At 35.5% G+C, this 144179-nt stretch overlaps 6 protein-coding genes across 12 annotated transcripts; 3 read left to right on the top strand and 3 right to left on the bottom strand.

Annotated features, from left to right (window-relative positions):
- Positions 1–24473: 24473 nt before the first annotated feature.
- On the bottom strand, positions 24474–48497 carry LOC123549234 (DC-STAMP domain-containing protein 2-like). Of its 2 annotated transcripts, XM_053545564.1 has the most exons (16): positions 48310–48497; positions 43379–43521; positions 41700–41882; positions 41086–41256; positions 40763–40864; positions 37418–37538; positions 35549–35622; positions 33870–33935; positions 32485–32698; positions 31396–31553; positions 30075–30239; positions 29180–29350; positions 28488–28728; positions 27557–27684; positions 25779–25875; positions 24474–25239 (listed from the first exon to the last, which is right to left on the bottom strand). In XM_053545564.1, exons 1-16 carry the CDS (start codon positions 48429–48431, stop codon positions 24492–24494), a joined length of 2904 nt encoding a protein of 967 aa, XP_053401539.1. In that variant the 5' UTR covers positions 48432–48497; the 3' UTR covers positions 24474–24491. The 2 variants fall into 2 exon arrangements, with proteins under 2 accessions (XP_053401539.1, XP_053401541.1); XM_053545566.1 differs by lacking the exon at positions 48310–48497 and having other exon boundaries at positions 41700–41826; positions 43379–43509.
- Positions 48136–69715, top strand: LOC123549235 (E3 ubiquitin-protein ligase DCST1-like). Of its 3 annotated transcripts, XM_053545567.1 has the most exons (19): positions 48143–48191; positions 48604–48793; positions 49411–49515; positions 49908–50111; positions 53414–53553; positions 54557–54625; positions 55092–55272; positions 55714–55854; positions 56593–56726; positions 57475–57629; positions 58178–58277; positions 59395–59490; positions 61053–61179; positions 62472–62588; positions 63536–63652; positions 65140–65282; positions 67674–67787; positions 68194–68379; positions 69580–69715. In XM_053545567.1, the coding sequence occupies exons 2-19, from the start codon at positions 48682–48684 to the stop codon at positions 69670–69672; spliced, it is 2334 nt and encodes a 777-aa protein (XP_053401542.1). In that variant the 5' UTR covers positions 48143–48191; positions 48604–48681; the 3' UTR covers positions 69673–69715. The 3 variants fall into 3 exon arrangements, with proteins under 3 accessions (XP_053401543.1, XP_053401542.1, XP_053401544.1); XM_053545568.1 differs by lacking the exon at positions 67674–67787 and having other exon boundaries at positions 48136–48191; XM_053545569.1 differs by lacking the exon at positions 62472–62588 and having other exon boundaries at positions 48146–48191.
- On the bottom strand, positions 69560–95144 carry LOC128557671 (uncharacterized). 2 transcript variants are annotated; one of them, XM_053545571.1, is made up of 6 exons: positions 95030–95144; positions 76471–76866; positions 75901–76218; positions 74431–74542; positions 73487–73890; positions 69560–71389 (listed from the first exon to the last, which is right to left on the bottom strand). In XM_053545571.1, exons 2-6 carry the CDS (start codon positions 76852–76854, stop codon positions 71132–71134), a joined length of 1476 nt encoding a protein of 491 aa, XP_053401546.1. In that variant the 5' UTR covers positions 76855–76866; positions 95030–95144; the 3' UTR covers positions 69560–71131. The 2 variants fall into 2 exon arrangements, with proteins under 2 accessions (XP_053401546.1, XP_053401545.1); XM_053545570.1 differs by lacking the exon at positions 95030–95144 and adding an exon at positions 94734–94884.
- Positions 95145–99469: 4325 nt separating this feature from the next.
- On the top strand, positions 99470–114418 carry LOC128557670 (uncharacterized). 2 transcript variants are annotated; one of them, XM_053545563.1, is made up of 3 exons: positions 99470–99537; positions 113511–113579; positions 114001–114418. In XM_053545563.1, exons 2-3 carry the CDS (start codon positions 113556–113558, stop codon positions 114361–114363), a joined length of 387 nt encoding a protein of 128 aa, XP_053401538.1. In that variant the 5' UTR covers positions 99470–99537; positions 113511–113555; the 3' UTR covers positions 114364–114418. The 2 variants fall into 2 exon arrangements, with proteins under 2 accessions (XP_053401538.1, XP_053401537.1); XM_053545562.1 differs by lacking the exon at positions 99470–99537 and adding an exon at positions 110699–110794.
- LOC128557668 (uncharacterized) lies at positions 108219–111614 on the bottom strand. Of its 2 annotated transcripts, XR_008371309.1 has the most exons (4): positions 111335–111614; positions 110255–110390; positions 109586–109686; positions 108219–108774 (listed from the first exon to the last, which is right to left on the bottom strand). XR_008371309.1 is itself a non-coding variant. In XM_053545561.1 (2 exons), the coding sequence occupies exons 1-2, from the start codon at positions 109703–109705 to the stop codon at positions 108424–108426; spliced, it is 471 nt and encodes a 156-aa protein (XP_053401536.1). In that variant the 5' UTR covers positions 109706–109839; the 3' UTR covers positions 108219–108423. The 2 variants fall into 2 exon arrangements, 1 of the variants encoding a protein (XP_053401536.1); XM_053545561.1 differs by lacking the exons at positions 110255–110390; positions 111335–111614 and having other exon boundaries at positions 109586–109839.
- Positions 114419–136130: 21712 nt separating the features above from the next.
- On the top strand, positions 136131–140168 carry LOC123550207 (uncharacterized). The gene is made up of 4 exons (XM_045338641.2): positions 136131–136277; positions 137783–137970; positions 139199–139359; positions 140030–140168. Exons 1-4 carry the CDS (start codon positions 136238–136240, stop codon positions 140100–140102), a joined length of 462 nt encoding a protein of 153 aa, XP_045194576.1. The 5' UTR covers positions 136131–136237; the 3' UTR covers positions 140103–140168.
- The last annotated feature ends 4011 nt before the right edge of the window (positions 140169–144179 follow it).

Genomic DNA, 144179 nt, shown 5'->3' with positions numbered 1-144179 from the left:
GGCGAAACAGTTTCAGTGGCACTTTATACATAAGACGTTTTCTACGAGTACAGGCGAACTCTTATGAAATGATCAGATGGGAAATTATGTAAATAATGGCTTGAAACCAAAGTACTTTTAATGTGGGAATGTGGTTTCAAATTTTTTGTTTCGAAACTTGAAATTTCGAGACGTTTTCTTTTGTCTTTAAACTTAACTCTCAACATATTTCACTCAAACTTGCCTTTACTATTCAGCTTGTATGAACAGCCCACTTTAATAAGTAGATTTGTAAATACTTTATATTTGAAACAAAATGGGCTTAACGGAATGAAACATAATTAATACAATATTTCAGAAATTTAACGCAAGTTTAAGGCAAGGGACAAAACTAAGTAATTATTTTCATTCAAAATGAGAAAGTGTTATCTTCGATTCTTATAGCTTTTGGACAATTCAAATTATCGTACAGCAAAGGGTATTGTTTTATTTGAATTTATAGCGTACTATGACTGCTACACATATGTTAACAATTATGTGAACTACTGTTAAAGGCACTGGCCTCCAGTACGACAAAAAAAAGGTATCAGGAAATTAATGCTATATTTCTTAAGAATGATTACTGATGGAAATACATGAGAATTATTTGTTTTGATTTTTTTACTAATTGTTACAATAAAAGTCGAAAATCGTTTGTAACGCTTTACTCGAGGTACACTGCCTTTGATATGTAACTGTCATACTATACATATTCCTCCGTGGCGGTATTGGTAAATACAGCGGAAAAGCTTTTATTGCCGCGGCGGCCCGGTTCGATTCCCGATGCGGGCATCTTTTTTTTCATGATTCGGCATTTTTAAGGTTGTTTAGAAACAAAAAATGATATTCGTATGTTCATGATATGACCAAACTTCAATTTTAAAGAAATATCATTTTAGCCAAAATGTGGAGGTCAGTGCCTAAAATGTTTGTACTATATCGATTTCACTAATTGTATTTATTTCATAATAACATTTCATTTGATAAACATTGTAAGGCTGGTCCCCGGCCTCCATCATATCAATGACGGAGAAAATAAATGCGGTTATCCATATGGAGGCTGAAAAAATGGAGTGCAGGTAGGAATATTGGTTCAAGGCTCCTCCATGTCAAATTTTAAAATTCTACTAGTCTAAGACAAAGTGGTGCATTTTAAAGCCACTTCAGACACTAAACTCTGATAAGATTGACACACACACGGAAGTACAGGTCGGGCTGGGGGTTCGGGTGTCCTTCATGAGATAGATTGAAATTCCACAAGACAAAAAGTTGCATCTGTGGCCATTTCGGATAAGACAAATCTGAGTTGATCAGGTTGAAATGTACGCACTACTAGCCTGAATAATTGAAGAATAAGTAGGGAAGTAGGGTTGCGGGTTCGGGGGCTGTCCCCGAGAAAGTTTTAAATTCTACAAGACAAATGATGCATTAATGTGATTTCAAAAATAATATGAGCGAATCAGGTTTAAGTCTATACACTACTAGCTTGTCTATTTGGTGTACAGGTGTTGATAGGGGTTTGGGGTTCTACCAGAAACATTTTGAAATTCTACAAGACCGAAATTGCGCATTTTACAGCCATCACAGGTAAACGAAATCTGATAAATCAGGTTGACAAGTACAGCATACTTGCCTTGGTCATTGGTGTTTAGGTCCGGATTCTGTACGAGAAGAATTGAAAACTATCAAGTAAAAATATTTCTTTTTAATGTCATCTGTTGACAAGTATACCCAACAAACGGGAATAGTTCGAGTACAGGTGCGAATTTTGGTTCAGGCGTCTTGTTAGAGATTTGTTTACAGATAACTACAAGAGAAACTGGTGCATTTTTAAAGCCATTTCAAACAACAAAATCTGAGCAAATCAGGATGACAAGTAGCCTGAGTGATTGAAGTACTGATAGGGTTGATGGTTCGGGGTTCTCCCTGAGAAATCTTAAAATTCTTAAAGATAAAATGGTGCATTTGTAGCCATGTCCTGGACAAAAAAGTCCTAGCATATTGAGTCGGCAGGTGCATCCTGTAAGCCTGAATAATAATAAATGGTTGTTAGTTTCGCGGTCCTCTCCAAGAGTTTTAGATTCTACAAAAAAAATGGTGCATTTTAGCCATTTCAGACAAGCGATCGGTGCATATCAGGTAGACAAGTACACCCTAAAGACCCGGCCACTTCGAGTTCAGATTTCATCTGTCCTCGACGAGAAATATTTTAAAATTCTACAAGACAAATGGTACATATTTAAGCCATTCTAGACACAAAATTGCTAGCAAAACATACTATGATTTTATTTGCAAACGTATACACTACGGATGAATATTAGTGCATGGGAAAAACAAACACAACTCACTAAATAACTTGAAAATATAAGTATAGCAAGGAGTATAGTTTGTGCATTTGTTAACTCGACGCCTTGAAAACGCGTTTATGACACACGCATTCTAAAACACAAGTGTTGTAAAGAAGCTTTGAAAAAAAAAATATTTACATAATCAATTTATCCTTATCTATTAGATGTAGAAAGGCAATTTTTTAAACGTAGGGAAAAGCAGGAGACAAATCAGGACTGGCATTTTATCAAATCGTAATGCCTCAGTCTTCTTTGATCTTTTTATAAATGAAAATGCTATATTTTATATATACTCTGAATGTTTGATGCTCAAAAACACTAAGGCAGACGGAGCAGTAAGCAAAAGCGTTACCTTTAGATCAAATACTATGTGACAGGATAGTAATGGGTGAGTGAAACATGTCGCTAAAGCAAACAGACTCGTTATCTGTAATACATGATTATTTAATACAAAACCACCACTTTAGCCTGGTGGTGGCCGGAGTGTCTGTTTTGAGTGCTGGAGGTCGTTGGTGGGGCTGATCCCTAGCTGCGTCACACCAAAGACGTGAAAAATGGTACTAAAGTAGTAGCTTCCTTGTTTGGCGGATAGTTCAAAGGCTGGCCAGCCTTGAGTCAGTATAGTGTGACTGGCAGTGTATCATGTCACGTGTATACAACCTAATATTCCAATGAGGCAGCACTATAAAGTTGGGCACTATTCTCAGTTCTTCAAGTAGACACCGCGGATTATATGGCTGAAAAAAAAAAACTGTTGAAAACACTAAACCCAAACCCACACAAATACAAATACAAATACATGGCATTTATATAGCGCAAAAGTTATAAAATATTCTATTGCGCTTTACAATTACATAACACACATTTAAAACATATATATTCAAAATATGAACAGGATTATAGAACTTAAATTTAGACATATATAAATAATATCTTTTACCACTACTGAAATTTTGTTTTTAACAAGAGTACACTCATTGTTCGTAAAACTGACTAAACAAATATGTTTTCAGTTCTGATCTAAAGCTTGCTTCAGACTGAATGTTTTTTCAGGTAAGTAGATCGTTCCGCTATTTAATGGTGGATGTTAAAGGAATGTTAAAGATAGTGTCACTTTGTGATCTTAGTCTGTACCATTGTCGAGTAGGTACAAACATTTCTCTCAGATATACTGGAGCTATACTAGACTAGCCACTAGACTGATAATAATATATTTCTAAATTTTTCCTTTTTTGATGAATTTAATTTCATAGAGACAAAAGCCAGTCTATTTTAGAGATTTTCACATAGAATATAGACTGGCTCAGTTCACTACATTTAATCATAAAAATGTAAAAAAGATATATCATAGTCTAGGAGCTAGTCTAGAGCTATACCATTGATGACACGGAAGACTATTATATGACTTTGAACATGACTCTAACCTTAACGAGAAGCCAGTGTAATTCTTTCAGAAGTTCAGCTGGAAGCATTCATGACTAGCGGCATGGTTTTGGACTCGCTGTATTTTGTTGATTTGGTAGGCTGTAATTTCGGTAAATAAACCGTTGCAGAAGTCAATAAGGGAATGAACCAATCCATGCACTAATGATTCAGTTGACTTTTGTGTGAAACGTTTCCGTATATAGCTCTAAAGTTTCGTAACTGCACATGAGCTATCTGACACTTTTTTCTGGATGTGATGGTCAAAGTTGAGTGTAGTCTATTGGTCATGGTTACACCCAGGTCTCTGACATGATCGACGCATTTTACGTCACACCCACCAAGGTTTACTCTTGTGATGTTCAATTTCGCTAACTGTTGTCTGATTCCATACATAATTATTTCAGTTTTAGACTGATTCATTTTCACTTTGAAGGTTGTCATCCATTTTATGATTTCATTGAGACAACTGTCAAGTTGTTGATGAACAGTTGTCTCATTTTGAGAATTTTCCGCTTGAATTTTTGCACACATACAAACACACATACACGCACGCACGCACGCACTTGAGAACGCACATACTGCTGATATGCCATGCACACAGAACTGTAAATATTGCTGAGAACTTGAATTAATATAATGAATACTTTCCCAGTCCACTGAAAATGGAATCTGTTTGTTTGCTATTTAAAAGATTAATTATATACACAAGGTACATGCTATAATTGTACGGGTGAAAAGTTTTGTGCACGGTCATTTAATCAAGTCTAGTCAAATCAAAGGTTATCACATGTTCATTGCCAATTAAACTGTGGCAGTATATTCACATATTACAGGAAAGTATGAGTCATATACGGTATGAGAGAAATTAACTACCAGTTATAAAGATATTTGGCATTATAGACAAACAAATAATTTTTTTCAGTGTACTTATATATATTTATTTACATTAATACAAAAACCATCATCCAGCTGTTTCATTTCTTTTTAGCGTTGCGAAGTAAATAGATTTTGAGGAACTAACAAGCACAAGCATAGTTCTTAAAATTAACTCATAATTTGAGCCGCGCCATGAGAAACCAACATAGTGGCTTTGCGACCAGCATGGACAGACCAGCCTGCGCATCCGCGCAGTCTGGTCTGGATCCATGCTGTTCGCTTTCAAAGCCTATTGCAATTAGAGAAACTGTTAGCGAACAGCATGGATCCTGACCAGACTGCGCGGATGCGCAGGCTGGTCTGGATCCATGCTGGTCGCAAAGTCACTATGTTGGTTTTCTCATGGTGCGGCTCATTTGATTTTAATTTATGAATACTAGGCCATGTACAATAATACTTTGGCAAATAAAAAAAACATAATTAAACGGATTAATCAATAGAAATCCAAAGAAATTTTCAATCTGATGCATTTTACAATTTTTACATTATCGCTGACTTCTTGCAATATTTCTGAATCTACCTTCTTCGATTGCCAATTCATATGCAGAGCATCTGAATCTAGATAAAGCTATACTGTATTTTCCATTATCAACACATGTTTTTTTTTTCTAGATCGGACAACACACTTTTCACATTTTTTGACCAGCTATTCACTTATATTCTTATATTTGCATCAGTTGATAATATCTATTTATGCAATAAAGAGTCTTGGGAATTCATACTTCTGTGCCAATACTTACTGATTCTAATTTTACGCATGACCGATACAGGAAATCTTCGAAATTCGGCCATATTTTTTTAAATATCAGATGCTATATGAAAACTCATAAACTCATATTTATATGAGGAACAGTCGCCAACTGAAAGTTAAAAAGTCTTAAAACCAAACTAAAGGTATTAAGAATCTGAAAAGTAACATGGGCATTACTGTGCAATTAAGAAGTGCTAAACAAATCAGCTATCACCCTGAATCAGACCAGGGATGAACAAATTAGTAGCTGCTTCTCAGAGTCGATAAAACACTTAGATCAGAATAAAACAAAATGTATCAGACATTATTTATAATTATAAAACTTCAATGGTTTTATAGAGTGTTAAAAACATGAAACCTATTTACACAAAATATTTAATCTATTTTTGCAGTATAAATTGTCATATCTTGTTGGAGAGTGCAAAGACCACTTTATCATCTTCTGATACATTAACAAGATTTGAAATCACATCTGACGCTTAGGTTAACATTTGTTGCCGTAATTCATCATATGAACGACACTTAAATTGTACATGTTTTTCATTTTCTGCGGAAGATTTACAAACAGGGCATATTCTGTCTTCCAGACGCTAATTTATGCTACACAACATTTAAATTTAGTTAAGAGGCCCTTAGTTTTAAGGTATAATTTAAATCTATGCAATGTTTATTATGTTTATTTACAAAATCATCTTTGAGTAATTTATTTGTGCTTATTTATTGCCACATCCTCTAGTCATGTCTGTGCCTTGGTTAATAAGAAGTTCCAATATAGCCTCATGAAGTACTATGGCTGCTGAAATAATATTTAGATGATATTGGCTCACTGTCTTAAAATCTAAGCCAAGTCTTATTTTTCTAAACATTTACTATTATATGCAAATTTTCAACATACATGAATTGAAAACTTTATATTCAACTCTGTTAGTACCAATTATCATAAATCTATGCCTTTGTTTACTAACAGTTCGCAACTGTTTCACATGTAAACTGCAGACACTGTTGTATACTTCCCTAAATTAAAAGGCAGTGTACCCATAGGTTTTGACTTTGCAACTGATAATCCTAATGCTCTACTCGCACTATGTGCTACACATTTAGCTGCTTTGTTAAACTGTAATTTTCATTAGGTAAAATACCCAAGTATGTATATTGCCCAACAATGGATTAAATATCGTTCTTTCGTCTGCGAAAGTGTACAATACTGCTTAAAATTATCTGGATAAACATACATTGAAGTCATATTACACCAGTTATCCAACACATCAAATATACTTTGTAAATCAGTTTCATTCTCAGCAATTAGTACTACATCACCAGCATATAGTATGATACAGATACGTTCAATGCCTAACTGGATTCCTACTTCAACAGCTTTTAAAAGTGTAACTTAATCATTTATGAAAAGGTTAAAAGGCAAAGGAGACAAAGAACAGCCCTGGTGCAAACCAAACTGGACATTAAACCAGTCTGTGTTTAGGCCGTTAAATCTAATACATGAAAGTAAAGATTGATACAGTAATTGTAATGCCAGTAGCATAGTATCATTGATATCAAAACCACCCGTTTTCCCAAAGAATATCAGTACCTATAGTCAATAGAAGCATAGAATGTTGACTGTTTAGCCCTTTCTCTTGTAGAGGAAGACACATGATCGATTGTATTTCTATGTTGTCTAAAACCACTTTGCTATTCAGACAAGATATTATTACGACAAATGATGGTTTAGATTGAACAATAAATCTTATACATAGTATCTGATAGTGAAATATCTCTGTATAACATTAAATGCCTAGGATCTACTGTATTGGACATAATAATAGGATTTAAAATCTTACCCAAATCTGAAGTATTTGCATACATCACAATCAGCCACTAATTCTTTCTGAAGATATAACCGGCAAGACCACTTACTACGCTTTCACATTAGATTTAACACAAGTGTAATACTTCGCAACATAGACAATACTTTGGAAGATACACCAAATACCGTTGCTGTATAACTAGCCTGACTCAGGATCTGTCAATCAAACCAATAATATTGGACAATAAGATAAAGCGTTATCCGTCGATGCTTAGAAATCTACAAATGAAGCATGTACATTTTCCTTTTCATGAATAGCTTTTTTTATCAATAATGGAGCATTGAGCAAAAATAAAGTCTAAAATGCGTTTATCTTTTCTTGAGGATGTAGGACCGTTTTTTTCTAACGTTAAGATTTTTTTTTCATATTCGATGAGCTTGAAGAACATAATTTTCTAGGACAAAAAAAGAGAAGAAAAAGCACAGGTCACCGAACTCGTTTTAATTGTAAAGGGCATTTTCTTCACCAACTGTTAAAGTATTTCTGAAATTCAGCGTAAAATTGAAAAAATGGTGGTATTTTATAAACATAATTATGATATCCCACTAAATGTTATAGGGATTTCAGTTCTTACCGGTTAATATGAATACAATGTGATACTAGTATTATATAAGCATAAATGTCACTAACAAATCGCTTTCATTTTTACATGCTGACATAATTACCCCATCAACTTTATTTTCAATGGAATAAACGTATTTAAATCTACAAAACGATCTGATGTTAAGATTTTAAAAATAGTTTGCAGTTGTAATGACACACAAAAGTTCTTCAAAATAAAATGAAAAGAGAAAAAGTTTGGGTCACCATACAGCTAAGAGATTTATTTAGAAAAAATAAAAAACTGGTGATTTATATATATTTTTAGTTCTTTTTGTTCTATTTATATCTCCTGGAAAAAATAAATTGCTATGTTGAAAACTTTTATTTCAGCTGTAGCTTATCATTATATATACCAATCAGAAAAATATCATAACCAAACCTGGTCTACTTTCATAGATATTTGAAATTACCGACCCCTACCCCATTGTACATCTTACATCAATTCTAGGCAAATACCGGCTAAAATAAAGGATAAAAACAATCGCAACAAGTAGAATCTGTTTAGTAAAATGGCGTATTATTAGCCATATTTTGATTTTTAGCATTAATGTTTGGAAAAATTTTGTTTGAAAGAAATATTGGAAGAAACATTTTTCAAAATGGCGGATAACCCGGTAAAAAAAAAGAAGACGCTTGCACATTCTTAAGCCTATAGACATTCGTTGAGTAATTTATTGACTTTAGATCTTTTGCACAGTTGTATATATAGCAGTATAGAAAAAAGTGAAGAATATATTCTGGTAAGAGTAACGCATTTTTGGTTACATTCTACCAATTCAGTTCCTTCTTTATTTCATATATACAATGAAATATTCAGACCTTATTTTAAGAACTTTAGAGCATTTCAGTGGTACGAAAACCATATATGGTCATGTCTTCTTATCAAAAATAGAAAAATATTGACATGTTATGTTACAAAAAAGAAAAATAATCTGTTCTGAGAAACACCACTCTCTAAAAATGCTCCCGTGAAATTAGCCGTTTAGCAATTATGCGTTTGTAGACATTTTCCCAAATAATAAAACTTATACCTGGGAATTCACAAGAAAATGGTCTAGATCTTTTCTTAATACAATAAGCAATAAAACTAAGCCAAAAATATAACTGTCACATCCTCATATGAAGTCATACATTTGTTTTTCTAAGTTTTCTAAAATGTCGAAATATTACTTTAAAAGTTAATCGACTGTTAGCTTAATCAACTGTTAAAGTTTCGAACAACTGGGCCCAGGCCTTTACGTTATTCGGATAAATGACGTTTCGCCATTACTTCTGGTTTATCAAACGTCAAATAACGTCATCAGTAGAAAAATCAAAGTCCACCTGATCTACATTTAAAATATTCAAGTCATCACAACTCAGCTGCTCCCCAACGTTTTCTTTTGTTAATACATCTTCAAATGAGTATAAATCTTTAGAATTTGTCTAGTGTTAATTTTTTTTTAACATTTTGCTTTCTGCATTTCTACAGATCACTAGCTATTTACTAGGTAACAAATGCATTTTTAACAGATACTATTTCTGGTATATAATTCTGCCTGCTGGGCCGGTTTCATATGGGCGCTGGCTGCATAATGAAAAAGCCGTTTAATGGTATGTATCGTTATAATAAAAACGTCCGGGCTGGATTTTAAGCAGTCGCTTAATAGCTTAATCGCTTAATAAAGATGGTCGCACGTTCGATATCGACTGTATATAAGTTCTTATTAAATCACGTGTACACGACTTTTGATATGAGTAGTCAAATTGCAACAGACATGCCTTCACTACATGATTGATTCTTATATTCAAAATACAACTGATACAAAAAAAAATGTAAATCACATGTGTAATAACATCTCCTTTATTCCCTTTATGTAACTACTTAGCTGTCGGAGGACCGTTGGATCTTTACCGCTCAAAATATTCTCCGATGTATTGAAGTAATTCGGTAATTTGCCTTGGTCTAGCGCTGCACACAAATCTCCCATGGTGTCAATGAGACAGTTCACAACATTTCCTTGATGCCAGTAGTTTTGATCTGGGCGTTTCTCGGCTGCCCATAATACCACATGCTGGAATATTATTGACTCATTATACATTATGCTAGGCATAAAAGAGCCCGCTTCTTATCGAGTACATTAAAAAGTATATTATCTGGTAGATAGTTTCTAAGATATATTAGACCCAGTTTTATACTTACAAAAAAAAATTAACTACTACTGTCGTCATCGTTAGCCGACGTTAGGTTACATTATACTGTTCTTACTTTATTTTATACAAACAATTGAATTTTGAGCTACACGGAAACGCGGTAGAGTAAAAGAAAGCACGATGCTGTTGAAAAAGACTCAAGTAAAGGAAAAAACATACAACTATTTATATCTGGACTACTTGTGATAAGTGCGGCATGGGATTACATTTGATATGGAAGTGAACAGCCTCAACAGTGTTGTGTGTTATGTGTAAAATAGTACACATCTAATGCATGTATAGATTAGTGTATAAATATGTACTACCACTAACAATTAAAAGACAGTTTTAGCAAATGCATTTTTAAAATCGCAATCGAGCTCTACAAACAAAGTAGGTTTATAGTCAAGTTAACATCATCCTTTAAAGTTGGTATCTAAAGTGAAAGATGCGCACTGTTTATCTTTCAGGTTTAATATTTATCAATTTTGTGCTTTTTTGCATCGTTTTATGAACACTTCTTTCTGCATAAACCACACATTCATTATAACATGACTTGAATTGCATATTTAAAGAAAAACACCTGAATGAGACGTACTGGCAAATTGCAGAGAGAAATCAAATAAAAAGTTCTATAGGTTGGTAGTAAAAATAGGGTCGCCAGTAACTGGAAACAAGCAATATCTTTTTCTAACACATTATTGCATATTCTTAATACTCTGTATTGTGAAATTAATATAAAAATCTAGAATTTTACCCTAATGCAGAAGATATTACAATCCAAATGTTAAACGCTTCTAGTCATGTGGTAAATAAAGTGGTGTACTTTTTAATTGTTTTATTACATTACTTTGATACTAATAACAAAACAAATACATATATCAAAGTTGTAAGTTTGTCATTGTAGGGATAATACACGTTTTTGTGTATTAACATCTGCAGAAGCCCGCGGGAATGTTTGTCACTGAGACCGAAGGTCGAGGTCACAAACATGTCCTAAGAGCTTCTGCAGACGTTAATACACAAAACAAACGTGTATTGTTGTTATTCTTTCATAAAAAATAACACGACTAAATGTGTTTTTTTTCATATGTAATGACATTACAATTCCGGTACATTTTTAATTACCATTCTGTTGTTCTTGGAAACGGTAGCCTAAACATGTTTTATATATCCATAACCAGGGCCCAGAAATCAACAACACTACAGAAAGCATGATGTGAAGGCTTATAAACGATGTTTTATCTCTCGTTATTACAAACATGACATTACCAATAATTGTTAATACATGTATAACTTAAAAATTTGGAAAACAGGAGTAAAATTTCAAGAATGATAACTTTACATTCGAGTTATTTTGAGTACCAACACACTTCGAGTACGGATGAGTACGAACGTAGTGACAAGCTTTCAAGCATCAAAACATACCGACTGATACTTGCCAAAATCATAGATATGATTCCTAAAAACAAACAATCGCAAAAGTTACACGCGATTCTTAAACATTCATGGTTATCTACAAAAACTGAATCCACGCTGACTTCTAAAAGGGGAGTAAACAAGGAGAGAAATGAGTACGAACATTGTTGGGGGCAGTGCATTTGGCGTTGGTAACGGATATATCAAAACATTTTATGGATTAGAGTGCATCTTTATGGTACAAGAAGAGGTTTTTATGAAAGAAACAAGACGTAGTTACCATATGTCAATCTGCGCAGAAATACATATACGTCCCTTGGAAAGTATTTTAAAAATAAAAATCATGTATTAACAGCACATGAATTGCCTTGTTAGCACGCGATTTTTCTCCCGTTAATACATGGGCGAATCCAGTCAAAAAGTAGTTTTTATGCAAGAATTTACCTTTAATATATGAGACGACACCCCTGGAAGTCCATTCTCTGAACGGGAAGTGCAGATCTGAACGTACTTCTTCAGAATTTTGTTGACGTTTCTCCGGCACCCATTCCCTTCGTCAATCTTTCTAAGCAAAGCCTTTTCGGCATTTGAAAACGAAATTGCCCACAATTCATTACCTTTTGGAACCAAATGCGTACCGACATCTTTTACTTCATTAATGACACTGTCCTTGAAAGCTTTACGGGTGTCCGGTCGAGGCCAGCCATACACCGTCACTGGTATATCACACGGTATCGATGGTGTAATGTCAACATTTATGTAGTGGTGACCAGGTCCTTGGTGTATAGTAATTGTCACGGCCGGGCCGTGGGCATTCCTGCTGAGATGTACATCTGCAAAAAGAAAAATGCCTGTCATTGTGTATGATTGACGTAAAATATCTTCAAGTCCTAAAACTGATAAAATCTAGCAATTTCAGCTTTTTACGAAACCTTACTTACCTTTTAAGCCTAATTCTTCGAAGGCCGTTTTGAGCTTTGTATGGAGGTCCTTTTTTACCTCCCTCGGAATAAGATAGCCATTATAAGTAAGCTTGTCAGGAACAGACCCCTCCTTTACTAACACTGCTGCGTATCCCATTGGAATGTCCTTGCCGCCAGGAACATCTTTCAGATTCATATCAACATTCATGTTATTTGGACTTCCCATCTGCAAAAACAAATCGTGTAAATTTTTTTCCAAAGAAAATGCTATTTTGGTTGTTTCACAACAATACGATTTAGGATATGAGTCTTTACGTTTTTAATGGTGGAGGAAGACCTCAATTTTCTCTCTGGGCATTTATTTAGACACTGGCGTGTACCAACAACCTTCTGCAAGCGGGCTTCCTTACATAAAAAGAAATCAACACAATCAGTCGGACCTTGAATGCGCAACGGTAAGGGGCAATCAATTTGTAGCCAGCGGCCTTAATAGCGGAGGCCTCAACCAGATGACTATTACAGTATTTATTAAACATGCTGTGGCATTTGTTGTTTATCAGTTCACAAATATTTCTGTAATCGGCATCGTTTAATTTTGAATTTGATACTCAATGTAAGGATAGAAAGCAAACACTATATAGCAAGAAAATTGCCTTGCCTTTTTTATCCAAAGGCTGATATTCATAATTGATTTTACCACGGGTAAATGTATTCGCAGGAGTAATGTTGCAGACTATGTTGGTATCAAATTTGTCTGCCTTTCCTATTTTTGTTTTTACTGGGAAGCTTCCAGCCTTCACTGCGTTTGGGCAATAAATATGTCCTCCGTTAGATTTCTTTACAATATCCATGACCCGCCGAAGAGTTGTATCCGCCTTGTGCAGTGACGCTTTTTTGTCAGCCTTACTAAGAGCTACATATTTCTTGCAAAAGTTATCTAGATACTCTTTTGCCCTTGAGCTTGTCTTTGGGCTGTGTCCGGCATCCCGTCGGTGCTGATCAAGGCGGTCTTTATTTGCAAACGACTTTTCACATATACGGCATGCTTTATCATTAATGCCATATTTAGCGGCAATATCTCTTTTGTGGTCCGCACAGGCACTTGCACTTTTAAAGCTTCTTCCACATCGGTCATCACAGTATACACGTCCTGTTTCCTTTCGTGCGTTTTCCCTTTCACCTGCTACCCAGTGACCTGTGCTTCTTTTATGTTGGTTCATTCTGTCAGCGCTTTCAAAAGAACGGCAGCATCTAGAACATGGACATTTCTTGGAGTTATTTAGCATTCTTCTTTTATGATTTTCCAAACTTTCATCGTCCATGAACTTTTTGTTGCAACTGCAAGACAATTCTGCATGATTTTTGCTAATGTGGCATTCGAGTTGTGCCGGATTAGAAAATCGACTTTCCCCACAAGAACTGCACGCCATATTTCTCAAAATAGAACTTACAAAACTGATTTTTAACAGCTTTCCAGCAAAATATATTCCAGATTCATATGAAAATGGTAGGGCTTTAAAATGGCCCAAACTAGGCGATTTCCGATATCAAACTACTACTGTACCTTTACACTGCTAAATAATTCTATTGCTTTGATCAATAATATAACAACCTTGCAATTAATATGAATGGGATTCATTTTATGGATCAATCGGTTTAAAATATGAATAAATGCAATAGCTAACTTATCGTTTCATGATATCAGGTAACCAAATAAATTAGACGGTGTATAATTATCAGGTTACAGATATATGAATACAAAGAATACACAATCTACGCCTGTCATCAAAATAATGGCAGCGCATTTTAGGGTGGATATCAAAAACATATAGGAAAAAATGTCTCTTTTAAACTTCGGCAAAGGCAGCTTTTGTAAAGGTAACTTGAAGGGCTATTGTCCGTGTTGAATCCACAGTGACCTTGACCATTTATTTCATACCCCTACCCATCTAACAAAAAAGGATAACAGACTCTACACTGATAACTTGCGTATCCTAGATACCCCGCATTTGGATTATACGAAGGCTTCAGTTCAACCAAAAATATCAACCTTTTCCTGACAAAATATATACAGCTGCTGGAACCATGGATTTATTTGGAGAATTCAGCCGTAACACATTCAGTATCTTCAACCAAATGCTCATTGGACACTGTAGGTTAAACCATCATATGGCCAAAATTAATGCGGAACAGGTTCCAGAGTGTTACAACTGTTGCGTTGCAGACAGTGGGACACTTCATATTTGAACGTGATATATACAGCATTACGGAGAACAGGTTTGTACTGGTACAGAATCCAGGAACACTTGTTAGGTTAACTGTCCGCCGTTACATAACTGAAGTACTGTAGAAAAACGGTGTTAGATTTAAACAAATCATTAAACTTGGTAAGAATGTTTTATCTTAATGATAGGTCAAGTACGAAACTGGATCATGTGGGGTCAAAAATTAGGTCACCCGCTCAAATGAAAGGAATTGTTAACATTTTGAATGCCACATTTCTGACCCTATCTTCGTGAAACTGGGTCGTTATGTTGATCTTCATGATTCCATGGCCAAGTTTGAATCTTGGTGATGTAAATGTAAAAACAAGATCGCTCACTCAAATAAAAGAAGAAAGCTTTGTAACACTCTAGAGGCCACAGTTATGACTCCCATCTTCATCGGTCAGAATGTTTATCTTGATGGTGCTAAGTTTGAAAATGGGTTATGTGGGTTAAAAAACTAGGTCACATTCTCAAATCAAAGGAACGCTTTTTAACATTCGAGAGGCCATATTTATGACTCTATCCTCATGAAAGTTGATCAGAAGTTTATCTTGATGATCCCTAGGTCAAGGTCATGTGGGGTCAAAAACTAGGCCACGTGCTCAAGTCACATGAAAAGCTTGTTAACACTCTAGATGCCACATTTATGATCCTATCTTCATGAAACTTGGCCAGATTGTGTATCTTGATAACCTCTACGCCATGTTTGAATCTGGATCATTTGGGATCAGATACTAAGTCACCCGATCAAATCGAAGGAAAAACTTGTTAAAATTCTAGAGACTGCATTTAGACCAACTTACTCAGGTGAGCGATCCAGTGTCATCATGACCCTCTTGTTTACCATTAGTGTTCTTTAAAAGTCAAAATAGGCACTTGTGAAAATGACTCCGAGAACACTTGCTTGCGCTGGAGCGCGAGCTTTGTGTCGCACGCTCAAATTAATACGCTTACGATTATATTAAACCAGATCATCACTAATCCAATTCTGGTTCTCAACTACGATAAGTTTGGATCCATTCGCAGGAAAGTGTTCGATACAAATAAAATTGATCGCTTTATGCTCGCCTGAACCCGAATGTCAGTTATCAGAACAGAATGGTTATAGACCTGTCGATTGATACCAGGGATTCATAGGAAGATGCTAATGTAAAATTGCATTCTATTGTCAGTTTCACTGAGGCCCATTTTCAATTTAAAAGAGCACCGATGGTTAAAAAGTAAATTTTTGAAACATGCTGATATTGTAACAATAGCAGTTTTATGATTGTCACCTATACTCAAGAATAATGCTAAAAATATTAACCAACTGTTAGCATGGGCGGAGGAGAGGGTGGGGGAAGGTTCCTGGCCCGCATAGGTCTTCACATGAATAATTCCACATTCCAGTTGAAGTTTCAGATCTACATCAGTAAGAGGCATGTGATCCGGACTCGGTGATCTTAAGGTGGATTAATAACTCTTTATGAAATTTCAATGGCTAAAATTTCCAACGGTTTGTATTTTTAGCTCGACTATTCGAAAATTAGTCTAGCTATTCTACTCACCCTGGCGTCGGCGTCGGCGTCACACCTTGGTTAAGTTTTTGCATGCAAGTACATACAGCCATCAATTAAAGGCATATAGCTTTGAAACTTATTTTTTCTTTTTCTAGGTCAATTACCAACCTCTCTGGGTCAAGTCCCATAACTCTGAAATGTATTTTGAGCAAATTATGCCCCCTTTTGGACTTAGAAAATTTTGGTTAAAGTTTTACATGCAAGTTACTATCTCCAAAACTAATGCAGATATTGATTTGAAACTTCACATGTGTCTTCGGGGTTATAAAACTAGTTGATAGCAGCAAGTCCCATAACTCTGACTTTCATTTTGGCCAAATTATGCCCCCTTTTGGACTTAGAAAATTCTGGTTAAAGTTTTGCGTGCAAGTACATACAGCTATTTCTAAAAGGCACATAGATTTGAAACTTATTTTTTCTTTTTCTAGATCAATTACCAACCTCACTGGGTCAAGACCCATAACTCTGACATGTATTTTGAGCAAATTATGCCCCCTTTTAGACTTAGAAAATTTTGGTTAAAGTTTTACATGCAAGTTATTATTTCCAAAACTAATGCAGATATTGATTTGAAACTTCACGTGTGTCTTTGTGGTTATAAAACTAGTTGATAGCAGCAAGTCCCATAACTCTGACCTTCATTTTGGCCAAATTATGCCCCCTTTTGGACTTAGCAAATTCTGGTTAAAGTTTTGCGTGCAAGTCATACAGCTATTACTAAAAGGCATATAGATTTGAAACTTATTTTTTCTATTTTCTAGGTCAATTACTAACTTCACTGGATCAAGTTCCATAACTCTGGCATGTATTTTGGGCAAATTATGCCCCCTTTTGGACTTTGAAAATTCTGGTTAAAGTTTTACATGCGAGTTTCTATCTCCAAAACTAATGCAGATATTGAATTGAAACTTCACATGTGCCTTAGGGGTTATAAAACTAGTTGATAGCAGCAAGTCCCATAACTGATATGCATTTTGGTCAAAATATTCCCCCTTTTGAACTTAAAACTCTTTTGATATTTAACCTTTTTAGGTAATATTTTCCTGCCTCTGGGACAATATTTCGAATAGTCGAGCTTGGCTGTCTTACGGACAGCTCTTGTTTATATTAGAAATAATAAAAATTAATATATATGTATTGTATACCTATTTTTTCAAGGACTTTAAAATCTCTTGTCAGATAATACAAGCTGGTCATATTCATTGTGACTGTAGGAGAATACAGGTTACTAAATGGAATGAAATATCTTACCTATTATCGTTTCTTTTAAAAACGTGAAAACTAGGCGTTTAGCCCCTATACCAAAACATATACAATACTATCTGCTTGACGGAAATAAATGGAATCACAAACTTTTAACATCTGTCTACAAACTATGTTATGTTCTTACATATACAGTTAGATACATAGATAGATAGATAGATAGATAGATAGATAGATAGATTTATTCAGGTTTAAGATCATATATACAATTTAAAATTACAAATATCGCATTAAGTAAGATAAGTTTTGTAAGATATTTAAAACTAAGCGAACAAATTCTAAACCTAACATATGACTTACATTCACATAATATTGCTTAAACATAGATAAAAAATACGAATAGATAGTTTTATAAAAAAGACAATGATTTAATAATAATAAAAATCATAAAAAAGTTATTTCAAGTTTGGTCGTGCTTCCTAAATTATTCTCCGCTGATCTTATACCAAGGATAACCCATGAAAGTAGCTTGAAGAGCACTTATTTCCAATGGGGTCCTCGACTCATTACGGCACCGATTTAGTTATATGTTAAGTAAAAAGAAAAAAAATACATCAATGAAAAACAAATACACGAAAGAAGAATAAAATAAAAAGGAAGTACTAAAGAGAATTATTTTAGTGAGTATCTCAGTAATAACAACTAAAGTTTAAATAACAACTGAATTTAAAAACTAAATATTAATATCTTATAGCTTGGCTTTCCTCAAGTAATTTACCTTCTTTAAGAATGTACTAGCGGTTTTTTTTTCAGGATATCCGCCATTTTGAAAAATGTTTCTTCGAATATTGCTTTCTAACAAAAGTTTTGCCAAAAATTAATGGAAAATAATTAAAATATGGCTAATAATGTACCATTTAACCAAATATATTATGCTTTTTGCAAAAAAAAAAAAATGTTTCAGCCTTATTTTTGGCTGGCATTTGCCTAAAATTGACGTAATATTTACAATGGGGTAGGGATAGGTAATTTCAAATATCTATTAAAGTAGATCAGATTTGGTTTTGATATTTTTCTGTCTGATACATATAATGTTAAGCTATAAATAAAATAAAAGTTTTCAAGATAGCACTTTATATTATCTAGAAAATATAAATTAAAACAAAAAGAACAAAAAATATCAAAATTCACCACTTTTTAACAGTTTTTTCTTAATAAATCTCTTAGATGCACGGTGACCCCAACTTTTTTTCTTTCCATTTTGAAGCATTTTTGTGCGTCATTAATGCTGCAAAATATTTTGTAAATCTTAACATCAGAATTTATTTTGTAGATCTAAATACGTTTTTTCCATTGAAAATAAAGTGGGTGGGGTAATTATGTCAACATGTAAAAATTAAAGAGATTTGTTAGTGACATTTATGCTTATATAATACTGACATCACCATATATTCATATTAACCTGTAAGACCTGAAATCCCTATAAGATTAAGTAGGATATTATATGTTTTATAAAGTACCAACTTTTTTTCAATTTTACAAAATTTCAGAAATGCGTAAACAGTGGGTGAAGAAAATACCCTATAAAATTAAAACGAGTTCGGTGACCTATGTTTTTTCTGCTCTTGTTTGTCTTAGAAACTAATGTTCTTCAAGCTCACAGGGTATGAAAAAATTCTTAACGTTAGAAAAAATTCGCTCGTACATCCTTAAACAGATGTGCTTTTAAAGCAGATTTAAAACTTGACTTATTTTTTATATCTTTTAGGCTGCTTGGCAGAGCATTCCAATCTGAAATTGCCTGACAAAAGAATGTCCTTGACTCAAAGGATGAAATTTTAGGAACTACAAAATTGTTTCTACTAAATCTTGTCTTTGTATGTATCTCAGATACTTTAGTAAAGTTTTGTTTCAGATAGTTTGGGCATTTATCGTGAAAAATATTGAATGCATGATTCAGACGGAGTTGCTTCGCTCTGTCACATACTTTGAGGATACTGATATCTTCTAAAACATCATAATTAATACTGGTTCTAGTAGGTAAGTTTAAAACAAATCTAGTTATTCTGTTTTGTGAAGTTTGTAGTTTTGATTTCAGTTTCTTATTTAGACCGGAATACCAAGATGAACAAGAATAATCTAAATGGCATAGGACAAGGGCAGACGCTAAGGTCATTTTTGTTTTTTGACTAAAGTACTGGCAATTTCTGTACAAAAATTTTACTCGAGAGTTGACCTTTTTAATAATGCTATTAACAAATGCCTCACATGTTAAGAACTTATCAATAGTAAAACCAAGATAAGTAACAGATTCTCTTGCAGGTATGGCATGATTGTTGCAAGTTACATCAAACGATTTAATCTTGCGTATTTTTTTGATGATCCGAATAGCATACATTCTGTTTTGGCTAAATGTAATGATAATTTATTATCAATTAACCATGATGAACAAGATTCCATAACATGTCCTAATTGTTTTGAAATAACATCGGGATTTTTATGATCAAAAAGTATTGCACTGTCATCCGCATACAATATGAGTTTACAAGATTGATCAATGCAGGTCGGCATATTATTCACATAACAAAGAAAAAGGAGGGGACCTAAAATACTTCCCTGGGGAACTCCACAAGAAATATTCATAGGTTCTGATAAACAATTGTTGATTTTAACAATTTGTTGTCGATTTGCCAAGTATGATTCAAACCAACCAGTACATAAAACGCCCATTTCTGATAACTTTTCACATAACATTTTGTGATCTACGGTATCAAATGCCTTCTGCAGATCTAACATGACGATCCCAGTATAAAGACCGTTTGCATTATTTTGCTTTACATAATCTAAAAGATGAATTAAGCATGTATCAGTACAATACTTAGACCTAAACCCTGACTGGAATTCAAACAGCAAAGTGTGTTTTTCAAGGTAGTCTGAGAGTTGATTATATACCGATCGTTCAAGTATTTTTGAAACGATGCTTAAAATGCTTACAGGACGGTAGTTGCCTACTTCGAGAGGACTGTTTTTCTTACATAGTGGGGTAACACGTGCAAGTTTCATGTCATCAGGAACAACTGACGAATCTATGGATAAATTAATTATATACGTTATGGGAAGTTTCAAAACTGACGCGCCATCTTTGATAAACCTTGCAGGAATGCCATCGAGGCCTGTGCTCTTCGCAGAGTTCAAAGACATAAGCTGTTTATATACAAAATGTTCAGATACGTGATGTAAACGAAATTCTGGACGACTACCTGTTTCGTCTTCAAAACGTTTAAGTTTGCCCCGATTGAATGATTTAAAAATAGAAGACATAGTTGAAAAAACATTTGTTGCACTAGGTAACATATCCACCAGGTTGGATGCGACGGTTGTAAAAAACTCATTAAACTGATTTGCAATGGTCACAGGATCATGACAAATAACATCGTTGACTTTTAATATAATATTTGAGCTCTCATTTGATTTCTGCTTATAACCTAACTGTTTAAGAGACTTCCATAGACCTTTGGAATCAAACCTGTTTTCTTCAACTTTATTAGAGAAATAGCTCCGTTTTGCTGATTTAATAAGATTGTGAACTTTAGTTCTGTAATAACAATACTGTTTGTGAAATAAAGAAGATGTGTGTTTTCGTGATTTATATAAAGCTGTATCTCTGACTTTAATCAGTTCCAGGATTTCTGGAGATATCCAAGGTTCGGTTCTATTTTTCAGCCTCACCTCTTTAATAGGAGCTACCGAATCCAATACAGACATAAATATTTCCTGACAAGATAACCATGCAGTATTGATACAATTGGGGTTAAAAACCTTAGTCCAATCACAGTCTAGGAATTGTTGGATGAATTCTTCCTTATAGTATTTCTTTAAAGACCTTACCTTAACGGTATTGTGCTTATTATAATAACCCCTTGGAATTTTCCTGGAACTAAAAGTAAGACAATGATCACTGACCCCTATGGAAATAGTGCCCGACTGGAAAATATTTTCGTTGGTATTGCAGAGAATATGATCAATAATTGTCTGAGATGAGGACGTAACTCTTGTAGGTTCTGATATAATTTGTGTAAAATTGAAAATATTTAAAATGTTCGTGTATGCCTTGTACAAGGAACTGGTTTTCTGATTCATACAAATATTGAAATCACCCAAATAATAGTATCATAATCAGATCTAAAGTTACTTAAGTTTTCTACAAAGCGATCTATTAAATTACTTTGCTTCGGAGACCTGTAACAAGTGCCGACAACAATCGGTTTTGATTTAGGAAGATATAATTCAAGCCATAAAATTTCCTCATTTTCACAATCAATATCAGTTCGTTCGCTAAATGCAAGATCGCTACGAATATTTGTGCAAACACCGCCACCATTTCTGTTTCTGTCTTTTCGCACTACACAGTAACCGTTAATAGAAAGTTCATTGTCCGTAACTGAATTATCCAGCCAGGTTTCAGTAACTGATATTATAGTGGCTTTAGATTTTCAGCAATAAGTCTTATTTCGGACATTTATGGTATCAATGACCTGGCATTCAGATGTAAAAAGTACATGCCCTTTCTGGAAAAACACTGAAAATGATCAGGGTCGGCTTCTGATGGTAGAGTGTAACTTGTGTCCTGTGAGGTAAAAACATCAGTGGCATCTAGTGTATGATCACTGGGGAGGAATGTATAAGTACACTTTTTACAATAGAACAAAGTGTTTATAGGAAAATGAACGTAGTTTCCTGGGTTTAAGGTATTGGACCCATAATAGAGTATCTCCTTTTTGAAGAGTATTCAATTCCTACCATAAGCCTACTTTGACTGCAATTTTCAGGGGGCGTAGGTTCAAACCCTACTGGGACCAAAATTTTTTTTCCGTGTTTTCCTTTTTTTCTAGTAAGTTTTTACTTCTTTCAAGACTAATTATGGATGAATTGTACAAAAGTGGAAAATTTTTCATTTTATAAGCGATTTTTTGCTGTTCAATGTGAATTTACCTCTGAATCAGGAGGGTTAGAGTTAGACATCTTTAAAAATACTGAGTTACATGCGGTAAAAGTTCTCTATTTTGCCTTCATTCTTTAGATTACATATTGTGGAAGAAATGCAGGTAGGTTTTACTATTGCCCCAAGGTTATTTTTGAATGAAGTGAGCAAAATTCAAAACAGACCCACAGGATTCGACCTTAATTTTTCAATGTTGGAGTTAGAATTCTGTCTCATTAAATCTGTTTACTTGAGGCACCCTAGACAAAAATGATATTTACAGTTTTATTTTGTGCTGTATAATTGTTTAACAATAGTTTGATGTTTCTTTTATCAAAATTAATGCTGTAATGAATTCTCTGCAAACGTTTTAGATAGTGGCTATCACATTGAATTTTGTCTGTTCTTGAGGGTGAGGAAATACCATAAATTATACAAAATTTACAAAAAACGGCACGGTAAAAGTTGTTTAAAATTTGCAACACAGTGTGAAACATGGTCAACTTTAAGAATATACCAAGCAAATGCCATTTTTTAAACATTACTATTAGGGGTCCAATACCTTAAGTAGCCCGTACATTTCACATGTGTTTTACACTGGCATATATCACAAGTAACCGACTTGCTTTTTGCTATGACACCTTTGGAGCAGATTGTGCAGGGGAATTTTGGTGTTCTAGATTTACTAGCGTTGATCGGCCCTGGATTTAATTGCACGTCACCACATTGTAGAAGGAAGAGTAGTAACACACTTTTTGTGCATGTTCGTAAATACATTTTCGGATTAAGTAACACATCCGTCTGTTCCATACTTTCGTAATTGTAATAACTGGATATGACGTGTGGCTTCAGGAAAGAAACAAGTTCTTCATAAGTGGATAATTTGACATTTTTTGTTTGAATGTTCACAACGAAAGCTCCTTTATCGTATGGGTGATGATGAACAGGTTGTACACACCATGTTTGAATTGTACTGGTATATACGGATAGAAATATGCAAAATACATGCATAATCCTTTGAAGAAGCATTTCCAGTGCAATAAAATGTTGGCGAAAATCCGCTTCCGTAGAAAAGAATTTCAACGTGTTCCTTCCACGAATTTTACGTGCTACAATCAGCTATGCCGCTATAACTACAGACCGCTGGGCAAATTGTTACGGGTCGTGAACATGAATGTCCAGTACCTTATACATGTATAATATTGTTAGTATATAATTTCAAATGATGTCCATCAATAAGCATCTTCTTTCAATTTATATATCAAAACTGTTACCGGTTTTAAATAGTCCATATGTTTATATATATCCACTCACAGACTAAACTTTTTTCACTTTATTAATTTAACTTAATCTCCTGTTTTTAACTACCGGAACGTAAACACGACCCACTCGATTGATTAGGACCCAAGTATACAGTGACAGGGATTCATACCCCTTTAGCAATACAACAAAAAGGTCAATAATAGTTTTGTCAAAAATCTGAGACACAGATCTCCTATCATATTTTGTCAAAAATCTGAGACACAGATCTCCAATCATATTTTATCAAAAATCTGAGACACGATCTCCAATCATATTTTTGTCAAAAATCTGAGATACAGACCTCTCAAGCAGACAATACCGTATACAATTAAGTAAAACTATACCATAGGCCGTAAAACCTTTGTTCAAATATCAATGACGAATAAGACTTTTTATTTCCTACTATGATTCCTATATTTTTGTAGTCACCAGGACTGTCATCACTTCTGATTTATCAGTCAAGAGATTTTAAAGGCCTTTCCTAATATATAATAAAACGAAACAAACCTTTGAACATGTTAACAAATTCTGTTTTGTATTGAATATGTCTTATCGCATGTTAGTTAAAATGACGGTGTATGAATCTGGGAAAAGTGGTTAAATTGTAGTTAATGAAGCGCCACTATGGTGGTCCGACGATGTATATGTATATATGAACCTAACTTTAAACATTCAAATTCATCAAATCATTCTGACCAATCTACTCAAACGATATTTTATTATTCTCTCCTAATTGACACAGACATTGGTTCTAACATAAATGTCTCTGAAGACGAGGAGTCATTGCTTCCATTATCACTTTCACTTGATGTATCTGAAAATATATCACTCGAGACGAGGTCTATTTTATGCCGTCTTCGCCTTCTACAACTATTTTCATACTCTGTAAACTCAGTTTCATTATCCAGTTCTAGGTATTGATAGTCAAACTCTAGATCTTCCGTGTCAATAGATGATCCAGACGAAATCTCTCCATCGCTTAAATCGTTCGTGTAAAACAACCCTTCCCATTTCTTGGAAGATCTAGAATGTCTCGTTTTAAATTGTAGGTTTTGGTTTTTATCGTTTGCCTGGTTTTCAGAAAAGTTCCAATTCCTTACATTGCAACCTGTACTGCAACCTTCGTTGCCATCCCGATTCGAAGGTTCTCTGTGCTTTAGTGATCTACCAAGTATGGGATAACTAACAGCATGGTTGTTTCTATTTTGCCTGCAAATGCCTTCTCTTGGATGCATCTTGTATCGCCTTTTCCTCAGACGTGACCGAATGTCTAACGCACCACTACTATTGAGATTCAAGTTACTACCAATATCTTCAAGATCTACGTCACTGCCCATGTCTAAAAATTTCTCACGCATATTAGCTCGTCTGTTTATACGTTCACGATGCGCTTCTTCTATCTTCCTCTTTCTTGCCATTTTCTGAACTTTCTTCTTTAACTCCTGACGCTCATCTACACTAGAATCTCTGAAAAAAGAAAATGCTATTCATGTAAACAATGTTGTTGATAATTTTGCAACTAATATTTTGTAGGATTGAACAAATAACTTGAAAACATTGAATGAATGCCTTGCCGCATTGGCATGATGGTTGCAGATTTTTTTAGTCTAACAATAAATATTTCAAAAGATAGAAACAGTATATGAAAACATTGGAAAAAATGTTTCTGTTTTACAATAAAATATTTTAAGACATTGAAAAAATATATAAAGATAGACAATGGTTATAGAAGATATAATATTGCAACACACTATACTTGACACTTCATTCATGATGATATAAGAATGCAGAATGAATGCAGTTTCCATTTTAACAGAAATGTTAGATTTATAGATACTTTTATTTCCCCCAATATGCTGAATAGCAAGTAAGCTAGTGATACAGTATTTGGTATGACGCGGTCAGGAAGCGAGCCTACAACCCCCATACTCAAAGCGGGAATTCTACCACTAGGCTACCGATGGTTCTAATCTATCATATTCTGCAGTAAACACTGTATGACTTACTCTTCCTCACTGTCATCCCCTCCTTTCATCTCTACAGCATTATCACACACGGCACAAACATTGTCCAGGTCCGCATAACATGCAATGCAATATACCGCTGAAAAATTCAAACAATAGTTTGATATCAGATGAAGAATGTTGAATATTTTGCCAAATTTTGAATGCAATATAATATACCACCCCCACCCCCTCCAAAAAAAACAACAAAAAAAACAACAGTTTACAGAATTCTGTGTATGCCAGTTATAGAGTTTGTTCAAGCAAATATTCTTTACAAAGGGAAGCAAGATAATTTTTTCAATGAATTTCAATAAGCATTAGTTTTTTTTTACATGACGAATAATGCAATTAAACCATGCATGCTTTCGTGTTTTTCAACGTACTATTCCTTTGAGATTTGCTATATTGTTCCTGATAGATTTCTTATATTTTTGGATTCTCTTTCGCATTCCATATATTCAAAAGAATTGTTTTCCCACATATTTATATTTGGAGGCAGATAAAAAAGGTCATTTTCGCTTGTTCGTTTGCAAACTTGGTGTAGTTAATAAAGAATTGCAAGTAAATAATCTAGTTTGTTTTTCAATGTCTAAAAGTGGTTATTTGCATTTTAAGTTCGTTCACACAAATGTAACTAAAGATTATAGACTACTAAAGTATTGAAAATAAAATGCCATGGTGGCAATGAATTACCCACCTGACTAAAATGGTACATGATTAAAAAATGGTAAAGGACACACAATGCTACATGCCAAATACCTAGACTCCAGGCCTTGAGGTTTTAGATAAGAACATGTTCAGAGTTCTTGCTATTATTATTATTATACCAGATTTATATAGCGCCCTTTTCATGATCAATTTCACGTTCAAAGTCGCTTTACATAGTTCAAATGCAGCCACAGGGCGAATAATTCATCCTCTACTAGTACAGATACAGAGCGATCTGACCAGAGGGACAGAGTGAGACAAAGCCCCCACGACGGAGAGATCAGAAATCAGATACAGGCTTGTCCGGCTAACTTAGCCTAGCTCGTTACGAATAGACAGCCTGGTTCTTTAACGTGTGCAGTGTATAGCACTGATACACGCAAGGATTGCCTGGGTTCCTGACCAGTACACCTCTAGTTGGGTGGGAAACACTGAAAAGCGTTTCTGAAAATTCCCGAGTAGCTGCCGGGGATCGAACCCCCGACCTCAGGATTGGAAGGCCAGTGTGCAAACCACTGAGCTATCCGCCCACCACATATGTAAGAATTTGTGTCATAAACTCAAGGTATAGTACATGTATCACCAGATGATGCTAAATACCAAATACATGTATCTTAGCTCTGGGTATTGCAGCTTGAGACAAGACGGTTTTGTGTAAAGTTTTTCTCATAAAAACAAGAAACCCACGGGCGAGGCCAATTTTGATCACAAAGGCTCAATTTTAGTAAATTTGATAAAGGACCACAATAATTTAAAACCTTTTTCTGTATAGGATTATGTAAATGAAGTAAAACTCAGGGCGGGGCCAATTCTAATTACAAGAGAATGATTTCACCAAACTTTACCTATTACAATACTCCACACGAAATATCTATGCTCTTGGTCTTGTGGTTATGGAAAAGAGAATTTTTAAAGTATTAACTTTTGATTGCCATGGCAACCAGATTATTCTTTGAACAATTGTTGTACAGAACAACTCAATGGCCATGCCTTTGAAGTTTGGTTAAAAATCTTGCTTTGTAAACCTAAAGTTTAAGTTCTCATTATAGAAATGAAACATCATACATTACCATCACAGTCAAAGAAAGCGCAGTGAACGAAGTTCACGTAATCATCTGGTTTTCCCTCTTTTCCGCAGTATAGACATGACTTCACCTCCCATCCGAGACATTTCAATATCTTCTCAACAATAGGGAAACTTGAAAATAAAGATTAATTTTATAATAACGTGTTTGACAGAATAAAGGAGTGTTCGTGCAGACACCAAATGTACTGTCAACAACTCATGGCGCCATTCTATTTTTAGTTTTCAACAATAAAAATGAACACGTCAAGAGAATATTTCAAACAAAATTTTAACTTCAAAGTTTAAAAGAAAGTGGATTAATTTAAAGAATAATGTCATATTGTCGGAGGAGGGAGCGACTGGCCGACAACTACCGTTCCAGCCACTCCTCTCCTAAATTGTACGAAGAAATATAAAATTTCATTACAAATAATATATGGGTATCCCTTACGAAACATCTTTTATACAGAAACAGCCAGCTTGAAATAATAAAATATATGAACTGACAAAAACACCTTTGCATTACTTTGCACTTTTTAAGACAATCAGAGAATATTATTAAAATATGGGATATTACAGAGAAAATATGTTTGTTTTACGTGTTGATAGATAGGACGCAATGTCCTGCAAATGTGAGTATAGCAAACAGGATATGTATGTTAAAACAGTGACGACCGCGGCATGGCATGATATTCTTCGTGAGATAACTTGTATATTTATATCTTAACTTTTCGATAGCTGCCACCAGTAATCCGTAAGGGCGGCTCCCCATAGAAGACTGTGGGAAGAAAGCGCATGAAGAGGCTTTTTTGCGTGTCAGGTGCAAAGCATATGCACTGGACTCCTATGAATATTAGTAACTTCTAGTAAGAGGTACAGGGGCGAATTTACTTTGGGTCGGTTTGTGCCCACTGGACCACTGCGTCTTGGGTTACCTTGCCGCTAGACGTCCTTTTAAACTGATATGTTGAGCATCCGCTCCGCCCTTTTTATTTTTCTTCATATTATTCCTAGCGTTCTCGAGTATCCCTCCGCGCGTCTTCAGGATGTGATTAAACAACCAAATTGCACGTTTACGTTCTCGCCGAGGAAAGTAACACGCCATTATCAAATGACGCAGTCTCAGTCCGTAGGCCTCAGAAATGGTCAGAATGAGACAAACGAAATAAATGACACCTGAAAAGTAAATAGATAGTTACCAACACAATTTACAAACAATATCACCAACGAATAGCATTAGGTCGGAAATACTGACGAAGTATTTGCCTGAAGAGTGTAGTAGATACTCTGTGGTCAGATTCATCAACGTATGACACTAACTCGGTAAAGAAAACTTTAATGATCAAATCTCTGACCAAAACACTAAACTTTTATAAATCTCTAAGGAAATATTATTCTATCGCATAATTGATAACGTATCAAAAACATGTCATTATATTTGAAGTATCATGATTGATTATTTTTAGTTTGTTGGATTTTTCTTATATTTGGAACTTTACTTTATGGTACCGTATGCTATCTGTCTATCTCTAGAGGAGAAAACGAATGCAAATTATGAAACTGGACATGAAAAATATATGTAAAAAAGGTATATTGCTAATGCATACAATGAAGTTTTAACAAATACCAATGAGTTTGTAGATGCCCCAGTCTGGCTCCGAAGGACGTGGGACACACGGTGCGACGTCTGTCTTGGACTTGGATGCGCCAGACAGGGGATCAAACATACCAACAACCGAACGGTACATATCTGCCATAGGTCCAGCGCCAGCAACGTGCATCTTAGTGTGAGCCGGAACTAGAAATATTTGATAACTATGCTTTCATCTGGTAGTTGAGACTGCGACTTTTAAAATGTTCCATAAGGCTTTAAATTTGATGTTAGAAACAAATGAAACAGTTGTCCAAATAGATGATATGCGTAATTACATGGTCAGAAAAGCGCTATTTTTAGTACTGTACGTGAACATTTAGTTAGAGCCATAGAGGGAGGTAACCAAAAACAATAAATTAAACTTTCAACTATACTCTTTAGTATTCAAACCTTTGACAAATCTTAGAGAAAAAAAAAAGTTATTAAAAAAAGGATTTAACAACATATTAAAAGTTTTTGTATTCATGACGGAAAATGTGGCAACCATATTTCAAATAAAGGCATTAGGAGCCTTTAGAATAATTTTTGTTTGAAAAACGGGCATGCGCAGTAAGAAAGTCTCGAGACAATACCCGTATTGTGTTTCTAAAAGATCTAACGCGGAGTATACAATAATATATATACATTTTTAAAAGATGTGGTGAATAAGTTTATTTCTAATTGACGTATCGCGCATAACTGACCGAAGATTGCAATATTGTAAAATACCTTCAAGGCTGAGATAATACTCCAAAAGTATGTTTCTGTTTGATGATTAGATGTAACTGAATAATTAAATAACAAGATAAATATACACTATTCTAAAGTTTGTTTCTGTTAGATGAAACGCGGAGTAAAGATCGAAATTTTCAAGGTTGTAAGGAATTACCTGGTGGTTTAGACAATACTCCAAAGTTTGTTTCTATTAGATGTAACGCGGAGTAAAGGCCATAGTCACAGAACAGGTAGAAAGCTGCGTTGAAAAAACTGATGAAAAACAAGACCAGTCCAAAGGCCAGTTTCTTTTTTTCTTTGCGAATCATGGACCCAGACACTGAAACAGCAAGCATAGCTTTTAAAACATATATGACAATTTATGAATATAATATGTCATATGCATATTAATTTTGTGCAAATGGGTCCTGAACTTTATTTGTCTTTTTGGTGGAATTCGGAATTACATGTGCAAAAAGACGAGCCAATGATGCTATACCGAAATCCGTCAAATGTACAATGTTCCCGTTAACAAAAATGTTTTAAATGTTATTTATATTATCTGTAGTATTGTAATCGGATGAATGGAATTTGTGTGCTATATCTATACTAAATTTATTTCAGCTTAAATGAGATTAAAGCTATCAGAATATTCGAATCACTCTGGAGTACATTTAAAACCAATACCGGTTAGAAGGTGCGGTTGTGACGCCCACACATAGATGCACCACAGATGGAAAAAATTACTGAAACAGTCGAGAAATATTGTACTTTTGACTGAAAACGCAGCTGTGAAAAGCTTTGAAAATTTACAAAGTGTTTAGAAGGAAAAGCTCTAATTGAATTATAGAATATGCAAAAGGAAAACTAAATTGTAACACACAGTTTCAACTAAATTTTAATGCCACACCAGATAGTGGAGTCAGAGAACTATCGGAACTTTTTATAAAATATAGGTGAATCTTCTTTGTTTTTTGTTTTGTATATTATCTACCCACCGGCATGGTTTCAAGTGATAATGAATAAAAATCATCAGATGATCTAAATTTTTTGCATTATAAATAGAAATTTAAACAATACTTCATTAATATGTTCTTGAAATTCTAAGTTCATGATATTTTGTTCATGGAATTCTATGTTCATGAACTTTTGTTCCACAAATTCAATGTACATGAACTTTTGTTCTTGACAATCAAAATTTATGTTTCATGAATTTCATGCACTAGTTACTGCATGAGTCATCAGTTGATTCATGAATTTCATGAACTAGTTCATGAACTATGAAATGCATGAAACATAAATTTTGATTATCATGAATAAAATTCATGAACTAATTTATGAACCAGTTCATGAATAAAATAATGAGGTTCATAAATCTTTTTCACAAGGGAAGTGTCTCGCCAACCACCTCACTCTGTTAATAAAATAAATGTACAGGTATTCTTTCCTTACATTTTGAAACAAAAACTGGCTTTCAGTAAAATAAAACAGCGTACCACTCTCGACATATTTTTTCTCCTCATCAAAATTAAGTGGAAGAATTCCTGGTTTATTTTTTTCCTTTCTCCTCTCGTCCAAATCTCGAACTGTAAACGTGATGTAGATGTTGTCGTATCTATCATTCGACAACCATTGACTTCGGTAGATAAGTGCCCTGTAAACAAAAAAAAAATATATCATATACGGTCAAATAATTCGTACTTATAATATGTAGACGTCATTGGAGTGAAATGATGCCATGTCATATTTTTGATATTACAATATCTGACGTCAATTCGTTTACAGAAGGCATTGATTGAAACTGACTTTGTTTGTATCAGGTAAAAAAAGGACACTGATCTTTCAGCAAAATAAAAAATCTAACAAGTTACAAAAAATACAAGTTTTGGTTTTTCTAAAATTGATGATCTTAAGGTGTCTGTTCACATTCAATTTATTAAATTCAATGAATAAAATGAAAAAGTGATCGACAGAGCCTCTCATTTCACTTTTTGATACACCAAACTGAACATCACCAAGTCAAAAGAAGGAGTTCACTTCTGATTGACTGATAGCGGCTTCAATATTGACTGCTGCATGACTTCCATAATTGGGCACTTATCCAAATATATACCAGGACTGTTTACACCAAAGAGGAAGTGACTACTCAGTCAGGTTACGTGAAGTAGTCCAAAAATGAAGTTCCAAATTGTTGATGAAATTTGGTATAATGAATCATATAAGGATGAGACAGTATTCAATTGTACATTCCATGCGAATCTTGGTGGAAATGAACAAGGTAAAAATGTCATCCCCAGCTTTAAACAAAACAGGTGGCTCATCGCTAGTTTTGTAAGATGTAGCCTGATTGCCACCGTAACAACTAATGTATAGGCTAGTTGCCAAGAGGAAATTGTGACATGGTTAAGCGGCAACCAGATACGGCAAATAAATTTTCTAAGAAATCCATATCAAACTAGAATTTGACTCCCGCCCAGTCTGAATTTCGTTGACAGCGCATACCGAGTATCCGGTCCACAACAAACTAAGTAAATAATAACAGAAACTTTTATGTTAAATCACATTCAGTTAAAAGTATAACTTACTTTATAAGAATGAAAGCAATCGTTATAACCATGACATTCCTGACTAAACGTATAACAAGAATGAAGTTGTCGAGGTATGACATGATCTCTTTGCTGATGTCCTCTTTGATCTCGGAATATTTCTTCGACTGAGTGAGGGTGTAGTTAAAGTGATACTTGATGGAAACATTGAAGTAAAACATCTCCTGGGCTGAACTTAGTACTCTCTGTGAAGCTGAAGTAGAATGTAAAGTCTATTCACGTAAAAATATCTTATTTGCTTATTTCATTTACTACAAATTAATAACTTAGGCTGTTACGTGAATTGTTAAAGGGTCTCTTAATGCGTGTTGGGTATTTTATTTTCTTACAGGTATTTTACCGCCTCGGTAGCCTAGTGGTAGAGCGTCCGCTTCGAGTGCGGGAGGTCGTGGGTTCGATCCCCGGCCGCGTCATACCAAAGACGTAAAAAAAATGGTACTAGCAGCTTCTTCGCTTGGCGCTCAGCGTTAAGGGGATAGTGCTAGGATTGGTCAGCCCGGTGTCAGTATAATGTGACTGGGTGGGGTGACATTCCACGTGTCTACGGCGTGAAATTCCAGTGAGGCAGCACTATAAAGTTGGGCATTGTGCTCACTGCTACAAGTAGACACCGTCGTTTATATGACTGAAACACACACACACACACGCACACACACACACACACACACACACAATACAGGTATTTTGCTAGTTTACATCATTAGATAACCATAGTGAATTCTGTGCAAATATAAACTGATCCAGATCAGCAAAATCTATACAAAATCATAAATACAAAAATCGTAAAAAGCGTTATTTAAAGTGATGCTTTTATATCATAATAAAAAAGCTGTTAGGAACTCATTGTAGTTTTCAGAAAACTATCACGGCGTGATATACAAGCAGTAGCTCTTTGTTTCAATGCTACAGGATTCGGGAGTATGTTATAAAAATTCTACAACGAATACATTTAATCTCTTTTTCTTTATTATATTTCACAACTACTACAGTATAATGGGGGGGGGGGGGGGGGGGGGGGAAGCGTCTCCATGACCGTGTGGTTTTAGCCTCTGATTTGTGAGTCAGTTGCGCACCACCTCTGTTGGTTCATGGCCTGCTTGGGTCCACATGCTACCTTGCAAACTATCGAAAAAATTTCCAAGGTCTTGCCTAAAATAATGTCACAATGAACACCTGAGGTATTTTCTCCACCAATAAACTCTATTATGTCAACATGACTTAAAATCCAATAAAGCACACTAACAAACTTACGAATAAAAAGTACTTTTTTATTATCTAAAAGAAACATTAATCAGGGTGAGAACCAGCTCAAACGTTTAGTGACTTAAACATTACGGACCAGTAATAAAATGAACTTTACTTACGTAAATCTATTGCTTTCTCAACCAAACATTTGATAAGGTCCACAATATGGCACAGCAGCTCTCCAACTATCAAGACAGAATGTTAGGTAAAAACGGTAAGTACAGAAAAGATTTTCTCGGTATGCTTAGAATGTACAGTCAATTACCGGAAGTATTTGTACCAGAATTATTTTCCTTAAAAAACCATCATATACGGTCAATTGCAAACTGTTATTTCCTAGAACATTTAGTAAACTAGACCGCTTGAACTGCCACATTCCGTTAGAGTACTTGCAGTATTTTGTCTGACCGTAGCCTGGGAAGTCCATGATAAATTATGCCTTGTTCTTGTAAAAAAAACATATACAATATATGTGATTAAAAACACCTCTCAGTTCCGACAAATCAGTACTAACAATCTCCGGATTTAGTTTGCAAATCCGGAATTTTCGCAAACTCAGCTACCTTTTATCTTTGACTTTTTCGTGATCTTTTGACACCTAACAATAGTTCGGGTCTCATAGAGAAATAACTGGCCATTTCCTTTCAAATATCTCAAACAACGAACACTTGGGACGGCTTCAAAGTTGGTCCTCCCATGGGAGTATTTTTTTCTCCCGCGGGGTTTTTGCTATCCCATGGGAGGTCCAATCGGAGGTTTTCTCCCACTTTAAGAATTTCGAGAGAAATACCCCATTGGGTTTTAACAAAATTTCTGAAATTCATTATTTATCGCTGGTAAATATTTCTTAGTCTTTACTGTCGTGTTGTTTCTATATTAGACCTGAAAATAAGCGTTCTGAAAATCTCCCACTGGAGGTTTCCTCCCACATGTGATACTGGCGAACTCCAGCGGGAGAGTTCACCTGCGGGAGAATTTCTCCTGTTTTGAAAAACAGTAACTGATAAAGTTCACTGATTTCTGATCTTGAAAATTTTACGGACATAAATGAATGCAAAACATTTATAAAGTTATGTCTTGGAATCGCAGGCTAGTTTGACTGACATATTCGAGAATAATAAAAACTTATTCCAAACGTACTACTACTTGTATAATAAAAACATGTTCTGACTAACTGACAAGCGAACATACTCGTTCATTCTTTTAAATGTAAACCATTCTTCCTAAACTTTGAACTGTAGGCAGTGTGAGAAAGTGTCTGACATCCGGCCTGGCACCATGTGAAAAATGACAGACCTGTTTGAAATGTACCTGACATATTAGACAGTTTGGCTACTTTCACAATGTCTGGTGTGTACACAGTCAAGCTCAAAATATGATTTTCCTAGTATGTTAAGTTTATACGATCAGGTGTCAAAATGATTTTTCCTAGAATGTTTAGTAGTTCAGTCAAGAGCCAAAATGATTTTCTCGAAAATCTTACACGCGGACCAAACAGTTCATTTTTTATCTTTCCACATCAGTATAAAAAAAATATTTTTTTCTGACTTTACGGATATCCCAGTATCCCAGTATACGTGCTTTTATTTTCATCAAGGAAGTCATGGACAGAATGAAGATAATTTTATCTATTTTGTTAATGGTGCAATATTCAGATATTGTATCTATCCTATGTATAAACGTTTAAATATAGACAAAATCTGCGGAAATAATTGTATGAACTTTTAATTTGGCACGTGCCAGTATCGCACGGGTGAAGAGCGTTGTTACAGTACATTACCAAACTACTAGAACTTACCTCTAACGATGTTGCAAAGTACACTGAAGCCATCTGCTATACTACACGCAAACTTTGCTATACCAAGTTTGGATCTAAAATGAAATAGCTAATTGCTGACATATGTATATATTATACATAAGTCGGAATTCTAATTAAAAAGAATAGAAAATTCATTGACTTTGGAACAAACATGAAAACCTATATTTTATCGCTTATTTCAAAACAGATGACTAAGGTCCACAAATTGATTCTTCTGACTTTCAAGTTTGCTCAATAAAATGTCTACACATTAAAAAAGAATAATCTGATTGACCTATGTATAAATTTCCTAGAAATAGGTTTTCTTATTTCTAACTAACACGTCTGTCTATGACTGCTGTCATGACCGAAAAATGCATGTATATATAGTCAGTATCATCATGCGTTCCACACCAATAAACTGGATTAAAATGATGTAATTAATAAATAATGTTCACACTTTTATGTTTGGTACACAAAATTTAATAAGAAATTTATCGCCCATTTTTAATATTACAAATCTGGTTCGGCATGACGCAACGGTGGAAGTTCGCGTATGTGATAAGAAGATGTGAACCTGGGGACTAAACCAACTGCATGAATTAATAAAGATATTGGGAATAGGCCTACAAGAAGCTTCTACGCTTCAAAATGGCAGCACCGCAATCGTTACGACTACCGTGTTATCGTTGTCGCATCAATTACATGTGATGTAGCGACAGAATGGTGGTATGAGGCACACGCAATAACACGACAATACGGTGACAAGATGGTATTGACACAACATCATGACAACATGGTGACAAAGGGGCAATGTTACTTAGTTCATCGTACTATCACTTTCGCGTACGAAACACGCGTTACCATGACATTTTGATAACACGATGGTGATGGTGATGGAGAGGGGTACAATGACGATGGTGCAGAGTAAACATCGTCGTCATCGTGCTGTGATAGTATCTCTCCGTCATCATCGTGTAATCGTAGTTTTACGTTTTCGTCATCGTGCCTTTGCTCCAATTTGTCTTCGCCAGGCGAAATCATTTCGTCCCCTTGTATAGAATGACAGTATAAAGCTGGCAGAACTTAGCTTCCATAGTAAACTGTTGTTAAGTACGTTGTTAAACAGGGTTATTCCACCCATTGTTGAGAAGGCGAAGTGTTCCTGTCTCGATATATACATCTACACAGGAAACACATTTTAAGTATTCTTATGGACGCTCACACTGCCGGTGACCGTCGTTTTCTTTATCTTGGACAGTAAAATCCAAAAGCCTCTCCCAACCATTCTCATAGAGGGTAGTTCCTCCTTTGATCTTTTCCATTTGTGCGTATCGTAAATATAAAACCAGTTCCTGACAACAAAACTACCACTTTCAAAATGCGTTTTCATGACCTTAACAAATGATTACAAAACGTATTTTGTCGATCCAAAAAATCGACCGATTTTGTTCTATTATTATATACATTGCGTCGCTACCATTCTGAGTCGTAACATAGCTCTAATAATAAATGTAAGCATTATATACAAGGTTCGTATGTCACTTTTTATAGGTCTTGTCACAAGGATTATTGAGTGGGAGTATGAACTAAATCAGGTCTTTAATGTTATTAAAAATACCAGCAGTTTCATCACTGTTCATGCTGGAAGAAAGTATAACAAATGATCAAATATAGCTTTTGCAAAGACAGGTAGTGAACATCAGCTCGACCGATCCGGTGTCAATGTTCTTAGTCGGTGTAGAGCCATTTTGACTCTGTTTCATTTGAGGTGTTGATCCGTAATGACACTCGGCAATTTCCGTGCGTTTACGGCTTTTCGGAAAAAAGCGAAGGATGCCGAATGTCACTACGTGCTCATGTATTTACCGACAGTCATCAACTGCTTTCCCGAAAGCATTCTTGCATTTTCTATACGGTGCACCCATCTTGTCATTACATCTGTCTACCATGTTAGCTAGCCATTGTCCAACCCGCTTTATTGTTGAACCTAATAAAAACAACATGTTTCAAATCTAAAAGGGAGCAAACCTTCTTATAAAAGTATCTTACTGAAAAGGCATATATTTTCGATGGGTCAAATTTCGCGAATTCGAAATTTTGAGTATGTTCGCGAAGTTTCATATTCACGAAATTGTCTACTTGAATTTGAATTACACTTATGGAGAATATTTACACGAGTAATAATTTCTGCGAGACGTAGGGCCTCGCGAATATAGCGAAAATTAAACACTCGCAAAAATTTCTGCTTTTAGGCTACAGTAGCTAATGGGTCAGTCGTGTGGTAAAACCGGACGTTAGATAACGGTTTAATATTATGAATATTTAATTTGTGCTTTATAACATATGGATATCGAGTTCTCTGGAACAAATATTATTTTCAAGTACAACTATTTGTTGATCAATCGAAAAATGAACCGCTTTGCTACAGAATACATTTTTTTTCTTTTGACTGTATTCTTTCGTTAAAGAAATAAATATACAGAAATGAACATAATATGTAATGTAGTATGTAAGAAACTAGAATGTGTCTGTAGGACACAGGGTGTGCCCCCCACACCCCCCCCCCACCACCCCCGCCACTATTACATTTGTCACAATTAAGGGGAAATAATTCAAATGTTTGCAGTCTTAATGGGGTAAAGCCCCAACAAACATTTTTTGAAAATTATTCATTATTCTAGGCCATATACTTTTTGAGCTATGAGCATCACAAACAAAAACTCCACTATTTTGACTATCTGAAGGGCCATAACTCTGTAATAAGCACTAAGATTCTCAAGAAGAATGCCAAGTGTGCAAGGTCACATTATGATAAAGACTAAAGCAAGGTTTCATGAATTTACATCAAATACTTTTTGAGCTAGGCACATAATTTGGTGAAAATGTGCATTTTTTTACTATTTCAGGGGCCATAACTTTAAAAATAGGCGGTGGAGCCAGCCATACAACATGGGGTGTGCAAGTTTATATGATGATAAAGACTCATTAGTTATCATCCATTTATATCATATACTTTTTGAGCTAGGCGCGTGACAAGGTGAAAATGTGCATTTTTGACTATTTTCAGGGGCCATAACTCTGAAAATAAGGGGCGGAGGCAGACAAAATATAGGAGGAGTGCAAGTTCATATCATAATAAAGACTCATGCAAGGTTTAATCAATTAATATGTAATACTTTTTGAGTTACGCCCGTCACAAGTTGAAAATGTGCATTTTTGACTATTTCAGGGGCCATAACTCTGGATATAGGGTGCAGAGCCAGATGAAAAATAGGAGGTGCGCAACTTCATATCATGATAAAGACTCATGCAAGGTTTAATCAATTTATATGTAATACTTTTTAGCTAGGCGCGTCACAAGGTGAAAATGTGCATTTTTGACAATTTCAGGGGCCATAACTCTGGAAATAGGGGGCAGACCCAGATGAAAAATAGACAATTAGAAAAAAATAGAGCTTTTACTGCCACTTATTTGTACTTCACACTTATCAATGACTTTTGTTATGAAAAGCAATGAAAATGATTGAATAGATAATAGCTCTATATAGCAGAGCCATGTTTTAATATAGTTAAACACGACATTGAGGTAAGGCTTATTCCACTTGCGGAAAAAAATGTGAGGTCGTAACGGCGTACAACTGATATTGAGTGGTTTAAATACATCAAAAATCAGGTTCAGTTATAAAAAAGGTGATGATATACAGGAGCAGTATGTATGACGCAAATACTTAGGTCGACAATACGTCACAGGTCAGATGACTGAATGACGTCAGAAAACATGTCGGTTATACACCGCGTGTAAAATATGCGCTGTCTACGCCCTCACAACCTCATCTTACCTACCGGCTTCTTTGTTCCGATGAGGTCTATAAACACCTTCTAGACCACTTAAGAGGTCTATAACAATTTCCAGACCTGTCCTAGCTCTATTGTTTACACGAAAATGACGAAAGATCTCAAGTGCCTGTAACGGGAATTGAACTCGAGTTGCTCGGATGATAGTCCAATGAGGCCTAAGACCTAAGAGGCCTCGGTCATAAACGGGACACATCTCCTCAATATGGTTAACATTTGTGTCAAATTATTTTCAAATCCCTTGATAAACGGTAGAGTTATTGACCAGACAAGAAACACCTTTGACTTTTGAGTGTGACCTTGACCTTGGAGCTAGGGGTCTGGGTCTTGCGCATGACACCTCATCTCATTATATGGAACATTTATGCCAAGTAATTTCAAAATCCATTTAATGGCAGAGTTATGGACCGGACAAGAAACAAACCATGTTAACCTTTAACCTATAATTGTGATCTTGACCTCGGAGCTAAGGGTCTGGGTCTTGCTCATGACACGTCGTCTCAATATGAGGATCATTTATGCCTAGTAATTTCAAAATCCCTTAATGAATGGCAGAGTTATGAACCGGACACGAAACATACCCTGTTAACCTTAGACTTATAAGTGTGGCCTTGACCTTGGGAGCTAGGGATCTGGGTCTTGAGCATGACACATCGTCTCATTATGGTAAACATTTATGCCAAATTATTTCAAATCCCTTCATGGACTGAAGACTTACATCCCAGACAAGAATTTACCGGACGCACAACGCACGGACGGACGGACAGTGTGACTTTATATGCCTATCTTTGGGACATAAAACGCTTATAAAATACTATTCGCGTCAAATTCTGACTGACTAGACACACATCTCAGAAAGAGACTATAATCTTCCCAATGTCTCCCAAATGTGCACGGATTTTTCATGCAAAACAAAATGTCATGTCCTAGTTGCTGACAAATATATTTACAGGTGCGTAGCAAGTTGGGCCTTTTGTTATATTAATAGTATCCAATAAATTGTAGCACATATTGTCTTGTGCCTTCTTCTAACCATTTGTTTCAATCATACATAAACGTTACAAACGTTCTTCAAATCCGAAACCAATATGGACTATATAAAGCAAAGAAGCATGTAGGTAAGTCAGGTATCATTCTCGGAATAGGTCTGCATGGTGTTTATAGACCTGTGAGGTGATTTGAAAACCTCGCTCGCTACGCTCGCTCGGTTCACAAATCCCTCACAGGTCGATAAACACAATGCAGACCTATTCCTCGAACTATAACTATTACGTATCGTTGAGATATGTTAAACAATGGGTTTGCTATATATTACTTCTTAAGCATGAAATACTTTATTTTGATCATGAATCTTACCTATTTCCATCACGGTTTGTTTTAGGGTATTGTATGTTTTCTTCGTGGTATTTGCAAAATCTACCAGCTTCGACATTACATCCTTGATACTGTCCATTACGCCTGTATTGATAACATTGTTTACAGTTCAATAAATAATTATTGGAGTCAAACTGAAATTAACTTTAATTATTTTTGAGTGTTATTAAAAACGAAATCAATTATGAGAAACAAATGAAATTGCCTTCGAGAGGAGTAGACTGTATTATATTGAGTATTTATGTGAAATTCACGAACATCACTTTTACGGATTAGAAAGTTCAGACATCAGAAATTTTGCTTACTTTGCATAGGAGCTACAGCAGATTTGATGAGAGCTTTGGTTCCATTAAGAGCCATCTCCTGTCCGCACGTTGCGCTCTGTGCCATCACACCAATATTGACTTTAATGTTGTTTAAGGGATGGTTCATAGCCAAAAACATGGCATAAAACAACAACAGCATCCTCCCTTTACCTGCATGTATCAAAACAAACTGCGTGACGGGGTTTAATGGAAGTCAGTTATACTTTTGAAAACTGCATTTTTAAACAATTGTTTTTGTTTTTTTTTACAGATTTATGAAATAATTCTTTAGTTTAAAAGCAACATAAATGCGACCATAATGTATGAAATGTAAGTTTCTTTTATGAAAAGTCTGTTATATGCCCTAAATAAAATGAATTAATACACGCATATCTACGGATACACTTTATGGCCACGTCACAATGTCCCCATGTCACTATGTACACAACATGCTTCGTGTTTTAAAACAGTTAAAAAATTCACTAGCCTCTTCTTACAATTATCACAGTGTTTACCAAATGATTATTATTATCTCTTTAATAACGAAGACAATTTTTGCTCCCCATGCTGACAATGCGAAAGACAACATGGATCTAAAAGGATTCCATACTTACCAGAAAAGAACTGTGGTAGCATAAGGAGCACGAGGCATCGAACACTCATTGAGAATGCCATCGTCAAAGTTAGCACGAGCCCTCCTAATGCGCAAAGAGGGAACGCAGTTTCAGGCGGCATCTCCATCTGGTAGACGAGTATTAAAAACGAGATCATTGTCAATGTAATGCCTCCCAAAAAACCTAAAGGCAAAGCATTATCTAAAGAATTTTGATATGAAACTAAAGTTAAATCACCATTAATGTCATTTACAGCAAACATAACATAAAAGGCAAGGTTATATCTGCAGCATGAGATACGATATGAGCCGCGCCATGAGAAAACCAACATAATGGGTTTGCGACCATCATGGATCCAGACCAGCCTTGCGTATCTGCGCAGTCTGGTCAGGATCCATGCTGTTCGCTTTTAAAGCCTACTGCAATTAGAGAAACCGTTAGCGAACAGTATGGGTCCTGACCAGACTGCGCGGATGCGCAGGCTGGTCTGGATCCATGCTGGTCGCAAACCCACTATGTTGATTTTCTCATGGTGCGGCTCATATCATGGTAAATACAATACCGCCTAGAAGACCTTAAAGGCGAAGAAATTAAGGAGGGGAAAATTGCGCCGTAACCACTAGTTAGAATAGGGAAAATTAAATTCAGTATTAGATTTATTATCACAGTATAGACAACCTTACTGGCAAGGCAATTTTTTTATAATATACATTATCACGGTCAATGTTATACCGCCTAGAAAACTTGAAAGGCAAGTAAACATTTGCACTATGCAATATATACGAGATCATGGTTAATCTAATGCCGCCCGAAGACCTAAAATAATATTTAGCATTATTTAAAGAATTCCAAATCAAACTAATGTTAAATTATTAGCAATGTCATTACAACCTAGGAAAACTAAAAGATTTGTCAATAAAGGCAATATTTTCAGTATGGGACACGTTTTCGTGGTTAATGAAACATTAGCAAGAAGCCTAAAAGGCAATGCAATATGTTTAATTGCTAATATAACACTTAAACACCGCCTAGAAAACCAAAAAGACAAGGAAATATTTGCACCATAAGATAACAGACCATGGTTGAATGTAATAGCGCCTAAAACCAATATTTTCAGAGTAAGGCACACAAATGATTTCTAAATATTACTCAGACAAGCCAAACAGGCAAATGCAATATTTTAAGAACGAGATAAGAGTTCATGGTCAATATCATGTCACAAATAAAAGCGAAAAAAAAAGCACGGCACTATTTAAGCACGAGTTGTGAGATAGTGGGAATGTAATACTATGATCTAGAAAACGCGAAATGCAAATACTTCGATTATGCATCTTGTAGAAAACGTGAAAGGTAAAAAAAATATCTTAAGGTTTCATCAACCATGCAAAAAGTGAATGATATTAAAATGTATTGATAACAGGATGAGCAAGTTTGACAGCAGATTATGCTTATCATGAAGACTCATTGCTACACGGTGTTAAACATGTATAAATGGGCATGTAAAAACATGCGTGGGCTCTTCACCACCAGATAATGCACTAAAGTGCTGTTGAAACGATAAACAATCGCTCAGTGCAAATAAATATCCATTTCATTTTCAAAAGACATCGTCTTTTAGATGTTCAAAAATGAAAGTGAAGAACAATAAAAAGAAGTCCTTTTAATGCGACTTATGTTACCTAAAAACTCCCTGAATGTAGGACTTGTCCAACATGATGGCCGTTTTTTGCGTCTGTTTATGTCATACACACAACACGGACAGAATGTCTGGCAAAGTTTATCCTTCATAAATGTCATGAAAGTTGTGGTACACTCATCAAACCTGGAAGACAAAGCAGATAGGTGTTAGGACCAAAGGGCGTTACTTGTGTCTTTTTACATTAAATAGAAAGTTTACCAAAGTCTGGTTTTGAAATCTGTTTTAGCTTATGCATACTTTTATTTTAGGTCGATTGTCAAGCAAGGGAGCTACTCACTGGTAACATTTTTCAAGTCTTTGGAATAACACGACCGGGGATCGAACCCAAACCTCAAACACTCGAAGGCGGACGCTTTGTGTGAATAAAACTGTGAAACATTTAGAACTCATAAGTATTTGTTTTGTTTGAAATATTAACAAGCATGGAAAATATGAAATTAATGTAAACATTGATAATAATGAGATATATGAATGGGTGTTGTGAATATCTTAGTGCATTTTGTTGAAACGCCTTTCCTTGAAAAAATATTTAAAAGCTATAGTCCGATGCAAGGAGTGGAAATAACACTTTTTGCTCAATTTCTTGTTGTATTAAAACTTTCGAAATTCCCAGACTAACATGAAAACAACGCGCTTTAAAAAAGTAAACTTTGCACAGTATACATTCCTATGGCGTTATGGATTTTCGCGCACATTACAGGAATAAACTGCCCACCAAGCTTTTGATAAGTTCCATATAAGACAACCAATTGGGTCGTTTTCATGTAAGAAAAGAGAAATTTGATACATGGAAAACTATGCCTACCTTACATGGAACCAACTTCAGAGTGTCTTAATAAAGTGGCATATAAAATGGCACACCCTTAATTAAACCTAAATACAGTGGAATTTATCAGAAAGTTATTTCAAAGAAATTCAAATGACAAGTAATTTTTTAATAAAAATCTATACATATTGTTAAAATAAAATAAAATCTTAACTCTATGACATCTAACTGACTTTTGAATTAAATAAAAAAGTAAGTTAGGTGCAGACAGGGATTTGAACCGCGAACCTTCCGCTCCACATCACAAGGTAACTTTGGCCCAATACACACTGCGCTACCACGGAATTTTCTCTCTACGTATCTATATTTAAGTTATCTCATTCCAAAATAAAGTTATTGAGCGGAAACCATTTGCAGTTACCTCGGTCCGACTGTCTCCCAAAAATATTCTCCATCTTATGTTTGATTTCGTTAAAGTGACAATATCAGTAATGAAATATATTGAGTGGAAGTCACTATTTCTATTTCTAGGAACAGTGACACAAAATAAAATCCAAATCTAGTTCTTCATATAAGCTTGCTATACACCAAGTTTGGTGATAGTAAGTCAGTCCTAACTACAGATTATATAAACTGGAAACCACCTTTTTGATTATCACAGTGGGCCAATTCGTTTCACTTTTGCGCCGTACGCCGTTTCGCCTCGGGCAACCGGCTAGGCGTTCGTTTGGTTTCCCGGCAATTCCCGGATCCATCCGGAATACGCCGATGTGCGCCGGTCTAGCGAGATAGGCAAAGCGGCAAATCATATATATTCGCGATATAAAATCGGTTAAACATCTGAAAATTTGGGTTAATTACAGTAAAAAAAGGGTAGAAACATACTACAAGAAATATTTTCAATAGCTAACTATTTTTTGGAAAGGCCTCAATAAAAAATCTTTTCCAATTTATCTTTTATTTATTTGCAGCGTACGTGGCCGGCGTACACCGAAACGTTATTAAAGCGGCGGAAATTATTTTCTTTCGAACCGCTCAAGTAACCGGCATGTCCCTGGTTGAGTGAAACGAATTGGCCCAGTGAAAAAAAAAATTTTAGTAACTGTGACCTTAACCTTGACCCAATGGTATCAAAATGGCCGTTTTCACTAAAAAGTTAGGCTCTGACCGGACTTTAGACCTCGAACCATCCATTCCACATCACAAAAAGCAGCTTCAAGTAAACAACGTAATTATAGTAAATATCTGTGAAAAGATTCATGGAATGAAAACAATATTATGTGGTAATAGACTGACCTTTCATCTTAAAATGCCACATGTTTTACTTTTTATATGTGACATCATGGTTTTGTCAGGTCCATCCGATTAAAAACTTGACAAACTATTTAAGAAATGAAATGATTTTTTCGGTGTTCATGCGAATGAACGACAGAATCCTATTCTGTCGTTCATTTCGGGCATGAACACCGTAAAAAATACTTTCTATACACGGACGTCGTCAAAACAGAGGTTGGTTATCACTCAGCAGCGATGACGTACCTTTCGCGCCTTTCCTTTTGCTGTTCGTTCGATATGAGCGTCATAATTTTCAATGGAAAAAAATAGGGTGAATGTAAATATTTGACAATGGTAGATCTATAAATCCTTAGAGCTACAGAAAATGTGGTCATTTTGTATTATGTATTATGTTTTAAATTGTTAAGCACTATCTACCAAATAGTTCCAGTGACCAAAAAATGTTGATCAAAAGGAAATAAATAGTTCCGCAGTAAATTTAAATGAGGAAAAACAACACACTTAACAGTTTATATTGCCTATTTTTCGTCGCAAAATCCAAATGATTTATTACATCTAGCACTTTCATCTTGTGCTTCGTTTTTCAGCATTCAAACACTCAAAATGGTATCAGTAGGGGCATTATATGATAATCCAAAACTATTACAGTTGATTTTATTATTCTTTTGCAATTAACTAGCAGGAGTCATGCCTCTGAATGATGGAGATTGCAGGACTGAATGCGCTGAAAATTTGACAGCATATTAAGTCATAAACTGTGAGCCAGTAATATGGCAACAGTAACTCCTCTATGTCTGAACTCAGTTACATTCAGTGAGAATCTACTGTATATGATAACAAGTTTAGCTTTTAAAAAAGCTAGAAAGTGGCTCGCTTAGCTCTTGTTCTAACAGGGCAGTTATGAAGCACAGTGATATGCCAGTGAAAATTATAGGGTCTGTGATGCCTGGATAGGTCAGTGGTAGAACGTTTATTGTGGGTACACAGGTTATGTGTTCAATGCCTGAACGTGAACATTTTACCAGAAATTCCCTTGCTTTTTGCTTAGCATTAAAAAGAAAACCAACTTCCTCTCTCTTGTACATTCATGGCGATGGATATCATATAGCGTAATATAAGTATGTTTTTTTCTGTTTTTTCTTGCGTTTTTGCGGGAACCTCCAGTGTAGAGAGTTGCAAAAACCGAAAAATTTAACGAGAAGAGCCGAAAAGGAAGGAAGGGAAAAAACGAAAAATTAAACAAGAAGAACCGAAAAGGAACGAAGGGTACTGTATTCTGTGTTGATAACGCCTTGAAATTTTGCCTTATTACTATTTCATTCAGATCTTGTCTACATAGTTCTGAGGCGTATATTCATTCATTTTTTTCAGAAAAGGAGCAATCTGAATCTTTCTGCATAATTTCAACAACTACAATAAGGGACAGGCAATCGATGCATTTTCTACTTGCATAGATTGGTCCTTTGCGTGTCATTGAGCTTCTTTGTGTTCATTAATATAAAATGGTTGCGGCCTTGTGGATTACATGACTTTTTCGTAAACTAGCTTTCGATTGGTCACTTTTTGTAAGCCTGCTTTCGATTGGACACTTCTCGTAAAGGAAACGCTATTTTGTTTTCTTGGTTGCTGGCTTGAATTTGTAATGAAAGTAAGAAGCTGAGAGCCAGGTTTAGGAGATGTTCTGCCTTTTAGGTAGATTTAATAGTAAAATCCTATCGTAATACTGGCTCGTCGAGACGAGCAAGCATCATATGAATATACTGCCATAGCCACTTAAATTAGATCTAAATTAGTTATCAATGTTGGATATAGATCTACCTCGATTGTTGTATTTCTTGTTTTTGCTATAGAGCTAGTTTAGAGTCGGTGTATCCGGTTTCGCACACCCAGCAAATTCATGTAGATCTACTTGGTGAGAATAAAGCAGAAAAATTAACAATTCTTTGTCTTTATTTCACGAAACTGAGTTATTCCCTATATAATCTGACACAAGGGGTCGTTCCCCACTGGAGCCTCGTTCTGGTAAATGCAGACGAAAACACTAACGATACCAACAGAGGCCAGTATGTCAGCTGAAAAATATTTAATTTCATGAAATTAATGACAGTATGCAAACAACAACATTGTGCAAAATAAATAAAAAAAAAAAAAACACTATTCCATCATACGTGTAAGTATTTACCTATTACTTTACCCAAATAAAAATATTTCAACAGTTATAGAATTCTCCCTACCTGCAAAATGACTTCTTTCTTTTAAGTTTTTATCAAAACAGAAAACTTAATCGAATAATTAGGCTTGTAGGGGTCAATGGTGATTCAACAACTTCTATAGTTTTATTTTTGTTTCAGGCATTCAGTTGCTTTAGTCATTTCTGCTTTTAGAAGTAAAACAGGGTTTTGCTACCTGGCTTTCACTTTCATAACAGCTTTTAAATTTTGCTTTCAGATGTTTCAGTATTGGAAAATAGATCTACATGATTAAATTGAATTGATTTAATGGTTAAAAAGTTAATTAACATTTTTCTGTTGGGTAACTGCATTATTGTCATTGAATTCTATAAATAGCAGGGTGTGCGAAACCGGGTACACTTCAATGCAACAACCTGTCAAATTATGTTATCTGAATCAAGCAGCCTAAGTCTTGGCCAAGAGTTATGACGTCATTGCAGTGGGAAGTGAAAGTAGTGTGTTTTAAAACGAAATATGGTAGTTTATCAAAACATGTAGAGGTAAATTCATATTTTATCACTTTTAGCTAAATAGGAAGGTATTCTTAGGAAGTGTGTGCGAAACCGGGTACACTGACGCTAGATCTATCATCTTCATGAAAAATATATTGAAACTAACCATGATGTTTTCGGTGGTAACCCTATCAGCTCCCTCAGTGCGTTTTCCTTTGCTCTTGAGAGGCGGGCCAACAGCTTCTTTATTCTAATAGCTTCTAAAATCTTTTCAATATACTGCCACATATTGAGTCAACCACTTCCAAATTATTTATTTATACTGTGTAAAATTCATAAGTAACAGGTGATGATGTCAGCAACTTTATATGACGTCATAAAGCATTCAACATTATGACGTCATGTTGTATATAATGATATAACAGTATGACGTCATTATTTATATGATTATACATTATAGTGATATGCATAGCTTGCATGACAGATCATTCGTAAAGTGTGTGCTCATAATTAACCTGATACACACCAGAATACGGATATGAAGGAAACTGGATCAATGTCCAGCGATTCGAAGACTTCGAGTTACTCATCGGCAGATCCAGAAAAAGGAAATGAATCAAATGAGCCGCCACCTCCAAAGAAACAACCATGTGAGTACAGTCCATCCTTTCATATATTATTTTTCCATAGATCTTTATAATACTTCACAGGACCACAACAGGGAAACAAGTAATAACAATTGCCTGAAATTACCGTCCTTGCTCTTAGGCAGTCACATCAGCAAATTAAATAGATCTGTTATAAGCTTTCAAATGATGATGCGAATAAAACATGAATGACAAGCTTTAGCACATTCGTCAAGCTGCTTACACATGTTGTATACTGTACAAAATGGATTTCCCTAACAAGACTTTGGGCCTATAATTTTAATTCATCCATAGCGAACTTCTATCACATGTTCGTCTGCTGTGTGGCCGAAACTCCACTTGTAAGTCATACTTCATGTAAAAAAACTATAAAACTGGCTTTCAAGAAGTCGATTATTCTATCAAAGTGCACATGCACGCCGCCTGAAATAATATTCGAAGGAAATCTTTGGGTCTTCCATCACCAGAAAAGCTAAAATATTGCCATAATATGTTTAGTAGCTCTAATCAAAATTAAGTCGCCATGACTTTCGACTAATTTTAAATTAAAGATGCACTTTCATTATTGATACAGAAGCAAAACGAATGGTTTTGATTAATTAATATCTCCTTAAAATTAGGTTTTCTATACAGACCATTGGTTAAATTTTTCACATCAGAGCCCGACAAATACCGCACTTGGAAGATGTTTCTTGGCTTTCCTTTTGGCGCAGTCTTAGGATATGGTAAGTCCACTTTTCCCATTTAAAATTGTACGTAATGTCAAGTTCGTCTTGTTTAGTAGAAAAGAAGAAACTAGAGCATCGTCTATTTCATGTTTGAACCGTCCCTTGGTCAGTGAATTACATCAAGTTGTCAGTGAATTATCTAAATATAGGCCCTGTCAGTGAAATATAATATTATTATGTTCACATTTCGCAGAGAAAAAATATCAACACATTTGGTATGATTTGGTTAAAGCTATTGAACTGAAAAAGAAATCAAGAGAACGTGTTTAACGATTATGATTAAAAGCATTTTCGACTGTGACTACGCGACTTGTGTAACAGAAAAACGTCCGTTTATTATTAAAACTTGAGATTACGCCCTCGCGTACAAAAATTTCCGGTGCTTACAGGGTTATATAGAATGATAGTTCTCCCTATGGCTCTGACGGAAGAAACGCGGAACGTGCTTGGTGCAATGCTTGTGTTTGGTATATCAGCGGGCTACTCCCTGTCAGTTTACTTCCGGTGTGTCTGCATCTTACTCATTCCAACGTTTATGGGTAAAGCCGGACGTTCATATCTAGGGGCGTACGCTGTTGTTTTTCTCATTGCAGGTAACGTTTTAAATTATATACCTAAAGAAATCGGATTGTATTTCACAATTAGATATGAACAGGCAGAAAAAGTTCCGTATTGTAGGCCTACCTTTTAAATTCCGTATTGTACCTTCCATATTATATGCTGCCGGACTACTTTCATTAATATGTATGACCTGACACAGTTCTATAAATAGCACACATAAAAAACTTTACTTAGTTCCATTTTATTATCGATAAACATTGAAGAGTTTCCGTTCAATAATAAAACACCAAACAAAAAGGTGTAGGTAGGCCCTTTATAATAAAAGGGTTATTATAACAGTAGCTAGGTCTGGGATTTTGTATCCGGCTCTATTGGATTTTGTAAGGTCGGATCACACTATGCGCTTGCGAGCCTCGTGAGATCCGATCTGGCAAAAATCCACTCGAGCCGAATACAGCAACCCAGATCGAGCTTCTGTTATAATACCCCTTTTTTCTGTGAGTTTACTTTCAGTATGACTGTCTTCTGCTTACTAAGTATTCCTACGCATGACTCTTGTACATAGAAAAAATAGCTATTCTATTTGAGATTACATGTATCTTGAAAATCAATACAAATGTTGTAGTAGAAAATTTAGAAATTATAATCTGTTTTCAAAAGCCATTCAACAGTCCAACAAATGCACACTGGCCATAGCTTTCGCAGAAGCGGTGATTCCAACGCAGCGGTGGTGGAGAATTCGTCGCAGAAGCGGTGGAGAAATATGGCCGGCTGACTACATTATGGTAAGTTTTCTAATGAGTTTTTCCATATCCATTCACGTTTGAATGGAAACAACCAGTGAGACAGGAGACCACATGTGTACTCTTCCGGCCACAAACTCTTGTTCAGTGCAATTCTTTGTCGTTAATGTAAACACTTCTGTACAGTTTAACGAGAGACGGCCGTTTTTGCAGAATTTCCATCAAAAAGGGTAAGATATTGTACAAAGCGACCCCTGAGCACATTTGCATCAAATCGTAAGTAGGACACTGACAAGCAAAATCTATTTCTGGGTAATCAGTGAATCTTTATTCATTTAAGATAATCAACCAAAAAGTGATTCCAACGCAGTGACGATGGGTACAGTTGCAACGCATTTCGGCGGATCTTCTTTCCTTAATGTTCGTGATGGACTTCTAACTTAACTAAACAGCACTTTTCTTCGAGATTTTGATTGGGGTAGATACATGAAATCACTTTGACATAAGACAGCAATAGGTACTGAATGTTTAGAAATAATATGCTATTGATTTGCACTTCCGTTCTGATGAATACATACACGAAAATTAAGCTTAATGTTTTAAACCATAATCTTTCGCAAAGAAATAACGCCATGTCCTTTCGTACCAAATGCACTTCAATTATGATTGTTTATATGAACGCATGAAATATTTCGTAAACTTCATTTTATATAAACAAAATATTAACTGACAATATCGACTGTTTGATTAATTGCTGACCACATGCGACTTTTACATCATATAATAATACTGAACATACTAACTTGACTGTTGTACAAAACAATTACTAATACGTAGCATACCATAACAAAATGCCGTTGAGCAGCTGCGTTATACAAGTTAAGAGTTTTTACAAGTACATGTAGGCTGATTCATCTCCACCTCTACAATGTCATTTTCTTTTCTGAGGTTTACCTAAGGATTTCAAAATTCCAAGAGAAATGTTTTGATTGTTTGTATCAACATTGAAAAATAAATAAACGGAGAAACAGAGTACAGCTAACTAACAAAAGATAAACAGGAAGCAATGATATAACAAATAATAGACAATAACTTTCAAGATTCACCTAAAAAATTATCACATAGCCAATCAAACATAAGAGACATTTTAATCCTTGTCCTAGTGCCAAGAAGACGACAAAGAAACAACTGATTCATAGGTCAACAAAATATAAAGAAAAATCAATAATTCAAGAGGATAAGAAATGGTTGACGATGTTTTATTTTATGAATAAAGAAGTTCTTAGAAAATCATTTGAGACAGGAATTCTTTCTAAACCTTATAAAAAAAACAAAAAACCCTTAATGGCATCGCTCTACTTTTCATCTCGTGTAAGGTAGTACAATTGTACCACTTTACCGTCTTCACATAAGAAGCAAAGCGATGTTAGGTAATGGCTATTTGTATTTTTTACATAGTTGTCTGTGCTCTGTTTCTCCGTTTATTTTTCAGTGTTGAAACAAAATATCTAAACTTTTTTCTTGACATTTTGAAACCCCGTGAAAAGAAAAGAAAAGGATATTGTAGAAGTAGAGATACATCGGCCTACTTGTAAAAAGTATAACGCATACAACACAGCTGCTCAATGGCATTTTGTTATGGTATTCTACGTATTAGTAATTGTATTGTACATTAGACAAGTTGGTATGTTATATGATGTAAAAGTCGCTTGTGGTCAGCATGTAATTGAACAATCGATATTGTCAGTTGATATTTGTATATATTCAGGGAAAATGACTTTAAAGAAATCTTTCATGTGTTTATATCAACAACTATAATTGAAGCGTATTTTGTATGATAGAACATGGTGTTATTTCTCGGCAGGAGATTATGGTTCAAAACATTAAGCTTGTTTTTCGCGTATGTATTAAAAAAAATGGAAGTGCAAATCAATAGAATTTTATTTCTAAACATCAGTTTCTATTGCTGTCTAATGTCAAAGTGATTTCATGTATCTACCCCAATCAAAATCTCGAAGAAATAATATTTAGTTTAAGTTAAATGTCCATAAGAAACAAGATCCGCCTCAATGCGTTGCAACTGTACCCACCGCCACTGCGTTGGAATCACTTTTTGGTTGATAACTTCATATGTCTGCAATAAAGAGTCATCGATTTCTCAGAAATAGTTATTGTTTGACAGTGTCCTACTTACGATTTGATGCAAATGTGCTCAGGGGTCCCTTTGTACAATATTTTACCCTTTTTGATGGAAATTCTACAAAAACGGCAGTCCCTCGTCAAACTGTACGGAAGTGTTTACATTAACGACAAAGAATTGCAATTAACAAGTGTTTGTGGCTTGAAGAGTACACATGTGGTCTCCTGTCTCACTGGTTGTTTCCATTTAAACGTGAATGGATATGGGAAAACTCATTAGAAAACTAACCGTAATGTAGTCAGCCGGCCATATTTCTCCACCGCTTCTGCGACGAATTCTCCACCGCAGCTGCGTTGGAACCACCGCCTCTGCGAAAGCTATGGCCAGTGTGAAATGTACCTCTGGTAAAAAATATGCCATTTGATATCAAGCTTTAAAGTTACCGTTTCAGGGCCTATAGAGAACATAGTGGATAATGCACAGGATATTACGCGATCTCTCACGTGCGCTGCGCAACTGTCGGCCAATCACACAAAGGCAAAATGGAAGTTTAGGCTACAGCCCGTTGGAAATGTTATGAAGGATATGGCAGTATGCTGAGTTTTGTTTATTTATCTATTGATTATCGATTTCTTTATATTTTGTGTATAAAGCGACACTTGCTGCAGTTTCTTGTATGAGAGATGGGGCAAAAATTTTCCAATAATTTAATTGTTCAACCTTTGTATATGAACACAGTTTCATCTTAGAAAAAGAATTATGAAAAAACAATCATAGGTCACCGTGCTTGTTTGGGAGTTATCTGCCCTTAAAACTGGAATTTTCTTCAAATTTGCATATTCAACTATATAATCAAGGGATTTTTTTTTTACCAAAAGTGCAGCATACTCCTTCTGTTATGGTACGTTCATATACAGCTAACTAATAAAAAGATATGAGCCGTGCCATGAGAAAACCAACATAGTGGGTTTGCGACCAGCATGGATCCAGACCAGCCTGCGCATCCGCGCAGTCTGGTCAGGATCCATGCTGTTCGCTAACAGTTTCTCCAATTCCAATAGGCTTTAAAAGCGAACAGCATGGAGCCTGACCAGACTGCGCGGATGCGCAGGCTGGTCTGGATCCATGCTGGTCGCATACCCACTATGTTGGTTTTCTCATGGCACGGCTCATATGTATAAAAAGCAAGTTTTACGCTTTATTTATTTAGGACATCACCCTTATAATATTGTAGCCTGGGAAGCCGTTGATAATATTTGTGCTTTGTCAGAAGAAATCATACCTAATATTTATGCATTATAGATGCTACTAATGTGCGCTAATTAGTGTTAATTGGCATTCATCGAGTTTCTGATATTGTCAATTTGCAGGTAAATATAAAAGATTAGAAATTGTCAGACTGGGTTCCCAGGCTAATAATATTGTACAATACGCATTGTTTTGTATGTGTCGCAAGAGGAACGAAAAATACAGATCCGAAAAAACCGTTATAACAGTTTCGCTTAGCAACCATATTCAACATCATTACAGTTTCTTTTGTCATACTATGGACAAATACAAATTGCGAAAATGATAAATTAATTGTATGTTTCAGGAAGAAGGGTGGATGTTGAACAAATTGGGGAAAAAGGTGAACGAAGCGTTTATTCCAATAAAAGCTGAAGTAAGTAAAAGAATCATATTAGGCGTTATTACATGACTCCTTTAATAATAAAAAAAAAATTTATTAAATTAATATTATCACCAGCGCATAATTCGTGCTATATGACTAGTCTCTGTCCATCACATATATACTGGGCTAATAACTAAACATGTAAAAATTGAACTGTGGAAAAAAAAATTTGTTGTCATATAATAAAACATTTAGAGAACGGCTTCCAGTTTAACAGTAAAAAATATCGGCCTTCGGTCTTTATTGGACGGCGGGCAATAGTTTTGACTATTGACCAGCAATTTATTCAATAAGTTTATACTATTATTAAAGTTTATTTCACTAAATCATTTTACATGCGTCATCATTGTGCGCATGTATGAATTGGATGAAATTTTACGAAAACATTTAAACACGTAACACCTCTCCAGGTCCCCATTCACATAATACGATTAAATGAGTTGTGTTTTGTTTTCAGATCAATGGTGATAAAAATGTTGCGGAAATGGAGGCTCGGACCATCGAGGAAGACCAAATAGAAGGCGGAAAGATAGACCGTGCAGGTAAAATAGAGGCGGAGACCAAAGGCGGACCAAATGATGACCAGTCCAAAAAAGTGGAAAATAAATATAAAAAGAAGGTCAAGTTTGAATGTGAAGGTATGTGTACACGTATCTGATTCACATATTTAAAACGATCGAACTTGATTTTCAAATTAATCAGCTTTTATGAGACCATTCTCTCACCAAAATATGTTTCCCCCTATTTTTTACAAACTTTCTCTCATAAAAATGTAAATCTTTTAGACATTTTCAAACAAGACTACGTCTTTGAGATGAGATGCGCATATTCTCTACTTGCATGAAACACAATTCAGTCTATTGTCCGGTGTATTCCACAGTAACCACTGGCTGGAATTCAGTGAAACGTTATAGGAAAATTCACTCTTAAATGGAGTATTATCTTCATATTTCGGTCTATCAATTCCAATTTTGTACTTTTTAAGATGCAGTGATAATCTTTGGGGTGTATCAATCCATTCTACCGATATTATCTTCTTTCGTTTGGTGAGACACTTTTGTTTCTTTTTTTTTCCATAGATATATACAACAAAGCTATAAAAGAATGTAGAAAAGTGTTCAGCCGCCTGGAGGATAGATGCAAAAATGTAATACCATCTCCGCTGGACAAGTTCTTATGTAAGCTGGTCAATGTGGGATGGTTATGCCGGATTGTTGAGCGTAAGTTTGGTGTTTCCTTACTAGAAAATTACACGACTATAGATCTGTAACCTCATAGTAGAAACTTTATTGCCTGAATCTGTTATATCATAGAAGAAATTCGAAAGATTCTGTGATTTTGTGGTAGAAAAATTGCTGTGTAGTTGATTCTGTAATTTTGTGGAAGAAAATTGCTGTGTTCATTCTGTAATATCGTAGTAGGAAATGTCTGCGTCGATACTATAATATCAAGATAGAAAAAAATGCTGTGCTGATTCGCAGAAACATATTTTCCTAATTTTATAAGGTCACGGTAGAAAATGTTGCTGGTTGTATAATCAAATATTAGAACCTTAACGTAGGGCTCATATTCATCAAAGTTGTAAATCTTAAACTTTGACTGTTAAATTGAAATTCTGGCATTGTTAAATTAAAACAGACAAATAAAACGTTGCATGAAAGTGTATTCTGTAGTTATAAACAGATAAATTTCATTTGTGCAGCATTAATATCAAATCGAAATCTTGCCGTTATCAGATCTCAGTTTCAAGCTTTAAACGTTTGTAAATACGGGCCCATATCAGTAGAAAAGTGATGTCCGATGGCATGCAAAACGGTAATTGGCAGATGCAAACTGTATGCTGCACGTAATTCAGTCTTCACTACTTCGTAGAAGTGTGAAAGGCAATTTAAAAAAGTCCACGGTTAATCCAATTTTTAATTCAGATTTGGCCTTACATTGACCTTGATTTTTTTCAGCTCTTGGAAAAGCGCTCGGCGGCGAGTGTAAACCTAGTGACGTCATCAGACCCTCCTTTGGAAAAATGTATAAGAAATCCGAGGAATCTGTCGAGAACATGGACGAAGGATTTAAAGTGAAAATGCAATATAAGGTCTGTTGCATTTTGTTCTCGTTTATGTAGAATTGTTTACTCTGATTAAAATCGTGACGTCAGCTGAAAAACGATCAATCTGATCGTTATAAAAAGTAGCAACGTTTTTAAGGAGACAACTTTTATCATATTGTTTTTCATTAAAAAAATATTGAAGTTTATCCAACTGGATTATACAGATTTTCTACTATTCGCTTGCCGGAGCAATAAGATTAATTTGTTCTTGGCAAATTTGTGTATTGACAATGTGGTCCAGGTAAATCGTACCATGATTAGGCCCTACACATTTTTTCCTGCGCCTGTGTATATGTTTCTTTGTTAATACAACGTTGATAACGCGGATTCAAATAAGTACAATTTTAATATTTTAATACTCAGATTAGTATTGGATATAAAGCAGCATCCCGTATTCAATTTATGGCAACTAAAGTGCTTATAATTATAGTATACAGATGCATTTTCTGATGCCCGAAGATTTTCTAAAACAAGATACAAGATACAAGAAACTTTATTTAACGTCGGATATGAATTTAACAATTAACATTAGCTTAAAGCTATTTCCCGACAAACAAATGATATAGTAATATATAAACAAAATAAAATAAAACAGTTGTAAAGGAAAAGCACAGTCAACTTAACATAAATGGCATTCATACAACGTAAAACGTTCGCTTTGGTCCCAAAGTATTGCATACTAGTATACCAAGTCTATCAACTTTATTTAAATGTCGTAATTTGATAATGCTAGGTTGTCAAAGGCAAAGACGACGTTGACTACACGTCGGTAGAAGAGATGCGCAGTAATACAATGCATAGTTTCAAACAAGGCCGGAAGTGGGTGAACTTTTTGATGACTCTGCTCAAGCGTTTACTTGGCTTCACTTTCCTCCTGGTTATAATAAGGTTTGTTTATGCCAGTAATATTTTTCACATACACATGCAGCCCGCCTGCTTAGCTCCGCGCAGTCTGGTCTGGATCCTTGTTGTTCGCTTTCAAATCCTATTTCAATTAGAGAAACCGTAAGCGAAAAGCATGGATCCTTACCAGACTGCGCGGATGCTCAGGACGGTCTGGATCCATGCTTGTCGCAAATGCAGTATGTTGGTTTTCTCATGGCGCGGCTCATATATAATATGTTGCAACAGAAAGTGTCCACTATCGTTTTCCCTCAAACATTCCATTTCTAAAAATGTTTGGTTCCATATCATGACGCATTTATTGATTTATTTCATGGGTGTATTTGTTTTGCAAATTGGCAATGAACGTTGCAAATCATTGCTTACTTTTTAATCAGTAAAGTAAAGCAATTAAAGTTTGTACGATTTTTCAAAAGATTGCTTGTCTTTCATATTAGATATATGTAATGTCTGGTGGACGCCCTGGCCATAAGTCATTCTTACCGGTGTAGAAGAAAGCCGGGTATGTTGAATTCATTTACTGTTTCTTCCAGTGCGTACAAATATAACAAGAAGTTCACACATGATATCCGTTTTGACAATATCTACATTACATCCTACTTTAGAAAGATTGATGCTCGTAGGAAATTCAAGGTAATATGCTAATTGTTAACTTTCTTGATTATGGGGACTAAATGGTTAACTCTGCAAGTAGACTTTAGATCAGGTTCGAGCCAAATGGTACATTGTAGAGAACACTGAGAATAATACTTCTGACGGTTACGGGTTAGATCAGTTAACTGACCACCGTTCTCTACGAAAGAATCTAGTTGGCTGCGTTCTTTGGATGTGGCTTTTCCCGTCATTTTTTCGATATTTTCATTAGCATATCAGATTTTCAGAGAATTATATTTCCATAAAGAACTATATAAGAAAAAGAAAAAAGAGATGTTAACTTAATACAACCCGCAGAACTTAGTCTTTTTCGAGACATAAGATTCTTACACAGCGGCCATTTTTACCTAGCATATGATAGGAACATGCCGATTTCGACAGAATATTAAACATACTGAAACACGGTAGAGTAAAAGAAAGCACGATGCTATTGTCAATGGGCACGAGGAAAGGAAGAGGGTTTAGGACTGTTTAATATATGTTTTAACTATTTGTGAGGCATACAGTTATAATTATTATTATTATTATTATTATTATTATTAGCAGTATTATTATTATTTTACCAGAATAATATAGGGCCCTTTCTTGATAAACACGTTCAAAGGCGCTTTACAGCAATTGCAGCCACACGGCGCGAAATCATTCTCTACTAGTACAGACACAGAGCGATCTGACCAGAGGGTCAGAGTGAGATAAAGCCCCTAGAACAGACAGAGAGAACTTTTCAGATACAGACATGTTCGTCTAACTTAGCCTAGCTCTTTTCGAATAGACAGTCTGGTTCTTTAACGTGCCCGGTGTATAGCACCGATACACGCGAAGCCGTCTTTCCTGGGAAGAACCAGTACAGGCCTCTAGTTAGGTGAGAGACACTCAAGAGCATCTCAGAAATTTCCAGTGCCTGGACGGGGATTCGAACTACGGACCTCTGGATTGACGGTCAAGCGTGTTACCACTAGACCACCGGTCCACCTACTGTCCAAATTGAAAGTTGATTTGGTAGTGATCAGCCTTTTTGAACTAGAGTGGATAAAACTTTTTATTAGAATTGCGGATACTGGTCTCCATACATGATTTTTTATTTCCTTTTATTAAGAGAAAGAGGGTGCTGCTACCACTGAAGAAGATAGAAGCCGACCATGTTATATTTCCAACAAGTGCAAAGTTGATGAAGTCGGAGCGTAAGAAACTGGTAAGTACAAGTAAGCTAATAGACAAATTGACCATTTCCCTGCTAAATGTTTATAATGAACTTGTCCATCTTTCAATTTGGACAGAACCATTAACAGTTAAAAGGGGTGCTTACAAAAAAAGATACTGACTAAATAGCGAACAGTGCTGACCATGATCAGACTACACGCATGTGCAGGCTAATCTTGGTCTGCACTGGTCGCAAAGGCAGACTCACTTGCCGCCAGCAGGCTGTTTAGTTAGTTAGCTACTGACTGATTCATTAATCCTGTACCATAGATTTTTCGAAATTTAGTAGATCAAAAAATACATGTGTATCATAAAATGGTGTGGTTATTCTAAAACATTACCTTCTGTTACCTGTTTTCATTTTACAGATATGTACGTGCTTTCTTTTATGGCCGCAAAAATGTTTTGTTTTTTGGGAAATCTTGATGATAAGTCATTTGCCATGAAAATTTTAAAACAATATATTTTTTTCAAATTTTTATAACTTAGTTTGCATAAACAGGATATTTGTATACATAGATAGCCTGAAAACGTTATAAAAATCGAGAACAAACGTAGATATAATTGCAAGTTTAAAAATATTTAGATGTCCAAAATTACTGAAATTTACAATGGAAATACTTATCAAAATTGGACTTTTATGATTTTAAAATTATTTTTAATCAGCTTCCTGCTACTATCCTTTTACATGTAGTTATTAACCCTTACCCTGCTAAAGTTCTATAATGAACTTGTCCATCTTTCAAATTGGACAGTACCATTAACTGTTAAAAGGTTGCTCACCAAAAAGATACTGACTGATTTGTGAACAGTGTAGATCTTGATCAGACTGCACGGATATGCAGGCTGATCATGATCTACACTGGTCGAAAGGCAGAATATAAGGATCTTACATGCCTGCCTGTGTAAGACGGGGTTTTCCCTACCCGAGGGACAGTGTGGAATGGAAAACCGAGCGTTAGCGAGGTTTTTTATCCATGCTGTCCCGAGGGTAGGGAAAACAGCTGTCTTACACAGGCAGACATGTTAGATCATTTTTCTTGCCTATCATGTTCAAAATAGATCGTGGAGACAAATAGGTTTGGGTATTTCCTGACATTATTTATAAAGTTTATGACGTCACAATGGTACCAGTACTATGTGACGTCACCTTAGTTCACGCTATTTTAGACAAGGTTTTTCCCTAGGGAAAGACAGGAATATCTATCCCCGGCGCGTGCTCGGATAAATGTATACTTTCCCCGCTAGGTAGGCAAGAATCAGTCGTCTCTAGCATAGTAAGGGTTAAGAATGATTAAAGGAACGAGTTTCTAAATAAGCTTAGCTTATTATTCAATCTTTGATTTGTGTAAATGTATGTTTGCTGTATATTTGCTGAAAATAGATATTATTTAAACCAAGAATGATTTATACATTGCCAATAGTTTCATTAAGTAAATAAAACGAAAACAGCGCAAACTGTACATCTTAAAGTTACAATGAAATTCACTTATTTTGTTCGCTTACCAATTTTTCTATCGTAACAAATTGTTAAACAAAAAAAATGTATTTCAGGGCAAGGGATCTTTACTTATAATTGCTAGAGCTGTACTTGCAGGCCTGGTCTTCCTCGTCGGAGATATATTATACACGGTGTTAAACATAATACGCACACATAGCAGGGTTGATTACAGACAAACAGGTATACTTAGTTATTATTTATACTTTATGTTGTTAGTTTATACTAAAAATAAGCTTGATTGTAATGAAAACCTTCAGAATATTTAGATCTCCTCTGGAAAACCTGTACAGGGTAGTCGTGTCCAAAGACCCTAGCAGTGCACAAATCCACGACCTTCCGATTAAGCACATGAGACTTCAACAACCAGGAAAAGTTTGTTATTTCATCTCCGCTACTTATGGGAGACATAATAGAGTTATTATAACAGTATTATACGAATAACAGTATTCGGCTCGAGTGGATTTTGCTACGCGCAAGTGCCGAGTGTGATCCAGCCTTGCAAAATCCACGAGAGCCGAATACAAAATCCCAGATCTAGCTACTGTTACAATGACCCTTTTATTATATACCTCTACCTTTTTGTTTGTTGTCTTGTAATTGAACGAAATCTTCAATGTTTATCGATATTAAAATGGAACTATGTGAAGTTTTCATGTGCTAACTGTGTCAGGTCATGCATATTGTTGAAAGAAGATCGGCAGCATACAATACGGTAAGGTACGACACGGAATTCAAATGTACAAATGGATTCTTTTTCTGCTTGTTCATATTTAATTGTGAAATACAAAACGATCTGTTTACAGAATTTATATAGGTGTATAATAAATTGTTTTACACAAAGCTGTGCACCTGTCTGACTTTTTATCCGCCCGGCTTGTCCTCATGATCTTCTATACTATAGTTTGAATTTGAACCGTTGACTGAACAATTGAAATACTTCATGTAATTGCATAAATTCAGCGTGTTTAACTGTTAAATGATATTACACTATTATGGCCCTTCGACTTTTTAAATATAAAATATTCATAGAGACCATGTCCGTGAATTATGCAAATCTTTTTTCAAACGTTAGTTAGATTTCATTAAACATTCAAAGCAATGGTTACTTTGAGGTGTGGTTTTGCATACAGTCGTGTGTTCCAAGCATGTTTTGCTCTGAATACTTATTTCGATCTGTGTTCCTTAATTGTCAATTTTTATTAAGATTTGTACAGTACAGGACTTCTTTCTCTGTGCAGTCTTGGAATGATTCATATCAAGCTTATGTGCGTGCGGTTGGATGTTCACTGAGTTATGGCCCTTTGACTATTATACATATAGTCTACACAGAGATTCCTGTCTCGTCTTTACATCAATAGCACCTGTCCATGTGTGTCTGAGTTTTAATATTAAAAAAATCACAGGAGTAATTGGTGTTAAGCCTAATAACTGTGCATGTCCTTAGCATGTTGCGGATGGATTTTATTTTTCAGAGAGTTATTGTCCTGTGATGACTGTTTTAGTTAGAACATACTGTCTCATCAAAATTAAGTATATGGGGAGGCAAACGTCCACCCCTCCCACCATCGAACACCCATCTAGTTTCCAAGGTTGGTTAATTGTTTGTTATCTACCATAAACAGCATGTGTGCACTCAAACTTTGCTAGCAGCTACCTTTCGTTACTAATAAATTATTACAATTAACTTAAATTCCATTTTTCTGTAGAAAAAATCCTCCATTTAAAACCTTCGGCGATATATGATCATTTTGTGTCGATTTGCCGTAAAACCCAACTCACTCACTCCATTTAAAACCTTCTCTGCATCAAGACAGATAAAAGGATTGTTTCCATTGCATAGAACTCGATATTGAAGGCGAAGGGGAATGTGTGTAGTCTGGAGGTGTAATGGGCCCTCTCTTAAGATTTGCATTGTAAGAATCATCTCTAGAAAGAAAAGATAGATTTGTTAATTCCTGCGTAGTAAATGTTTCATGTTTGGAAATGCACATTACATTCGATTTAAGTTTTAGTTCCTTTGATAAGATGTGAATGTAAAAAAAAACATGTAAAATGTCTGTTGAAATAAAAAAATCACTTTGCGTTCTAAACTAATGTAATAGATCTAATCAGAGATTAGCATTATCAATTTCAGAAACCGCTATCATCAATGATGAATTCCTGGCAGACGAATTAGTATTTGACGCGAACCACTGATGTGACTAGTCTTTTGTAAAATGATCTGAATTTACGTTTATCCATGTACGAGTAATTCAAGATATATTACGGGGCCTTCGTTGCGGAGTGGTTTAGGTCGTTGACTTCCAGTCACTTGCCGTTTACTGCTCTGGAATAGAAAGCTCGCTTATGGTATATAATTATTTCATGTATGGAAGTGACCATCTGGTGTACATAATGTCGATTGTTTCACCGGAGTGACTGTCCGACCTGGAATAATGCCCATTGGTGACAACCGATGATGACATTGTATGTGTCGTTGTGACTAAACACCAAACAAAACAGACCATACTTTATTTTATTTTACTTTTTTATTCAGGTAACAACACTATAGATGTAAAGATAGGCGGAACAGGGTTTATGAGTAATATTGTAAGAATGTTTATGACCGGACTAAACACAAAGAACAAACTGGATCAGGTCAGCTCTAATGTAGGTAAGTATAAAAGTCAAAGTGATGTCCTCTCCATGTCAATATAACTTTGAACTTTAAAGTATGCAGTTACGCTTCTCTGCTGGTCAACAGTTAAATTCACTGTAACCTCCTCGAGACTTGGAACAGTTTTCGAATAATAACTACCGCTGGAATGTGCTGTTGAATGATTGCCTGTGTAAGTAGATGACTCTTTTTGTTTCAGATCAGAAGGTCAAGGTCATAGTAACATAGAGGCTCACAAAATTAACTTAAGATTAACTAGGAAAAAAGGGTGGCATACATCAGTCAAATTTCATTGGATGGTTGCGAATGGTAGTAAATGACCCTGTTTGTTTTTTATGCCCCCGAAGATGGGCATATCATAATCGCACTGTTCGTCTGTGTGTACGTGCGTCCGTGTAAATTATTGTCTGGGCTGTAATTCTGCCATCAATAAAGGAATTTTAAAAATAACTTGGCTTAAATGTTCACCATAATGAGACAACGTGTCATGCGCAAAACAAAGACCCCTAGCCCCAAGGTCAAGGTCACAGAGGTCAAAGGTTTACAGGATATATTTCGTGTCCGGTCCATAACTCTGCCATTCATCAAAGGATTTGGGAATTGCTTGGGAAAAAAGTTCCCAATAACGAGACAACGTGTCGTGCGCAAAACCAAGACCCCTAGCCCCAAGGTCAAGGTCACAGAGGTCAAAGGTTTACAGGGTATATTTCGTGTCCGGTCCATAACTCTGCCATTCATCAAGGGATTTGGAAATGGCTTGGGAAAAAAGTTCCCAATAATGAGACAACGTGTCGTGCGCAACAGACCCATAGCACTAAGGTCAAGGTCACACTTAGAGGTTAGAAGTAAACATGGTCTAGTTCTTGTCCGGTCAATAACTAAATGGATTTTAAAAATACTCGGGGCGTTTGTCACTTATAATGACAGCTTTTTGTAGTGACTGTAACCAACAATAGCGCACTGGCACCAGATCAGAAAGAAAATGCCTCCGTACGTGTTATACCCTACCCCTAGGTATTCTATAAGAACCATGGTCGTGAACGGGAAAATATACTAACCCATTTCAATCGCGTATTTCATACCTAAAACACGCAGTTCAGTAAATGTGTACTACTGATATTAAACAAGCGATAATTTATCTTCCCTCGTGCACCAGTCACATTGTCGCAATATTCCATATCTGGTGCCAGTGCAATAGCCTACAGTGAGATGGGATTGTTTTGTAAGTACATGTGATTCCAATAATTATAGGTCAGTAGGTCAATGCTCAAGGTCACATCCTTGAGACTGTAAGTTGCGCACAATGTTACTCAAGAAAGACAACCATGGATGGTTTTGTTTTTTTTTATTTTTAGTAATATATTAATAGTACTTGAGCTGTTCATTCAATAACAAATGTTCATTATTATTATCTATCATACGGTATTACATGTACTTGTAATTTCATACAGTTTCATCTTGAATTTGAATTTTGATTGTTTTAGAATGTTTACCACGCCCTGTCCCACTTGACAAAATATATTATGGCTATGTATTTGGTGTATATCTCTTGATCTGGACACTGGTGCTACTTGATGCCTACGGTCTACGACTGAGGAAGGTTATTGCCGCTTTCTTCTATAGAAAAGTAAGTATTTATTGTAACGAAAAGTAAGTACAAAGTCATGTATTTCAAATTATGTCTTCCACGCCCCCCCCCCCCCACACACACACACTCTGGGGGAGACATATTGTTTTTGCCCTGTCCGTCCGTTCGTCCGTACGTTACACTTCAATTCCAACCAATAACTCGAGAATCATTTGACCTAAAACCTTAAAACTTCATAGGCTGGTAGGGCTTATGGAGCAGACGACCCCTATTGTTTTTGGGGTCACTGCATCAAAGGCCAAGGTCACAGGGGCCTGAACATGGAAAACCATTACCGATCAATAACTTGAGAACCACTTGACTATGAAAACTTCATAGGATGATTGGTCATGCAGAGTAGATGACCCCTGTTGATTTTTGGATCACTCTTTTAAAGGTCAAGGTCACAGGGACCTGAATATGGAAAACCATTTCCGGTCAGTAACTTGAGAACCACTTGACCCAGAATGTTGAAACTTCATAGGATGATTGGACATACAGAGTAGATGACCCCTACCGATTTTGGGGTTATTCTATTTAAGGTCAAGGTCGCAGCAGACAGAATATTGAAATCCATTTCGGGTCAATACCTTGAGAACCATTTGACCTAGAACCTACAAACTTCATAAGGTGATAGGACTTACAAAGTAGATGATCCCTATCGTTTTGGGGGTCACTCCATTAAAGTTCAAGGTCACAGGGGGCTGAACATAGAAAACTCTTTCCCATCAATAACTTGAGAACCACTTAATTTAGAATGTTGAAATTTCATAGGATGATTGGTCATGCAGAGAAAATGACCTCTATTGATTTTGGGGTCACTCTGTTAAAGGTTAAGGTCACAGGGTCCTGAACATGGAAAACAATTTCCGCTCAGTAACTTGAGAACCACTTTACCCAGAATGTTGAAGCTTCATAGGATGATTGGATATGCAGAGTAGATGACCCCTATTGATTTTGGTGTCACTCTATTAAAGGTCAAGGTCACAGGGGCCTGAACATGGAAAACTATTTTCTGTCATTAACTTGAGAACCATTTGACCCAGAATGTTGAAACTTCATAGGATGATTGAACATGCAGAGTAGATGACCCCTGTTGATTTTCGGTCACTCTATTTAAGGTCAAGGTCGCAGCGGACAGAACATGGAAATCCAATTTCGGTCAATAACTTGAGAACCATTTGACCTAGAACCTTCAAACTTCATAGGGTGATAGAACTTACGAAGTAGATGACCCTATTGTTTATGTGGTCACTCCATCAAAGGTCAATGTCACAGGCGGCTGAACATAGAATATTCATTCCAATCAATAACTTGAGAACCACTTGACCCAGGATGTTGAAACTTAATAATTGGACGTGCAGAGTAGATGACCCCTACTGATTTTGGGGTCACTCGATCAAAGGTCAAGGTCACAGGGGCTTGAACATGGAAAACCGTTTCCAGTTCATAACTTGAGAACCACTAGGCCCAGAATGTTGAAACTTGTTGAAAAGTGGGATGATTGGACATGCCAAGTACATGATCCCTGTTGCAGCCAACCATCAGTGTCTGACTTTTGCTCCTGTCTCCTATCGACTTCATGCCTATATGACTGTGCATTGGGGAAGACATTCTACAAAAGCATCTTCTAGTTCTTATTATAATCTAGAAGCAGTATAATCTTAAGATAATAAAGGTTGTGGTTTCAAAATTGTATACCTCGCACCAACGGGTACGATTTGGATATTCCTTTTTTATTCCAACGACTGCAAGTTATTAAAGTAATATAGCTTTTATATAGTTACAGAACGCCAATAAAGTGTAAATTTCCCTTATCGAGTGCAGTAGTATAATGCACCTGTCAATATTTTGCCCGCCCGGGGGAGCGGCGGGCATACACGGGACTTTAGACAGAAGGCCATTCCCGACAGGCGGGAATTAGACAAACATTTGATGTACCAACAAGGCTCTAGGGTGGGATTTAGACATAAAAGGTTGTCTCTAGGGTGGGGATTTAGACATTTTTTTTGAAATGTCAAATTCCCCCGGGTCAGCCCGCCGCCCCCCTGGGCGGGCAAAATATTGACAGGTGCATAATTCTGTTACAATTTTCCTATGCAGAAGTGGACAGTTACTTTAAATTTATTGGACAATTTGAAATGTTCAGTAGCTTATCATGTATAGGGATTTACAAATATTAACAATTCAAGTGTATGGAACATAACCGTGAGACAATTAATATGTGTACAATGCAACTATCACATCAGCATTCTACTCGAAAAGTATTGCAATATACCAATTTATGCTTTGAAAAGAAGAAACTGCATGCAACTACATTCCTAGCAAGTCGTCACATGAGTCAAGAACAGTTTCGATATTAAAAAATTATTCACATGAAAACACTTTCAGAGAGAGAAACAACGAATTTTATACTTGTACAACACTATGCTGAAAAAGAGAAAATGTTTCCTTCAAGATATGAGGCGTAAGGTCAAGAGAAAAGCGAAAAAGATGGAACTATCTGTAAGTATATTTATACAGAAAAAAAACAGTCATAACTATAGTAAAGCCATAGACGTTAGTCATGGACAGCGTGTATTTTGCTGCAACATGAAAATGATTGATATTCCAACAACCACTGTTGGTTGATGATCTTATCATTCCAGAAATATATTACTTGAAAGAATTGCAAAATTTAAAAACTGTATATATAAAACATAAATTGCAGTTGGGTTATTGTCATTTTGCATATTAAATACGTGACCGTGTATGAAGTACGCGAAGTTGATTACGGGCTTCCATACACATTAAAATGCACATGAGCATTTCATACCCAAACTGGAACAATATGTATTTATCCGTGGTATTTTGTTTTAAATCTCAAGTTACCTACAACCCGATAGAAATAATATGTCTGTATTTGTTACAGGCGCGGAGCGGTTTGATGTATTCTCTAGGCCGCCAGTGCCCAGGTTTGTGTGGCTGTTTGACAAGAACCAGCGCTGGCAGAGACAAGTGTTTAATATGTGAAGAGAAACTAAAGAAGGATTTCAAGAAGTGTGACAACGAAGACTGTAAATTTGTCTATTGCCGAGAATGTTGGCGTGATATCAAGGTAATGTTCTAAGGGATTTTGTTGCTGAGCGATTAAGCTTGTTGGATTAAAATCACTTTTGTAAGTAGGATCTAGCCTTGCAATGGCTGAATGTTACTAAAGTAAGAAAGTCATGTGGAGTGGTTGATGGTCATTCGTACTAAAATAATATCAAGAGAGTACTGGAGTCTATTTGTAACATTAAAGGCCTAAAGGTAATTATGTTATGACAAAAGTTGAATTAAAAATCTTGATTTCAAGAAGATGAAGATTTTATATTGTGAAGTATGAACATTTATATTCACAATGTTTTTTTATAGAAAAGAAATAAACGTTTACTTTTGTATGTATAACATTAGCGCAATATCAAGAGCGGCCCTTTCCGCGAGATTGTACGTGCGATCTGATATATTTTGAAAAAAAAAAATAATAGAAAAAATCGGAAAAAGATATTACTGTGATATCTAAAACTTGTTCTAAAGGCAATGATCTAACCTGAAGCGATACGACTACGGATTTTTCAGTCAAAATCAGGAACATTTATTTTACTGTACTTTTTTCGGTAGGCGATTTAAAAATCAGCATTGATGGGTCATTTTGGCTGTTCTGTTTCTTGTAAATATCGATAGTCAAGATTTAGTGTATGAATTTCTTATAACTATGGAAAAGAACTTCATATTTTAGTTATCTACTGTAAAAATGCAAAAATATAAAGATTGAATTTTATTTCTTGTGCGTTGATATGTACATAAACCACATCGGTACTTTTTGCTAATCATCTTACGAGTCGGTAGTATGATTCATAGATTTGCCTGAAGTCCAAATATGTTTTATACCCGTGGAAACGCACAAGAAATAACATTAAGTCCTTAAATGATAGCACGACATTCAGTTAAAATGAGTTAAATAATTGGTAAATTTTGTGAGAATTCTATACACCGAGCACGTAAGTGAACAAGATTGTCTATTCGCAAAAAACTAGGCTAAGTTAGCCGAACAGGCCTGTATCTAAAAAGGAAAATGGGGGCTCCCTCTGGTCAGATCGCTCTGTGTCTGTACTAGTAGAGGATGAATTTCGCGCCCTGTGTCGCTGCGTTTGCTATATGTAAAGCGCCTTTGAACGTGTTTATGAAAAGGGCTCTATATAAAAATTTGATATAATAATAATAATAATAATAATTCAACAGAAGAAATCCCACTAAAACATGGATCTATTTTCAGAAAACTTGCTACGCCTGTATGCCATTGGAAGACTTCAGTGCCACTGACAGTGACAGCATGACCGATGATAATAAAGATGATGATGAAATCTGATGATGAATGTTTGCCAGGCAGCAATGAAAGAAATGATCTCTACATTAAAAAAATGAAAACTTCAACAGATTTCTTTTAAAATTTAATCTATTTACAAAATTTTTGGAACACTACATGTACATTTTTGACCATAGACAGAAGACTGAATATGTCATTATATTTTCCGCAGTACTATATTCGAATCACTGATTCATTGTCATTCCTAACAACACATACACAATGTTTATAGGTTTTTGACATGTCCAGAAATGAGACCGACTTAATAAATATTGTCAGAGAATGCTTTTGATGTCATTTGATGTGTTAAAGATCCTTCTATATTTCAATAGGCGTAAAATGACCGATACACTCGATAAGCTGTTTTCAAGGGAGACAATTTCGCCAATAAGGCAGCAAATTGGATTAGGTATGATATACGATTTTATTAGTCTGACATTATATCAAACCACATTTTTTTTTTTTGCTTCAGAATAAGACCAAAGAATAGCCCAGATAGTTGCTTTAGAGCTATTTAATAGCTTTTGTTTACTTACACTGAAATGTAGCAATGAATTATATCCCTCAGTGAGTGTAAATCCCAGTAAAACATGGGACTTGCTACGCCTGTATGCCATTGGAAGACTTCAAATTGAGTGTAAATCTCAAGTTACCTACAACCCGATAGAAATAATATGTCTGTATTTGTTACAGGCGCGGAGCGGTTTGATGTATTCTCTAGGCCGCCAGTGCCTAGTAATACATTAGTAATACATTCATTGTGTATGTGTTGTTAGGAATGACAATGAATCAGTGATTCGAATATAGTACTGCGGAAAATATAATGACATATTCAGTCTTCTGTCTATGGTCAAAAATGTACATGTAGTGTTCCAAAAATCCGTAGTCGTTTCTGATCATAATGTTAACTTCAATAAACCATCCGATGTACTTTATAAGTACGGTCAGGGTAGGTACACAGTTTTACACTTGGACTTGTGAAAGTATCACATTTTGTTTATGAACAAATGTCATTCATATCAATTTAGGTGACGGGTCATTTTAATCTAAAACTTACTGGCAAGCATTGGACGGACATCGGACATAAGACATTTACAACAGCCGACCTTAAATGGAGCCATTTACTTAACACATTGTTAGACATTGCACACCTAAAGGGATAATTAGTTCACTTTGACTGGCATCCACATTGTCCGTAGGATTCATAAACTAAAAGTATCTTGATATGTCCACAGTAAATCGAGGGCTCAGAGCGAAACTAGTCTATCTGCTTCTATTTCTATATATATTTAGACTAGTTTCACTCTGAGCCCTCGAAATGAGGTTTTCAACAACACAAAACATAGTTATATTAAACTGATCGAAGAGCTGTCTTGATGAAAACTGAAAATAATTAAGATGTAAGGCAGTGAGTAACTATGTATCTAACTGTCCTTAAATCAACTGTTAATTTGTTGACAATTTAAAATGTTCTCAATTCATTTGAATGTTTTATCTCCCTCAATTCATTGTTTAAATAGTTTGCAAGTTCATCAAGTACACTAGGATCCTTTCCGCGAAGTACATTGAGAGACTCGTTGAAATATTCTGGAATTTCTCTTCGTCTTAAAGAATTTTCCAGTTCCATCATTGTATTCATAAGGCATATGTCCCTGTTTTCATAATTCCAGTAGTCGTTTGCGTCGTCTGCATGCATCTCACATGACCAAAGCACCTGCGTCTGTCAAATAATGAAATACTGTTTTATAATGGGTTACATGGCAATTATTCAGCTTTTGACTGTCGTAGTAATATAAGTATGCAAATCAAAATGTTAACTGGCTATCAACATATCCTCTGATTCCATCGGGTATGAAAACAACAACAAAAATCAACTGATTTAAGTATAACCGTTGCTAAAAATATATTGTACAGTTAGTAAATTATCATTTCGGACAGTAAAGTCTGTAGAGCATGGTTTATTGCTAACTATGCTTCCGGACGACCAAAGTGTCACGGATCTCAAATCTCATTCTACTATATTTTTGCACATGTATATTCGTAACTGTTTAGATTGCAAGTCATTGGTGCATCAATGTAATATGTGCCATCTACTTTCATTTACACACTGCCAGTATTGAAAACAACAAGAGGGCCAAGATGACCCTAGGTCGCTCACCTGAGAAATGCATCATAGCAGAGTAAACATGTTTCCCCAGATGACACATATTTGAACTTGGTCTAGATTTCATCAAGGCAATCATTCTGACTAAATTTTATGAATATCCAATGTAAAATGCAGCCCCAATTGCATACACAAAGGCTTTTCTTTAATTTGACCGGGTGACCTAGTTTTTGATCCTAGATGACCCATATTCAAACTCGACCTCGATTCCATCCAAACAAATATTGAAATCAAATTTCATGAAGATCCGATGTAAAATGCTGCCTCTATTGCATACATAATGTTTTTCTTTGATTTGACCTGGTGACCTAGTTTTTGACCCAAGATGACCCATATTCGAACTTGACCTAGATTTTAACAAGGCAATCATTCTTACAAAATTCATGAAGATCAATTGAAAAATACAGCTTCTACTGCATACACAAGGTTTTTATTTGATTTGACCTAGTGACCTAGTTTTTGAACCCAGATAACCCATTTTCGAACTTGGCCTAGTTTTTATTAAGGCAATCATTCTGACAAAATTTCATGAAGATCAGTTGAAAAATACAGCCAATATCGCATACACAATCTTTTTCTTTGATTTGACCTAGTTACCTAGTTTAAATGATCCCAGATAACCCATATTCAAACTCCTCTATGATTTTATCAAGGCAATCATTCTGACTAAATTTTAAGAATATCCAATGTAAAATGCAGCCCCTATTGCGTACACAAGATGTTTCTTTAATTTGACCGGGTGCCCTAGTTTTTGACCCCAGATGAACCACATTCAAACTTGACCTAGATTTTATCCGAACAAACATTCTGATCAAATTTCACGAAGATTTGGTGTAAAATGCAGTCCCTATTGCATACAAAAGCTTTTTTTTAATATGACATAGTGACCTAGTTTTGATCCCCGATAAAATAAATTCTAACTTGACCTAGATTTCATCAAGGCAATCATTCTGACCAAATTTCAAGAAGATCAATCGAAAAATACAGCTTCTGTCACATACACAAGGTTTTTCTTTGATTTGACCATTTTCAAACTTGGCCTAGATTCTATCAAGGCAATCATTCTGACCAAAGTTCATGAAGATCTAATGAAAAATACAGCCTATTTCGCATACACAATTTATTTATTTATTTGGGTTTTACGGTCCACCAACACAGTATAGGTTATATGGCGCCAAACAGGACTAGAAATTTTGGTTCCACATCTCATTTACATCAAAATAAAAACATGAGGTTTTTCTTTTTTTCTTTGATTTGACCTAGTGACCTAGTTTTTGATCCCAGATTACCCATTTTCGAACTTGGCCTAGATTTCATCAAGCTTATCATTCTGACAAAATCTCATGAAGATCAGTTGAAAAATACAGCCTCTATCGCATACACAAGCTAAATGTTGACAGACTGACGACGGACGCCGGACATCGAGCGATCACAAGAACAAACCTGAGCATTGCTAAGGTGAGCTAAAAAACAGTACTAATATTTAATCGATATTCAAAAGCTAACTCTGAATAGGGAAGGGAAGCAATTAACCCTGTTAAGACAAAAGTATTATGCTCAAAGAGAAGTTACTTAGTCGAAATATAAAACTACACTGTCTTAATAATAACTGTATGGCGCATACGTATTTGCTTTTTTTTACATTAAATTTACCTTCAGAATGTGTGAACTAATTCCAGGCAGTTTGCTTGTTGAACAAAATTTGCATTTCTCAACATACTTCTTCAGTAACTTAAGCACACGCTTTCTACATCCAAACTCTCTGTCAATACTTGATAAGAGTGCCCTTTCAGCACGTGAGTATGATATAGACCAAAATTGATCCTTTTTGGGAACCAGATGAATTCCGGCTTCTATTGCAGCATCAATGACGTCTTCATCAAATGCTTCTCTCGTTTTTGCTCTTGGCCATCCAAAATCTTCAAAGTCAAGCTTGGCTGAACATTTCAAGGAAACTGTGACATCTACACTTATTTCGTGACTGATACCCAATGCTCTGTTTGGAGATATCGTAAGCGTTAACGCTGGACCTTGTGCCGTGTTTTTGATGTTGACCTCTGAAAAAAGATACTTTGTGGTTGGCAACGTACATTTTGATGAATATCAAATATCTTTAAATAGATTAATGTTATTAATATGTTAAGCCAACATACATCGAATTTCCTGGAATTTCATTTTGCATTTTATTTTCGCATTTGTCAGACTGACAGCGTTGTGATTGAGACTATCAATTTAATCGTATATTATAACAGTAATTATCTGTAACAAACTGCGTATGTAATTCGTCCTGCAAAATACCGACAGCATCAAGAGATCGAATACAGTAGAATCCATTCTTGTTTTTCAGACGTTTGAGACAAATGTATCTAGTATTCTTCACAATATGGATATCTGTTATACTGCCATAAACAAGGTTAAACAAAGAATACTTTCAGAGTGAGTGACTTACTAACAAAGGCAGATTGACTCACAGTCTGCACACATGAGTACAGTCTTTTTATAATATTCTAGGCAGGAAATTGTTCAACACAGAAAATTACTATTTCGTATAATTTTCAAAAATCAATTATTTCTTGTAAGTTTTATATATCATTTACCTTTCAAACCCAATTCATTCCTGGCCTTCTTTATTCTTTGATGCAGGTCCTGTTTCACATCTCGTGGAATTATGTGAATACAGTCAGAATGAGTGTTAATTACCACTGTATCCTGTAGAATAAAATTAATGAAATATCAAGAAACATCGCACCTTGCTTCAAAGTAACTTCTCAAAAAATGGACATAGCAGTCAGTTACGATAAAAGTCACTGTGTTTCTTACTTGATAATGCCTTTTACTTCAATTTCTGGAGAGGATTGATCTCTAAGAGCTTTGGCACAACCTATTTGCTAACACACGGTATCGTAAATGTTTCTGTTTTTAAATACTCTTACATGCAATAAAATGATGAAAATACTAAATATAGCCCAATTACGTTGCCCATAAAGTTTTACACTAAATGTATGTCCATAGGACACTGGTGCCCACATTTCTTATCACCGTTATAGTTTCGTGAATCTAGGTAAACTATTTCTAAGATATATGCAGTAGTTTATGTGTATTTTTCACTAAGTCAAGGACCATAACTCTGATCTGAGTGAAATCCCAAATAGCACACCAGGTGCACAGCTTCACATGCTATTATAACAATCCCCTAACGTTTATGACTAACTCAATACTTATTGAGCTGCGATACAGACTTGTATACTTGTATGCCCTTTATGTATATTTCAAGGGCCATAATCTATTCTAAGACCGACAGAAATCCCAAACAAAATCTAAGGTGCACATTTTCACATTATGTATAATATTCCTATCATACTTCATGACATGACCATAGGTCAAATACCTTTTAAGATACATGCGACACTTAAATGTATGCCTTTTTATGTGTCTTTTTGTTTTATTAAATCAAGGACAATAACTCCGGTCTGGCTGAGTGAAATCTAACCAAAAACAGAAGCATAACTTCAAATGCTGAATAATATTCCTGTAATATTTAATAATCCTATATCAAATACCTTTTGAGATACATGCGACACAAACGTTTTGGTCCTTTGATGCATATTTTAGACTAAGTCTAGGGCCGCTGTGTGAAATTCTAATTTAAAATTCAAATCAAATGCAAAAAAGATATGCAAAACACAAATTGGACGAACAGACGGACGGACAAAGGCAACTCTAAGTACCCCTCTCAAATAAAAGAAAATCATCGGGAAGTATCAAAAATTTTATTCCATCAGTGGTATCCAATGTCAATATGATGCGTGTTTTACGCGCCCCCCCCCCCACCCCCACCCAAAAAAAAATAAAAAATAAATACATAAATACTAACAAGAATTAATCAAATTTAGACTTCTAGCATGGAAATCCATGACTCATCAAACGAAATTTAATTAGTATGATACAGACAACTTAAAGGGGACAACAAGATCCTTATTTATTTATAAAATAAGTATACGTTACAGTGAGTGATCGAAGTAGCTCATCCGAACAATGGTGCTCGGGTGAGTTTAAAATCGGCTTACTGTTAGTTCTCTGGGTAAGAAGTAAGACGGTTCCCCTGAAGACAGGAAGGATGCCGGTGAACATGGATTGAAATAGTTTGGCTGGTAGTGCGCACCTCCATATAGGACGTTGGAAAATGTTGTTGGGAATGATAGGAAGTTTGGACTTGTTGCTGATTCCGTTTGGAGAAATCTGGAGGATGTCTCTGCATAATGTACAAATTTTGTCGGTATCTCACTCTTGTGAACTCTAACAACAGCGTATCCATCTGGTATACCTTCACCATCATCTGTCTTGACGAGCTTAAGGTCAGTGGACATGCTAGACGCATGTGCACTCTAAAATAAATAGAAATCGAAAAATGTTCATGATTCTTACGCTTAGTACTTTCGAAAAAAGTGTTCTGCATACCCGTATTAGAACATTTATATCATTCATATGTCGCTAGGTTTGGGTAAAGGTTTATTTTCTCTTATCAACTGCAATACATTTCTAGACCTGTGGAATATAACAAAATCAACGTATTATGTTTATATAAAAGTCATTGTGAATAATCTGCTTAGAGTAAAAAACTAACTTCATACACTAACCTGATTACCGACTTCCATGAACATATAAAAAATGGCCTGCCCTCTGCAGTAAACACGTTTTGGTTTTATGTTTAGAAGTATATTGGTGTCAAATTCGTCTGCTTCACCAATTTTCGCATTGATGGGGTAACTTCCTGCCTTTATGATTTGATGTCCATATACATTGCCATCCTCCTGCTTTCTGACGTGGCTAATGATTTCTCCAAGTATTTTATCAACATAAGCCCTTGACTTCTTTTTATCGTCCGCATCAAGAGATAGTCTGTCATACATGCCGTCAATGAACCGCTTCCTTTCATCTCTCTCACTGCCAGTTTTTTGTCGTTTGGCCCTTGCTTTGTAAGCCATATCATCCGTAGGCCGTTTGTAACTTCCCGACCACATTGCTCAAGTATCCTAAAGAAGCAATAAAATGATGACCAGCATTTAATGTACGTTAACTTAAAAGCTCATCGGAGATAATAGTTCACATATTGTATTAACATTTGATTTTTATTACATGTTTTTTTTATTGAATGACCGAAATATTAGAGTGAAACATATCTTGTATTCACATAAGAAACTATAAAAAGACTAATTTTTTGTAAAAATATGAAATAAAAATATTTTTCACTCACGAACACCATATCTCATCTTTTCACAATTGGCAAGACCACTCGTACAACTACTGCATTTGATGTTCACTTGTGAAAGATATTTCAATATTTCAGTATTTACTTGTCACAAGCGTTTGACCTATATCAGACAACTAAATTGGACCATTGTGTTAAAAATACTGAAAACACGTTTTGACTTTACTTTGTACACTTGATGGTTGTTAGACTATTGAAATTAGCGAGCATAAGTTGTCATTTTTAACTCATCATATGCCAAGTAAGTTTTATTTTTTGTAGGACTTTGGTCCTGGAAACTTGAAAATATGATAAAATATTATTCACATAATGTTTTAAGCTGTCGTATTCTTATTGCTGTTACAGCTATGTTAAACCATCATATAACTATCTTAATGAATTTGACCGTTGCTAAAAGTATTAATTTCAATAGCATAAAATTAAAGTCCCTGCCTCCCATCCCTATGTTGGCTTATAATTTACTTATAAAATGTTAGCAGTTGGCTATCTATATTTAAAAAATAGCAATGCAGCCAATGAGTTAAATTACCTGTTTCTAGTAATATTTCAACATGTATGCATTTCAAAATGGAGCATTATCCTACACAGAATGTAGCTATGTTACAAAGTAATTGCCCGGTTTTGGTGGTCGGTGTGAGGCGTTACCAACGGTTAGGAAGGTAGTTTGCACCGCCTGATTATAGATAATCTTTACCTTGGAAACTATAGCACGTGAAAATGTGAAATTTTTCTCACTTCGAGGTGAGATATATTTCATATTCACGAAAACAAACAAATTTTCTTTTTATTTTATGTTCATGATCAATTACGTTGAGATGTGCATTTTGCAACAAATTTTAATCTCAGAGAGAAACAGACGCGCGTAAACAGACATGACGTCAGGCGTGTTGTGACGTTAGAAAGACGCAAACAACATAAAGTTCCATTTCATTTTATTTTTTGCTGCATAACATTATGAAATTCTCATTAAGTAAAATAATCTGAATCGGGAAATATACTATAAAGAACAAAGTGTGACTACAATTTTCATCCTGTTTGAAGCCAATAATTTAAAATTCATACACAATGTACAAGTAGATCGGCATTTACAGCGAGTCATATCCAGTGAGTGATATAGAGGATAATTGTTGGTTTCGGTGTAATATCACGTTATAATTTCACCGAGTGGGCACCAAAAGTGATATTTTCACGAGTGGCGCAGCCACGAGTGAAAATAACAACTTTTGGTGTTCACGAGTGAAATTACCGTGATATTACATCGATACCAACAATTTTTCTGTTTATTTTATGTCTAAAACTCTACTTTTGTTGTGTTTATTTCAATAAAATGTCGAAATTTGCGGGAAATTTTATCAGGAAGCATCGCAAAGATGACGTCATTTTAACGACATCATCGTCATATTGTTTCCGGCTTTCAGTACGCTCGGTAAACTTTTTGACGTTAATCCGGGTATCAGATTTGATAATTTTCACTGAGTGGCCAGTGAGTTTATCAGGATATAATTCACCGTTATATTTCGATAAACCACCGAAAAACATAAAATAAATGGATTATATCTCACTGATAAAACACAGTATTTCATTAGTTAGCATAAAATGGAATATTTTCTTATATATATTTTAAGTGCGTACTTTTTGTAGTTTTCAAGGTTACGTCCTATTTACACCTAACTCAATCACACACCACAAACATTCTGAAAGTTTGCACGGCTTTTCGGCGAACTTTATCACATATACACAGTTATCATATGTTTGACGTCGCGAGAGTGTAATAAAGCCATTACTTAGAAATGATAATACACTAGTGTAATAAAGCTTTGACGTCGACGTCGTTTATAGTATAGGTGAAGTCAGTCAAATTGACTTGTTTATATAGTAAAAGAAAGTACTAGGCCTAGAATTGTAGATATTTCGACAGGAAGAAGTAACATGTGAAAAAAATGAACATTACATTTGTGACTTTCCACACTGAATTTATTAAACTCGTGAATAAAATTGATAACAAGAGCTGTCCGTAAGACAGCAAAGCTCGACTATTCGAAATATTGTCCCAGAAGCAGGAAAATATTACGCAAAATGTTAAATATCTAAATAGTTTTAAGTTCAAAAGGGGACATAATTTGACCAAAATGCATATCAGAGTTATGGGACTTGATGCTATCAACTAGTTTTTTAACCCCGAAGGCACATGTGAAGTTTCAATTCAATATCTGCATTAGTTTTGGAGATAGTAACTTGCATGTAAAACTTTAACCAGAATTTTCTAAGTCCAAAAGGGGGCATAATTTGCTCAAAATACATGTCAGAGTTATGGGACTTGACCCAGTGAGGTTGGTAATTGATCTAGAAAATGAAAAAATAAATTTTAAATCTATAGTAATAGCTGTATGTACTTGCACGCAAAACTTTAACCAGGATTTTCTAAGTCCAAAGGGGGCATAATTTGGCTAAAATGAAGGTAAGAGTTATGGGACTTGATGCTATCAACTAGTTTTATAACCCAAAAGACACATGTGAAGTTTCAATTCAATATCTGCATTAGCTTTGGAGATAGTAACTTGCATGTAAAACTTTAACAGGATTTTCTAAGTCCAAAAGGGGGCATAATTTGCTCAAAATACATGTCAGAGTTATGGAATTTGAACCAGTGAGGTTGGTAATTGACATTGACCTAGAAAAAGAAAAATAAGTTTCAAATCTATATGCCTTTTGGTAATAGCTGTACGACTTGCACGCAAAACTTTATCCAGAATTTTTTAAGTCCAAAAGGGGGCATAATTTGGCCAAAATGAAGGTCAGAGTTAAGGGTCTTGGTGCTATCAACTAGTTTTATAACCCCGAAGACACATGTGAAGTTTCAATTCAATATATGCATTAGTTTTGGAGATAGTAATTTGCATGTAAAACTTTAACCAGAATTTTCTAAGTCCAAAAGGGGGCATAATTTGCTCAAAATACATGTCAGAGTTATGGAACTTGACCCAGTGAGGTTGGTAATTGACCTAGAAAAAGAAAAAATAAGTTTTAAAGCTATATGCCTTTAAATGACAGCTGTATGTACTTGCATGCAAAAACTTAACCAAGGTGAGACGCCGACGCCGACGCCGACGCCGACGCCAGGGTGAGTAGAATAGCTAGACTATTATTAAAATAGTCGAGCTAAAAATGCTCTGTAGAGCCTCGCATTTTATTTATTTATTGAACTCGTTTAATAAAGTCAATATGAAAAGACACTCGTGTAATATCCTCTATATATTCGAAACAATTCGCAAACAAACTGCAGAAAGTCAATTTATACTCCTCTAAAACTCAAAAGAATCTATCAACACGCACACGCACACACACACACGCATGCACACACGCACACACATTAAAAACATCACCAACAATTCCAACAGCCAACGAACAAAGTATCAACACAATTTAACGACCGACCAACCAAAATATTCGCCGAATTAATCAACACTTATGTACAATGAAATGTACGCCACTAATCTCCAACAAACTAATTCAAGAACAAACCTTTCAGCAATCGAGCCACCAGTTGACTCTAACTCACTTTATAACTGCATGTATAACATGCGACTTTCTCTCGCTAAAGCGCGAACAAAACAGATCATTGTATAAAATTATAATCATAATAATGCATCTTTAAACAGCTCTGTAATTAGTATACGAGGAATCTTTCAAAATATCTGCCACACTTAATTTACCCATCATACAAAACTTTTTTACTATGATAAAACAATTAAATAAAGTAAGAACTGACTTTTAAGATCGGTCGTAGAAATTTAGCGTTGTGCCGTAACAATGGAAACGGCTGCTGAAGCTGGTAATCGCGGAAACTCAAAAACTTTCTTTTGTCATATTTCAAAAAGTAGTAGGATTAGAAACTTGATTTTTTCATATTTTCATTAAGTTATGAATAACTATTGTTTGCAGTAATTATATTCTAAATATCTTATTTAATTTCTTAATTGTCGTTAGCACGTGCATTTTTAGTAATAAGCACGTGCATTCAGTTGTGAACCAACAAGGTGCCTTTTTTAATCAGAAAATGTTTTCTGGACTTAATAACAACTATTGCTGATTTTTGGCTTGAAAATGTTATATAATACGCATGCAATTAAAATTCCAAAAATTTTGATACGTCAGTTTAAAATCATTTTATATATTAATGCAGCGGATTGCATGCCATATTACGGTGCCCCTAAAGTGACATGTTACATACTTTTTTTCCAATTAGGTAATGTGAGACTTTTTTTATTTCGTTTAAACGAAATAAGTTATTTCGTTTAAACGAAATGATTATTTCGTTTAAACGAAATCATTTCGTTTAAACGAAATAAAAAAAAGTCTCACATTACCTAATTGGAAAAAATGTGTGTAACATGTCACTTTAGGGGCACCGTACCATATAGGCTATTAATTCGCTTCCTTTTTCAATACATATGGACAATGAAGTTAGTTAATAATGCGTTAAATATCGGCTTGGAATATTTAATAATTATTATATGAAAAACAACAAAGTTTATTAAATTAATTGTTGGAAAACATGTGGATAAATTGTTTTTGTGGCATTGCATTTTGTTAGCTGTCAGTATTGTATAGATATGCTTAACATACTATAATGCATGCATAAAATTGTTCCCTTTTTCGTTGATATTTTTACTATTACTGTTACGAAATCAAATATTTTAGATTTGATACATCTATTGTTTTAATAATTAATCATATTACCGGATTTTTCTTCATAATTCAGCGGAACCATTATGAGAGTAAACGAGGCCTAGAGTAAAGGCTTCCAGTGTGTGTAGAGCGGTTCTACCAAAGTGATGCTAATGTACATGTAGAAAGAATGTACGATGAAATTTGCGAAATAATAATAATGTTTTGCGTATTTCTTATTTTCGGGGTGGGTCACTTATTGTTACTCTTTTGGAATCTCGTATTATACAATACACTTTCCGGAGATATCATCACCATTGGTATGTTATCAAGTACTATATATTTTGTATATAGACCGGATGGAAAAATAAACGGAAAATACGATGTTTTTGAAATATCAGTTAAGTTGGTCTGCAGTTCGCAGTTCGCGTTTCGAATTGCGAACTGCAAACTGGTCTGCAGTTCGCGATTCGTGTTGCGAACTGCAAACTAGTTTGCAGTTTACGATTCAAATTTCAACGTGCAGCCTGATCAACACTGTCCTGCGCATTGCAGACAAGAATGCATTTCACAGTTGGTCTGCAGTTCGCGTTTCGAATTGCGAACTGCAAACTGGTCTGCAGTTCGCGATTCGTGTTGCGAACTGCAAACTAATCTGCAGTTTACGATTCAAATTTCAAAGTGCAGTCTGATCAGCACTGTCCAGCGCATTGCGGACAAGAATGCATTTAATAATTAGTCTGCAGTTCTCATTTCGCGTTTCCAACTGCGAACTGGTCCGCGGTTCGCGTTCCAAATTGCAAACTGCAATCTTGTCTGCTGATTACAATAAAAATTTCAAAGTGCAGTCAGATCAGCACTTTCTTGCGCATTGCAGACAAGAATGCATTTCACAGTTGGTCTATAGTTCGCAGTTTGCGTTTCCAATTGTGAACTGCAAACTGGTCTGTAGTTCGCAGTTCGCGTTTCGAATTGCGAACTGCAAACTGGTCTGCAGTTCGCAGTTCGCGATCTGAATTGCGAACTGCAAACTGGTCTGCAGTTCGGGAGTCGTATTTCGAACTGTAAACTGGGACACAATTTACGATTTAAATTTCAAAGTGCAGTCTGATCAGCACTGTCCAGCGCATTGCGGACTAAATTCATTGGAAAAAATCCTGCAAGATAGAGAAGCTCCATTTCAAGATTTTTCATTTCTTCTTTACTTTTCCAGTTTGCAGATCGCATTTGAAAACGTGAACTGAGAACTGCAAACTGCAGACCAACTGTGAAATGCATTCTTGTCTACATTTTGCTGGACAGTGCTGATCAGACTGCACTTTGAAATTTGAATCGTAAACTTCAGCACAGTGTACAGTTCTCAGTACGAATCTCGAACTGCAGACCAGTTTTCAGTTCAAATTTGAATCGCGAACTGCAGACCATTTTGCAGTTCGCAATTCGAATCGCGAACTGCGAACTGCGGACCAGTTTGCAGTTCACAATTCGAAACGCAAACTGCGAACTGTAGACCAAATGTGAAATGCATTCTTGTCTGCAGTTCTAATGGAGAGGGAGGAAGTGCAGACTTTTCACATTTATGTTTAGCAAACACTTGCCTATTACTTTAAAGTATAAGAGTAACCTTCAATTTCATTTTCATTTTGAATCGTGAACTGCAGACCAGTTTGCAGTTCGCAATTCGAATTGTGAACTGCGAACTGCAGACCAGTTTGCAGTTCGCAATTCGAAACGCAAACTGCGAACTGTAGACCAAATGTGAAATGCATTCTTGTCTGCAGTTCTAATGGAGAGGGAGGAAGTGCAGATTTTTCACATTTATGTTTAGCAAACACTTGCCTATTACTTTAAAGTATAAGAGTAACCTTCAATTTCATTTTCATTTTGAATCGTGAACTGCAGACCAGTTTGCAGTTCGCAATTCGAATCGTGAACTGCGAACTGCAGACCAGTTTGCAGTTCGCAATTCGAATTATGAACTACGAATTGCGAACTGTGAACTGAGAACTGCAGACCAGTTTGCAGTTCGTAGTTCGAATCGAAAACTAGGAGCCGCAGACTTGCCGGCACTTTGCAGTTCTACCGAAGAGGGACGAAGTGCAGACCATTAACATTAATGAGCCGTACCATGAGAAAATCAACATAGTGGGTTTGCGACCAGCATGGATCCAGACCAGCTTGCGCATCCGCGCAGTCTGGTCAGGATCCATGCTGTTCACTTTTAAAGCCTACTGCAGTTAGAGAAACCATTAGCGAACAGCATGGATCCTGACCAGACTGAGCGGATGCGTAAGCTGGTCTGGATCCATGCTGGTCGCAAACCCACTATGTTGATTTTCTAATGGCACGGCTCAAAATTTTATATTTAGCAAATACTGACCTATTACTTAAAAGTATAAGAGAAACGTTCAAATATATTTTTATTTTGAATCTTGAACCGCAGACCAGTTTGCAGTTCGCAATTCGAATCACGAACTGCGAACTGCGAACTGCAGACCAGTTTGCAGTTCGCAATTCGAAACGCGAACTGCAGATCAGTTTGCAGTTCGCAATTTGAAACACAAACTGAGAACTATAGACCAACTGTGAAATGCATTCTTGTCTGCAATGCGCAAGAAAATGCTGATCAGACTGCACTTTGAAATTTTTATTGTAATCAGCAGATAAAATTGCAGTTTGCAATTTGGAACGCGAACTGCGGACCAGTTTGCAGTTCGCAGTTGGAAACGCGAAATGCGAACTGCAGACTAATTATGAAAAGCATTCTTGTCCGCAATGCGCTGGACAGTGTTGATCAGACTGCACTTTGAAATTTGAATCGTAAATTGTAGCCCAGTATACAGTTTGCAATACGAATCCCGAACTGCAGACCAGTTTGCAGTTCGAATTCGAATCGCGAACTGCAGACCAGTTTGCAGTTCGCAATTCGAATCGCGAACTGCGAACTGCGAACTGCAGACCAGTTTGCAGTTCGCAATTCGAAACACAAACTGCAAACTATAGACCAACTGTGAAATGCGCAAGAAAGTGCTGATCAGACTGCAATTTGAAATTTTTATTGTAATCAGCCGACAAGATTGCAGTTCGCAATTCGGAACGCGAACTGCGGACCAGTTTGCAGTTCGCAGTTGGAAACGCGAAATGCGAACTGCAGACTAATTATGAAATGCATTCTTGTCCGCAATGCGCTGGACAGTCAAGTCAAGTCAAGTCAAAAGTTTATGAAATGTAACAAAGGCCTCCGGCCCAAAATACATTACATAATATATAGTAAGTAAATATAAAAAACAGTTGTGATCCCACAAAATGTATACATATACAATCGGATAAGTTAAAATACATATTCATAGGTTCAGCACACAGTCGACTAGTAAACATAGGCTGCTGAATATCATATTTAACAGGTCAAACATTATTTAAGAGTTTCTCAAGATACAATGCTGTTTGATATAACACCTTTTCATTATCAGAGCTAAGTATGTTATAAAAACTTTGTTTATTTCTGTCAGATGAATACCAATTAAGAAGATACTGATTACGGATCTCACTAAATTTCCCACATTGAAAAAAAGCATGGTATTCACATTCAACAATACTAGTGTTACTTCTATTATAACAAAATTGGCAGATACGAAGATACGAGATTCAAAAGGTGTATTGTTGTGCCTACCAGTTTCAACATGCAGCTTATGCTTGAACAACGAAATTTTGACATTGCTAGTCTGTATTTAAATGGCAAATTTATTGTAAGGTAAACGTTCTGTATTTAATAAAGTTTTAAAATGTTTATAACGGTGACATCTACTTGATTCTTCGATAGACTCTTTCCAGTTTTGTTTATGACAATCTATGAGTCTTTGACGAAAAATACTAACGAAGTAGTCAATATTTCCAACATCATGTGAAACCCAAACATAACCCAAACCATACAAAAATAACAAGTGTTTGACCTGAGTAGCCCAGGTGGTTCTACCTACGTTATCTAAAGATTTTAGCATAAAATAACACCGTTTAGGGTAACTAGAGTTATCCATCTGTATGAGTTAGCTGATCAGACTGCACTTTGAAATTTGAATCGTAAATTGTAGCCCAGTTTACAGTTTGCAGTACGAATCCCGAACTGCAGACCAGTTAACAGTTCGAATTCAAATCGCGAACTGCAGACCAGTTTGCAGTTCGCAATTCGAATCGCGAACTGCGAACTGCGAACTGCAGACCAGTTTGCAGTTCGCAATTCGGAACGCGAACTGCGAACTGCAGACCAGTTTGCAGTTCGCAATTGGAAACACAACCTGCGAACTATAGACCAACTGTGAAATGCATTCTTGTCTGCAATGCGCAAGAAAGTGCTGATCAGACTGCACTTTGAAATTTTTTTTGTAATCAGCAGACAATATTGCAGTTTGCAATTCGGAACGCGAACTGCGGACCAGTTTGCAGTTCGCAGTTGGAAACGCGAAATGCAAACTGCAGACTAATTATGAAATGCATTCTTGTCCGCAATGCGCTGGACAGTGCTGATCAGACTGCACTTTGAAATTTGAATTGTAAACTGCAGCCCAGTTTACAGTTCGCAATATGAATCTCAAACTGCAGACCAGTTTGCAGTTCGAATTCGAATCGCGAATTGCAGACCAGTTTGCAGTTCGCAATTCGAAACGCGAACTGCAGACCAACTGTGAAATGCATTTTTGTCTGCAATGCGCAGGACAGTGTTGATCAGACTGCACGTTGACATTTGAATCGTAAAGCGCAGACCAGTTTACAGTTTGCAATTCGAATCGCGAACTGCAGACCAGTTTGCAGTTCGAATTTGAATCGCGAACTGCAGACCAGTTTGCAGTTCGCAATTCGAAACGCGAACTGCAGACCAACTGTGAAATGCATTCTTGTCTGCAATGCGCAGGACAGTGTTGATCAGACTGCACGTTGTCATTTGAATCTTAAACTCAGTCCAGTTTACAGTTCGCAATTCTAAAAGCGAACTGCTAACTTCAGACCAAATGTGAAATACATTCTTGTCTACAATTTGCCGGGCAGTGCTGATCAGACTGCACACTTTGAAATTTGAATCGTAAACTGCAGACTAGTTTGCAGTTCGCAACACGAATCGCAAACTGCAGACCAGTTTGCAGTTCGCAATTCGAAACGAGAACTGCAGACCAACTGTGAAATGCATTCTTGTCTGCAATGTGCAGGACATTGTTGATCAGACTGCACGTTGACATTTGAATCGTAAAGTGCAGACCAGTTTACAGTTCGCAATTCGAATCGCGAACTGCAGACCAGTTTGCAGTTCGCAATTCGAATCGCGAACTGCGAACTGCGAACCGCAGACCAGTTTGCAGTTCGCAATTCGAAACGCGAACTGCGAACTGCAGACCAACTTAACTAAAATGTTTTTGAAAGGGTATGTCTGTATTTATTTCATGCACATTTGTAGTAGCATTATACATCCTCTGCATGCGGTTACGAAGAAAATACATGTGTTAAAGTGACAGTCTGCGAAAGGATGGTCAGTAAATGTTATCTTTATACATTTTCATTCCGACTCCGTTGCTTCAATAAGTCGCATATTTCTAGTTATTTTATATACAAAACACTTTACAATTTATTGACAAATTGAAAAACAAAATGAAATCCAAATGATCGCTTTACTATGATGACTTACATTCTAAACATTAAAAAACATACATATACCATAATCTCGTTTTAAAAAGCAAACAGAACGTAAGTATAGAACTATGTGTAAGGACGAATTTCAAGTGTTAATGAATAACTGCGGATGGCCAAACCCCGGACCCCCCACCCCCACCCCCACACCCACGCACTACCACTTACTAAAATTGAGCAACTTGAATAAATCCTAGACGTCTCAGTGCTAGGATTTATTCTTTATTGCAACTTTGTACGACTGCTCCGGTACTTACCAATATGCACACTATATTAGAATCAATTTGCTTTGAGTGAAAATACCGAAATGGTACAAGGTTACATTCTTCATTTGTTTCATATAAACAATTAAATCTTGAGACTTCATTTTCAATGCTTTACAGCATTTCAATGATATAAAAACACATATATAGCCATTTAATATAACATGTTTTCTCACCAAAAATGAAAAAATATATATACATTTGTATATTGAGATGCTAGGTTACATATATTAAAGAAACATTATCTGTCTGAAAAACATCACCATATGAAAATACTCCCATGAAATTTGTCATTTAGCGATAACCCGTATACATGTAGACATGGAAATTCGCAGTGAAAGTGTTCTAGATCTTTTCTCAATACAATAAGCAATACAGCTAAGCCAAAGCTATAACTGTCACATCCTTATCTGACTCATATACAAGATCTCATCAACATGGAACTACATTTTGAATTGCAAAAACAGATCATCTAACATCATTTAAATGCTTGGCGAACTTCTCTTTTCGTAACACTGGGGTTCATTGTCCCTGCGCAGTTAGTGGGGACCGATGCGCTATGCTAACTGCCAAATGCTAAATAAGAAGTTGTTGATGCTAAATGTCAATAGCTTAATGCTAATGTCACATACTTAATTACAAAATACTATATGCCGTATACAAAATGCTAAATGTCATAAAAACTCTACATGCAGCCACAGGAAAACATTGCAGCAATTACAAGACAGAGACTGAAGCACTCATGAAGGCCTTCTCAATGGTTGAAGACTCCGCAGAAGAAAGCTCCTCAGTCGTCTTTATCACATATGCACTGTCTGTTATGGAAGTTCTGATCAACAATAAAGCTCCGCACTAGCCAGGAGAATGCAGAGCCTGAGTATAACCTGCAAAGTAGCACTTCAGTGGATTACATCCATTGTGGACTTGCAGGCAATGAAGAGGCAGATAAACTGGCTAAGCTAGAAGCTCAGTCAGAAAAACCAACAAAACCTGTGAGTTACAGGAAAAAAATCACCATCATCAAGGCACTAACGAGACCAAGGATAGAGGAAGATGCTTTTCATCTCCTTGATCGGTCTGAACAAGTGATGTTGGTCAGGCTTCGCTCGGGGCACAACAAGCTCAATGCTCACATGTACAAGAAATACAGACTGGCACCATCGCCAACTTGTTTATGTGGTGAGGAAGATCAGACTGCGGACCATATACTTCGGAGATGTAAAAAGGCATGACCATGAGCGAGCTGCGACTTGGCCGATAGATACATCAATGCACCAGAAACTGTATGGAGGCATTGATGATCTGCGGCAAACCACAAGTTTCATCAAGGCTACTGGTCTGACAGTTAGTTGCGAACGAGAAGAAGATAAAAACAAATTCTTTTTGTCAACTGATAAATGGTAATTCTCAAATTATCAGTCTTTGTGATCTTTATCTCTTCAACTAATGAATGTAACTTTTACTCATTCGGAAAAAAATAGATGTCCTGCCTGTCTAATTTAAAGCAATAACGTTGAAGATGTTACAGGGACATGAACCGAAACATTCTGCCGTAAAATGTTTATTATATAATAGACTAAGATATGTAACAGAGACAAAGTTATGTAACGAAGGGCAATGATTATATAACTGATATATTCAGCTCTTTATTTCAATGGAAACTTAGCAATGAGCATTTTGACATTTATTGTTTTAACAAAAAAAAAAAAGCATTTATCATTGACAATTACCGTTCGAAAGCCAATATTTGAAGTTAAGCAGTTCGTAAATAGCATTTTTAATTTTGCATTAACATTTTTGCAGTTACCATTGCGCATTGACCTTCCATAGGCATATCGAATTTCGTATGTTGCATTTTGTATAAAGTATTTGGCATTTTGCATTAAGAGATTGGCATTTAGCATTAATTATTTGGTGTTTAGCATTAATTTATTGGCATTTTGCATTAAATAATTGTCATTTAACATTTGGCTATATTCAAGGCGCGCCGGCCTTCAATACATATCAAATGCCAAATGCCATATCCTTTGTGCTAAATGCCTATAATTATTGCCAAATGACAAATGCTACTCGTCAAATGCTTTAACTTTGTGAGTTAATGATCTGTATCCCTTACACTAATGACTGTTACTTTTAATCACGTGAAAACATATGAAGTTCTATCGGCCTGATTTGAATCAATAACATGTTCTGAGGGTTAAAGATGACATGATCGAAACTTTTCACTCTAAAATGTTAAGAAATATTTTTAATAGTGACAAAGTTATGTTACAACGGCCAATGACTATTTACAGGATGCATTTATACACTGATATTCAGCTAGCTCTTTATCTGAATAAGTACTTAGCAATACGCATTTGGCATTTATTGTTTCGTATTTGCAATTTATTTTTTGACAATTACCATTCCACAGGCAATATTTGACATTAAGCATATAGCAAATAGCATTTTGCAATAACTGTCATTTAGCATTTGGCAATTAGCATGGCACACCGGCTTTCAATAGCCTTCCATAGTAATTAAAAAATGTCATTTCGTTTTCAAAACATTTTGCACAAGATGTTTGGCATTTAGCATTGTTATCTGATATTTAGCAATTGACAAATAACATGGCGCACCAGGTTTCCATATAAACATGTACATTAGCATCACTTTGGTAAACCGTTCTACACACACTGGAAGGCTTTACTCTAGGCCTAGTTTACTCCCATTATTGTACCGCTAAATTATGGAGAGAAGTCCGGTAATATGTTTAATTATTAAAGTGATAGAAGTATCAAATCTAAAATACTTGAATTCGTAACAGTAATAGTAAAAATATCAACGAAAATGAGAACAATTTTATGCATGCATTATATGTTAAGCGTATCTATACAATACTGACAGGTAACAATGTCACAAAAAAAAACAAAAAAAAAAAAAACAAAAACAAAAACACACACACAACATAATTTATTCACATATTTTCCAACAATTAATTTGATAAACCTTTTTTTTCATATTAAATATTCCAAGCCGAGATCCAACGAGTTATTCCCTAACTTCATTGTCCATGTGTATTGAAAAAGGAAGCGAATGAATAACGTATATGTCATGCAATCCGCTGCATTAATATATGAAATGGTGTTAAACGGACGTATCAAAATGTTTAGAATTTTAATTGCATGCGTATTATACAAAATTTTCAAGCCAAAAATCAGCCATAGTTGTAATTAAGTCCAGAACACATTTTCTGACTAAAAGATGCACCATGTTGGTTCACAGCTGAATGCACGTGCTAATAACTAAAATTGCACGTGCTGACGACAATTAAGAAATTTAATAAGATATTTAGAATATAATCACTGCAAACAAAAGGTATTTATAACTTAATAAAAATATGAAAAAATCAAGTTTCTTATACCATTACTTTTCGAAATATGACAAAAGAAATATTTTTAGTTTCCGCGATTAACAGCTTCAGTAGCCGTTTCCATGGTTACGGCACACCGCTAAATTTCTACGACCTCATTTAAAACCTCCAGTTGTTGCCGAACTGTATTCTTATATAGTTGAAAAAGTTTTGTATGTTGGGTAAATTAAAATCCTTACGGAGGGCCCGTACACAAGAAAGCTTCTTCAGATATAGGCCCTCTTTACTGCAGTGATTATTTCATCAGCCGTACCACTGGCACCAGAACAGAAAGAAAATGCACCCTACCCATAGGTATTCTATAAGAACCATGGTCATGAACGGGAAAATAAGCTCACCCATTTTAAGGACACGTCACGGCTGAGATAGTTTAGCATTATTACAATACACGGTACTGAAATTGTGTTTCCAATACATGTGCTCATTAGATAAATCCTCAATATCTATGTGAAAATAAGGGATGTGTTTTGTATGACTGCAACACTGTGAGTTGCTCTAATTACTGACAAATGACTGGAACAATAGGAATTCGTACGAGAGATGGATAGACAAAACGACAGTGAGGTAACAATATATTCTTTTATTGTTTTAATGTATGAGTTGTAAGCTACAATATAGAATACCCATTTAATGAAAATCAAACTGGAAGTTAGAAATAACAGAAATAAATTAATTAGGTCATAAGTCATCATATACCTGTCAAAATTTGTCATTAGTTTTCACGAGCTGTCAAAATTATTTTTATCTCTCTATGCTGCAAATGCATTATTTTTGAAAGTATCTTGGTTGGATATTGTAGTGTGTAATTTACTTTACATTCCACATTAATATTTGTGCTTGAAATTGCTTTGTTGAGCTCACCGACATCACATATAAATGTCTATTGTTTTAGTTTATTGTCTGTTAAAAAGATACCAAATCTCAATATTGAGATATAAGAATTGTTCCTTTCTGATAGACAAAGGAAACTATTTGGTTGAATCATAATATAACGGTTTTTGGAAAGAACTGAATATTCTTTGGTTTTTTGTTATTCACCGGAAATTCAAAAAGTGACATCACCTTAATTGCGCATTTCATACCTAAAACGCGCAGTTCGGTAAATGTGTACTTTTGATAATGAACAAGAGGTAATTTATCTTTCATTGTGTAGCGGCCACATTTTTTTAATATTTCTTATTTGAGAGGAACAACGCGTAGTTTATAGTTTTACAACGTTACACAAAAAAAAAACTTCGTAGAACTTCCCTAGTGAAGTTCCGGTCTAGATTACAAAACCATTCTGACTGGCTGATGTGAAAATACACGTCAGACGTTTTTTTAACTACACGTGCACGTTAATATGTGTATATGTAGCATAAATTTGCAATACGAATTAAGTAAACAGTACAGATGTATGACTTTAAATTAAAAATCATATATAAGATGAATTTCATTCATTCATCATTTCAAGTTTTATTGTAAAACTGTGAATATTTTGCATTCTGTTTTTGTTCATTTACATTTCACCTAACATGTGCACACTGCTGCTGTGACCTCTAGACCGGACGTTCACTAGGGAAGTTCACGCAAGTTTTTTTCTGTATCGTGTATGAAAGCATAAAATATGTAGAGTATCTCTGCAATATGAAATATTGAGACAAAGTCACTGGTACACGATGTAAGATAAATTACCGCTTGTTCAAAATGCTGTGTACCCATTCACCGAACTGCGCGTTTTAGGTATGAAATGGGGTAGGGTATTACATGTACAGAGGCATTTTCTTTCTGTTCTGGAGCCAGAGAGCCGCACAGTAACATAGCGACATGTAAATATAGATAAACCTTTTTCTCTGCTGCTGTTTGTAAAAGCTAATATAAAGTATATATCTACAATTTATGGTTTAACGGACTTTTGCAACAAGCAATAACGCATTCTTCTGACTGTAACAGGAAAACTTTCCATCATTTTAAACTACGTTATTATAAATTACGTAAATACTTTTCCAAATTTTACTATCGTAATTCAGATTTGATTTTGAAATACAATAGCAATTTAAAGACACTTCTGCGAGAAGGTATATCAAAACCCGCTTTTTATGGGATGTGGTTTACAAACTTTGTAAGATTTTGGGTCATGACAATTTTCCAATTGTCATTAAACGTTTTATGAAAAGAGGTTATGACCCAACTGTTTTGAGACATACCGCATGTTTGGTGTTCAGCCCTTTTACATTTGGACGCTACGCTTTCCTTGTCTGACAGAACAGGTGGAGGATTCTATGATAAGTAGTTCTTAAATCTCACCAGGACTGAGCTATTGTGATTTCCGTCTTCTGGCCTGTTTCGTCGGACCCTTAAGGGTGTTGTCCTTGTTACTCTGTCTTTTGCAAGGGTAATGAGTACATTCGTTTTAGGTTCTTAAGGATTGCCATTTATATATATACATAAGAGCATTTTTGTGTTTTACATTACATGCCTTCTATTGCCTTTACGTATGTTAGGGTTTCACCTGGCGGGGATAACTTTTATTTACACTGTCTTGTGACTTTGGAACATAATGTGGGTAAAAGTGAGGTTAGGTGCACCATAAACCGGTTTAAACTCCCAAGTGGTGGTTTGCCACTGACCGTTCCAAGGCGGTGCCCCACTGTGTTCCTGTATTTGTTTGTTTTGTCTTTACAAGTGTGTTTATTTTTAGTGTGTGCGTGTGCGTGTGCGTGTGTGTGTGTGTGGTGTGCGAGTGTTGTCCGTGTGTGCCTTTGGGGAGGCTGTGTTTTTGGAACGTGGCTTTCCCTGTTGGATATTCTTCCTTGTTTTTAAATACATGTGAAGTCGGGAAATATAATATTACACTAAGAATTATATCATTTTTGTATTATATTGAACAAATAAGTTGAATTAAATCTTTATTGTCAATTGTAACATCACCAGCAAATAACCTACATACATGTAGAGCACAATCTATCTCGGGTTATTCTGCAATAAACCACACGCGTGCAATGACGTCATCCAATCCACAGCCTTCGTGATATATTCTTACGCATAACTCAAAACACAGGTTATTCTACGATAAACCACGTTTGGGAACTTATAATTTCTTAAATATGTCAAAACAAACATTTGTACTAGCTTCAAGAGTAACTTCATGTGCGGATTCAGAACTTTGGTGTTGTGGCGGAGTTTTTATGGTTCAAGGAGCATGTCCCATTTCATATAACATTTTTCAAGCACACCTCAAAGGATTTAATTTGACGTAAATTTGACCTAGCTTGAGTGCGACCCTCTTCACACAATGTCATTTTCTTTTTCAATTTTGGAAAAAGAACAATATTACATAGTTTAGTGATTACACGTAGATCTACCTTTGTATTAAAGACTGTCTTAAACTTTTGGTATAGGCTTACATTTTCATGATTTTGTAGTTCAACTTTTAAAACCATCAAACCGGATTTTATTGGCTGCCTCCCTTGGGTCCACCTTTTATGAGTAAAAAGCTAGTTGTGCATAAAAAGTTTTGATAAAATGAATGGTGAAATACATGATGAAACATGAACAGAGATCTACAATTTGCCAGCAGCATGCGTAATGAGCAATAAATGTGCTCATTTTTGCATGTTCAACCTCAAAAAATACCTTTTTAGAAATACATTCCTATGCTCAGTATTGGTAATATCAACACCTTTACGTTTTTGATCTGGCCAGGAAGGTCTAATACTTATCAGTTGTTCCAGATCCGACTATGTACTGATCAATACTGACACTGTTAAAACGGCACTTTCGTTTTCGGAAAACGCCACGTGTTAGAAACGTGTTACCTCTGATTTTATGGATAGTAGACATACATCGGCGCACAAAATGTTTTCCACAACAGCTTTTGAATCACTGCATGATTTTAGATTGACGAAAAGAAGTATTTTAAATATACATACTTAAGTGTAGCCAATTTGATGAAATTCTGCAAACAGCTCTGTTCAAAACGAAAGTGAAAGCAGCGTCCTGTTTTAATTGAACACAACGACTACAAACTACCAAACTCGACTGAAAATAAAACGAAATAGAAGAGTATCTAAACTAGAAATAGATAGAATATAGGCTACTCAGTACTGTTTTAAAAAAGAAAGAAACAAAAACCACACAACGAAGCATAATGATAGCTTAATCGGTTTGACTGAATAGTTACAGGCCCCAAAGTTTTTTTCCACTATAACATTTGGCGTGTACGGCTTTCCTAATACCGAAACTACATTTCTTAGGACCACCAAAAGAACGTACAAAAACGCATGAGTAATGATACTTTATTGAATTATGGTTGATATGATACATCGTTGCCATGATGATTGAAAACCGTTCCATGCTGTTTTGCCAATACATGTCAAGTTTAGAAAGTGCGTCCAAATGTATAAATCAAAGCCTTGAAATGTCTGATGGTTGCGGGTTGTTGGTAAATTTATTTTCTGTTTAAATGCCAGTCTATGAATATACATGAATGGGAAACAAATACAAATTGAATGTGCCTCATATCTAAGATGAACTCTGCCTGACCCAGCTTGTGATGTAACCATGGGATGGAATGCCTTATCATTTATAGATCTTACATAATCTAAATGGTCAGTGCTAGTGGATAAAGGCTGAATAAGAACTGCTTGTTCATTGATAATTCATCCGCATTGTTCATGAATGGGACTATTTTGTGTAGCACATGAACATCCTTTGGATGTGATTTGGAATCAAATAAAGATGCTATGGTTGTCAGAAATACACTTTAACTTTGGTAGCGGGATAAACCCGCAACCAAAAACTACTGTAAACGCTTTGCTTTAACTAAAATCAGAAATAGTTGCTGACTTTCTTTATTTTCATAGTGAATTACATTCATTTTCATATTGATACCGTCCAGCATAAGATAAATGAAAGATTATTTTGTGTTAAAACTTGAAGAAATACAAACATTTCATTAGAATTATTCTTCATCAATTTCTTGAGTTTTTCTTTGTTCAGTGACAGTTTGTGACAAAATAATATTTGGATCTTTTGATTCTTCTTTAAAGTATTAAAAATAGGTCGGCATTTTATCACCATATTTGTCATTAGGCAATAGAAAATTAGCTTTTAGATTTTCATCCCCGCCTGCCCTTATCTGACCCCCGCCCCCAACCCCCGCCCTGAAATATTCTATTGGTCAAAATTCGGATATCCGAAATTTCATGTCCGGATACCGATACACTTTCATAAACATTGCCCAATTCTCCAGTATAAAGAATATGTTTGACATATTGTGATGGTGCAAAGACAGCTTAACAGTATTTGACAGTATCTGATATTACAGTTACCTCTTATTCAAATAAATTAAGAGAAAAGTTCATTAAAAAAATGGTATTTAGAAACCTCGAGCAGACGTTCTGACAATCTAATTTCGATTTTAAAAACTTTCAGAAAAAGGTAAAGGAAACGTATTTTCTATCTTTATTTGATTGTTAGTGATTTTTATTGATTAGAATTAAATGTCTGTTGTCTGGATTTCAATATTTCAGTTGTGTTCAACACGGACATTTGCCTCCGTCGAAAAGCCCGACAAGGCATTTTCACGTGCAAAGAAGGCGACACCACCGCGTTATTTGTTTCATTGACTTTAAACATACAAAATGCATAGAATAAAGTAGTTTGAAACATAACATATTGAAGTCCTATTTCCAAATCTCAAAATGTTATGTTTGCAAGTGCATTTAACTGATATACATCAGAAGTTTTTTCATGTGTCAAACTACTTGATTCTACGCGTTTTGTTTGTTTAAAGTCAAAGATCGACGGCATCATTATCGGTTCTACGGGCATAGCTTTTAGCACATGCTCAGCAGCAGGAATGGTAGGTTGACTGTTTTCTTTACAGGCGTTGGTTGTACTTTGACAGAACTAAATATTTTGAATTTGCAAATACACGGAACAGACAAATATTTATTTGTTGTGTATATTACTTTTCTTGCAGGGTACAATCAGTCATCAGAAAAAAATAAGATTTACTATCACATAATAAGTAAGATTAAAATTGTTGACATGAAGTTAACAATTTTTATATATAAAGCTATATAAAAAGAGTTTTATAAATAGATCTACAAGCAATTCAAAGACACAGCAACAAACACTAGAATTAGCAATACAGTGATAGTTTAAATCTGATTTGTCAAATTGACCTCAGGTCTCAGGTATATCCAAATTAAAAAATAAAAATTAAAAAGTGTCCACCCGCCCCATTATTTTCCTCAAATTCGGATGAGAATCTAAATATTTTTTCTTCGGCCTAATAATAGCCCCATATTTTCATCCTCTAATTCCCATGCATCCTGTTGATGTTTGCGTAACTGATACTGTTACTTGGTTATCCGAACGAAACAGAGGTCATATTTGTACAGGGTAAATCAGACTTGTGCTAAATGTCGTATTAATACAATAAATAACGCGGTAATAGATGAATTGCTACAAAAGTTTGACAAAGAATTATATGTTTAAATTACCCTCAGTGCAAATAATATTTCAAATGTTTCGCCAAAAATATTTGAAAACATCACAAAAATATAAGTATGCTTACCTTAAAGTTTAGAGTCTATTATATGAATAATCTTTTCGACATTTTTTTCGGTCTTATTTGTATTTTATTTTGTGTATGACACCGTCCGTTCCTTGAAATGCGGAAATGACGAGATCAAATTAACGTTTGCGAAGACGTGCATGCATATCGGAGTCCTTTGGCACCGTTAATGTTATCAGAAACAGAAGAAATTGAGCCCTCCTGCAGAAAAATTGCAACGTCTTAGCACAAGATTTTGACCACATATTTATTGTGTTTGTTGTTTTTACTAACATTTATTTATTAAATAAAAATTGTCACTTAATTTTAGTCATTTCCTCTTTAATAAATATAGGCCTATTTTTTGTACTTTGTGTTTTGTTTTAATCCGGGACCATTTATATATATATCCATGGCCATTTATGTTATTCTTTTCAGATAAAGTCATTATATATGACCGAATGAAATTCAGATACCTAGATCCAACCCTCCTTCTTTATGAATAAACGGCCTTGAACGTACACTGATGACCGGTTCCGTTTATATAACGTACCTAGAAACATGATTTATCTAATCGTTTTCGTAGAAGTACTTGAAAATGTCCCTCACCTCACAACGATCACCCCATGTACATGCTTTGATACGTGATAAAGCGAGACTAGCTTCCTAGAAGGACTCACTTGAAGAAGAAGATATCGCTTTACTTAAGTATGAAGTATAAATATGTACGATGTGTGCGATTAATCTGTTACCTAAGCAAGACAGCATTTACATGCGAGGTGATGATTCAGCGAGCGTGTCAGTATGAGAATAGAAATATTTATAACGAGCACATATTTGAATCGTGTTAATCAAACGGGTTTAGCTTTATCATGTTACAAACATCATTCTTCTGCAGTGACCGATTACAGTTTTCACTTATCAATATCTTATTTACAAGACTTAGTGTTGTCATATACGCCGTAGTCGGGGATTGAACTCACGAACTTTAGTTTAAGGACGCTCGCTACAGTTTCGTAATTTTTTTTCTCAATAATAGATTTTGATGAAATGTTTTGTATTAAAAAAATCATGTTATGATGTATTGAAAAATGAAATAAAAATACTAGGTCACCGGCTTTGTTTCAGTTTAATTTGCCCCTAGATATGGTGCTATTTTTAACATTTTTCAAAATTTCTATAATCCTAAAATATATTTCAGTAAAGTACAATAATCAGCATAAATTTGATATCTAAGCATTTTTATAAGGAAAACAATATGTCTATTTGAAACATGCTCAGAGAAATCAAAAGAAAATGATTTTGTAAAGAAAGGAATACTTGTTCAGCAGACCCAAGGGCTATTTTTGCATATTTTTGTCAATTTTAAGTTGGTACTTCTACTATTTTATCGAGTTTCACATAACAGAATTTAATAAAACTCTGCACATACCTTTGGTAATGTCTACCTAATCTAAAACAAAAAGAAAATTGATAGGTCACCATATTAGATTTCGCTTAAATCAAATTACAACGAGGTGGGGTGTGGCGGGCATTTATACAACGCAGGTTGGTACGAAATACTCTTTCATTGTTTGAGCAAATGACTTAGAGATATATCAAATTGTCAAACGGCAGATTTCTTAATAAGCGGATTTTAAGGTGTTTCTGAAGCATTTTGATGTCATAGAACGATGAAAGTTTCCGCCTTTCTCCGAACAAAACATATAGTTTACAAACACGGATGTACGGTATGGGTACGGTACGGGATTAGAAACAGCTGTGACTCAATGCAGAGTTGGATCTTGCGGAAGTTGGCGGTCTAGCGTATCAACTATAGGCGATCTGGAGACTAGGCGGTCTGGCGACCCAGCAGACTCGTGTATTCACTGGAAAGTAATGATTCAGAAAATACGATAAATGTAAAGTACTTTGTGGATACAAAAGTGAAAACTCAAAAAGAGCACAAAAAGAATGTTGTTTTATTTTCAAAAGTTTCAAAGCAGTAGAGTAGATTTACTGCAAAGAACTATATTCACTGAATTACATTTAACTTTATGCGAGAGTCTATTAAACATAATTCTCATGAATTTAAACATTTTTACTATGTTAACATTTTAGGCCGCTAGGCCGCCAGATTTTTTTCTAGCGGTCTTGCGGCCTAGAATAATCCTTTTAAAAATCATGTTAATGAACTTTATATTTGAGATATTTAGTTGTAACTCATATCCACTAAGTACGGAAGAGCATTAGTGACAGGTCTATGTTATTTATTAACTACGGAAGCTTATCAGGGCCTCCACTCATCTAAAAGTTTCGCGTCAAGTCAACTTGTGTCTTTTCGTTTTGAACAAAAACATCTGATGAAGGCGTGATAATTAATACGTTATACGTAAATGTTTTTAATCATTACGCATACTTTTTTATCGAATTGCGTGAAATATTTGTCAATGCGATTAACTTCTTCACGTCTAACTAGATCTTTCAGCGAAGTCGTCAAGAAACATAACAAGAAGATAAATGTATTTGGTACTTCAACATAATTTACTCGATTTGTTACATCTTTTTCTCGAGAACGTTTACTTTAAGGCGATATAATTATGCATGTCACGTGATATTTAAACACGTCAGGTTCAAAAATTGCCTATATTGGTCTTGTCTGCACAGTGATGGTTTCATTATGACTACGCCAGAAATATTCTAGGGAGCCATATTGTTTTTCCCCGAGTTGTCTGTCTGTCCGTCTGTCTGTCCCGACGTGCCCACATGTAAATTTGGGGTTAGCGTTTCTGTTGAATTTGACATTCTGAGGTTGTGGTCATTCTGGGGTTAAATTGGTATTGTGGGGTTAACAAATAGTATTGTGGGGTTAAAAGGATCAAAGGAAGGTAATAGGTAATATAAGGGATTACCCCACAAATCCTGTAAGTTCGTCCGTCTGTCCTTCACAAATCGTGTCCAGGCAGTATTGTTTAAACCCCTTAAAGGATTTTCAAATTACTTGGCACAAATAGTCACTGTAACAAATCATGGAGGCTGGGGAGACATGTGTTTTTGTTACAAAAACCCTTCTTGTTTGTTAGTTGATTTTAACTAAACTTGCACATAACTTTTACCACCAAAAGATCTTGGTTCCTTTCTTGAACCAGGCATATCCCATGATTGACTCGAGAGTTATATCCCCTAAAAGGGCAAAACTTGTCTAATTTGTGGTCTTGTCTGCACAGAATTATTGTTTCATTTATGATTTTATTTTTCAGCTATATTTCAATATGAACATGTGAAATTTCATAATAACAGAGCAACACTTCCCCCTCTTCCACCCCACCCCCACATCACAACCCCCTCCCCACACTGAGGTGACCTCCACCCCCCACCCCCTCCCCACCCCCTTAAAAAATCTATTGTTCAGCTATATTTTCAATATATAAACATGTGAAAATGTGAAATTTCAAAACAACAGTTCCCCGCATCCCGACACCCTGCACCCCCTCCACCAGGGTGACATCCCTCCCCCAGTTATTTTTTTTATTTTCCAGCTCTATTTCAGTATGAACATGTGAAATTTCAAAAGAGCACTTCCACACGCCCCCGCCCCCTCCCCTCCTCCCTCCCATTCAGTTATATATGATTGTCCTTTTTAGCTCGACTAAATATATCAAACACTATCAAAACTTTGATACTAGCTAGATCAATGTAATTTTGTATGTGAATAGAGGGCAATATTGAAATTTTGAACAACACTTTGTTAAAATTCATGTTGCTATGGCAACAGAAATAGTCAAAATATAGTTTTCCCATATGGATCCTTTGATGACAAAAAATTATAGTGGCTAGGTTAATGTAATTTGGTATGTGAATACATGGAAATATGGAGATTACTATAGGTTTACTCTCCATCTGTCTGTCTGTCCATCCGTCTCACAATGTTTATCTCGAGAATCACGATGTTTTTTTTTTTCAATTAAATATTTGTCGAAAATAGAAAAACATCGAGCATATTGAGAAAAGTTAAGTCGAAAAGTGAAAAACATCGAGCATATCGAGAAAAGTGAAGTAGAAAAGAGAAAAACGTCGAGCATATCGAGAAAGGTTAAGTTGCATTACCTCTATACTTTTAATCTTTGTCAATAAATTTTATTGACATGTGTAAAACATTTTATCTAGGCGAGTAAAGACAAGTCGACTTAGCATAAAACATCTCACCAACTGTAGGCCCTAATAAGCTTCCGTAATTAACTCTAAATTTCGAGTTACTATGTCGAAATTACAAGTTACGTATCTAAGTCGAAATTTCGAGTTACGTATCTCGAAATTTCGAATTACTAAGTCAAAATTTCGAGTTACGTATCTCAAACTTTCGAGTTACTAAGTCGAAATTTCAAGTTACTAACTCGAAATTGCGAGTTACTAACTACAATAGTTCACGTTGATGTATAGGTCCTGGCCAAGATATGGTACCTAGTGTATCCATTGGGTAGCCTTACAGGGTCACAAAATTAAGATGACCGGGCAGCGTTTGCTCATAGAAAATATCACTATTTAAACCATGTTTATTTATTGATTTATTTTGTTGGGTTTAACGTCGTACCGGCACAATTATAGGTCATATTAGTGGAGCAGCTTAGTGAGAAAATCTAAGGAAATACTTCACTTGATGATACAAGTATGAAATTTACACTAAATGTTCATCATATGGCCCAGATTCAAAAATGATCGAGGGCCACCTAAAAATCATCCATTTTCAAGATGGCCTCCAAATTTCAAAATGGCTGCCAGAATTGAGGCACTTTTCATATAATCAGGATCTGTAAGTTTCTAAAATATCATATTTATTGGGAAATAACATGTTTTCCCTATCAATGTGTTCCCATAAGCTGATAGAGTTTGAGTTTTCTACTTTCAGTGCTATAACCATCGACTATTGATTAGATCCTGGTCACAGATAAACCTGAAAGCATATTATTATGATACTGGCCTGAAATAAGCTAATATGGCTTATATGGACGTCTCTTCTTTTCAATCTCTTCTCTGTTCTATTCTTCATTTCTTGCTTTGTTTCACTGAGAAACAGTCTCAAAATCATGGCAATACTGAACCATTGCTTATCAGCTGAAACAAAATCTTTGATTAAATGATATGTGTAATGATTCTATAGAATGAACTACAAACACTACAAGGGCACACTGATAAAGTTCATAATGTCATGTAACTTAGCATTGGGTTCAGTGACAACTTCAATACGTGTATGAAGTCTACCAGATACTCTTTGATCCGCCCTCATGATAGTTGAAGAGTGGTTTCCGAATAGACGGAATGTGCCATCTCAGGAAAGCCGAGCCAAGGAGAATGGTGCTTCAGTTCTCCGGATGGTATACAAATCGCACAGAAGTTACATGTCACTGGATGAACAATCGTTCTAGGCGTAGGAACAACATAAAAAAATCAAAACAGGTCGTATCCCATACAGCAAAATGTTAAAATATATATTGAAGGCGGTAAAAGGGTAGTCCCTTGGCCTTCAAATTATAATAGTACATACTTTGTATTAACAGATACCAAATTTGAATATATCATTGTAAGTTTAAGTATCTGTGCTTTTGTTTATGTTCTATTTCAAACTCTTGATAATGTCGAAAAGAATTGAATAGAAGACCTCCTAAACTATGGAATAGCTTTCTTAGATGCGTTGAAAATAAAACTAAACTATTTAGTTTTCGTGCGGATAAAACAAGACGTATCACTAATGGTGATGAATACCTCCAGACATCAGCTTATTGTCAGGGGAACAGGGTTATTGAAAATATGATACATTGCTTTGTATATTGTACAGGGAGAAAATGTATAAAGACGCACAAAAAATGTTGTGCAAAACTGTATAATATCTCCAAACTTCACTGCTGTACCTTAAAAAGAAGAAAGTAGGTGAAGATCAAGGTCACTGAAAGTCAGTTTTGAAATGTTTGTTCAAAACTGTACAAGTGGTTCGAATTTTATGACAATATCTTAAAAAAGAAGAAATTAAGTTAGTAGGTCAAGGTCATGGTCAAGGGACCATGTAATCTGCTTTTTAATCTTGTATTTTGGCAGTTTCTGAGATATGCAGGCTCCATAACCACAAATCAAATCAAGCCTGCAACATTTTCGTTTATGTCGTGTTTGGAGACCTGTGGGTTTCTACTTTTTTGTTTTATTATATCACCAAGCGTCATCAACTAGTTATACTTAACATATAAAGTATGTTAAAAAAAATCCAATGTAACTTTGTTCGTATTTGAAACAAATAAAGGGCCACAACTTAGTCAAAAATCATTCAAATGGAACATGTTTCGCACATGCATAACTAGGTACTTATGATAATAGTAATAACAAGGTGTGATAAAAGTCTAGCATACAATGACTGATAAGTAGCGCGGACATTTTTTTCCATATACATATATAGAAAAAAATTATAAAGGTCTATAACTATGTGAAAAATAATTCAAATGGAACATGCTTTGCACATGTACAACTTGACTTGGTACCAAAGATAATTGCAAGGTTTGATAAAAGTCTCGCATATGATGACCGAGAAATAGCGCGGACAAAAGTTTTCCATATACATATAAAGAAAGAAAAATAAAAGGCCATAACTAAGTGAAAAATCATCCAAATGGAACCCGCTTCGCACATGCGCAACTTGGCTTTGTATTGATAATAATTACAAGGTTTGATTGAAAACTGGCAAATAATTGCTGAGAAATAGCGCAGACATTCCGTATACAGACGGACGGACCGGAATCCAGAATAGCCCTAGATATCTCGGGGTATAATGATAACTGTGCAAGCCAATAAAATGATCATAGCAACAAAAATGCCGATATTGTTTGCAATTTAGATATAAACAGAAATTCACTTGCTCCATGTAATCACGAAGAAGCCGATAATCGTATATTTGTTCATGCAAAGCATTGACAGGAAACCGAACAATTACAATTATTAGTTAGTTCTTGCTATGGCAGTGTATTGATGTTTTGTGGCTTGCTTACTTGGTTCTCACTCAAAGGCATTGCCATTGTTTCTTGCTTTCACCGGTTGCGACACTGTTTCTGCATTTGTCGGCAAGGGCAAGAAATCTGCATGGCATGAATGGAATGTTTGTGAAACAGCTACAGTTCAAAGTATTTCATAGTCTCAGTGTTGACCAATACACAATAACTGAGTAGGAAATGGATACATTAGAAAAAAGTTTTAGTTTATTGTATGCTCGATCAAGCACGACATGCAACATGGATGAAGCTCGACTTGATTTGTTTGCCCGGAAACAAAGAGCATATAATGCGATTCCACCAACAAAAGGTGCTCTGAAATAATTCATCAAATGAGCAATTTTACAGGCAGGTCATGTCTGGGGTAAAGCGGCTGTTACCATGAAGCAACTGCCGCCTCTGTCAAACTGGGGATGGCTGTAGCAGAACAATGTGTGGATCCCTTATTGGATGGAATTGTGGGTTATAGCTGAATGCTTCCAGGTCCTTCAAAAGTGTGGCTGCAAAAAGGACTTCCTGTACTGGAAATTGCATGTGCCACCGCTTAGTTCTGTTATGCACAGCAATTTGATGTTGCAACTGTTAAGAAAATGACTAAGTGCAGTATATGCATATTTTTCTTTTTGTTTCGATTAGAACACGATATGTATAGTTTCATGGTTTGCATTATAAGAAAATGTTGCTCTTGACTGTGCAATTGCTCACGCTGTCCTATTTCTTTATCCCTTCGTGGTTTATAAGACGCATTTTAACGATGTTAATTTATTGCATTGAATGTAATCTGAGTGTAATGTATATAAAATTTATATTGGTTGGTGTGCTTCAGATTTTACCATTGTTCGAAAACAAAACTGCAAGTTATAAAAACTTAAGTGTTGAGATGTCTAAAACCATGAGCTTAGTCATACAAAATTGATTACAAATTAAAAGAATATGAATACTATAGATTGGTATTCTGTTCTAAACTGAAACGAAATGTATAAATAAAACAAGGAGCTGCGTTCAATAAACGCTTGATGCCCCCAGTGGCATCCTTGTCGATAGATTTTGCACCTAAGTCCAAACAAAGTCAAGGTCAAACTAAGGTCAGGTGATGTTTGAAGATGAGGAATGGTTACAGTTTACATTTGTATTAGTGTCAATTCATTCTTGTATGGGGTATTGATGCTAGACGAAACGGTCTCATTTGGTTAACCAAGAGATGGCCCATATAAAGCAACCTAAGTCCAAAATGAGGTCAAGGTCAAGGTCAAACTGAGGTCAGGTGATGTCTGAAGATGAGGAGTGGTCACAGGTTACACCTTCATTAGTATCAAGTCATTCTAGTAAGGGGTATTGATGCAAGACAAACCGGTTCCCTTTTGGTTAACCTCGTATGGACGGACAGACGGACGAACGAACGGACGGACGGACAGGACAATCACTAAATGCCTCCCGCATCAGTAGATGTTGGGGGCATACAAATGCTATCATTTTAATGTATTACATGCTTGCCTCAAATAAAGTACTGAAAAGTAAATACAAAATGGCGGCCATTTTTTTCGGCGGCCATCTTGAAAACGACATTATTTCAAGTGGCCCTTGATCTTATGTTAAAGCGCATGCCAGGTAGTAACTGTCCTGTAAATTTGATGCTTGTATCATCAACTGAAGTATTTTTGCAATATCCAGCTCCACTATATGGCGACACCTTAGCTTTTATGTTGGAGGAAGACCCCAGGTGCCTAAACCCTGTTTATGTCTGGAAGGTTGTCGATTTAGTTTGAACCCATATGTCAATAAAATATAGACATCCCCTATAGAAAGTGTAGTTATGAGTCTGACCAAGATCGGGTACCTGGACAGATCTAGATTTTGAGGAAAGGTCATAGAAGGTGACTGAGAAGTATTCAAACGTAGAATATTTCACTATTTTGACCACATCTGGAAGTTTTTCGACCTAGTTCGAGCCCCTACCACCTGAACATACTACACATGTAAATGAGGGTATATATCCTGGATACAGTTTGAAATCTGGGGTAGCTCTAGAGGCTATGGTAGGTCATACATTGATGTATGGTAGTATATGTTCAAGTCCCTACATGTTCGGTACAATATAAGGATGTGTAGATAGATGATTCCACTTCGAAGAATCAAAAGTCGTCCATTACATTTTTGGCCTTTGACAGACGCAAAGACGTTCATATTTTGCGGATAAAAGGGCGAGATAGTAACTCGAAATTTCGAATTACATAACTCGAAATCTCCAGTTAATAAATCGAAATTTCGAACTCGAACATTTCGAGTTAATAAAAAACGAACCTGGCAATAATGCTCTTCCGCAACTAAGTCTCAAAACTGCTAGGAACATTTAAGTAGTCATGTGCCTATCTTCAGGTAGTGTGACGTCACCAGTTTTACTAAATATTCTATATAAACACGTAACGCTCTTTTGGATTTTTGAAATCAATCGGGCATGGAGTTAATGGTGCATTGTCGCACCGACACAATTATAGGTCATATAGAGACTTTCCAGCTTTGATTGTGGAGGAAGACCCCATGTGCCCCTCCACGCATCATTTCATCACGAGCGGGCACCTGTGTAGAACCATCGACCTTCCGCAAGCCAGCTGGATGGCTTCCTCACATGAAGAATTCAACGCCCCGAGTGAGGCTCGGTGATTGGAAGTCAGCGGCCTTAACCACTCGGCCACGGAGGCCCCTTCTTATCAATATGTAAAGTATGAAGTAAATACCTTTCATAGTATTAAGTTATGCCCCGGACAAGGTTTTCAAAAAAGGACATAATTCAAAAATTAATTGACCTAGAGTTATGGATCTTTGTTATTGCACTCCCTGTTATCGACCTCTATCAATACAAATATATGTAAAGTATCAAGTCAATACCTTACATAATATTCAAGTTATGCTCCGCACAAGGTTTTCAAAAAAGAGACAATTAAAAAAATGGACCACGCACAGCTATGACTCCTTGTCACTGTACTTCCTCCCATTGAGGTCGTTACAAATTAATACCTGTAACACTTTTTGAGTTATCCACCGGAAAAGAAGTGTGACGGAAGAACAGACGGACAATGAATAGGATTGCATCAATTATGTTCGTAACGATATTATGAATATGCGAGATGTTTATTTTCTGACCAACACAAGGTCTTATGACCGTGTTTCGTAAGGAAGTAATAAAATTATCAAACTATTGTGTGTAATTATGTATTTATTCTTTTTATAATCACAGAGTATTATACAGTCTTGTCATTTTCAAAATCAGTATAACTACAAACAAAAAAGCCCATCCATATAGCTCAATAGCCAGAGCGAAGATCTACGGATCGCGGGTCGTGAGTTCGATCTCCGGGCGGAGCGTATGTTCTCAGTGACGATTTAATAAAAGACCTTGTGTCTGAAATCATGTCTTCAACCTCTGATTCAACTGGGAAAGTTGACAATTACTTGCGGAGAACTAAAGAATCCTAGAACACTGGTTAGGTTAGGTCAACGCGGCGTTAAACCCAAAACAAACAAACAAACAAACAGAATATCACAAAAAAGAACAGAACATACATTTTATTTGTAATTTGTACATAAAAAATTACAATAATATCAATCTTTATATCATACGTAAATTAAAATGAACTGATATTAATCGTGATTCTTGATAATTGCGAGGTCACATATGATATTTGCCTGAACAAAGCATAAAATGTAATACATTGGTAGTAAAGTCTAAATGTCGTGTCTCGACTGTCTCCCACAACTACATGAGTAAACAGCGTTTATCATTTTTGATGTTTGAATTGACTCTTGACGGTTTCGTCCTAATGACTTTGGGTTCATCATTTTCATCAAGTGACACCATAAACATGTTTTGTCCTTTTCCGGCCTTTATGCTATACATATCAAAATTGTCGTCATATATTTTAACTTCGGCATTTTTCCATGTATTTAAGGGTTCTTCTTCTATGTGCGATATAGTTGCTTGTAAAAGACGCCTTAACATCTCCTTATTTTTGTCGTTCACTGTTCCTTCATTTCCGCAGAATTTAACTATTGCTTTACCGATTGACCTCTTGTTAATTTCATCACACTGGATTTTATATTCTTGTTGCTGAAATAAATATAGTCATATTATATTGTTCAAGAGATTATATCTGTACAATTATTAAATCGATTTGTGTTATACATGTACGCCTTTACATACATGTCAGTCCTTATTCAGGTACAACCACATGCATTCAAGGTTTCACTCATGGCCTTCTTGCAACCAATTAAACTCCTAAGTTATTCTGCACTCATACACATCTCTACTTAAATTCAATTACATTGCCTTCATCCCATATTCACTCAATAACTTGCGTCACTTTGCAACACATGTCAGTGCAATTCACTGCAATTATTCGATGTTTCACTCAATAACTCACTACATTCAAATCCACACTATTTCACTACATCTGTAAATTTACTCCATTTAGCTCAATTGGATTTCATGTTCACAAGTGCAGTTTCTATAAAATGCAGAGTATCTTCGAGAGACAGATAATTTTCATACAATAGCTTCTCTGGCCCCACTTAATTAAAAAGACTAAAATGCCACTACTGATTTGTGAGATATGATAACATATGAAAATGTTGAACCATTGCGAAAGCGTGGTACAATTTGGGTGTGTGTATAAAGCAACATCGAAACTTATCTACTTGTTGTGAAATGTGCACACTCTGTACTGCTAGGCTCTTTGTCGTAATTTGTCTGGTGTGTTATGGTGAAGATTAGTTCGTATTAATTTTTTCTATACATAAATTATTTGCTGGATTTTCTAACGTTTATATGCCATTTCAAACTAAAAAGAAAATTGGCTAAGTGTGTCTACCAAATGCATTAATTTTTTAATATCATAAACATTAGTTCACTTGAATCTTACCTTGTCCTCATTTTCATAGGCCTTTTCGAAATCACCCAAAGTATCCGTTTTTCCAATGTCTTCACGGGACTCCACATTTCCTCGTCTCAAAAGCACGTCACCTTGTTGATGAAAAGCCATGTATTAGCATTAATTTTCAAGTAAACTTATTCAATTTATTTTCAGTCCAAATTCTAAGACATTGTCATTATTCACATGATGGTCACAGTTCAAGAAGGTGGCTTCACTTAGTCTACAGTTATCATACGTTATCAAAAATCTAAACAGGAGCTACCCACGTTAGTATCACATGATATGAACAAGTTTTTGGTTTGATATGGTGGTCGATAGGAACCATTACTTGTTAATTAGAAACGCACTAATGTACAATATTCTTATATATTGAAATCTCCTAATTGTATGATATAATTTACAAAATTTGTCCTTGTTGAACATATTTTAGTTTGTATAAAACAGACAGTTTAGAAAAAATGTAGTATAATGTGGTAGAAATAACATTTTGTTAACGCATATTTTGTTCTACAAAATAAAATGGAACATTACTTTTTGATTAAAATGCCTCAAGTTGTGATCCATAAAAAGCATTGACTTAAGAAACACACATATAAATTTGCTCATTGAAATATTTGTCATGGATGTGTGACAAAAATTGAAATAATATGTACTCACCGAAATATTTTTCATGGATAATTGATGAAATTCAAAGTCATAATAAATGGCTTTTTATACCACTGATGATTGCCAGCACCTATTTGTCTCATCCTAAACAACAAAATAAAAAAATTCCCGCTTCACACTTCTCACTCTGAAAAGAATGTGATTTAGGTTAAATTGACGCAAAAAAACAAAGTGCGGTTCTGGTTAATTACCATATTTGTTTTCAGTTAATGTAATGGCAAGCGCAGCTGATGGCATGTTAATAAGACGTTTAAGACCGATAGCTATTCTGCAAAGGGGCTTTCTAAACACACAATTTGTAAATAGTGAATTCCAAACATTTATATAGTTCTGTCAATAAATTCTTCTTGTTGCATATCCATGTTTTTTAATTATTATTACTATTATTATCATTATTTTTATTTTTATTTCGGATTGCCTTTTGACACCAACTGCAAACCATCATTTTCTTTTTAAAGATAATTTCTCTACTCAAAGTAGACCAGAGTATTCGAACTATCACCGTTTATGTGGCTTACTGCGTATTAGCAGGTTGGTCTTTTTTAATACCTTTTTGTTAGCATTACTGCATACATATCTTTGTTATAACTTACAATTTTAATGTCGTTTATTTTTTAAATGATTATCTATCACAAATGACTGTTAACTATGCACTAGAACCTAATGTTACGCGATACAGCACTTGCTGACTAACAAAGCGTACGGAGGTTAAATCATTATGGTTTTCAGAGAAACAACTGATTTTTTAATTCAAGGACCTCATTTTAACATAAAAAATCCTTATTTTATATCCTTAGAAATGGTTTGATAAAAGTATTTACACTACAAGAAATAATGAATAAACGAAATAATGTAACGAAAGGACATATGATTTTTACATTAAATATCATTCATAAGTACTGACCGTGTAATACTTTTTGAAATACTGTCTTCAGTTTTACTTTTCAAGACTTTGTTACGTCACAGGGTAACAATTTCTTGTTACAGTAAATAAAAGTAACAGAAAGAAAAACGAGCAACTATTAACGATAACAAAATTTTATTCATGAATTAAAGTAACAATGCAAATACCTTCAAAAATATCAATGAGTCGTAAACTCCAATCTTATATATAAAAATAGTCCAAATACTGTCAAGGTCAAATACAAATCCAATCGAAATAAATTCCACAATATTTTACAACAGATCAAAGGTAACATTAGTATATCAAAAAATTCTAATTCCTCTCTTCAAAGATAGCTTTTTAAATCCACTATTTAAAGTCTTTCAAATAATCCTTCAAAATATCAAATATCCGAACTGGTTATATCTTGTTATTAAGAAATTCAGGAAAACTTTCATTATTATCTATAATCTAAGTTCTATAATCTGATTTCTAGCCTGTTTTCAGACAGTACCCTATTTAATATACCATGGACGGTTCCAGAACTTTCATGTAACACCAAGAATAAAAAGAACATTCTTGAAAAATCAAGGACAATCCTTTTTAAAAATAATTGTTACACACTGTTTATCAGTAATTCGGTAGAATATTCTGGAAAACCAAAGAATTTTATAGTAAATAAAGGATGTCTTCAAACTAGGTTAGTGAACAATAATTTGCCTCAGGAGAAAATAACTTTTACATAACAACTTATACGTACAGCATCATTTCGACGGTGTCAATCCAGAACCTTGTAACTAAAACATGGCGCGGAAACCTTGTCTCATAAACCGTATCTGCATATTTTCCCGCTCATTTCTGTCTAGTCGTCTAAGTGGCCAATCACCTTATTTCAAATAGGCGAAAATCTCGTATCTGTTTCTCACATGGGATTTCTCACCCCTACAAAAAGGTACACTAACGGGGTTTTGACTTGGCGTTTAAAACTACAGGATTTAAGCAATTAGAAATGTCACCCTAGTGCTTTATCATATAAGGCCATAATAACAAACAATTGGACCGCAATTCCTGAGGTTGACTAGACAAGACTTGCATTCAATTTAGTAAGATAAAAATCCCGTAATTGCATGTATTTGTTTTGTTTTATCTTTGTTGGGTTTAACGTCCGTCACACCGACATAATTATAGGTATTACGACTTTCCGGCTTTTTCCACGATGGAGGAGGTGCCGCTCCAGACACTGTTTCATCAAGGACAGGCACCACCTAGAACCAACGACTGGGTGACTTTCTGGCATAAACAATTTTTCACCCAGAGTGATGCTCAAACACGCATCAGTGAAGGGCAAGTGACTCCGCTACCCCTAAACACTCGGGCACTCAGGACCCTGTAATTGCATTTAAGTCATATACCCAAATATAATGATATGAAACCCTGCTGGATATAAAACACGATTAAAGCTACAATATAGTTCTAAAGGCCTTTGTTTAAAAGGGTTCGGCCCTTGCTGTGGCACGGTTAATCCGCTTTTATCGTCTCGTTAAAAGTTTCCATAATGATCTTATGGGGTTTCGGATTGATACCGTCGATTTGTAGCCTTTAAGGGCATAAGAGAACAGAAACTTTTCGTGTTGGAAACAAGTCCTTTCTGCCGAGTCGTTACAGTCCAAGTTTTTCGGTACGAAGTCATTTCGGAACTAATGTAATAAGTCATTTAAGTACAAAATATTTAAATACACACTATAATATGTGTATAAAATAGAAGAAGTGGAAACTTCACAGGTCGCTCAAAGCGACAAAAACGTAAATGTTGCAGGCTCGGTTTGATTATAAAGTCGGGATTGAGTTTTGGACTTATTTTTATCTGTAAAGGCGGTATGAGCATATGATTATCTCAGTTGGCTTTATTCCAGATACTTTTTGTTAGCTTTATTGACCTCTGGGTTTTAAGGTAGTTCTTCACGTTCGGATAATATTTTTCTACACTGTTGGATTTAATTAATAAGTGATTTTTTTTAACTTCAGAATATACTTAGATAATTTGGCAAATAAAAAAAAAGATAGGGTCGCGATTTTCATTTTTGGTTTGCTAGACCGATCTGAAAATATCACACATATTTAAATAATGGGCGTTTATAGGAAAATCACAATTATAATAGCATTTTCGCTAATAGAAATCTTTACAAAATTAACTTATATACATAGTAAACGTAAATATATTTGATTATTTACATTCAAAGTATATATCTAAATACAAATATTTTAGTGACAGATAGCCATTGGATACCTTTAAATAGGAAGAAATGCTTAAGCACACATTTCATGTATCTAACAACTGATCTTCTTTCGATTTTTCGTTTTAAGTTAACCTACTGATTAGAAGTGGAAACAAGTTGAATTACAGCAACAATGGGAAGTTCAAGCAGTAAAACAGTGAGTACTTCAAATATAAAATTTACGTTATATCTTCCATAGCCTTTCGGTTATGTTTGTACAGCTTGTACTCAAAGCGAGGTACATACAACCTTTGCTGATATTTCAAGCGACAAATTAATATTACCAATAATATTATTATGATTATTGCAAAATATAAGTTGTGAACTATCCTTTATTATGTCATTAAGAAACTTGGAAATTACAATGGTGTTCCATCGGTCTTTCAATGATAGTCAGACCGTAAACAAGTGACATAAATACAGTTAAAAACCTATAAATGTCAAAACGATGCATTGAAGATTCCATGATTTAGCTTATATTGTTCATTAGGTACCTCCATAATTTACATGATGCTTTAACGCTAGTCTTTGTTTAAAATTAAGCACTAAAAAACATGATCAATTTTTATTTTCGTCAGGTTACAACAGACCGCTACGTAAGGGAGGTCCGACAAGTTCGCACGGGAATGTCTGATCGAGATAGAAGGCTTTATAATTTCGCAAGAATCAAAATTGTGGAAGAAAATTTAGATGATGCGCAGATCACTGTCGGGTTCCAAGACCAGGAAGCTATTGTTTTAACAGCAACATATAATCCTTCTGCTAAGGTCTACATCGGGTACAACATTTACGGTCATCCAGAAATGTTCTGGCAGAAACGTGGTTTTTGGAGGTCCGTGAAGTCGTTCTTCGTTGATTGTTTCAGAAGTTTGAAAGGCGCACTATTAGATGCATTGGCTATCGGAGCGTCAGCAGCCATGAAATCTATCGGATATTACTAATCTGTATGAATACGGTCCAATATGAACTATAATTAAAGATTAGTTTCCATAAATATGCATTGTTATATTATTACTTTTTTTGGAAATTTGTTCAGTATTACGTAAATGATCGGTAATGACCATGGTCTACCTTTTAGCTCACCTGAGCGCACAAAGTGCTCATGGTGAGCTATTGTGATCACGCTGTGTCTGTCGTGCGTTCGAGCGTCCGTCAAGTCGTCCGTCCGTCGTCAACATTTGTGTCAAACGACATTTCCTCCAAAACCAATGAATGGTTTTTATGAAACTTGGCCATGATGTGCTTTGGGTGGTTCTCCACCAAAGATGGGCACGGTTCCGCTTGATTGCACATAGGGGCTGCTAGAGTTAAAAATAGAAAAACTTCAAACGACATCACCTCCAAAACCGATGGTCCGATTTTGAAATAATTTCACACAAATGATCCTTATGTCACCCTCTACAAAGATTGTCCAAAATTTACCGATTTGTCAAAAAGCATGGCCGCTAGAGTTCCCTATATGTATATAGTGGAAACTTTAATAATCGTCTTGTATTAAACTGCTTGCCCGATTTTAAAATAATTTTACACAAATGGTCCGTGTGTGACCCTTTACCAAGATTGTTCAATTATTTTGATTCATCTGAAACCATGGCCGACAGAGGGCGTGGTCACTTTTCCCTATATATAGTGGAAACTTTAAAAATCTTCTTGTGTGAAGCTGTTTGCCCGATTTTAAAATAATCTTACACAAATAATCCTTGTGTGACCCTCTACCAATAATGTTCAAATTATTTTGATTTGTCAAAAAAAAACATGGCCGTCAGAGGGCGTGGTCACTTTTCCTTGTTTGTATATATTGGAAACTTTAAAAATCTTCTTGTGTGAAACTGCTGGCCAGATTTTAGAATAATTTTACACAAATGGTCCTTGTGTGACCGTCTTCTAAGATTGTTCATATTATTTTAATTCGTCAAAAACATGGCCGCCAGAAGGCGTGGTCACTTTTCCCTATATGTATATGGAGGAAACTTTTAAAATCTTTTTGTTTGAAACTGCAAGCCTAATTTTAAAATAATTTTACACAAATGGTTCTTGTGTTGTGTTTCTTCTCTGAATCAATAATAGCTAGAGCCTTAATATTTGGCATGTGATATCAGATTTGTAATGTCTACCATAATTGTTCAAATTATTGCCCTAAGTTCAAAAGTGTGAGTGACATGTATATAATATAGGCTAGCATAGAAGAAACCTAACTCTGTACTTATACAAACACACTTGAAGCCTTGTATACTGGTGCTTTAGGGTCAATGACCCTCCTGTTTAAAGTATGCTTCTTCAGAAATTCAACATTGATTGCAACCGACACTTTTTTTTAAATTTCAGCCAAAACAATAATGCCTTTTATTCAAATAGCTCTTCAACTTCGGCCATCAAAGAAAACAATTACCTGTGTAACGCTTTTAACGTTGCAATTTAATTTCTTATATACATTTAATTCATGAAAAAGACCATGGTACGGGTGGAAGTATTTAAAAAAAGGTTTTAAGGAAATGGCCAAATCCTTTTGAGCTTGTATATTTGATGTATTCCTCAACCTGTTTCAAAAATTTCTATTGACGACGTCAAATGACGCCATATTGTTTGTAACCTCCTGATGATAATATTTGAAACCGGTTCTCTGTAAACAATCAATCGGAAACGCAGGAAACCGTCAAATTTTGTTTTGTTACTCTAGTCCCTGCGTTTATACCAGGATAGCCTAAACCAGGAGGCCTGACGGAGTGATTCCCTTAGGAACGTTCTCCTGTGAAAGAGTGATATTCAAATCTAGAAAATTTAGCCTAATCTACACTGTCAATGTAAATCCTCATTATAAGTAACTGGTGTCACAAGACCTGACTAGTTATCTTTTAATTAAGTACAGTATTTGTGGCAACGCTGATTTAGAGCGCTTTTTAATGACCAATAAATAGCTACAAAACCGAAATATTTTGTAGGCTCGGCCACATTGCCAGTCTAAAAGCGGTTTTACCTAGTATTTGATTATGTTTGTATAAGGACGATTACATAATAGGTCATAGGCACTTACGCAAGGGTAAGTGTTACCTTAATTCAATTAATTATTAGAGTTTCTTGGATAGCTTCTCTGCGCATGCGCTATTGGAAATTCCAAAAGCTGACACTATAGTATGAGATCCATGAACGATTTTTTTATTTGATATGTGTTGAAACAATTAGAATAATATGGCAAGATTCTATGCCCAAGGAGCAAAGAAGTTAAACCAGTAACATCAGGAGTCAATAGCAAAGAGGTATTTACGTAGTCTGGTTTGCTTGAGTTAGGTTTTATTGATTTCATCCAGTTTTGATTAGGGCCGAATATTTGAACTTCTAAGCGATGGTTTTGTTTGTTTTGTTGAGTTTAACGTCGCATCGGCACAATTATAGCTCCTATGGCGACTTTCCAGCTTTGATGGTGGAGGAAGACCCCAGGGTGCCTCTTCGTGCATTATTCCACCACGAGTGGGTACCTCGGTAGAACCACCGACCTTCCGTAAGCTCACATGAAGAATTCGACGCCCCGAGTGAGACTCAAACCCACATTGGAGAGGGGCAAGTGATTGGAAGTCAGCGACCTTAACCACTCAGCCACGGAGGCCCACTGTAAGCCTGTACGGACTGGCTACCCGACAAAAAAGGTAGATAATAGGATTCAAGGAGCCACAGGGTCATCAGGCGAGATTGTCAGTCTGATTCTTTGTCGGTTTATCAAAAAGCCGCTAAATCAAGTAGCTCTAACGGGAGCAGTAAACAGGTTTTAACTGTATTTACTTGTCAGCAGATAAAATAACGATTGCAGTAGAGAGAGACAGCTTGACAACTGGGTCATAAATCGGAGTTGTTGATTTTTCTTTCGGGGGCGGGGGAAGGGGAGGGGGATAGCATTTCAGTGTCATGAGAGAAATTCCCATGTTAAACATGCAATTCTAAAATTAGTTGGGGTCAAATTGTGGCTCGATTATTGAAGTAAAGATTTGTTCCTTGATTGGTGGCGTACATTTTATACATGTACATACATGTAATTGTTGATTTGTTTTGCTTGTAATTTGGTGGGTTATTGTTTCGCTTTAGAGGTGTATTAAATTATGATTTGCTCTTTGCTTGTTAATTGTTTCAAATATATTTTGTATTTTGAGGTTTGGACACCGAATGGTTCCTGGTTAAAACTTGTGCTGTCCGAGCATAAATTCGAACTACTTGCGGTAAAAAAGCAGACACAGTATGGTATTATTTAGTCTGTTCGCGACAAGTAATGGAATGTAATGGAATGTGCAGCACCCCTTACGCCCCCTAACACCGATTTAAGCGGAATTCTATTGTTATAGTAAAAATAAATGTTCTGCAACATCCCAAAGGACCAGAAAATATAACAACACTGAGTCTAAGTACGGGGAGACATTTTACAACCGCCACACGGCACCCAAGGACTGCTGTTGTGATAGTTTTAATACAATATGTGAAGACATTGAACAAATATACAAGTATTAGATTATTGCTTTTAAATACGTAGTCTAGTGGCATAGTATTGCAAGTAATTAAAAATGTGTTTTGTTTTCTTCATCACTGTCAATAGCTTTAAAGCGGCCTTACATCGTGTCATGAAAATCAAGCCAGAAGTTTGACTTGAGCGTTTACATTTTTCCTATGACTTTTCTACACTAAGATAACCAAATTTAATTTCAAACTTGACCGGGATTTCACACACGCACAAAACATTGTGACAAGGTTAAGTAAATAGCATATTTTGAGTATTAATATTTTTCTATAATTTGCCAGTGTCCTAATAATTACACCCAAATGACTCAGTTTTTTAATGTCAATACGGTCATCTGGTAATCATGTTTTTATACCTGAGAAGCCACCAGTCTTAGATTTCATAAATCATCTTTTTCGGCCTGTTTCCTTGAGTTCATCTTATGCACAGATAGCCTACTTTCAAATTAACGTACTATTTTAGATTTTATTATGACACATATTCTGACCTGGTTTCCATGTAGATCACTGTGTTCATGAGAAGAGATAATTTTAAGTCCTGTCTGCTTTACGTTCTTTGGAACCTTTAGTTTGTACAAGTGGAGCAACTGGATCAAGGATTAAGGCTGCTCCTAATCAAGTTTGTTACTTGGAAAGTATATAAATCTATGTACTTTTGAAACAGTATTTCAAATCTTGAAACAGATAAAACAAAACAGATGATACAGTTTATTTATAATTAAAACTATAGGTCGTTAGATGGAAAAATAGTCAATCCATATGCATTTGTTTTACTCAAACCCCTCCCCAACGCACCCCAATCCCCACCCCCTCCAGATATATTGTATTTGATCTACAATTCCATCCTCATCATAGATTTGTTTCCATATGATAACCTTTTCGTAGGATTGATTGGAAAAAATATCCTGTCACTGCACATGTTACGTGTAACTTGATTCTTAAGACACATAGCAAAATGATGTTACAGGGTTCACTCAAGCAGGATATACTGAGAGAAATGCAGTTAAACTTTTTGATTAATGGTGAAACATCTATTTCCTTTTGTGGCCATTATCGTTTTTTGTAGCAATAATGACTATATTACAAGTAGTTCATGTTAACTACAGTACGGAGCATAATTTTTTGTAAGTATATAGAATCAGTGTATCAGTACACTTACACAGTCTGGGCGGAACATACTTAGAACACTATCTCACTTGTACTAATAGGCATGATAAAAATAATGTATATACCTTCTCAGAAAAAAAAAATCTCAATTAAAATACAAGTTTAGCACAAAAGCAAAAGCTAGTCAGCGGTCTGTTTATTATGCTAATATCCACAACTGGGACTGAAAGATCTGCTAGGTACATATACTTGTATGCTATCGACCAGTTACGAAAATAGAAAGAAACAACTTTCATTTGAAAATAGTCTCTTTGTGTTCATATATCGCAATACCTTGTTCTCAGTTCGCCTAGCATTTACAATGGCTCATACAGAAAGCAAGTTAAAACTGCCTCCATGGGATACGACATCTTCTGTTTTTTTCTCGTTTTTTAGCAAAAGTCCTATGGTAATACGGATCCCTCAAGATGGTCCGGAACAATTACTTTTTGTTTTATATCAACTAAATCATATAATTAAAAACAACTGGAGCTCTCACTAGAGGTGATTTATGCTACCAGACAGCTTTGTTACAGGGAAAGTAAAATGTTGTGATAATAACCTTTGACTTATTGACAAAGGATGTGCATCTGAATATGCTTTGATGATGCAGACTTAATCATTGAATCTTTACCACATGTTGAAAGTTGCTCTAGTCATTGTACTACCATATAAGAAAGTCCGTTGCATCCATGGGACTGAGCTGGACCTTGACATTTGTTAACATATCATTCTTAAGCTTCTAGTAAAAACTGTTCAATGTAATGAAGCCATTTGCATGTTAAGCAGCATCATGTTAAATATGACCGCTCTACTGACAAAAGGACATAATAATGCTCTTGTCTATTCATACCAAGTAATGAACTATAAACATGAGGAAAGTGTAGTTTCTATTAAAACTGTGCTTTTAGTAAAAATTTCTTCGTATGAAATGCAAAAGTCTGAATTGAAATTAAATAGTCATTTAAAATGTAAATGTGTATGAAATATTTTCACGCCAAAACACGTCTCCTGCATTTGTTTTAATGATTAGTTTAAACGATATTTTATTCAACAAATAGTATGTTATATTACAATTTATAACATGACCCACGGTGCAGGAGTGTAGTAAACCCATAATTAGTTTGCGTATTAAACGGGTTTATGGTGGCTGATTTCTGCCATCTCGTTCTGGCGTGTTGGCACGTTTGCAGGGCGCCAGAACGCCAGGACGACAATTATACGCGCCAAGACGACAAACAAGGCATTTGTCGTTCTGGCGGGGGCGCCAACACGCTAAACTGGACGACAGGTGAACGCGCCAAAACGACAAATATGGATTTTGTCGTCTTGGCGTGTATAATTGTCGTCCTGGCTTGTTGGCGTCTTGGCGCCCTGCAAACGCGCTAAGACGCCAGAACGCCAGGACGACAACTTCCCAATTTAGCGTGTTGGCGCCCCCGCCAGAACGACAAATGCCTTGTTTGTCGTCTTGGCGCGTATAATTGTCGTCCTGGCGTCCTGGCGTTCTGGCGTCCTGCAAACGCGCCAACACGCCTGAACGAGATGTCAGAAATCAGCCACCATACGGGTTAGTAATACACTAGTGTAATAAATATGCAAATGAGCCGAATCACTATCACTACGCGCTGTCAAAAAAAGTAAACAAACATGGCGTCGAATGGCATTTCTGTCAATGATCAGGTTCGAATCGACGGTCGCGGCCTTGGGATCGTCAGTGAGGTTGTCTTCCGCAGATTTACAACATGCTACATGGTCAGGCTAGTTGATAGTAACTTTGAAGTTGAGCTTGAACGGGAGAGATTGACGATCGTGTCTACCGAGGAGATGAACGCTATGTCCGAACAGACTCTACGGCCAAGGTCCAGATTTAATATCGTATCTGACTCTGATGTTGACGCATTTAACCACCAACAAACTAATAGAAACACTCTTATAAAAACTGTAAATGATTAAAAAAAATTGAAAGCTTTCTTTGAAGAACCAGAGATAAACGGAATTCGTGAAATTCATGAAATTCCTGACCATGAACTGTCTCCAGAACTTTGTCGTTTCCTAGTCAGCGTTAGAAAGCAAGATGGCGAGGACTATGAGCCTTCTGTCCTTCGTGGAATTGTGGAATTATATCCAGCTTTGACCGTCAGTTACGTCGTAAAGGCTATGTACAAACAATTTCATTGGGCCCTGGATTTGCCAAAGTACGAGAAAGCCTGGCTATGAAACAACGCCAACTGAAAAAAGATGGGAGAGGTAACCTGCCTAAAAAAGTGAATCGCTGTCTGATAATGACATAGACCAATTGTGGAACACTCATCAACTTGGTACAAGTACACCGGACACTGTACTTTAAACAGTTTGGTTATTTAATACCATTCATTTTGGGCTTTGGAGCTGTCAAGAGCACCACGATATGTGTTGGGGTGATGTTACTCTGATGGCCGATGAAAACGGGCATGAGTATTTGCAATTTACTGAGAGACAAACCAAAACTCGCTCAGGTGAAAATCCGAGAGATGTCAGAGTAATAAAACCGAAAATGTGGGCAAATTCAGTAAATCCGGATCGATGCCCGATTAAAGCCTACAAACTCTATGCTGTAAAACGACCTGTGAATTATTCAGAACCAGACCATCCATTTTATATTGCATCAACAACTGTGCACTTACCTTCACCCCGTGATACTTGGTTCAAACGGAATCCAGTCGGAATCAACAAGCTAGGATCTATGATGAAAAGAATGGTCCAGCATTCAGGTCTCAATACAAGCAAACGCCCCTCTAATCGCAGTGCACGGAAATATCTTATCCAGAAATTGAACGACAGTAACATTCCGCCTAACCAAATTATGCAAATATCAGGTCATAAGAATATAGCCTCCATCAACAATTATAGTCACATTAATCAGAATCAGCAAGGGCAAATTTCCGACATCCTTCATTCAAATGCAAAAGAAAACCGTCCGGAGAATGTTCCGTATCCGTGTTCAGCTTCAACATCATGGTCTAACAACAACACAGCACATGTCAGCAACGATTCAAGGTCCACTCTTCAAGTATCTGGTGGCTTTCAGAGTATTTCCAGCGCTCCTATACATGGTGGAACTTTTCATGTGCATGTCCATCAAGATGAATCCACAGCAAAACAATCTTCTGGCTACAAACGCGTACGATGCATTGACAGTGACAGTGACTAAATTCATTTTCATATGCAAGGAGCCCGCTACAAAACTTTACACATACGCGCATTGACGTCATGTGATACTTGTTGATACTTTGATATTTGCACTAACGATTATGCTTAGGCCTTTTTATTATCTTTACAACATATTACACATTTGGCTGAATAAAGCCAATAGTAATTTTCAGTGATCACGTATATTTTCCTTTGAATTAAATGAAATTAAACTGGTACTACTTTTTTAGCTTATGTGTTTCAGAAACCGTATCACCACTTCGACACATTTCTCCTTATATAGAAAATAGGCAAGGCCATTTAGTTTTTAGTTTGTAAGTAGGTTATTTGCTGGTCATGTTATAAATAGAATCTTAAATTTGTGTTCGTGTTGTTCGAATTTATTAAACTCGTCATCTAAAAACGATAAAAACTCGGCTCTTACTCGTTTTTATCGTTTTTAAATGACTTGTTTAATAAATTCAATACAAAACAAACACTCATTCAAGATCCTCTATATATATTACAAAAGCAAGGGATCGAGTAGTAAGCTAATAAGCTTTTTTAGAAACTCTTTAATGATTGATGTTCCTCATATTTCTTACAACATAATGCTTAATCTGGCTCGTACTTGGAAATAAGCTTTAAAAGACAAATTCTCTGTTCTGTGTTCACATGTTGAAGGTTACTCGCATCAACTTAACCTTGATTGTATGCCCGCTACACTCCGTAGGTTAAACTAAACATTCTTATCTGATTACAGACATATAAAAGATTCCGGATGAAACTCTTCTAACACAAATTTCCTCTGACGGACGGACGAACAAAGAAAGTAAAATCTATATCTCCCGCAACATAAGCAGACCAAATTTGGTTTTCTATCGTACACAATATAATAAAATCATGTTTATATGGTCTCATTGAAAAATCTATCGCTTCTAGTTGTCAACTGGCCACATCGTCTTAATTCGCAAATGTCTATTTTATCAAGTGATGAAACGATGGTCGTATAGAATCGAATAATCGTCGCTAACAGAGTCAGGTGGCCGGCAGTCGATGTTAAAGAGCCCGACTCGATGTCGCTACTCAGCCTACTGATAAATTCAGTTAGATTCTGTTTTGCCTTTGGTATTTATGTTTTCAATGTTTCGTTCAATCAATAAACAATTTCCGGATTCTACATATACATAGCCGCTTCTATTTAAATTCCTCTTACCGGACAAATGTCTAACTGGGTCATCAGACAAAGTGTGCAATATTTACCACAGAAAATATATAGTGTAGCTATTAGAAGTTTTGCCATAAACCATTAAAGTGTTTTTTCAACAAACATGATTGTGGCCGGTTGCACGTACTCTCTGATGGACAATTATTGGCGTGATGTATCGGTTTTGTGTGGAAAATGTTAGTAAAAATAAACAGCCAATGAAGCATCAGGTTCCAAAGATCACGTGCGAGAATCATATATGGCATAATGTGTACTGACGCCGGGTTCTTTTGATATCAATGGTCGAAACAAACATGGTTCCGGCAGAGACAAAAGTCGGACGTCAGTATGATAAGAAAGGTTAGTCTATGGAATAGTTTGATTATAAAAAAGACTTTAATACCAAAAATATAAAGTTTATTTTCTGAAAAGATCGTCATCTTTTACATACATTTGTACTTACAACAGAAAAGGCAGTACGGTTCATACATTTCTTGCCACTATTCACCATAAGATTTAAGCCAAATAAGTTCGTGGCTGGTACAACCTGGTAAATTGAACGACTTAAACAAACTTAATTATCTATACAACCAAATAATTTAATGGTATCACTTTAGTTTGAAGTTATGTTATATCCTGTTTAGTCTGTGATGTAAAACATTGATTAAAATAGAACCAACAAGTATATGTATGTTTTCCTGTTCATAAATCAATATAATTATGTTAAGCTTTTTACATACCGAGGGTTCAAAGGTAAAAGGTGCAAACTTACATTTTAAACATTTTGAGAAAATCGCAAAAACGGGATCTTTTTAAATTCCGTCATTTTCCGAAAGAATTGAGTGTTTATTTTGTTTTGCCTGTATGTAATGACTATTAAATATTCTGATGTGAAATTACTGAGTTCAAAAAGGTTGTAGAAACAATTTTATTTGCAGTTTGCAAAAGCCATTTACACCAAGTTAAGAAATATTGAGGGGCAAAAGATGCTATCTGCCGTTGGCACATTTAAAGTACTTGTTCGTAGAAGTAAAAGGGACTAACTGCAGATGGTCAATCAGTATTATGACTAAGATCGACGATCATCGATTCATTCAATTGATTTATAGACAGAGTCCGTTGTTTACATTTTTAATCGTAATCGGTGCTCTTGTAAAAAACACTTTTTTTGAAAAATCGAAGAATGCAAAGAGCTATGGTACGGTCTCTACATTAACTTTCTGTAGGTCTATACATAAGGTAAACACTTTTAATTACTCAAGCAATACTCACAATTGAAGGTCTCCGAGTCAAACATAGTACTAAATAAAAACAAGTATAAAGCATCCCAGCAACTAACAAAAGTATGCTCACGCTCTGTTGTAATTACGTTCTAAGTTAGAAAGACTTTCATGCAAAACTCAACCCAGAAATCATCATTATGTTAAATCCATCATAATATTCACTAAATTATATGTTTTTCAATACGATTTAAAATGTGAAATGATGTAGTTTGAAAAGCAATAAGCAATTCATACTCACATTCCAGGAAAATATTTATTATTTTGATATAATAGGCTTTAAGTTGGTATGCAGTTTGCAGTTCGCAGTTCGAATTGCAAACCGCAGACTGTTTGCATTTTGCAGTTCGAACTGCAAACTGATTTGCATTTTGCAGTTTGCAGTTCGAATTGCAAAATGGATTTTTATTTTGCGATACATTAGATAGTTTCACAGTTTTGATACTTTAACATTTTACCTTTTATTGTCATTTGCGCTTTGAAATTTTAATTGAAAATTGCAGTTGCAGACCAACTTAACGCCTATATTATTTTGGCGATATTCTCCTCAATTATTCATTAATTATCCCGTTAATATACATCGTCTATGTACATCATATTACATTACAATATTAAAAGTACATATTAACCATTCTAAAAGAATTTCTTGAGACAATTTACAATGCAACCTCAATAAAATTACAACGTGCATTACAAACTTAAAACTTTGGGATCGCCGCTAATCTTAGACGGAATGATGTAAAACACCACCACAGAGAAAAAAATGTAGCACACCACATAAATAATATAAAAAAGGAAATAAAATACAATTAAAGAAACTTCAATCATCCCTTCTGAATCAGGAATGAACTGATTAGCAACAATTTTCTAGACTGTATGAAAGAATTATGAAATGAAAATTACTAAAGAAGTACTACAAATTACTTGCAAAGATAAAAGTTTTGCCGTTTTAAAACATCATAACAGGTTTTGGTACTGCATTTCATTAAGTCCCCATTACTTATTCTCACTACTACACATGTCTAGAAATTGACTATTGTTTAAACAGCTTTGACAAATGGTGCGCTTTTAAGGTCATCACTTGAAAGACATTTGAGGAGTACAAGCGATTCATATTCAACCACATCAAAACAGGCACATACTATCCTGTGATCTTAAGTTTTACAATCTACCAGTTTCTAATCAGCCCTACTTTTTAAAGTGCAATATTTTTCTATACCATATTGAGAGTTGAACAATTTATACATGTAAGTGAGGAGTTTGTTACGGCCCCTACCAGGTGTACCAGCTTGACTATTTTATATACCATTTTAAATACCAGTCATTGACAAAATGACTCATAGATACAATTTTAAATGAATTTAACATATAGCATCACAGTATTGCAATACGTATTTTGTGAAAAATCACACCACTGTTTTTATTTTTTATTTTGACAAAATTATCATGACTGACAAGCTTTGGCAGCTGCCTAATTAAAGTGCAATAATTTATTAAGTACTAGTACAATTCATAACCGATAGATGTGACCAGTAATTAGCAATACTTTTCTATTGTTTTACAAAAGGAGCCTGCCAAAACCCATTTCCCCCTTTACAGCCAAACTGGGTGTGTATCGGCCAACATCTCGAAAAAATCTTAGGACTCGATTATACACAGCATGCATACAGTAATATAGTTTGAACCCCCAAATAACTGAACTATAGTCAATAACTGAGGAAACAACTGAGTAGTTCAAGTAAAAAAACAACATTAAATGGAACTCTACCTACTGATTTACACTTAGCTATATGAGCCGCGCCGTGAGAAAACCAACATAGTGGCTTTGCGACCAGCATGGATCCAGACCAGCATGCGCATCCGCGCAGTTTGGTCAGGATCCATGCTGTTTGCTAACAGTTTCTCTAACTGTAATAGGCTTTGAAAGCGAACAGCATGGATCCTGACCAGACTGCGCGGATGCCACTATGTTGATTTTCTCATGGCGCGGCTCAGTTATTACTAATCCAAGTGCCCGGCTGGAAATTTGAACAAATGCTTTGGCAGTTCCATCCATACTAAGGTATTCATTCAAAAGAAACCATAAATATGTATAATTTTCAGCACAAGTAGTATCCTGACCAACTTGTTCTAAGCCAAAAATGGATGATGATGTTTTTACTTATTAATTGTCATATTGTTTAAATTACACCAGTCTCAAACAACACTTAAAAGAACTTGCATATTTTTAGCAATTTCAGCCAATATAACTAGTACGGGGGTCAGAAACGTCTACCGTGCACCCTCGGCTTGTTTTCATAGGTACCAAATTGTTCGGCAGGACCGACCTTTACACCCGACCCATAACTATATATGATTTCACTGTTTCGATGGCAACCGTTCTTTTTTTGGGGGGGTGGGGGGGGGGGGGGGGGGAAGAACAACCATATCTTGGTCAGTTTTGGTGATAAAACAATAAAATTATCTCAAAATGAAGCTGAGATTTTGGCCTTTGAATGGCAGCATTTTCATGTTAATTAACTAATTTGCACATTCAGTTTCCAATCAATCTAAATGTACCAAACAGTTTTGAGTTGGTCTCTCAGTGTTTTCTAAAATATTATTTTGTTACACTTATTGTATTTTTACTCCAAAATAGGCATGCTTAGCTATTTTGCCTAAAACGAAGCAGTGCCCCATATAAACGAATAAAACTCTGAGACCATGAAAACTGAATAAAATGATGTTATTGGTTGTTTTTACTGAAATAACAATTTCTTTGTGATCTATATTGTTCGTAGACATAGAGTTAACACTTCAACGGAGAATACTAATGTAACATACATTACACATGTTACGTTACCATTTCAACAACCTTGTTTTATTGCATCAATTACTTAGAAAATGTTCTGGAAACATAATCAGTATTGGTTATTTTGAACTATAATAATACAATATGCTTCTTTACTTGTCAGACATTGTGATGTTTTTCCGTAACACACTTTAAAATAAGTTACCGCTACCATTGCTTTTATAAAAATAAATTAAGAAGAAATTGAAGCCATAATTATCAAATACTGATTTATTTATAAATTTAAGATAGTTTTCTTCTGTTATTTCAGAAATTGCCTAAAATATATATATCAACGTGTATGTAACGATTATTTTAGATGGAATTCCAGTAAAACACACAATACTATCAATCTGAGCATTCATATGAGCATACAGCTGATATGTGAAGCCATTCCTGTGAGAAGAAATCAAGTTTTATGAAAAGTACTTTTTTAAATTCTAGAAATAATAGCGTTATATGGACATATACAAAATCAACCAAGTTAGCTCAATAGGAGGAATCAAAGGGTCTTGAGTCAGATATATGGATGAGGCCTTTGTTCTCCGTGACGGCGATTCGATAAAGACATCGTGTCTGAAGTCATTCGACTTCCACCTGTTTAATATGGAGAACTAAATGTGTCAGTATTATCACATAAACAATAATTGGGTCTGAAATATAGCCTACCTTTTTCTCAGCAATAAGTATCATTATGGACAGATAATTTGTTGACTCAGAAGTTAATGTATATAGTCCCAGGTAACCAGATTTCGACAGGTACCAATTATCGACACAATACTACAGTTTTCTTAATTATTGCTATATACTTATAAACTGAAAGTAATTACCATGTGTGTAGAAAAACAGTTAGGGCAACCGTCCGAAATGGCACGAAGCCAAACATCTAGCCTCATTTTCAAATTCAGCGGTGAAGACGAACGGTGATGTCCAAAAAGTATCTGAAGATTTTGACATGTTCAACAAAACACTGAATTTCATAAGCAATTGCCAATTATAGGCAATAATAAAAGGGAAATATTCAACATTTGACAATGTATATATTTAGAAAAAGTTTAATGAAAAATATAAACTGGCGAAAAAATTATGAAAATCGGACTAAAACAAAAAAGATATGGCAATTTATTTTTTTTTAATTCAGTGAAATGGCAGCCATTTTTGGCACAGTGACGTCATCGTTCTTTCCTTATATAGGCATTACTAAATATGGTTTTAATGACAAGATTATGTAAAATACAATTAAACATGGAGCTTTGATTTAAAGTATACACTTTTACACACACACCTGGGTTCATATTATGTCCCACAAAATATGATTCTCTTTGCTGTTATTAATTGATTTTTAATATATGGTAATGTCCATATAAGGAAAGAATGATGATGTCACTGTGCCCAAATTGCTGCCATTTCATAACAAAGGTGGTACTCAAATGGCTATAACTATTTTGTTTGTTGTCCAATTTTGATACTTTTTTCGTCGGAGTTAATGTTTCACCCAGTTCTTTCTTATACGAAATGTTGCTAAATGTTGCATTTTCCCCTTTGAGTCCACATGTCTGAAGCTAATCCTAATGCATTGAATACATTTCCCTATATGTATATAGTGGACTTTAAAAAAATCTTGTATGAAACTGCTGGCCCGATTTAAAAATAATTTCACACAAATGTTCCTTGTGTGACTTTCTACTGATAATTGCTCAAATTATTGCGCTTCGTCAAAAAAAGAGAACATGACCGCCAGAGGGCGTGTTCACTTTTCCTTATATGTATTTAGTGGAAACTTATAAACAATCTTGTATGAAACTGCTAGTCCAATTTAAAAATAACTTCTCACAAATGTTCTTTGTGTGACTTTCTACTAAGATTGCTCAAATTATTTTGATTTGTCATAAACATGGCCGCCAGGGGGAGTCGTCACTTTTTCTCTCTAAGTTTATATTGGAAAATTTGAAAATGTTCTTGTCAGAAACAGCTGGACAAATTTCAAAACAACTTTACACGAATGCTTTTTTTATATCTGGCTTGTGATATCAGGGTTTGACTGTCTATCGTATTTGTTCAAGTAATTGCCCTAGGTCCAAAAAATGGCCTCGCCTATGTATGTTAAATAGACTAATATAAAAGAAACTATGAATATCTTCTCCTCTAAATCCATAATAGCTAGAATCTTGATATTTATATAAACCTAACACTGTACTTGTACCATTACGTTAAACAAACATACTTAAAGCCTTTAACACATGTGAGCGCTTTAGGGTTAATGACCTTCTTGGTTTTTTATTTACTCTTGCCTTTAGCGCAACTTTTTGTAGCGGATCCGGGTAAGTGACAGAAAGAAACAATAACAATAATGAATTGGCCCTTAGGAGTCCGTGAATTGCGCATGATTGTGTAAATACAGTGCGTGGACACTAAAAGAGCGGACGAAGCGGTTAAATGTAAAAACAACAACATAAAACAATAATAAAATGTGAACATAAAAGTTTGTACTGTTTTACACACACTACAAGTAATGTATATCTAAATAGTATGCGATCTGTGCTGGTTTCGGTAACATGCATATGACAGAGAAATACTAAAGACGAGTTTCTGGGAAACTCGTAATAATACGCCTAGAGATTTTTAAAAGTCGCTTTGAAATGACATTTTGATTTTGAAAGTAATATAGACTTTTTTAATGAAATGACCATGTTGCAAAACATATAAATCCGCAGATCAAATAAACCCGTGCACAATAGAAGCACGATCACTAGTGACATCCAGGCACATTGTCTGCCGAACAGAGATACAAGAACTTTTACAATGTACAAGAACACGGAGAAATGGTATGTAGTGGTCAGTAATTGTTTATTAATAAATAGACTAAGCATGGTTGTCTTAAAATATATATTTACCATATGGCTATGGGTGCACAGGCCTATTTAACTTAAGACATAACGTGCTTTAAATAGTTACAGATAATCATAAATGCTCGTACTACATCGGAAATGCTATCTATAATGTGGTTTTAAAATTATGAATGACATTCAAGTGCTATAAGAGAGAACATTCATCGTTCGTTTCTGCTTGGTCTTATCTAATAAACTTCAGTTATAATAGTAATTCATATATTTTTTACCTATTAATCCCCACCCACTCCCTCACCACCACAATTGTAAGAAATAGGTAAACAATGAACTCCAACATTTTACTGCATACATGTAACAAAACATTCACACATATTATTGTACACAAAGAAGTGTTACTTTTCAGAAGCCATTTCAACGATCTTAATGACCCCAGTTTGAGACAAATACCTGTTTTAGAACATTGTGTTCTTCTTGTTAAAATGTACGTTACTGACGCCATCTGAAACAGCACAGTTAGTAAATACTAGTGTAAATTAAGCTTATATTAGAAACACTGTCGATTCTCTCTCCTAGGAAAGTCATTACTGGTGTGTTATGATAAGGTACGTTCATGACCGCAGCAGAACTCGAACCTCTTGCACATAGTTCATTTGTGATGATCGTGCAAGTTCAATAAGCATATGAGAAGGAAATGTCATTTGAAGACGTTTCTGTTTAGCTCGCAAAGCCCCGATGTTCTGCCGAGCGGAACCATTTGTAACACACTGGAAGGAGTTTAATAAAAGTACATCCTAGATAAATTTCAATAGCTTGCATCAAACGGGTTTTGAGGAGATGTCGCTCGAAGAAAATGTGAACGGAAAACAGATGCCGACGCACGCTGGACGGTGAGTGGTCACAACAGCTCACCTTAAGCACATAAAAATGTTAACTGAAAGAAAAATAAAATCGGTATATGAAGTTTGTTTCAGAAGTAGGGAATGGGAATTTAAAGGGAAAATTATCTCCTGTCATTCCGTGGCAACTGTCATGTCAGGTCAAGCAAGTACAAAAGTTTAGATAATTTGCAGACAATGCACGCAAGCTTTAAACCAATTAAGCATTACAGATAAAATTCAGCAAATGGTCATTGTACTATTCGGTTTTGAAAGAAAAAAGAGAAGTATGGTCCCGTTGTACTTGTATCTGGAGTCAGGCTTGCCCCCTGATTAAAATCATGTTATATTCTTCACAGTGTAAAGACTCTCTGTACGCACAAACGGAAGTCGCCAAAAAACTAGGCGTTCAAAAATCACAATTTTTTGCTGTCGCGGATGGCTTGGATTTTCTTCGTTTATTTCATTAATATCGCATAAAGTAAGTGTATCTTTTAATTTACATATTGTCTAAGAGCTACTGTTTACGTAGATACCAAACACGCTTGATAAAACTCATTACATACTTAATTTCAAATCAAATCACGTGTTGATATTTGTTCGATTTTGTAATGAAACTATCAATTCTTTGAAATACATATATCTTGAGTTTTTGCAAAGAATTTTAACCTTTGCTACTTCGTAGGTAAATATCTTGCGCATCGATAAATACTAGCATGGCTCTATGGTAACGAATACGTTTTCAGGAAAATGTGTTTTTCAGAGATATGTATGCCAATTACACTGTCCCACTATTCGATACATTACTGGCCCACTAATCACAATTTTTAAAATCCGGACTGAACGCTTAGTCGAAAAACTGTACGCCTTCTTTTCATTCTTATGTTTCAATGTCTTGACTTTATTTTATGATAACCAACAGTTACAGTTATGTCATGGTTATGTTGAACTCCTTTTCAAGTTTAATTACTTTATCCCGAAAAGCTCTGCATATGATGCGATACTCTAAAAAACTTGCAAAAATCTGCTTCACCCATCAGACTGTACATAAGTGTTTGAATAAACGACACAAGTCACAGCTAAACGAATACATGTGCTAAGAAATGGACACATTTGTGCTCCGGGCGCACCAATCGCTTTCATTAGCTCACCTGAGCACGAAATGCTCAAGGGTGAGCTTTTGTGGTCAGTGATTGTCCGGCGTCCGTCGTCGTCCATCCGTCGTCCGTCAACACCTTCCAGCCTAAACCAACAGTCCAATTATGATAAAACTTCACAGGAATGTTCCATACATAATCCTTATTAACAATTAGTCAAAGAAATGAATTCCATACAGAACTCTGGTTGCCATGGCAACCGAAAGGAAACAAAAGTCTTCTTGTCCAAAACCACAGTAGCTAGGCCTTTGATAGTTGGTATATGGCATCATCTAATGGTCTTCTACCAAGTTCAAATTACCCCCCTAGGGTCAAATATGGCCCCACCCGGGGGAGTCACATGGTTTACATAGATTTATATAGGGAAAAACTTTGAAAATCTTCTTGTCCAAAACTACAGGGCCTAGGGCTTTGATATTTGGTATGTAGCATCATCTAGTGGTCTTTTACCAAGATTGTTCAAATTATCCTCCTAGGGTCAAATATGGCCCCGCCCCGGGTGTCCCAAGTTATACATAGACTTGTATAGGAATTTTATTTAAAAATCTTCTTGTTTTAAACCACAAGACCTAGGCCTTTGATATTTGGTATGTAGCATTGTCTGGTAGTCCTCTACCAGGATTGTTCAAATTATTACCCGGGAGTTAAAAGAGGCCCCGCCCCGGGTGTCCCAATTTTACATAGACTTATATAGGGAAAAAACTTTAAAAATCTTCTTGTCTGAAAACACAAGACCTAGGCCTTTGATATTTGGTATGTAGCATTGCCTTATAATTCTCTACCAAAGTTGTTCAAATTATTACCCTGGATTAAAAAATGGCCCCACCCGGGGGTCCCAAGTTTTACATAGACTTACATAGGATTTTTAAAAAAAAAATCTTCCTGTCTGAAAGTTCAAGGCCTAGGCCTTTGATACTTGGTATGTAGCATTGCCTAGTGGTTATCTTACAAGAATATTCAAATTATATCCCTAGGGTGGAAAGACGCCCTGCCCCGGGGGTCACTTGTTATATGTGTTATATAGGAAAAAATACTTTAAAAATTTTCTGATCATATTTCCTAGACTGTTTTATTATAATTACCTGATGACCCCAAGTAATTAGGGGTCACTTGACTTTGACCTTGCCCTACTCTTTTGTTTTAGCTCACCTGTCACGAAGTTACAAGGTGAGCTATTGTGACCGCTTGATGTCCGTCGTGCGTCGTCCGTCAACAATTTCTAAAAAAATCTTCTTCTTGAAAACCACTGGGCAGAATTACACCAAACTTCACAGGAATGATCCTTGGGTGGCCCCCTTTCAAAATTGTTCAAAGAATTGAATTCCATGCAGAATTCTGATTTCCGAAAGGAAAAACTTTAAAAATAGCTTTGAATATTATAGATAGCGATGAATATTATAAAGGCATCTGACCAAACTTCAGTATTTGATCTAAAATTACATGTATCTGAATTTTCTTTCTTAGAAACAACTAATTCCCCGTTAAGAATTTACACTTTTTGCTTTGATTCTTCTGGTTTATTTTGTATAAGATGGTGCAGCTCAATGGACTCATTGTTCCATATTTTCTCTTTAAGTTTTATATTAACATGAGAAACAAGCATAATTTAAAAACAAATGTGAAGCAAATCACCTGGTAATTCCTCTTCTGAATATTGTTGTAAGTCTTGTTTCTGATGGTTGCCTGCTTCCAGATCTTCCGACTCCGTCTGCACTCCTACGACCCTCATCTCCTGCTTCCGACTTCTCATTCCTTCAGACTGCTCCGCAATTCTTCTCTTTGGCATCTCGATGGTGTTCCGGTGGGTAAGTTTGAAAATAGCCAATAAAAAGCATGTATTGATTTTCTGCCTTTTATACCCACGTTCAGTTAATTCTTAGAATTCGATCACATGACCCGTTCAATGTAAATCCTGGAAATCTACGGAAAGGGCGGAGCTTGCTTTTGCGTTAGCTTGAATGTTTAATGTCAAGCGATTAAACAGTAAAATATGTATACAAACATTTAAAATTTCATTTGCGCACAAATTATATGTAATTATAATATGCATAATTGACAGGTGTCATCGTTGCGGATTAACAGTGTGAACTGGCGTAAATGTGATATCTTTTGACCTTTTGTTCATTTTTATTGGCGCCTGTTTTATGTAACAAAGTTTAGAATTATTTTTGTTGTTTTTTTTCGAAAACAATACCAAACTAGTAGATATTGGTGATCGTTTTTGCAAAATTTTGTATGACATTCCATACCGTCCGCAGAATCGGTTTTCATCCACAGCGCCCGGGCAATCAGCCGTAATTTGAAATAAATTTTGAAGTAGTTTATAATAAAATCAAGAAATAATATATGATCATGTTGAAGTAGGTTTAATTAAGTCTGCCTTCGTTAAGTTGTCGGCTTTTTACACGCCGACTGAAAATTTTCAAAATGGCGGCGGTAATACAAGAGCGCGACACATGCTTAAATTGAACGACCTGCTATTTTTAGATAAAATTGCGACGGTCTAAATTAAAATCGATTTGAAAATTTCTTCTAAAAATCTGAATTAGTTAAATATGTTCATATTTACAGACAGAATCGTGAAATAAAACACTAGAGTCGGCGGGTCTAACTACGTAGGGTCGGGTTACCCGATACAAACATTTTTAGGCCTTATTACGTACGACGATTCATGTTTTAAACAGCGGAATATATTGTGTATATGCCAACCATTTAATAAGAGTTTGAAAAATTCCATTAAAACGAGCCGAATATTCGAATATATTCGAATATGGCAAACCGAATATTCGAATATTGATTTCAGTATTCGTTCCCATCACTAGTAATTAGCATATTTAAGAAATGAATTTGTTTTTCTCGGAGTTCATGTGAAATGAACATCTAGGTATGATCTGCAAATCGATTAATTGCGCTACATTATATTTCCTTGACATTTTTGTTAACGTATTTGTATATAATTGCCCTTAATTTGTATCATTTTACATTCTGTTTACCAGATGGAACAACTGCGACGTCATCTAAAGGAACGTTTTCGGCATTAATCAGCGACGTTGTCGTAAATTTTGTGCCTTTTCTTTTTGCTTCATACAAAATGAACGTCACAATTTCCAATGGAACGAATATAAAAAGTTATATATAAATGTATAGACCTTTAATCAGAGTATGAGTGAGTAAAATTTAAGTGCACATTAATTCATTCGTCAAACAGAACCCGCACGTATTAAATGCAAAAAAAATATAATCGTAAATTAATGATTAAATTTAACGATGTTTAACGTTAGTTTGTTTATATTTGTATCTTTTCAATACATATTTATGGCATTTCAATTCCTTTCTTATTGCTATCGACAGTCTACGTTCTACATTCGCTTGCCGTGTATGAATATTTCAATGTTGTCTTCACAGTCTGTGTTAGGCAGGCGATAATGGACGCTTGAATTTGGTCTGGAGGAATATCTTCAATGCGGTATTTGTTTTCAAATGTGTGAATATATGTTTAAACCCATACCCCGGTTCAGCAGCATTGGTTCATTATAAGCCATCTTAAATATTTTGTTTCACTAAAAGTGACCAGCAGTATTCAACATTGTATACAACCAAACATCATAAAAACATCATAGACAAGAGTTGATCAAGTTTGTCATGAACTTACAGTCAGGCAGAATGGCAAGATATAGATAACAAGTGCCACAGAATGACGCAATCTGCAAATTACGCGACGAAGGTCATAGCAAAGATAGCTGTTGTATATAAATAGCGTCGTTTTCACACCATTATTACTGAGTCCAAAGACGGCGACAAGCATGAAGATTGTGTTACTATTTGTTCTGATGGCTTTTAGTGGCAAGTACATATTTGTATTATAAAACATAATTTGGACTTTTTATGAAAAAGCCATTTGAAAATTACAATTTACGTACTTTTTACGACTTAAATATTTCAAACTGTCTTCAATCAAATTAACAAACTATGTATTTTGTAGTGCAACATCTTGAAATGACATTCAGTACAAGAATATAAATTTAGAAATTTTCAACGCAACAAGTGCTTTTTTGTGAATAGATCAATGTACCTAATAGAAATACACTTGTAAAAAGTTTCATCTTCAAAATGTTTGTCAAAGTGATGTTTTCTCACTTTTTATGACTTTGAATATTTCACAGCTTATTCGTTTTGCAAGAGCTTGCTCAAAGTTAGAGGATTTTAATAACAGAAATCTTTATATCACCAGAAAATTATTGCAACACGGTTACCGTTATCATAAGCTACGGAAAGTTTTCAGTAACTTTTACTACAGATCGTCCGAACTATTAAAGAAATATAATACTAACCTTAAAACACTTTTAAAACTTCGCCTTACACACCCGGAATACTACGGAGATGTAGTTTATAAAATTCGGAAAATTAAACATAGCCCTTATTTTAATCAGATATATGTAAAATGTGTTAAAAGTTTATCAAAAGAGGATACGATGTGAAAATCATGAAGCACAGTACATGTTTAGTGATCGACCCCGCTACACTTTCCTATTTGATGGTGCGATGACTAATAAAGTGTAAGACTCCTTGATGCTTTTCTCCTAAATCCTACATAAAACAAACGGAGGGAGTGGAATTTTGTCTTGCAGCTTTCTTGGTCGTGCCCTGAAAAGTTAGGCTCTTGGTGCTCTGACTTCAGACAAGTTGTTGAGCATTGGTGTAGATTTACCATAATTTCATGCTTTGCTTAATATGATCTGGTACTTTTTCACTAATGCCTTTCTCAGCGGCCGGGGAATGATTTTATTTACATTGTGTTGTCTAACTTGTTGAAAATAGGGTAAGTGCGAGGATGGCATGTCCTAAACGCGTTTAAACCCTCAGTTTCCTTTATAAAGGTTACTGACCGTTCCAAGACGGTGGCCTTATTTTCAACTTGTTTTCTGTCTGTCTTGTATTTTGTGTTGTGTATGTTGTCTTGTTTGTTGTTACTGCTTCTTTCCTGCTGTGCTTTAATTAATCCTTGTTCCCCTTTCCCCTCCCCCCCCCCCCCCCCCCCCGCCCCCTCCCCACTTTCTAACCCGTACACCTTTTACTCCCCTTTTTCTATATTTTGCATAAGATCAAAATGTATTTGTTGGATTTTTGAAGCAACCCGTCTGTAATATTTTTCCGTTACATCTTTTTGTTTTTGTGGGCCTACTTTGCAAATGCGTGGCTCTGAGGCTCTGTTTGTGGTGCTCTGTGCTTCCGAGAAATCTACCCTTACCTATTATCTTTGATAGAACACATAGACCTACACTTTGAACACACACATGTAATTTATATCTACACAACTGCGATTCAGTTGTTATTTTTCGGAATTCCAGGTGTTACAGAGGCAATTTTTTACTTTTTTTACGAATACTCTTGCCCGTTAAGGTCGTCAGGGTCATCATTATCCTCGAGCAATAATAAAGACTGTGCTAGCAGTAAACGGGATGTACACCACGGATGGTCCCACACATACATCCAAATAGGATCAATGTGCTATGACTGGGGAAACTGGAATTATCCTGTAAGTACAGATAATATGTATGTATTAACAGTACTATGCATTAGGTTTAAAATAGTACATACTGTATACATGTATAGATAAGCACAGTATAAATGTGTACTACCGTAAAAATCTGGGTTTTTTTAACAACCAACTGTTACGGCATGATATATAGTTATGAATGTAGCTGTATATGCAAACTAATTTTATATATTTGGTAAAGTTGAATATATTCGATGAGGATTTTATACATTTTAAGTACATACTTAAGATAAAATATTTTAGTGGAAGATGGCCATTGGAAATCTTTAACATTTCTCTTTACAATTAAAAGAACGATACATTTTAAAGCTTACATTTTTCACAGGGATTGACTATTCACACCCGTTTTGTAGAAAACACAGGGCTTATTCATTTGTATAAAAAAAGCGTTCCGTAAAATAATGCCCTACTTCGTTGATATTTGAACCGCGCCATGAGAAAACCAACATAGTGCGTTTGCGACCAGCATGGATCCAGATCAGCCTGCGCATCCGAACATTATTATTTGAGAACTGATATTTATAGGTTATTAGCTTTGTATCGGGAAATATGCACAAGTTCTTCAGTGGAAATATTGCGCGACATTCTTCCGCTGAAGAACGAGTGCATATTTCCCGATGCAAAGATAAAAACCTTTTTATTACATACGCAGTTGAAAATAGCAATGCTTGCACTACTTTTAAAATATAATGTCTTTATCATTTTGTTTTAGATATATGTATCACAGCATAGAACATTATTTATCCCGAGGTCACTTAATGTTTTTAAGTATCTATAAATATTTGTCTTCTTTGGGTTTACCTATATATATTTTGTATTCATGTTTTGTTAATGTAAAAAGTCATTTTGTTTTCGTTTGTGTTTAATTTGTTATTCTTTGTATTTTTGCAAGTATCCTCTAAAGGGCATTTCAACGTGTACATGTGCAAGGAAAATAGTGCTTTATAAATGTTACATAATAGACAACTTCTGCATCAAAATTAAAATAATAACAGTAATAAATAAATTTAAAATAACATAATAATAAAAACAAAAATAAGTTAAGCAGTTGATGGATCTTTACTTAATAAACCAGTGTTATAAATACAAAAAGTCTAGAAATGGTGCATTTACTGTGCTTTAAATGTACTAATACTATCGGATGTACTTAATTTTTAGTATGAGCAGATATAAAGAATAATTGTAACGTTTTTTTGTTATTTTACAGAGACACTTACCATGCGATGATGAACAGCTTGCATGTTGTGTCAGGGAAAAAAGCCTGGCTAGACCTGGAACTTCGAGATGTGTAGACAGAGTCGGAGAGTTTGAGGCGGCTTGGACAAGAGATGGTATATCGTATGATGGTCTGTTTTGGAACTGTCAGCGGTAAGTATCATTGCCTTAACTTGAAACACTATAGGAGCATCAACGTTTTTAACAAAACATTTTAACAAATAACGTATGTTAAGATATGCGATCTACAAATTAGCAAGTTCTATATAACAGTGCTATTGGAAAATGTCATATAATTTTGGTATCATTTGAAAGTGTATTGTCTACTAAAAAGGAAATATAAACTACATGACAAAAATATGTGACAGATTTTTTTTTTACTTTACTGTATAGTCTACTACAATATATTATTTATAGTCATCTTATTTACTAATTCTTGTTCAGCAGACACCACTCTTTCAAATGACACCAAAAAGTATGGGGTCACCAAGCATCGAAATTTAACCTATTTTTGATCGGATACCTTAGATATAAGCACATCTGTTCTTTGCGAGACTGAAGCTTCCTGTTATGTACTAGACAATACAGGTATTTGTGAATTAAGTGAATACTGTCTGGAACTCACAGAATGGCTTGATATTACGTAAACGGTAATGAAAGCACTAACTAAATTACGAACAAATAAATGAATCTTGACGATTGTCCATCTAAAATATAGTATAGTAGCTCTATATGGTAAACATTAGACGATGCAATAGATAAATTATTCTATGAATTCTAATTATCGATATGGTAGAAAAGATAGAATTTCTTTTAATTTCAGTTTCACCACCCTGTTGTATAAATTCCTTACGGAATGCCCTGCGACACCTGCTACAACATATGCGATTGGTTGACGAATTTTATACATCACAGAGATGCAGAATGATTGCATTGTAAAATAGAATAAAAGTGCAGAAATATATTTTGTTCATTATCTTCGAAGAGATCTAGAAAAAATGTAGAAAAATGACCAAAACATTTAGATTCAAGTTACAAAAAATATCCAGAGTGCAAAATATGGTATTAGCCTAGCTAGCTATTTTAAAATGACAACTGATTAATATTTCAGATTACCTAGACTGCTCATACCAGTGATCAATCTCATGTTATATCGCATTGAGTAACGGTCTTTTATAAATCCGTAAAAAGACTAAGAGCATCATGGTATTTGCAAGTGCATAGAAACATACGAGGCCAAGTTTTAAAGTATAATACGGAATGTACACATGTGCCATGGCATGTTGGACATGGCTATCCAACCGCCAAAGCAAAGGTGTACAAGAAAAGAAATAATGAATTGTATGCGTATTAGTTAATAATTGTGTATGCAATAGCTATAATTTACACACATTAAAGTTCTTTAACTGTTCTTTACTAACGCTCGTAGAGTTTAGATAATTTCCATAAATTATCTCAATGGAGATAATTCAGGAAGTAAGATATGCAGAGTTATGGTTCTTTGCTTTGTTCTCGGTGTTTCTGAGGGATCTACTTTTCAGATTTTATTTTTTTGTTTTGTACAATGCACTTCCTTTCTGTGTTCTTTGTCTTAGCATATTAGATAGATAGATAGATAGATAGATGGATCCTTTACTTTCTCCATTAAGGAGAACTATCAAAAATATGATATATATAATAAATACAGTATGAAATACTTGAATGCAACAAATTATACAGAGCATTTATATATAACTGAACGATGAAAATAATTCATAATATATCACGTGTTACTTAATATATAGGATAACTCAATTGATCGAAAAACATTATTTTTTGAACCATTTTAGCTCCACTATTCGGAGAATTGAGGGGGGGGGGGGGGGGGGGGGGGGGCTGTTCTACTCGCCCCGGCGTCGGCGTCGGCGTGACCTTTCTTGGTTAAAGTTTTTCGGCAACCTCTGTTTCTCTGTCATATCTTTGTTACTTTTGCTTATATCTTACTGTTAGTTCAAATAAATGTTGTTCAGCATACAAACAAAGTATGTGCAGGGGCTTGGCCCATTATACCTAAGGTCAAGGTCACCAAGGTGTTATACTTAGGTTATTTTTAAGGTTAAAGTTTTTCGGCAACCTTTGTTTTTCTGCCATATCTTTGTTACTATTGCTTATATCTTACTATAACTTCACATAAACATTGTCTAGTATACAAACAAAGTATGTACAAGGGCTGGGCCCATTATATTCAAGGTCAAGGTCACCAAGGTGTTATACTTGGTTTTTTTTTCAAGGTTAAAGTTTTTTGGCAACCTTTGTTTTTTTTTTGTCATATCTTTGTTACTTTTGCTTATATCTTACTATAAGTTCAAATAAATATTGTTCAGCATACAAACAAAGTATTTGCAGGGGCTGGGCCCATTATACCCAAGGTCAAGGTCACAAAGTTGTTAAACTTGGAATTATTTTCATGTTAAATTTTTTCGAAAGCTTCGTTTTTTAAAGATATTCACGTTAGTAACCGAAAAAATGTATGCGTACGGCTGAAATGGGCGGAACATTATTGAATGGACACGAAATTATGGACACTTAATTTTCTCAAAAAATATGTTAAAAACTAATTTTCCTGTGTTTAAAAAATTCAAAATATGTGATTTTTTTTTTTTTTTTTTTTTTTTTTTTTTTTTTTTTTTTTTTTTTGAAAATGGAGTATTTTCGTTAAAAGGAGTAAAATTATAGATTGGCTTAAGAAATATTCAAATTTCAGAAATGTACTTCCGTTAACGTTATAAGATGTACTTATCTAATTAAAGGAGTTTTTTTATTCCATTTTTAAAGTGTGTTTTATATATCAATTGAAAATTCTTAGAACAATTTGAAAGTTGCAATGCTGATATTTTGGTTTGGTCTTCTACGCCAGTTTACCCAATTTACGTATTTGCACTTAAGTACACAAATCCGAAGGATATGTCAATGTCTCAAATCAATATTAACTGTGCAGGATAAAACATTTGATCAGGTTAAATAAGTACATTTATAGTAAATTTTGTTATTTTTAACCAAGTTTTGCGTAAAATAAAAATCCGTGTTGTGTAATCGGCCTCAGACGGAAGTCGGGAACGGTAAAAACACTGTGTATTTAAGCCAGACATTAAACATGAATACAGGAACTTGTTCGAGCTCAAAATCAACCAATCAGCAGTGGTCTCCAAGCCGAGCTTTTTAACACTGGACCATGATACAGGATCAGAAATTAAAGACATATATCAAGTCTTAGTGATGTGGTAGCCTTAATTTTTGGCACGTATAACAAACGAAAGGAAGTCTTTTTCTCGGAATCACCGCCATTCCCTGGTACTTATTTTGCTTTAAAGTAAATCAATGTTACCCACTTTCTAGACCAGGCTACTGCTTTCTTTATTCATTAAGATAAACTAGCAAATTAAGTGTAGAGATGTTGTTGTGGTTTAGGCGTCAGCCGCTTATCCCAGAGATCGTGGGTTCTAACCCCACTGAAGTCACAACCACGCCTGCCTTTGTAAAGCATCGACGCATTTGGTGAAACTGTACAAGATCGTTGTGAAAGCTGAATCAAAATGTGCAGATAAAAACCTGTTAAAATAGTTATTTGGCGTTGAGTTAATGGTGGGCCACCAACCCAGTTTTGAAAGCGTCCAGCGCTTGGGGGTAACTTGGCTCTCGTGCAGCTGGTTCCACAATCGAATATCAGGTGAGATGAAACTATTCAAGTAGATGTTTGTACGGCAGTGAGGCAGCATGCATCGGGAAGTAACTGATTCTTTACATCAGTATGATTTTGACCCCTTGGCGTCTGTCTTGAAGTGAAGGCCATTGTAGTCTAGAGAGCATATCGCTGGTGTGCTTGTCATGCTGAAGTCATCCAATGCAAACCTGACTGCTCTCTGCTAGACCGCTTTGAGTTTCTGGATATTATTAATAGTGTGAGGGTCCAAGACTGGTGAGGCATACTATTTGACCGATGTCACTATAGCCTTGAAGCACTTAGCCTTGATGGGTGTTGGACAACTCATGGTGTTGCGGCGGAGAAAGGGTGACTGTAGATGGTCTTCTTGATAATGGCGTCAGCATGACTGTTTTAGGACATTTTCTCGTTAAGTGTTACATCAAGATATTTCCCGTTTGGAGAAATCTACAATGTGTGCCGGTGAATGGAGTATGTACCGTTTGTAGAACTTTTCTTGAGGGTAACTTAAATCCATCCATCCAGTCTTTCTTCCACTGTTCTAGTCTTGGATGGTCTAACTGAAGGATTTCGGTGTCTAGCGTTGTCCGAATTCGCCTGTATAGTAATGCATCATCAGCAAACAGTTGGTTTTTTGAGCTGACCTTCTCTAGCATGTCATTTATGTAGACCAGAAACAGTAGGGTCACAGGACTCTTCCTGGTGGTACGCCTGAAACAACTGGAGCTGATGGGAAGCATGCCTTTCAACAAGAACTTGTTGGCTTCTGTTTGTCAGAAAGCTCTCTCTCCACGTTTGTACATTACCTCGTATATCGTAATGATGGAGCTTATACAGAAGGCGCTGATGTGGTACTTTGTCAAAGACCTTGCTGAAATCGAGAGTTATGGAGGTGATCTGCTCACCATCTTCGTTTCCAGCAGCAAAGTTTTGGACTGTATGTACGAGCTGAGTCTCACAGTTTTGCCGCTTCCTGAACCCGTGTTGCTGGTCAGTCTAGAGAGGTCTTATCATGTGACTGTGAAAGACATGCTTCATTAGCTTATAACAGACTGACCGCAGGGAAATGGGTCTGTAGTTTGTAGAGTTCTATGTCCTTTCTTATACAGAGGAGTTACATTTGCCAGTATCCATTCTTTGGGTACTCTACCTTCATTCCATGAGGCTTCAAACAGTGGGAGTTAGTTCTTCGGCATAGTCTCTAAGAAACTGGAATGGGATGTTGTCAGGTCCCTGTGCCTTATGTGGGTTAACGTCTTTGAACACTTTCTGT

The sequence above is a fragment of the Mercenaria mercenaria genome, chromosome 6 (genome assembly GCF_021730395.1).
Source record: "Mercenaria mercenaria strain notata chromosome 6, MADL_Memer_1, whole genome shotgun sequence".
Classification (NCBI taxonomy): Eukaryota; Metazoa; Mollusca; class Bivalvia; order Venerida; family Veneridae; genus Mercenaria; species Mercenaria mercenaria.
Note: the sequence above shows the minus strand (reverse complement) of the source record. Positions and strands in the feature narration are given on the sequence as shown.

Excerpts from the sequence above, each read along its gene's own strand:
- LOC128557670 (XM_053545563.1), top strand. The coding sequence starts at position 113,556 with ATGGGAAGTTCAAGCAGTAAAACA. Across the intron at positions 113,580-114,000 it reads GAAGTTCAAGCAGTAAAACA|GTTACAACAGACCGCTACGT; the intron begins GTGAGTACTTCA and ends TATTTTCGTCAG.
- LOC128557671 (XM_053545571.1), bottom strand. The coding sequence starts at position 76,854 with ATGTGGTCGGGAAGTTACAAACGGCCTACGGATGATATGGCTTACAAA. Across the intron at positions 76,219-76,470 it reads TCATGGAAGTCGGTAATCAG|AGTGCACATGCGTCTAGCAT; the intron begins GTTAGTGTATGA and ends TATTTATTTTAG. Across the intron at positions 73,891-74,430 it reads GAATGAATTGGGTTTGAAAG|AGGTCAACATCAAAAACACG; the intron begins GTAAATGATATA and ends ATCTTTTTTCAG.
- LOC123549235 (XM_053545567.1), top strand. The coding sequence starts at position 48,682 with ATGAAGGAAACTGGATCAATGTCCAGCGATTCGAAGACTTCGAGTTAC. Across the intron at positions 54,626-55,091 it reads TTATTCCAATAAAAGCTGAA|ATCAATGGTGATAAAAATGT; the intron begins GTAAGTAAAAGA and ends TTTTGTTTTCAG. Across the intron at positions 55,273-55,713 it reads GGTCAAGTTTGAATGTGAAG|ATATATACAACAAAGCTATA; the intron begins GTATGTGTACAC and ends TTTTTTCCATAG.
- LOC123550207 (XM_045338641.2), top strand. The coding sequence starts at position 136,238 with ATGAAGATTGTGTTACTATTTGTTCTGATGGCTTTTAGTG. Across the intron at positions 137,971-139,198 it reads GGGGAAACTGGAATTATCCT|AGACACTTACCATGCGATGA; the intron begins GTAAGTACAGAT and ends GTTATTTTACAG. Across the intron at positions 139,360-140,029 it reads CTGTTTTGGAACTGTCAGCG|TTTCACCACCCTGTTGTATA; the intron begins GTAAGTATCATT and ends TTTTAATTTCAG.
- LOC123549234 (XM_053545564.1), bottom strand. The coding sequence starts at position 48,431 with ATGTGGCAGTATATTGAAAAGATTTTAGAAGCTATTAGAATAAAGAAG. Across the intron at positions 41,257-41,699 it reads GCTACCACAGTTCTTTTCTG|GTAAAGGGAGGATGCTGTTG; the intron begins GTAAGTATGGAA and ends TGATACATGCAG. Across the intron at positions 37,539-40,762 it reads ACAAACCGTGATGGAAATAG|GTTCAACAATAAAGCGGGTT; the intron begins GTAAGATTCATG and ends TGTTTTTATTAG.
- LOC128557668 (XM_053545561.1), bottom strand. The coding sequence starts at position 109,705 with ATGGCTTTTCATCAACAAGGTGACGTGCTTTTGAGACGAGGAAATGTG. Across the intron at positions 108,775-109,585 it reads CCTATGAAAATGAGGACAAG|CAACAAGAATATAAAATCCA; the intron begins GTAAGATTCAAG and ends TATTTATTTCAG.